This window comes from Eptatretus burgeri, chromosome 13, assembly GCF_056783735.1.
Source record: "Eptatretus burgeri isolate ZD-2024b chromosome 13, Ebu_testis_v1, whole genome shotgun sequence".
In the NCBI taxonomy this organism is placed as follows: domain Eukaryota; kingdom Metazoa; phylum Chordata; class Myxini; order Myxiniformes; family Myxinidae; genus Eptatretus; species Eptatretus burgeri.
This window is the reverse complement of record NC_140973.1, coordinates 21,437,345-21,559,844: the sequence shown is the minus strand read 5'-3', so window position 1 is coordinate 21,559,844 and position 122,500 is coordinate 21,437,345. Positions and strand designations below refer to the sequence as shown.

General features: G+C 44.4%; 5 protein-coding genes across 10 annotated transcripts in view; 3 read left to right on the top strand and 2 right to left on the bottom strand.

The window, feature by feature from the left end:
- LOC147014036 (uncharacterized) overlaps positions 1-4,946 on the top strand; it is a 121,617-nt gene extending 116,671 nt beyond the window's left edge. The window contains exons 16-18 of the mRNA XM_085851611.1: positions 3,711-3,831; positions 4,119-4,238; positions 4,775-4,946. Coding sequence (XP_085707737.1) covers positions 3,711-3,831; positions 4,119-4,198 — 201 coding nt within the window. The 3' untranslated portion in view covers positions 4,199-4,238; positions 4,775-4,946. The remainder of the gene's footprint in view (positions 1-3,710; positions 3,832-4,118; positions 4,239-4,774) is intronic.
- A 3,633-nt stretch (positions 4,947-8,579) lies between these two features.
- Positions 8,580-15,172, bottom strand: NUDT2 (nudix hydrolase 2). The gene is made up of 2 exons (XM_085851625.1): positions 14,805-15,172; positions 8,580-9,083 (listed from the first exon to the last, which is right to left on the bottom strand). The coding sequence occupies exons 1-2, from the start codon at positions 14,914-14,916 to the stop codon at positions 8,767-8,769; spliced, it is 429 nt and encodes a 142-aa protein (XP_085707751.1). The 5' UTR covers positions 14,917-15,172; the 3' UTR covers positions 8,580-8,766.
- A 9-nt stretch (positions 15,173-15,181) lies between these two features.
- Positions 15,182-29,933, top strand: PYCR3 (pyrroline-5-carboxylate reductase 3). 2 transcript variants are annotated; one of them, XM_085851623.1, is made up of 8 exons: positions 15,182-15,244; positions 17,637-17,732; positions 22,995-23,059; positions 24,523-24,702; positions 25,274-25,375; positions 25,895-26,005; positions 26,854-26,946; positions 29,666-29,933. In XM_085851623.1, exons 2-8 carry the CDS (start codon positions 17,639-17,641, stop codon positions 29,846-29,848), a joined length of 828 nt encoding a protein of 275 aa, XP_085707749.1. In that variant the 5' UTR covers positions 15,182-15,244; positions 17,637-17,638; the 3' UTR covers positions 29,849-29,933. The 2 variants fall into 2 exon arrangements, with proteins under 2 accessions (XP_085707749.1, XP_085707750.1); XM_085851624.1 differs by lacking the exon at positions 15,182-15,244 and adding an exon at positions 23,709-23,920 and having other exon boundaries at positions 17,680-17,732.
- An 11,277-nt stretch (positions 29,934-41,210) lies between these two features.
- On the top strand, positions 41,211-64,964 carry EARS2 (glutamyl-tRNA synthetase 2, mitochondrial). Of its 3 annotated transcripts, none has more exons than XM_085851618.1 (12): positions 41,211-41,370; positions 59,504-59,619; positions 59,848-60,003; positions 60,139-60,328; positions 60,581-60,883; positions 61,428-61,600; positions 61,751-61,859; positions 61,954-62,089; positions 62,221-62,351; positions 62,460-62,592; positions 62,890-63,018; positions 64,271-64,964. In XM_085851618.1, exons 1-11 carry the CDS (start codon positions 41,360-41,362, stop codon positions 62,971-62,973), a joined length of 1,542 nt encoding a protein of 513 aa, XP_085707744.1. In that variant the 5' UTR covers positions 41,211-41,359; the 3' UTR covers positions 62,974-63,018; positions 64,271-64,964. The 3 variants fall into 3 exon arrangements, with proteins under 3 accessions (XP_085707744.1, XP_085707743.1, XP_085707745.1); XM_085851617.1 differs by having other exon boundaries at positions 61,748-61,859; XM_085851619.1 differs by having other exon boundaries at positions 41,219-41,432; positions 61,748-61,859.
- Positions 64,965-75,219: 10,255 nt separating this feature from the next.
- Positions 75,220-92,944, bottom strand: LOC147014032 (homeobox protein SIX6-like). Of its 3 annotated transcripts, none has more exons than XM_085851605.1 (2): positions 91,801-92,944; positions 75,220-75,833 (listed from the first exon to the last, which is right to left on the bottom strand). In XM_085851605.1, exons 1-2 carry the CDS (start codon positions 92,376-92,378, stop codon positions 75,641-75,643), a joined length of 771 nt encoding a protein of 256 aa, XP_085707731.1. In that variant the 5' UTR covers positions 92,379-92,944; the 3' UTR covers positions 75,220-75,640. The 3 variants fall into 3 exon arrangements, 1 of the variants encoding a protein (XP_085707731.1); XR_015050620.1 differs by lacking the exon at positions 91,801-92,944 and adding an exon at positions 83,017-83,189 and having other exon boundaries at positions 75,695-75,833; XR_015050621.1 differs by lacking the exon at positions 91,801-92,944 and adding an exon at positions 82,768-82,999 and having other exon boundaries at positions 75,698-75,833.
- Positions 92,945-122,500: the final 29,556 nt, after the last annotated feature.

Genomic DNA, 122,500 nt, shown 5'->3' with positions numbered 1-122,500 from the left:
GAGAGCTAACACAATGCACAACAAGAGGGGTGGGAGAAGGAAGCACAAAACAGTGGGGAACAGAGACATTATGAGGTCTGGGGTAGGGAACATGGCGTAAACAAGATGGACACTACAGGGACTTTCAGGAAGGAAAGCAGGGAATTTGAAAGGTGTTTGGGGTGGATTAACGGGGGTAGAAAAGATCGAGGTTTTAGATGGGGGACGGTAAGAGGGTGTGGTGAACAGCTGTTTTGAAGGCCTGGAGGGAAGAATGGGATTGAATAGAGTGAGGGAGTTTATTCCAAAGGCTGGAAAAAAGAGGAATAAAAGAGTGAAGGTGAGCAGTGATTCGTGATTTTTGGTTGTTTTACTGGAAGGGGGTTGTTGGCGGACCTTGAGTGTCTTGCGGAAATATGGTGGGGACAGATCGCAGATAGAGCAGTGGGGGGGGGGGGTGGGGACCGGACAGACAGTAGAAGACAAAGACCACCGACCTGCCTGCAGTGAGAGAGTGAGAGGCCCAAATACTCAGCCTCATCATGGTAGATGCCAACGATCCTTAATGCCTTTGTTTCCACAGCATGAAGCCGAGAAAGGTGAGAGGCAGGCGCACCAGCCCAGAGTGGAGAGCAGTACTCCATCAGGTTGCAGATGAAAGCTTTGTACGTGGTCAGGAGCTCAGGTGGGCCGAGGAAGGACTTTGCACGACAGAGGATTCCCAGTCGGCGACTGTCTTTGGGGGCCATTTTACATCATTCCTCAATCGTCCATACCATTCCAAGTTTGCTGTCAGTACAAGTAAGAGAAAACGTAAAAGATTCATGGCCGAATTCAAACTGAAAGTTGACGAAGAAGTGGGCTGATTTCTGGAGAGGGAGAAGAGGACAAGAGTGATGACATGTATTCCATCACACCTGGAATGTGTTCAGTTACGAAGCAGCTAGCTCGTGCTTGCCAAACCAGCCATACCTTAATGGATTCAATTGGAGTTCTTGCTTGAGTGCTTAAGTTACTTGGTGAGTTCTCCACAAGAAACTTGGAAACTGAGTACACTGTCACTTGCTAACTCTGAGCTGCTTCAGCTGTTTCACAGCGACACAGAAGATGAGGTCTTTGTGGACTTTACGGAAGATGACTTACCGGTACGTTAAATAGTTTTGGAATTAGAAGAAGATTGTGTGTGTGTGTGTGTGTGTGTGTGTGTGTGTGTGTGTGTGTGTGTGTATGTATATTGTTTCGAATTTTGGTCCGCCCGGCGTGCGATCGGCCACGCAACTCAAATCGCGACCGCGTCGCCCACCGGAACGGACAATTCAGTCCTGGAACTACCGCCAGGAGCTAGTCACGGGTGGGTCTTTTGACCACACCACAATCGGCCACCCGCGCAGGATAGGGTTGTTCGCCAAACTCGACCTACCTAAGTACCTGCGCGGGTAGTTAACCGGGCGATCGTACCTCGCCGCTGGCCGGCCGAGGACACGAACCGCTGAAGCGGTCCGTTCCGTGCTTCATTGATCGAGCGGCGTTATCGCCGGCCCCGACGGATGTGATTATTTACCGGGTGATTACACCCTTCTACCAATTCTTTCCGTGATGCAAGATGGAACTTTCAAACAAAGGAAAGGACGCAACGAAACGTGGAACAGTTCGCCAAGTACATTTATTGAAACCACACGTATGCAGGCAAACACGTATTCACAGCCATACAGTAGGAATGCAAAGAAAGAATTACTACCGACTAAAGCAATGTACATACATGCATAGTCACTTAGGCAGTTCTAACTTGTTGGACACGGCGCTACAGCATGCATACAAAAACCCAGAGAAATAAGTGGAAGAGAAAGGACTTCCCTTTTTGTGGCCAGTGAGTCCCTCTCCCATGAATGTCAGCGTGGTCGCGCCTGGCCCCGACCTCTCTCGCGGCCGGCGAACCCTCTCCGGCACTCCTTGTCCGGACGTGCAGGTCCACCACACAACCGGCACTGCCGCGTCTCCCGTCCATGCCTCCGTTGACAGGCCGCTCGCCAAGCTGCGAGCGCAGGACCTCTTCCACCGACACGACAAGACCCCTTCCACCGACAAGACAACCAGCGCTAAGAAGAAGACGACGACCAGCCCAGAAGCTCAAAAAAACAGAACACAGGAACTCTCGAAGACGAGGAGACAGGAAGACTACTTAAGGTCCATGCTGTCCACCTTTTGTAGCGTGGGGCTCCGCCCTTCGCACTGCCCCCGCCTCCCTTCGAGCTTCTTGGAGAAGCCTCTCGAAGGGGGGGGGGAGCGTGCCCTCTCGCTCTCCCTCCACCCCGCCCCGTGCGGAGGCCGGGGGAGTCAGTTTTGGCTCAGGGCCAGGGAATTATTCCCCCAAAAGGAGGCCCCCACCTTTTCTCACCTTTGAACCCCCGGCTTGGATCACACTTCCACCACACCGAGCGCGGAGAATTTAGGCGGGAGAAACAGGCGGGAAAAGTCCGTGCAGGCTCCGCAAGAGCTTTTATTCTGGCAATCCTGCGTGCGTTCTTGGACGGTTTTTACCGCGGAAATCGTCGCCGCGTGGTCCGTGGAGGACTGCGTTCGTAAACGCGGATAGTGGCGAAGATGGTGGTGGTTGTTGTGGTGAAGGTTTGAGCGTGGTTGTAGTTGGTGGCGATGGTTGGCGTTGTGGTTAAGGTGGTTGTTGTGTTGTAATCGTTTGGGGGCGTTGGTGGTGGCGATTTGGTTGTTGGGGATGATTGGTCCAAAATAATGATAGAGAAAAGAAAAACTGCTATCTCAAAGGATCGCAGCCCGGTGAACACGGAAATTCCCTCTAAACAACGGTGGGGAAATCTAACTACACAATTACTTATCGTCATAACTGATCTTAGGACCCTTTATGGTGTATTGCGATTTTCCACAGCCGTAACAATATATATATATATATATATATATATATATATATATATATATATATATATATATATATATATATATATATATATATATATATATATATATATATATATATATATATATATATATGTTGTTGTTCATCTTTCGGCTGCTCCCGTTAGGGGTCACCACAGCGGATCATCCATTATGATCCGCATACTGATTTGGCACAGGTTTTATGCCGGATGCCCTTCCTGACACAACCCTGGTCGCCTCTTACGACACAGGGATAAGGATTGGGTTTCGCCATTATTCTGGGCTGCCCTACACACTCTCATCGTGCGGCCCAGCGCAGAGCTCCCGTCCTCAAGCGATCCTCCAACCAAGCCTCCGAGTAGCCGGATTACAGGCGCACGCCACGACGCCCGGTTATATATATATATATATATATATATATATATATATATATATATATATATATATATATATATATATATATATATATATATATATATATATATATATATATATATATATATATATATATATATATATATATATATATATATATATATATATATATATATATATATATATATATATATATATATATATATATATATATATATATATATATATATATATATATATATATATATATATATATATGAACTGTAATTAAAGCTTTTACAATTAAACTTGGCTCGATAACATTAACAAAACTTGATGAATTATGTTTTTCATGAACCATTGACAGTTTGTCTATATCATGTACATCAAAAGTTATAAAATTTCAAAATTGCACAAGGTGTGTGTGTGTGTGTGTCCAACTAATTGCCAACCCAATATCTCTTCAGGATCTGGATCCTGCACATCCCTATGTGATGTATTTGTGCAAAGATGATTCTGTTAAGACACCAGCCTTCAAAGCTGAACCAAGCTGCATTGTAGATGGTGGTTGTGAGACACCGACACAGGGTAGGCAAGCTACTTTGGTTTTTATTAACATAAAATGTTCATAAGTTTTGCTTTTTTGGGGGGGTGGGAGGAGTTCTGATGAGTGATCTTTCATTTAAATCTACATTGTCGTTGTGCCATCGGTTCGATCACCGCTCTTTACTAGATCACCATCGAATGCTATCTCCCATTACTACCCAACCAGTCCATTATTTATTATCATTGACTTTGTGATTGTAGTTTATCATAATAATGTTTGCATGAAATTTTTTTTTAATGAGACATTGTAATTGAGCTGTTGTTTGCAGTTTCCAAACCAAAAATGGAAGCAGAACCCGGTGAAATTACAGAACCTGTTTTGCTGAACCTTGAGAGATTACTGACGTGAGAGGAAATCAAGTTTTCTGTGCTTTGTTCCTCTGGATATGGTACATCCTCGTTTTGGGACTTGTTTTATCGACCTGTTTTTGTGATGTAAACAACATGTAAAGTTAAGATGGAGTAACATGATTTGATGAAAGGCTGTTAGCAGCTTTAGTATTGTTAGACGTCATTGTTGTTTTTAAAATTTATTTATTTTTCAATGAATCGGCACGTAGTGCAGTTCGTAGCCCAATTGTAATATAAACAAGAATGAAGAACGTCTTGCTGGTTGAGTGTAGTGTCGATCCACGTCGGTGGACAGGTAGACCAGTCACTGGATGGAATGGACAGGGCGATGATCAAGGTATGCTCACCGTTGTGGGAAGTAAGGAGAAGCTGGTGTTCCAGACATGAACCCTTATATTTTGCTCCGATGAAGGGTAAACATCCAAAACGTCCGCTGCTCCTCGCTTCCCACCATGGTTAGCAGACATACCTCAATCAACGTCTTGTTAATTTCATACACTGCAATATGAACAACTCTTTGTTGAAACACTGACTGACCTCCTGTCACTGACCCCTTTTTTATTTTTTTTTGCAGAATGCTTTGATTTGTTCTGTGCTCGTTGCTCCAGCTGGCGATGCTAGATCATAGCTTCTGTCGCCATGGAGAACTCATTGATTTAAACTTTCATTATTAACCTTTGCTATCGATTTGTGTTACTTGAATTATCTAAAGTTTTAAAAGCTTGTTTTTGTTTATTTGTTTTTTTGTTTTTAAAAAATATATATATATATATATTTTGTTGTTACTTCTGAGATGTTTTCTTGTCTTCAAGTTTAAGGCAACTTTTCCCAATGGTAGCCATTTTACTACGGTGGTGTTGACTTGCTATGGTCTGGGGCCAGTGTTTTCTGCTTCTTGGTGAAACACACGTCCCAATTAATGAGGATGCTATTTGATGATATGAGTCCAGACATGAGTGTCAAGTTTTAATAAACATGGCACACTGCATTGTGGAGTACTGTGTAAATACACCATCTCTGCCCTCAAATAAACCGTTGTGCCCTGCCTCTTGTCATTTCAAATGTGGCATCAGCAATGTTTAGCTTGACTTCCTACAAGATGAAGAGTATAAGGTATGGCCGGTACCTGGTCGAAGTCCAAGTTCCTGCCCTGAGCTGGAGACAGCAAGTGGTCTGGTCTTCTCGGAGGTTTCTTGACACCGGGATACACCTCAATTACGAGTTGGTAGGCTAACTGCAATAGCTCAGCTTACTTTCCATGTGCTCACCAGAATCCCATCTTCGTCACCGTGTAATGTATGAGGCAGGGAACGCAGTTGCTATCTCGGTGTGGTAGCTCTGCGGAAGCAGTTCCCACACATTAAACATGGTTGCCCTCCCGGTGTTCAAGCATCACGTGGATCGCCATTGTGGTTTATCGCAGCTACGAAGGGCAACCATGAAACTTCCTACAGGAAAACATTTAATCTCATGCTCATGTACTTCCTGCCCTTCCAAGGCCGAATAACTCGTCTCCAATTTTGGGTCAATATTTGGATTGTAAAAAGGTTAAAGGTTCGAGTTGTCAAACAATCATGTTTTAGGGGGCATCAATGCAAGTACAGTGTGACATTAGGAATGATGGAGTTTGAATTTCTCTCTCTCCTTGCATTAATTCACTTTTCTTTCCACTCTCTTTTTTATCGTCAAGAACGATAAACACCTTTTAATTAAATTTTTTTTTGGGGGGGGGGCTGGGGGATGGGGAGAACATTACACAGGATAAAAGATATAACACTCCTACGGCTTCATTTGGCTGATAGGCTGGCCTGTAAGTATTCACACTTCCCTCTGCTGTCTAGCCTGGGTTTGAATCCTGACCCAGCTATAAAATGTCATCCCTGTGTTTCAGAGGCAGGGTGATTCATCAGTGTGTGTGCTGTCCCTTGGAGCGATGATAAACGGGTGTCCTCTCTGGCAGCATTCATAGGTGGATGTTAAAGATCCCATGGTGTCATTCGCAAAGAGTCGGTGAGCTATCGCCGGGCACGCTGAACAAATTCCAAATTCCTGCCGTAACCATCAGTGACACAGCCACCCCCTCGGCCGATGATGCGACTAGTTTGTTGGTTGTGCTGCAAACGAACATTCGTATGCAGCCTTGTGCTGCTTACTAACGAAGAAGAAGAATGGCTTCATTTGACTTTGGGGTTCTGGAAGGTGTCTGACTCGCAAAATAACTAACTAGAACAGGCACTCATAGAGCGCATACCTTCGCCGCCACTACTTTTTTTGTTCTTGGTATGAGTGTGGGGAACTGGTTTGATGCTGGTTTCATGTAAATCGAATAAGAATTGACTGAGTTATGCCGAAAACCGCATATTTTTCAAGGGCGTGACCCCCCCCCCCCCGACATTTTACCCCAACCGGTGACATGTCTTTTGACGTCATTGTGTCACAAGATTGGGCATTAAATTCTGAACATTTTGGTGCTGGGTTCATGTAAAGCGGACAAGAATTGACCGCGTTATGACAAAAACCGCATATTTTTCAAGGTCGTGACCCCCCTGGCCTTTGACCCCTAACCGGTAACAAGAGTATGGGCGTCATTGTGTCATATTGCATATCACAAGATGAGGCGTTGAATTCTGAACATTTTGGCGTTAGTTGCATGCAAATTGAATAAAAATTGACCGTGTTATCGTAAAAAGACGATTTTGACCTTTTCGTGACCTTGACCTTTGACCCGAACGATCCCAAAATCTAATTGAATGCTTCCTGGCTAATAACCAATCATCCCACCAAATTTCATGCAATTCGGTTTAATACTTTTTGAGTTATACGAATCACAAGATTACAAATAAATAAATAAATAAATACACGCCGACCAAAACATAACCTTTCGCAGAATGCGAAGGTAACAAGTCGTCATGCGTGGTTCCATTTTGCAAAAAATAAGATCCAACTCCGGATTTATCTTATTGGGTATCAGCAAGGAGTGCTTCATCATGAAGCATATTAAGCTGGCTGTGTTTGTCATTTCCTGTGTGGTAGCAGATCCCATGGTATATTTCAAAGAAATGACATTTGGGCATCTTCATTCATGTGTAACAGTTTATCATCCGATCAGGAATCAAATGTGGATTACATAGCTTAAAGGCAAGTTACCGATATGCTATTCTGCTCGCGTCGAGTTGGTACCATCGCAAAATGTTCGACATGTTTTTGAGCGGTATTGTGATAGGATAGTGATGCACATGATTTGTGACAGGTCCTGATGCAGGCACGCTCCATGACGGCACTGATGGGTCTATTCCGAGTTTGATTCCAGACCCGACAAACTCAGACCGCTGCTCTTCAGGCAGAGCACTGCATCAATGCATAAGGGTGACATCGTTTCAAGTGTCATATGCTAGATATGTCTCTTGTGTTGGCATTTTCTGCTGGATGGTAAATTTCCCAGGGCAGGGCATCCCGCGTTTTGCTGGTGTTTCAAAAAAATAGCCAATTTATCGCTGGCACTCTGAACACATTCCTGTCGTAACTCAACACACTTGTTAGAGAGGACTGGGGACCATGAGCAAAAAGGATTTCTCCATGAGACTGCATGATGACGTATCATAGGAGGACATGCATATGATGGATGAATATCATTAGATAAACAAGAACTAGAGTGAAGTCAATGGTGGCATGCCATTACAAATGCACAGGCTTCCCACCAAAAGCAGAGTTGAAAGATGGCAAAAGGTTCCACCAGCAATGACTCAATAAATTTAGTTTAAAATTATTTTGCCCTCCAAGGCAAAATCTGCCTGGGGCATGAAGCAAATTAAAAAATGGTGACATTTTATGCATCCCTCAAATGTTTATTGCATATACAAAGTTTCATTGAAAAATGTGCCCGTAATGGTATTTTTTGGTTTTTGACCCTACCCGAAGGGGGCAGGGCCAAAAATGACCCTCCTCTTGCACCTTGCCATGAGGAGATAGCATGACGGACGGATGGACAGCCAGACGGAGCCGATTACAACATCCCACCCTTTTTTTTAAAAAAAAACGTGGGGATTAAAAAAAACTACAGATTCAATATTCACTAACATACCTGGACAGTAGTCTAAATGATCTAAATTCAAACACAAAGGCACCACCAGCTACTGCAGCTTCCCAACAGGTAATGCTCATGTTCAACATTTTGACCACCGCGTGGTCTTCATCCTGGACTGTGTGCCAGAAGTAAAGTACTCTCAAGGTTATTGGGGAAACACGTGACCATAATATACATAATCGCAATCCCAGGTTATCCCTCCAGCCCTCCCTCTCCTATGACAATTAATAGTACCTGGAGAATAAGTACAGACTATTTGCTTTTAAGCTTAAAAAAAATGGAATGTCAAATGATGTGCGATCTGTGATCTTTAATTTTTTTTCTTCTTTTTATATGGAAATATACAAGCAGCTGAGCAAATGTTGCCGGTTCAAGTATTGCCTTGACATTCCAAGTCATACGACACCGTTCTCACCACATTCAAATACACATGAATATGTTATGTTATACAGTATACACAATGCCATTTTTAAAATTTGGGGTCAGTGTGTAGCTGCGTCAAGGAAAGCTTTTGCACCTCTCAAAGCACCCTGCATGTCAGGATACCGCACCAAGCTGCAAGCCTTATCCACCTCCACCCAGCAACTATCCTGGTGTTCATGGGATAGCGTGACTTTCGGCTCTGGGATGCTTAGCTCTGCTAACCAATACACGGTGGTCTTGGGCCTGTCTCTTACAGTGTACCGCAGCTCGTGGCAGAACCCCTCCACGACCTGAAGTCGATCCGGTTTCAGGCCTGCTTCCTCCTCCGTTTCACGGAAGGCTGTGTCCAAGTCGTTTTCTCCAGGATCCACATGCCCTGATCGTCCAGACAAGAAAAGAAAACGTTTTATACATGCTATGCACGCCACTTCCTTCCAACTTTACATTTGGTGCAGTGCCCATGAAGACATTAACCCAAATCTGACCACCCACAGGTGTCTCAAGATCAGCTGATGTGTCACGTAGAATAAATTTGTTTCAAAAATTATAGCTAAGAAAAGGGAAAGACAGTTGGAAGTCTCAAGTACTTTGTTTCATTTCCTAGAGGACATAGGACTGCTAAGATAGGCTAAAGGTATGCGCAATCACTTTTGAGCCGTCACACCTGGGTTTGAATCCCGGTCTACCTTTGAGACTGCAACTCTGGTGTTTCATAAGAAGTGTGCCGTCCATCAGATGGACGTTAAACTGGGTTCCCCATCTACCAGCATTAGTTGGTGGACGTTAAAAGATCCCACTCTGTCTTTTGCGAAGAGTAGGCGAGCTATTGTGGGCCCCCTGACCAAATTACAAATTCCTGTGCTCACTTACAAGGGGCACTGCATAAACAACATAGCTGAGCTTCAAGCGACGATGCAACCTGTTAACCACGTGCTGCACGCAAAATCCCGAGCAAGAAAGTCGCATCAAACGAACTGCTCCACATGGCTGTGCCAATGCGTTATTATCCCCACGCAAAAGGGGGGAGGATGTCGTAATTGGCTCCGTCTGTCGGTCACGCTATCTCTTCAAACAGTTGGGCAGGAATTCAAACTCTGAAGTTACAATCACCACAGGGCAAGACGGTGCAAGAGCAGTGTCATTTTTGAGGTGGGGTCAAAAGGTCAAATGCCAAAAAGTGCCATTCCAGGCACATTTTGAAATGAAACTTTGGACAAGCAATCAACATTGGCAGACATAGAAATGAGGAATGAGTTTTTGGATTTCATGCCCCAGGTGGTGGGGACTTCAGGTCAAAATGGAGGGGAAAAAAAAATGTAACTCCAAGTTTGATATTGGGTCATTCCTGGTGGAACTTTTTGCCATCTTTCAACCTTGCTTTCAGCAGGAAGCGTGGGGACTTGCCATCAACTTGGCTCTAATTTTTTTTTGTTGTTGCGTCTATTATATTTAAATGGAGGAATTTGTAGATACAGTTTATTACATGAAATACAACAAGGGCATTCATCGACTGAATTAATATAAAATATTGAGCTGTGCTCAATTAGCACCATCAAGGTTTGTAAGCACAATTCTCCATACTTTGTTCAAAATATCCATTCTCTCCCAGTTATTCTGCGAGAACAGACAGCTCTTGTTCTTCTTCCAATTTATACACCATGTCCCATAATGTGGGGTCAGTGGCTAAGACAGACAGCCTGTAAGATTGGCCCAAGTCTTTCATGAACCACCTGACTAGGCCTGACGTTCGACATGAACTGGTTAGGACAAGACTTTGCAATTGGTTTAGGGGCACAGCGATAAGTCACCTCATCTTAACGAAATATTATAGGATATTTAAAGGTCCACCAACTAATGCTAGCAGATAGGACACCCAGCTTAACATCCAAATGAGGGCACTCTTTCTGATGCAATGCCCTACTTGTGAAACATCAATCCAAGTTAATACAGTAGCTGGGTCAGGAATTACCACTGCACTATCCTGTCGAACTGATCAGACATTGGTAGTGTACTTCAAAGCAAACACTGACTTGGGGGCAATCGATTTACCATCCCAACATCTCTGCGGTGTTATAAACCACCTCCGCTGCACTCAGTTCATACGGATATTTTGTCCACTATTTAATACCACACTTTATGAGTTGCCTCATACATGCAGCAAACCCAGTTTCACCGCAGGGGACTATTGGTGTCCGTCCATCCATCCTACCTGTGGTTTTTCAGACATTTTTCCCAAACCTTTCAACATATTCAACTGAAACTTGGTACATGACTTTATTATGATAGGTTACAGAACAAGTTTGCGTTTCCAGGGGATTTCGTCAATTTTTTAGTTATGCCCTCTTTGGACTTAGAAAATATCACATTGGTAGGGGACATACAGGGTGTCCCAAAAAAGACCCGGACAACTTTGGTCGTTAATATATTTAGAATCACACATGATACGACGATACCCTTTGGTTTATATAATACAGAAACTTGTGAAGTTTTGTTCACACCATCAATACACTTCAATGTGAGCTCCGTTTGTCGCGCGCAGGACATCAAGGCGATACACGTGTTCTTGCCCTGTTCGGCTCAACGTTTGCGTCCACCAGTGCGCATGCAGCTGTGATCCGAGAACGAAGATCCTGCAAGTTTGCCACCTTGGTGTTGCAGACATCTTTGACAAACCCCCAGAGAAAAAAAACATCAAGGAGGGTTATGTCTGGTGATCGTGGGGGGGCAGGCGGTTTGTCTGTCTCTTTTTCATCATCCTCAATGCGACTGAGCATTTCCAAGGTAATCGCCTTCCACTTGGATCCATCATTTGGTTTGAGTTCCTGCAGAATCTACACCTTATAGGCAGAAAGCTTCAGTTTTTTTTTTTTAATGGAAAATCCTGTGTATAGAGGTGGTTGGTAGTCTCAGTTCTCTGGATGCATGCCAAATGGATTTTCTGTTCCTACAACTGCCAATCTCTTTAAACCTCCTGTACCACTCTGATACTAGTCCGTGATGGCGGATTCCTTCCACACCTTGTATGGAAATTACGCTGAAGTTGCGTGTCAGATCTCGTCTCGATGAACCATTCGACGCACTGAGCTTTCTCCTGTGGAGTCACCATTTTCTTTCACATTACACCACCTGACCTGAAAATAAAGAAAGCTTTATGATTTTTCTATCTACCATATAAAACACAATGTTTGTTTGTGTGATGTCTGTCCCCCTTCAAAAGGACAATTTAAGAAGGGTTTTAAAGGCCAATCTCTTTACCCAACTGTGCATTCACTCTGGTCTATTTTCTCAGGCTAAAAAAAAAGAACTCGAAAAACATTTTCCATGAAAGAGTAATTACGTCTTATTTTGGAAATGTAGACGGTGACTTGCAACTGGAACTCAATAGCGGTGCACAGAAGCATTAAAAAAAACCAATAAATACAAGGTGCAGGGAGGTGAAATTCGCTGCACCTGATGTGTAACGTGCGCAGAGTAAAACGAGTGTTCATTTACATACATGCGATGTCTAATAAATGAAGAACATATAAGCAAATCTGACGCTAGGCCGAGGCTTCTGGCTGTACCTTCAAAATGAAAGGTCCCAGAAGATAAAGAAAATAGGGTTACATTTGTACATGCAGTGTTTTAAAATAACGCATTTTCTTGCTACAAAACATCATATCTTCCAGTCTCTGAACATTTCGAATAAAATAAATTCCAACCCGTCATTTTTGACGGACTTTTATACTCGTATCATATGAAACAAAGGGTACCGTGGCATCATTTGAGGTACTAAATATATTGTTGCGGGCCGGGTACCGGTGGCGAGAGTGACCGCTAGGTGGGGGAAGTTACGTCGTCTCCCACCAGACTCCCGGAATTGTAGGCCGTCGCTCACGAATAATTCCGTGAGGCGGCGGGTCGCTTTACCGACCGTGGACGCAAATACCTCCACCGCGTAGCATAGGGTCTTTTTGTCTAGAACCAATTTACCTAATTAACCATGCGGTGTCATCTACCGGGGAACCACGCCCCTCGGTATGGCTTGCCCGATCCGGATCACTCTGCCAACTACCAACCACCTTTCCGGATTGGATGCAGCCGAGCGGAACTACCAAGGACGTACTGGCTAGAATGAACAGAATATCGGGAATAAAGACCCGGCTAAAACTCAGATCCGAACCATGCTGGACCAATGAAGGAAAAGACGAAAACGAACTGGGAACATTTCACAATAATTTATTTACACGAAAGCGAGGAAAAATATGTGGCACAGGAAACAGGTTTATTGGGGATGTTATACAGGGAAAGATGAGGGAAATATGTAGTGCGACAATTTTACAGCAACTTACAAAGGAGACACAGAGCAGACTTGTTGTGCGAATAAAACAGGCAAGATTTACAATGATCAAATAAAAACACTTATGCAATTCTACTTAGAGACTGCGCCACACACTCAGACGAAAATAAACCCAGGTGTACGGCAAAGGACCTTTTGCAGCCAGAGAGGGAGGTGAGCTGAGATTGCAGTTCTTCCGGGTACCTGAACGTTGGAGGGAAGGGGTGCTCTGTGGATCGGCACCTGTCAATGGTCGTGTGGCTCGGTCCACGGCCGTCCGCGTGGAGACAGTGTCTGCGAAGGAGCCCGGGTCGAGTAGAGCAGAGTCCGAGGCAGGGATCAGTACTGCAGACAGGACCCTACGCGAGACCCGGTCAAGGTCGGGTCGAGGTCTTCCCAGCTCTCTCACACTTGAAACGAATGACCCCCAAAGAGCGCAACCACTCCATGACCTTCGTCCTTTCTTTCGCTATCAGCCGATGAACTGTCTCACTCCAACGACGACTCACGCTCAAGACGACTCACTTTCCAGCTCACCCGACTACTCTGAACGAATGGTATCGTAATTTATAGATCTCCCTCAGCTGGGAGGGGCCTTGGTGAAGCCGACGTCACTGTTCGCCCTGATTGGACGGGGCTTCCATGGGGCCGCCCATTCTGGGCGGGGTTTCGGCCATACCGGGAAGCCCGCCCACTCGGTGTGTCTGGACTCGCCAAAAAGGAACGACACAAAAATTCTGCCCCGGAAAGCGAGTCGCCGGTTAGGCGAGTAGGCAAACACACGCTTGTTCAGCCCATGCGCGAGTAGCAAGCGAGATGAAGGTGCGAGCAGGCAGAGGGTACCGTGGGTCGTCGTGGATGGGATATAATGATTTATTAATCAAACTAAAAAAAAAACATCACAATGCACCCCCAGTGTCTTCCCACTACACACAAGGAGGGGTTCTATCTACACATCTTCACAGAATAACTGACTTTGGGACAACTGTATGTTTGTATGCATACGGTTCCTCGAACCGCAACAATATTAACCAAAGTTGTCCAGGTCTTTTTGGAACATCCTATGCAGTATATTGCAAAGCAATTCTCAATCTTGTTTCCCACGTAACTTGTGGCTGCTGGTTGCATCATTTCTTGAAATGTGGCAGCGTCTCTGATGCAGTGCCCGTTACCAGTAAGCTTGTACTCATTTTGCCAAACTTGGAAAGATGACAGGCTGAGTCAACCCACCTGGTGTTATGCAACAGCACGACAGAGGCTCAAAGTCAAGACCGAACGGGATGACAGGGGCCTCGAATACAAGACCCAAGCCAACACCAGGGGTGTGTTCCATTATCAATAAGCTTGTGGAGAGCTCAAGTGGCTTAAGCACTCCGGTACAAAAGGAACGGCCGGCTTGGCAAGTGATAGCAAGCCGATTGGTGATGGAACACAGCGGAACGTAAGCCTCCATATGACGTATTGAACCCAGTAATGTGTCGTCCGTTCTCGAAACGAGGGGAGAGGTCATCGCAATCTGAGTGTGAGAGTGTGCACGCAGATCTACTTTCATATAGATCGTTTATTCTCACATCTATCTATACCACGGCAAGACTGTGATAGTGTGGTATTCCTTGACACACCAACACCACACACACACACACACACACACACACACACACACACCACACACACACACACACACACACACACACACACACACACACACACACACACACCACACACATACGAACGTACGTAATTATCTCCGCACTCATTGACGCGCCATTTTAACCTCACCCTTGGGGGGGGTCCAGTGATGGTCTCCGTACGAAGTCTGAAGCAGCAGGAACTGGATGTTTTGTTCCAGACGCCGGAACACGATGAATCCACAAGCACGAAGAGCCGCCATCGAACGGGGCAGGAGACGCTCGTTTGAGTGTTGATTCCAGTGTGAATCAATACAAATACCCCGCCATCTCCACACGGATCGGGTCTCACGGAATGAGAGTGAAAAAAGTCGTTAAAAAAATAATAATAATAATAAATTTTTTAAAGATGACCTCTAATTATTTAATGCTTTTGACGGTTGTTTTAAAGGTTCTTCTTTCTGAGAGGAAACGCCGCAGCACGGCGTGGGATTTGGAGGCACATGAATATTAATGAGGCATGATGAACCGGAACCGGAACTGACGAGAGAGAACGGAGAGTGACGTCAGCGGGTTGTCAAGCGAGTGGAGGTGAGAGGCAAAGGACCTCCGTGTTCGCTTATTTTATGACACAACACAGTTTGAGCGGTGAATAGACGAGTAATATATTAACCCCCCCTCCCTCCAAATCCTCTGAGTGCGCCGTTCCCGGTCGTTGGAATTGCAAAAAAAAAATCGTTGGAATTCACATGTTTTGTTGCCTTTGTCCGCCTTGGGGAAACGCCATGTTATGGTGTATAGGAAACAGCTTGGAGTGTCGTTTCACCTTCTCGTGGCGCTTCTCTAAAACCGCTTACAATATAATGATTGTAGAACAATATTACTATTTTTACAAAATAACAACATGAATCGTAATATTAACAATAATACCGTAATACAAATAAGAATTTGTAATAATCTATATAATTCCAGCAATCTCTGTGTCTATCTGTCTGTCTGTCTGTGACCGCTGTTTCTCGACAACCACTGGTCCGATCTAATTGAAACTTGCCAGGTATATTGCTGGGGACCTGAGGATGCCTTTTCAAGGTTTCCTATTAATCGGACAACTGGTTCCCAAGTTATGGCCATTTATTTACCAAACCAATGACAGGACACGGTGCGTACGAAGCACTCCGGTTGATTTGTGATCATTTCATTGATTTGTGACGTCACAAATGTTTTTTGTTTTTTTTTGCCCATCACAATTGACGTCACAAAAAAAAAAAATTTGCACGTACGGGCAACGCACTCGTAATAATAATAATAATAATAATTTGAACGGCACTCGGTCGAGCCCCCATCAGGAGTGTTTATTTGCCAAGTCTGTTGTGGAGCGCTCAAGCACTCCATTCAAAACCGTTGAAAGGAACGTATGGCTTGGCAAGCGCTAACTCGCTGTGCCTGGTAATTGAATGCGCTCATCGGGTGAGTTCCGTGAGCAAGCGGCTTGCTATCGCTTGCCAAGCCAGACGTTCTGTATAAACCGCTTCGCAAGCCGCATGCTAACGGAACGCGCCCTCTTCTGTAAGTAAAATGGCCGCCGCAGTCGGGTTCAAAACGGTTGGTGCCTATTTCTTCAAATGTACTGTCACTGAGGACGACGTTGAAACGTGCAGTTCATACGTCATTGTCACCTCTACTTTTCATCTGAATTATTTAAAATCTAAAAACATGCGAAACCCCTCCCCCTCCCCCCAAGATGCACAGTGGGAGGTGTATTGATAAGCTTGGCGGGGGTCTCCCCCTTCTGACATCCCAGTTCTTTCTCTTTCTTTTCTACCATGAGAGAAGGTGCCATTCAGCTCATGTATAAACAGCTTGGTGTCTGGTGGTAGGGTCGGATTTAGGCATGGGCAAGCTGGGCAGTTGCCCAGGGGGCTCCACAACCAGGGGGCCTCCACATATTTCATGGAAAAAAAATTGTCAGGAAAAATGTATTTGTGAGTGCCTGAATGGTAGTTGGTAGTTAGTGGAACAGATATAAGATATTCATCTATAACAGATATAAGATATTCATCTTATCTCATTCTCTATTTCATATAGAAGTTCAGATTCTTTGTTCTTGAAAAATATACTTTGTGGATGACTGTAAATATGTCTTGTCACCTTTTTAGTATTCTAAGTTAGGGTGGGCCTCCACGACTGAAGGCTGCCCAGGGGCCACCACATGTCTAAATCCGGCCCTGTCTGGTGGGCCTCGACTAGTTTCCCTCGATCAGCAGCAGAGGATTGTGTTCAGAGGTCACTTTTATGTGGATCTTCTCGCATCAATTTGAATATTATTGGGAAATGAGATTGAGAGCCTTGCTAAACAGGCTTGTTCCAATCCACTCATTGATTTCTCTCCAATCAAAGCATTTTCAGATTTTTTTTTCTTCCTGGCATGACCCGATTTCAGTGAATTTCACACTTCCGAGGTTTTTTTTTTTTTCTCTTCAACTTTATAACTATTTCCAGGTGTATCACCTCCACCCTCTCATGACCTTGTGGAGGACATGAGACATTCTCATGAATCCGTTATACCTGGGTCATTGTTTGAATTTTCACCTTACTTCAGCAACAGCTGTTTCCATTACCCGTCACTTCCCAGTCAGTATTGATCACTTGTTTTTGTGCACTTTGGACTATATGACGGCATTAGGGACAGCTGAGGAACCCAGTGTTTCCCCTCCATACACCTTGGATTCTGCAACCACTTTTTATCTGCAGAAGGTCATTCTGGAGGTGCTTGGTTGTATCCTGTTTATTTTTGATTCTCTGACTTAACATTTCTCTTTTTACCTCTCAACAATCTCTTGTTTCGTGATATATTTTTTTCCCGGTATGTGACCATAGCCTTACATTTTGTATAACCCGATTGATTTGATGTGATCTTTCCAGGCCTCTGTAGTTGTTCAATGTGCACGTTACCTTTCCAGTGAATGGAGTCCGTCTTTTGCAGGAATGATGGAGACTATGGACTCCGCGAACCGAAGTGTGGGATTCATCGGTGCTGGGAAAATGGCCCTGGCACTGGCAACAGGAATGATTCGTTCTGGTAAAGAAGTATCCACGTGCATGTGCGGTGAAACTCCTCCATGTGTAATACTATCCCACACGTTTTGAGAGAGAAAAAAATAAACCAATGTCACCCGCAGGGTGACCCGTATCTTGCCAAAAGGTGACCACGTGTGACTTCTTTAAGGTCACACCGAGGTGAACAGAGCTGCTATCCACCAGGAGCGACTCCTTGAGGAATATCTGCCTACGAGAGATTCTGATGAGAATCGTTCTACCGAGTAACCATGAAAAATATGCTTTTGCCTAATAACGTCACCAAATGACGTCATAATGTCTCAAGATTGACATATCTAGAAAGCACTCATCGAGGTGTTCAATTTGAGGTACTACACGATATGGTTCCTAAAACTTGAAAATTTGACCTTGGGGTCAAATATGTTTGACCGCAGGCGCTAACCATGAAGGTCAAGGCCAATCGCCACCAAAAATTAATCAGCTGAGCGCCAGACCATGAACTATATTCCCATGAAGTTTGAAGACGATCCGATCAAAATTACTAAAAAAATAAGGGTTTAGTCGACTCCCCTGATTTGCGACAAAGTAACCTTGACCTTTGACCTTGACCTTCAAATTTTTATGTGCTGAAAGGGACCTCTATAGGCCTCTGATATGCGAAGTTACAAAAATTTCCAATGATAACTGTGCTCTGCAGAATTTTTTATACGTGATTACAGACCAAAAAAAAAAAAAAAAAAAATAAACATATGAAGGTCAAGGCCAATCGCCACCAAAAATTAATCAGCTGAGCGCCAGACCATGGACTATATTCCCATGAAGTTTGAAGACGATCCGATCAAAATTACTCAAAAAATAAGGGTTTCGTCGACTCCCCTGATTTGCGCCAAAGTGACCTTGACCTTCAAAATTATGTGCTGAAAGGGACCTCTATAGGCCTCTGATATGCGAAGTTACAAAAATTTCCAATGATAACTGTGCTCTGCAGAATTTTTTATACGTGATTACAGACCAACAAAAAAAAACAAAACATACAAGCTGACTAACATATCTTGCAAAACTTCGTTTTGGCAAGATAACAAACACACGGTTGGGCAGAAATTCACCAAACTTAGTTGTTATGATCACCACGTAGCAAGAATGTACAAGAGCAGTAATTGAAAAAAAAATTTTTAACTCAAAATTTGATGCTGGGTCATTTCTAGTGGAACCATTTGCCATATTTCATCTTTGCTTTAGGTGTGAAGTGTGGGAATTTGCGACGATGCACCATCGACTTCGCTCTAGTTATCTCAATAACTCAAAATTGAACTTGGGCTTTGTCTCCTGATCATGCGTCACCCAAGCATGTGACCCCAGGTTCTGATTGTACAAAGCCTGATCGGTTTGCCCATTGTCTTCTCATGTCTGTGTCCGAGCTGTTATCTGCAAACTCCTCCGGTAAACCTGAATTAACATTGAAAAACAAAAATGTATGTTTTGGGGACAATGTGAAGCGCATTTGACGTCTCCTTTCGCGTTGCCAATCACCTCTTGCAAACAAACTCGGAGGCCAAGTCTTTTTTTTAAGGTAGAATCGTGCAATAAGTTTACCAACTACGGAAATTCTACTTTCTCACAAGGATGTAACATAATCGACAATGTTGGTCAGTTTCAAAAAATGTGTCTCGAAAAAAACTTTTAATGGTGTTTGTCTCTCTGCAAGAGTGATGTGATACCGGCCTTTTGCTGATCATCAACTGATCTTCTTCCATCCTGTTGTTGCTGAATAAAAATCTAGATGCCGACCTTCACGAATAAGATTAGTTCTTATAATGAAAAGTCTATCGCCGAGCCTAAATGCCTACCACTCAAACGACACCATATAAAACTCAGTGCGACATCTTTGCGAAGTTGAAAGTCATGATGGACTGTTATGGAACATGGTTTGATTCACTTGCAGCTCATGCTATGAGATTATCATGGTTGGGAAGAGCACGGCGACACGCAGACACCCCGGTCGAGTCTATCTCAGGTGGGCCTTGGCCCGGTCGGATGATGTTCATTCACAGGGTCGGGTCGACCTATGTCATGTGGGGTATTGCACTCGGTCATCATACGAGACTGATGGATCGTTTTGGCCGATTGGTTAGAAAACCGTTAAGAAACTGCATTACGGAGTCTACGTCAGATGGCTTTGGTGACACAGCAGTTCTTTTGAAGTTTGTTAACGTGTTTCACTTTATACCACAGTCTTAAACTCGTTTTAATTGTTTTTTTAAGTTTTTTTTTTTTACAGTAACAGACTTATGAAAGAGCTTCTACATGTAATCACACACGCAGGACAAATACATCGATGGACATGAATTACAATGACTTTGGTAGACAATGGACAAACACGGATGGTATATACCGGACTTGAGCACCAGCATGTCGGCGCTTCAAGGTTCACGTGCAAGGAACGCTCCTTATTACCCCGTGCACACGAAGCGAAAAGTGAGATTAAGCAATTGGTTCACTGCCTGTCGATTTGTCTGTCTGTCTGTCCACAAACGTTAGTTTATGATCGAGGAAAACTTGATTTAAATTGAACATGAATCTGACAATGAACCTGTCGTTTAGCAGTACTTTGTCACTGAATTTGTCCTGATTGCATATGCACAGAGGGGAGTGAGATAATTTTTTTTTTACTCTGTCTCCCTGTCTGGCAGTAAAACAAAAATTGAAGATAATTCCAAATGGGAAACTTTCTGTTTTTAAGGACGTCATAAAGGACACAAACTACAGGCACGAAGAACTAATGTAACGTGTTAGGGAGGTGTAATGGACACTGCGTCAACGGCAGTAAATTCTGGGATTAATTTACTTATTTCTTCCCAATTCCGGGAAGAATGCTGGGCGTGGAGAAGATGTGTACAGGAACAAGATTTGGGGGTGGGATGGGGAGGTTACGGGGGTATGAAATATCATGATTTTGGATGGAGGATGATCTGCGATAGTGGTGAACAGCTGTCTTGAAGACCTGGAGGGAAGAATGTTATTGAAGGGAATGTGGAAGATCGTTCCACAAGCAGGAAAAACAATAGGACCACTGGACCTGTAGCTTATTTGGGCCTTGGCCTAATGTTGTTACCCAAATTTCATAGCATTCTGACTGGTGTGTCTGGAGAGGAAGGTTTTTGAAGGAATTTACACCATTTTCACAAACATTTACTAAGTGCGCCATTTTGATGCACTTCCAGTCAAGTGATCAGCATGGCCTCGACAATTTAACATCTTTACCCTGGCCTAATGTTGGAACACAAATTTTGTAGCATTCTGACTGGTGTGTCCAGTAGTGGGACAGATAACAGCAATTTTTGAGAGGAATCGTGCAAATGATGATACAAGCATCACATTTGGCACATTTGTTCTCCAGGGGATTCTAATCAAATCTGCCTGATTGGCCATTTGAAAATCCAAATTTTGAACAATTTGAAAAAAAAAAAAAACTTCAAAAAAGTCAAGATCACGAATCATTGTTGGATGCTGGCTGAGATTGGTGAATGTTTCAGAAGCATCATCAAAGACGTTCCAAGTCTGCCATGCAGTTTTCTTCCATTTACAGCGGAAGGCAGACACGACGTCACATTCAGTGAACGCATGGAAGTATGGGATCCCTCGAGCTTTCTCGGGCCCTATTGCAGAAACTACCTCATGGACTGGAATCCATCATGCCTTGGCTCCTTGGCCAAAGGCAATCCACATGTTCTCAAGACCTAGTTCCTGTAAGGATGGCAGTACAGATGTTGCTATGACTAGTACGTCCGTGTCATTAGCCTTAATGATAATGGACTTGCTACCATCCGTCGTTGCATCCCTGGCGTGTACAAATATTTGAGTGTCAGCTTCTTCATGACAACATGGAGACACAGCATCCAGTGACTTCCTCGTGTTGCTAATGGCATCTTCTCCTTTTGTGACAATGACTGTGCTTGTCGTCTGTGCTTCACACATCTTTTCCGCAAGGAAGTGAAACAGCTCAGTCTTGTTGCTGTCATCTCAAAGAAAGCTTCTCCAGTTACTTGGGGTCTTACTGGTTCCTGTCACTCTTCTTCTGATTCCTTGCCCCCTTTTCGACCTTGCCTCGGACTTCAGACTTGACTTCTTGTACACATCAAACACTACGTCTACCCTCTCGTACCTGGCACCATAGGATTCCACCTTTGGGATGATGTCTTCTTTAGCATAGTCATCAAATATCTTTGAAGTGCGTGGAGGTAGGGCATTGATAAGTGCTGAGCCATCAATGATGACTGCATCTCCCCTTGGTTCTCTGTCTGGGATGTTCACTTGCGCTTCAACAATTTCAGCCAGCTGTGACTTCAAATTTTTTTGCATTAATTTTTTTTTTTAATCAAAGTTTTCAAAATTTGGATTTTCAAATGGCCAATCGGGCAGATTTGATCAGAAAGCCCTGCAGAACAGAAATGCCAAATTTGATGCTTGTATCATAATTTGCACGATTTTTCTACTGTCTACTACACTACAGAGAAGAAGATTTTTGAAGACATTTTCTAAGTCGGCCATTTTGACCTACAATTATGTGACCAGAACAAGCTTCGCAATTCCTGTTACCAGTCAGGAGAGGAACGTTGCTGCAAATTTTCAGCCGGATGGGCCCAGCAGTTTGCCGGAGAAGTCGAAATAGGAGACGGACGGACGGACGGACGGTGCACGATGACATTACCCTTACCTGGAATTTAAATTCCAACAGAGAAGCTGAAAAGAGGAATGAATGGATGGAGGTTGAGCAGAAATTCTGGATTTTCAGAGTTTTACTACAAGGGGCTGCTGAAACATATGCACCCTGCAGATACCTTCAGGGGAGGGCGTGACAAAGCAAGGACTTGAACTTTAAATCTTGTAAGATCATCAGTTTGGCCTCTTTGGTGTTCCCATCCTGCACTTGACTCATGAAGTTTGGAATTACAGGTTCAAATCCAATATCCTGTGTTGACTTGTCCATTGCCTCCGAATGTTCTTGTCCTGCATGTGATAGCTGTTCTAGTTCCTCATTGAGCCTTGGATGAACAGCATTGTTAAATAGAAAGAGCAATTGAACTGTGTCCATTTGAAAGCACAGTCTGATGAACTTTAAGAAGTTTGTGCACAGTTGTTTGCCGTTGACCCGACGGGATTTCATTGGAATAGCCACGCAGTCAAAGCCTTAGTGACCCTCTTTCAGCATGTTGGTGAGTCGTTGATACTCTGTGGATGCATTATTAATTTGTTATGTCCCCCATGCTTTGCCGATACCTTGCAGGAGTCGTGAATTCTGGACACATCTGGGCTTCTGCTCCTTCTGATCGAAACATTGTAAAATTCAAGGTAATGTTGGAAAAATAATTTTTGTGTAAGATCCATGTTGGCTTGGAAAGCGTTCGTACGACCTCGCCAACTTGTCTATAGTGCAGAAGCTGCTGCCCAGGCAGCAACCACATTCGAAGACAGTAAGCATTATAACCTGGTATCAAGGTACCAACAAGAATAACAGAGCACTTACTCCCCACAGTACAAGCAGGAATTTGTAATTTGTTCATAACTTCCCCACTCTTTGTGAATGACACTGTGTGGTCTTTAATGTCCACCAACGAATGCTAGCAGACAGGATACCCAGTTTGACGTCCGTCTCAGGGAAGGTACACACATTTATGAATCGCCTTGCCTGCGAAACACCGGGGTGACAGTTTACAGGTGGGTCGACATTGAAACCCACACTGAGAGCATTGAGACTTTGTGCTTGGATTCAGTTTATTCAAATGTCCTCCTCACCCTCTCTATAATGTCTTTGCTAATAATGTCCTACTCTCCTCATGTCCTCCTCCCCTTCTCCTTGTTTTCACTCATCCCCATGTCCTTTCTTTCTCCAGATCGCTTATTTTATCCCTCTTACCTGTTGTTGGTGGGCTCCCCCCACCCCACTCCATTTCCAGTGTCATTTTCGTGATCTTATGTCCTGTTCCATTTTGTGTTCCAGCTCCTCCACAAGTCTCAACATGAGCCTCAACTCCAAAAAATATATATACACACATGAGTAGATAATGGACAAACACAGTATATGGAATTTGAACCTGGTGCACCTGCATCACAAACCATGGGTTCAGCTGGAAACACAGGCCAATGTGGCGTTTGCTTATTTGACTGAATATGCGAAAGCTTCATGGCTCAAGGAACATCTTTGACATTGAGGTAACAGCGATGCATTTTATGCAAGATGTTCAGTGCAGCACAACATCAGCTTACAGTTTTTAATCGGCTTGAATGTGCGCCATTCCTTCAAATCCCGGAAACCAAGCAGAGATGGTTTCAATTCACATTTTAATGGAAGACCGTTTGTTGTGGTTTGAGGGACAGGAAGGATCATTCAGTTGTTAACATTATCAACCTTGAGCCGTCTCGTGACGAATTTAGTGCCGTGTGCAAGAGAATCTGATGGAAACTGCTGACCCGGTGCAGTGCCAGCTGGAGGTACTGCATCTTGGATTATGCCATCCTGTGGATGGTGAAGCAAAGCTGATCGTCACGTCTGTATTTAAGCTGTGGATGTTGAAGATCCCGCGATGCTTTTGAAAACATCGTCGGACATAGTGTGTGAATATGTTCATTGGGTGTGGATATGGTGCAGAAATCATGGGCCGAAGGATCTTTTTCAGTCGACGACCAAGTTTCTTTGTGCTGTATATCCTTTCCTGATTGGATGAAGCCAGTTTGCCCATTTTATTTGTTCGTGCTTCCGATGGATAATTTGAACGGGTGACCGATTGATTCAATGATTGTGTTTTGACCACAAGGTGGCAGGTGCGCACGTCACAAAAAGGAATATAGACGTTGTGGAGCGCTGCAAAGTGGTCTTCATAGCCACAAAGCCAGCCGTCGTTCAAAGCGTGTTACAAGAGATATCCCAACATGTTACTGCCGATCACCTCATCGTGTCTGTCGCTGCTGGAATAAAGATTTCTTCGCTGGAGAAGGTGAGCTAGATGTGGGGTTCTTCTTGCATTTTGGTGGTGTCACTCACCGCAGGAATCTTGTTGATTGCTGTCAATGTTGCATCTCAACCGATTACCATGACTGTTTATTCTGGTAAAATGGAAACGTGAAAACAAGTGTGTGTGTGTGTGTGTGTGTGTGTGTGTGTGTGTGTGTGTGTGTGTGTGTGTGTGTGTGTGGGTGGGTGTGTGTGTGTGTGTGTGTGTGTGTGTGTGTGTGTGTGTTGTTGTTGGTTGTTATCTCCATGTGTGGGTTTCAGAAGGTGGAACGGAGCCCTCCCCGATCTCGACGCATCCACCTCGTGTTTGTACGTGTGGATATATGCATGCAAGTGTGTGCGCGTGAAAGTTGCTGTTGATGGCTGCTATCTCCACACGTGGATGGGTTTCAGGAGATGTGACCGAGACCTTCTCGGTCTGAAAGTATCCGCATCCTGTGTGCGTACGCACGTGCGTTTCGTCGGTACACATTTCATGACCTCCAACAAGCGAATGAGTTATTTTACTCCACCTGATAAACAAACCTGCTTTAGTCGTACATTTTCCCATGCAGGATTTACTTCACCAACCCAGGGTGATTCGAATGATGCCAAACACTGCGTGCAGCGTTCAAAAGGGAGCCACGGTGTTCAGCCTCGGCATGTGGTGCAAACAGGCAAGCGCTCGCATTCACAAGCTTTTTAAAAAAAAAAAAAAATACTCTTCACTGGCTTTATCAGCTGTATGAAATAACAACACATAGATTACATTCGTAGTCGCCCGACGACATTTTGTTTTTCTCTCACGAGCACCTATTCAAGCCTGGTGTTGGCTTAGTGGTTAGGGTGGCGGCTTGGGATCCAAGGCTCCTGAGTTCAAGCCCTGTTGGCTGCTGAATTAACACCAGGGGGTTGACTCAGCCTGTCATCCTTCCGAGGTCGACGAAATGAGTACCAGTGTACTGGTCCCGGTGTATGCCCCGGTTAGAATAGGTGTACCATATCCCTGTGTGTCGTAAGAGGCGACCAGGGTTGGCGTCAGGAAGGGCATCCGGCCATAAAACATTGCCTCAAGAAAAAGCCCAACCCCTGCATAGCAGGGAAAAATGGCTGTAAAAACGGTCATTTTTTTTTTTTCACGAGCACCTATTAATCTCACGAAAATCTCACGTTAATCTCTCAAAAAATGTTTGCAGGGAGATGCATTGCTGTTGCAGAAACTGCTGACACCATGTGGTTTCGTGGCGGAGGTTCCAGAAAGCTGCATCGATGTCCATACGGGCATGAGCGGCAGTGGTGTTGCCTATGTAAGGCTTTGTGCATCGATAGCAACGATAGAGCATTAGGATGCAAAAAAACCAAAAAAAACCCGACATGACTGTTATTAGCTCTGCCATCGAATGTGGGCGGAGGTTATGTTTTCACTCCTGTCTGTTTGTCTGTCTGTGAAAAGGATGTCTCAAAAAATATACGGACAGATTCGGACAAATCTTGGTGAACAGGTTGTGTTTGTGACTAGGACGAAACAATCAGATTTTGATGAAGATCCCAAGCCGGATCTGGATCCGAGAATTTTTCTTAACCGATTCCTTACCATTGAGTAATGCGACTAAAACTGATATATAGCGTGATATCTCGAACAGGTATTGACCGATTCGGACGAAACTTCATGGACAGGTTAGGTGTGTGAGAAGGATGAATCCATTTGCTTTTGGTGAAGATCTGGATGCAGATACGAGAATTTTTTGAGTGCTTCTTCACCATTGAGATATGGGGCCAAAAACGATACGTAGCATGATGTTTCAAAACCTTGTGGACGTGTTATGACAAAACGATTCGGATTAATTGGTTATGTGACAAGAACAAGCCAATTAGATTTTGCTTCAGGTCCGGAGCCAGATCCGGCCTATCAGTGGGATACAAAACGTAAACTGTTCAGCCTGGCGGATGTATGCACTCTACCGAGTGTCCTTCCAGTTTGTCTCATGTTAACCTCGAATTATTACAAACCAGCGCTGTATGTGCAGCTCATTGTGATTTAAATGGACTGGATTTGGGGATTGGTTGGGATTTTGTCAGTAAGCAAGGAAAGACCAGGATGGGAGGATCAATCTGAGATCTGCCAGCAGACTTCGGCGCTGTTCTTCACCTGCAGGGGTTAGTATTCGCGGAAGCATTGGCAGATGGAGCAGTGAAAATGGGAATGACAAGAGACTTGGCAAACAAGATCGCGGCACAGACTTTGATTGTGAGTAAAAGTGCTTTCTATTTTTAGGCTAACTTTACGATTACCTTTCTTTTGTTTACTTATTTGTTCACTAGCTATTTACCTGCCCAACCTTTGGGTATAGAATGTGAATTTAACGTGGAGTTCAACTTCTTTGCCGATAGCAGATTGCGTCGTATGTCGATAGCAATTTTTAAAAACTGCATTCTACTACATACTTGATAGATGTAATCACATTTCACTGCATATTTAGACGTACACACATTGTACTACGTACTTGATAGTCTTGCTGAGCTTGGACTGCGCATACAAGTTTGCACAAAATTTGCTCTTGCTGAGAGGGGCGGAGCTCACATCAATCAAGCAAGCAAACTCTGTTTCATATAAATACAGTGGACGCTCTCATACCTGTAGTAATTGCCCAATCCAAAGACTTTTGCGGAGCACTTAAAATTTCAAAGGCAAAGTTGTGTGACGAGGGAAGTGGAAGCAAGACAAAGATTATGCGTGAAGGTCAAAGTGAGGACGGCTTATCCATGACTTGTTGTGGTGGATAACTCGTTTATGGCCACACTGAAACAGGAAAAATCCCTTAACTTCTTCAGGTCTTCAGGTCTCCTTAATTATCGAAGTCCTTGGGGCCAAATCAGACACACCACAGGAGATAGACAACAGAAAGGGGTCACAGGATTGAAATACCGGGAGCCGTGTCTGGCAGGACACGCCTGGCCTGGCACTTAAGACACAATATGATGATGGGTGGCAAAACAGAGTCCGTTAGAGCAGAGCAGCGGCTTCCATGTGCAGGAGCCTGACTTGAGGAGTGAAAAGGGGGGATGTGTGGCTGGCTGGGTGGAGATGTGGCGTCGTGCCGCAGCTTGGCTGATCTCACGCAGCCTCTCCACTGTCAGTCCCGGGCATCTTTTCACATCACCAAACGCCGCGTATGCCTTTATCACTTCAGGCACATACGTCATTAATGACACACTGCGCACCACCCCTCTCTCTCACTGTGGCAGTTGTCACACTTTATGTCGATAATCCTCAGAGGTCACAGGACTTGTCCTGGTTTCAAAAGCGCGTCTTTAATTCATGTGAAAACTAAAAAAGGAAAAATACAGCCATTCAGAACATGCCGTTACTTATGGTGGCATCCCGAACTTGCTACGTGCTTTACAAAAACCTACTATGAAACGTTTTGCATCCAAACAATCCAATAATTTGCCTCAAGTCACTTCAAGAGGTTCAGCAATAAATTGAGATTCAGCTTACCTCGATCCAAGGGTTGTGTATTATCGAGAAAAACATCGAAAATGGAGCCGATCAGTTCTTTCGTTCGTCACAGGCAAAACAGTACGGCGGGAAGAAGGCGGAAGTGCAAGAATGCGAATACGGTGCCCAAACGCCACAGGAAGTCAAAACACAACTTGCATAAACAACAGCTGCACTCACCATTGCCCCAAGTTCCGTTTCCTTGGTGACGGACCACCCATCTCCTACTTGTTACTTAGGCGGCTCCTCCGTTTTCCTCTCGGACTATACTGAAGCCGCTTTCACGCCAAACTCGTGCTCAAGGCCGACGCACACTTAAAGGGAACGTAAACGACAGACAACAGAGGACAGGACATTAAATATAAGGTCAGAAGGGATGGTAAGTTCAGACACACACGACTGGGAAGCTCGACGGTGTCTAACTATACATTTAAGCGCACATATCTACTATTACATTGAATTCCTTAACACTTATGCTGAGATATTCATGAAGGAAATAACTGTACTATACTCGGCATCTTCAACCCACGAGGAGTCATTTCCATAGCAAAATCTATACCATACGAGATGGTTTGCAGTCTGTCTGTCAGTCACCATTTTTCTCATAGATGGCCAAATGGATCTTCGTCAAACTTTCAGAGGTTCATCAGTGAGTGCCGAGGAGTGTTTTCGGCAAAAGAAAAATATTTTGAAAATTGTGAAAACAAAAGGTTGAATTTTTTTTTTTTTGCATTTTTATTTATTTATTTGTTTTAATCGCTCTTTCGTGCCTAAGCCTCCGTAGCGACGTGAAAGGTAATGTGAAACGTGAAAGGTGATATTAAATAAAGCACAAGCAATATACATGGCACTCTGGATCGACGTTGTACACAGCAAAGCAACTGATGACTGGCTTTCCTTTCCCCTTTCACTCTGCTTTTTCCATTTTTATAAACTCGAGCAAGAATATTCGTGAAAGCCCTTCCGTCGACAAACTGCTTGTAAGTGCTCGATGATTCTATATCTGGAAGTAACCGGGAAGTTCCCCGAACTTTGACGATCTTTCCACACTGCTGAAAGGCGTAACGACAACAAATTATAACTTTTCACCTTTTCACTTTTCACTGCAATTGCTTTCACTCTCCTTTACTTTTAGAATAAAAATCTCACTTCAACAACCATTACACAGTCATATATATATATATATATATATATATATATATATATATATATATATATATATATATATATATATATATATATATATATATATATATATTTTTTTGAACAATTTGTTCCATATCGAATCATCGGCATACAAGCTTAACTTAACATCACACTGAACCGATACTACACCATCTACAGTCAGTGACTCGGAACAAATTTGTGACGACCAATGCGTTGTTGCATATCAGGCAACTTGTACGTATCATTGTGGATTAAGAAGGTTTTACTAACGTTTTAAAACCATCACCTGAAACACCAACAGGGAGCGGGGATGATGCTGCTTGAAAGTGGGCAACACGTGGGTTTGCTGAAGGACAACGTCGTGTCTCCTGGAGGCACGACCTCACACGGACTCCACCAGCTGGAGAAGGGTTGTTTCCGTGCTACGGTCATTAATGCCGTGGAGGCCGCAACAATGCGTTCTCAGTTTTTGAGCAACCAATGAATGTGCTTTTCCTTTCCAGGACAAAATGTGCCATTCTGTTCACATTTCTTCTGCAATGGCTCAGTAAATGTGTTCATCGACCACATTATGAGTTCTGGTTTGTTTTGACTCGTCCATTTATAACAAGTGGAGATTAGATCTGGGATTTGTTTTTTTTTGATGCCTCTGTCGTCGAAACCCGGAGGAATATTTTCGGGTTGTCAGTGATTTTTCTGTTTTATTTATTTATTTTTATGCCTCTGCTGACGAAGTCGCTGGAGACATGATGTTTTCAGGTTGTCCGTGCGTGTAGTCAGTGCATGCTAATTTTTGCTGTTTTCTCTGCAACTGCTTATCCAATTGACACAAAATTTTCACCACACGTGCGACTACTCATGTAGAATGTTTAAATGATAATTACGACGTCATCTGTCATGTGGGGTGGCAGCCATGTTGGAAAAATGGGAAAAAAAACTTTGGACTTCTTTATCTCCAAAACCGCTTCATGGTAAAAATTGAAACTTGGCACATGTGAAGTATTCCTCTTGGGAAACTTGTGTGACTCTTTGATGATGTCATAGATGGCTTAGTTATGACATCATAATTGCAGACATTGAACGCTTTATCCGATCAGTGTGAAAATTTTTCAAGATCATCTTGGGCTAAATTTTATGGGGGGAAAAATTGATGACTTCATTGGTCATGTGGTTCGGCAGCCACATTGTTTTTAAAAGGTCAGAGGTCATGTTAGCGAAAAATTACGTTACCGTGCTAAATTGTGAACCAGCGATGGGATTTTGTCCAAACTTGGTATAAGTATACAGCATGATACAAAGATGAACTGATTACATGGCGGCATCAAGAGATCAAAGGATAAGGTCCATGATAAGTTTTTGTTTCCACAATAACTTAAGAACGGCTGAAGGGATCTACGTCAAAGTTGGTACAAGTATGTATCATCAGGTCAGGTCAAGTATGGGAGCATGCGTCGCAGAACCACGTTGCTGCGTCTACTTTCCGCTCAAGAGGCCTCCGTCTGGCCATCCCCCAGGCAGATGCCTGGTCCATCCCCATCTCCTTGAGATGCCGATCAACGTGCTGCAACCAGAAGGCACGTGGTTGGCCCATTGACCTCCTCCACTCATGAGGCTCCCTCCCTGAGAAAATTTGGTGAGCAGGATCAGCATCAGGAAAACGAGCCACATGTCCATACAGCTGCAGCTGACACTCATGGACAATGCAGGTAACAAATCTCATTTGAGTCTCTCTCAGCAACCACTCGTTTGACACAAAGTCCAACCAGCGATAGCCAAGGATTCTCCTCAGAGACCTTGTACCAAAGAATTAAGTCTCCATCTCAGATCCCGAGTCAGAGTCCAAGTGTCAGATCCATAGAGCAAGACAGGAAGCACCAAGGACCTGAATTCTCAGACTTTCGTCATCCTGCACAGGTGCCGACAGCGCCACACCCCATGATCCAATGAATCCCCAGGCCCGACTCAGACATCTATTGACCTCTGGCTCACAGCCAGCAGAGGCACGAATATCACTGCCAAGGTAAGTGAATCTCTCCGTGACTTAACATCCTCACCACAAACGGGTACAGACAAGACAGCAGTATCCAATATGTCACTGAAAGCCTGGATCTTAGTTTTAACCCAGGAAACCCGCAAAGCCAGTGGCTCTGATTCCTCATTAAGCACCTCGAGGTCCACCAAAAGGATATTCAGAATCTCCGCAAAGATGGCTGCATCATCTGCGAAATCAAGGTCAGAGATCTTGATATTCCCAAATGATGCACCGCATCTTGATCTCTCTGACATCCTCCCCAGAATTCAGTCTATACAAGGGCTGAAAAGTGTGGGGGCCAGTACATACCCCTGATTAACTCCAGTAGCAACTGGAAATAAGTCAGACATGGTATCACCACATCTCACAGCACTCTCAGTCCCAGAGTACAGTTTAGTCTTCATATTGATCAGTTTTAGTGGCACCCCACGAAGACCAAGAATCCTCCAGAGGGCATCCCGATTCACTGAATCTAATGATTTGCAGAGATCAACATCTGCTGCAAGCAGCCCCTGCCGGAACTCTCGTCTGCGTTCAGTGAGGACCCAAAGAGCAAGGATATGGTCAATCGACCTCTTTGGTGTAAAGCCTGACTACTCTGGGCGCTGGTGCTCAAACAGATGGTGGTGAACCCTATCAAGAATTATCCGGGAAAAGACCTTGCCCGGCACTGAGAGCAGCGTTACCTCTTGGTAGGTGTTGCAGTCCCAGTGATCACACTTCCCTTTGCAGAGAGGGATAACCAGGCCCCTCTTCCAGTCAGTTGGGATGATGCCTGTGTTCCATGCAAAGCACAGAACTGAATGCACCGACATGAGTACAGCATTTCCACCAGCCGTGAGAAGCTCAGCATGGATGCCACAGAGACCAGGAGCATCACCGCATTTCAACTGGTTCACCGCAGCTTGTTTCCACAAACAAAGGTGGATCACAGTTGATTGGAGGGGCAGGAATTGGGATTGTAACACCCCTGACATCCAACTTGACAGCTGAAGGGTCAGTCTGGTACAGACGCTCAAAGTAACCACTTTTGACTCCTCTGTCAAGAGCCCACTACCCTCCGCTCCAACTGCAGTACACCAAGGGATGGGTTTGGAGGAACACAATGTGCGAATTCTCATGTAAACAGGACGCGAATCACTTCACCACAGGTGGTGCTCTACCCCCTCACAGATTCCTCGCACATAGGCCTCCTTGTCCACCCTCAGTGCACGTACAGTTTTTCGCCTCAACTCCATGAACAGGTCAGCTCTGCCATTAAGCCTGGCCCTGTGACTCTGATCAATGGTATCTGGCGTCCCTAGAGAGGACAAAATTCTTCTTCGCCCAACGTTGAGTTCCAAGACATGCACCGGCAACATCAAGGATGGTGGTGTTGAAGGTACTCCACAATTCTTTAGGATTCCCCAAAGCACCCAGACCCCCCAAATCCCCACTCAGCCTGTTTGCAAACTCCTCAACTACCCTTTCATCCTTGAGCTTGCCAACATCCAGCCGAGGCTGGGATGGTACCATTCTTCTGGATTTCAGCTGCAACTTCAGAGTTGCTGCAACAAGCTTGTGGTCTGTATTGAGGAACTGAGCACTCTGGTCGACCCTGCAGAACTGGATCATCCTCCAGCACCCATCAGTGAGAACATGGTGAATCTCCTTTGCCACACCACCAGCGTTGGAATACCAACTCCAACGATGAGCCTGTTGGCGATGAAGCCATGAACCAGCCACCTGAAGTCCATGACTTCTTGCAAAGTCAAGGAACTTATTGCTATTCTGGTTCACAGTTCCAGATCCATGGGGACCAACGCATGTCGGATAACCATCCCTATCAATGCCAGTCCCCCATGGAAATCCCCCAAGACTAGAAGAATATCTCGCCTGGAGCACTGATCACCCAGACTCGAGTGCGGTATAGAATGCGTCCTTCACGGTGAGATCACTCACCTCAGTCGGAACATATACAGAGACCAGGGAAACAACACCTGAGGAGTGATGAATTCTTGGTCTCATATGCTCGTTGACCCGTGTTACCTCAATTATCATTGAAGTCGGCTTATTGGACACAGCTAAAGCAACTCCTTGGGCATGGTTGCCATCAAAGCAACCAGACCAATAGAAGGGGGAACCACCTATCATCATCTCACCACTATCCGGTCTCCGTACCTCAGAGAGAGCTGCAATACCGATGTTCAAACGCTTGAGCTCAGATGACAACAGAGACAAGTGATCATCCTCTCTTAGGGATAGGACATTCCAGGCACCCACCTGAAGGGACTGCCTCAGGTTAACCCAAGGAGATCGCCGTCTGGTGGCGGACACCTCAGCACCACTCCGCCACACACCACCGCAATCTGATCCAGGAAGTTTCGTCCATGCTTTTCCTCCTATGATCAAAGAGTGGGGGTCCCGAAGGCTTTGCCCCAATCCCGTCATCTGGTGAGCTGCCCTGCGAAGAACAGCAGCACAGGAGGTACTCCCACAGAGTGGGCTTTCAGTTTTCCTTGCATTTGTGGGTTTTGCGGCATGAAGTGTTTTATGGTGGCCAGAGTGCAAATCCTGCTACAAACCTCCGAACAAAAAAGTAACCCAACTGCAGGAGGGTGTCCGCAGACACAGTTCGGCACTAGATATGGATGGGCGTTGGCTCACAAGGAGCTCCTCCGCCCTTTGACAGGTTTTGTTTTTAATCTTAATGGATGTGCATATCCATACATCCTCCTCACCAGGAAACCTGGTGGGGGAGGGGGTCTAGTTGCTGACAACCCGACCATGAAACAGGTTAATGCAGGTTTACATGGTACCTGTAGCAAGTCACAGATCTAATCTGGCCTGACCTGACAATCCGTGTCTGAAGTGGGATATGAACCTACGACTCCATCTGGAGACCAGATGTGTAATGATGTATACATAAACTGATGAGATTATGGGGGTCAGTAGGTCAAAGATCATATCAGGTAAAAATGTGATATTTGAGAACAGCTGAAGGGATTTAAAGAGCAGGTTGTGGGTCAACAAACATGTTCTGAAAATTTATCAATATGATTATATGTGCATTAAATAGTTCGATGCAAACTATTGTGGCTGCCAAACTATTGGGACAATTAATGAAATTTAACTCTGAAGTTGTTATTTCTCGAGGCTGTTGAAAAAAACAGCCGCGTGCCCATATATGGATGGTGACGTCACGTTCTCCAAAACAAAGCGGAAGCTCACTCGCTCATTGAAGAAGTGTCCAGTTCAGCGGGCCGTTCTTTCGCTTTTTTTTGAGCTTGCAACTGTCTATATTATCCTTTTTTATTTTGAATTATTGTAGAACAAAGTTATTTGGATATTTGTACATCATGCCTCGTACGTGTGTCATGTTTTGCGAAAATGGCTGGAAAACGGGTAATCGCTCCCACCGATTCCCAAAGGAATCAAACATTCGCCGGCAGTGGATAAGATTTGTACAAACAAAACGGGCGAATTTTCCCCCAAAGAAAACGGGTAAAGAGGACCCTTTGGATGGACTTGTCATTTGTGGTGACCATTTCACAGCCGAGGATTACGAAGGCAACGCAATTAGTGAGCTCGGTTTCAAAACAGCTGCTCAAGTGAGATTGAAGCATGACACTGTGCCCACCATTCAGCCTTCTCCTCCTCAGCTGGCTCCTGCTTCGTCTTCTCACACTGTCACCTCTCAAGGATTGGGGCATTGTGTTTATCTATAAATGCGCATAAGAAATCGAGAAATTATTAGAATACAGTAAGTCATCACTATCCGGAAGTCCGTACGTTGTAACCCGTAATGGGGAACGCGGCTGAGAATCTCTTCCCCATCATCACTTTCGCTGGGGTCAAGCTCAGCTGTCAGAAAGACTTCAACACCAAGGGTCCATTATATTTGGGTCCATTATTGATTCATTCTTATTATTATATCAAGTTAAAAATTATTATATCAAGTCACAGACGAATCAAACTTTACATTATTTCATGCATCAAACAAGAAAATGAAAATCTACAAACCAATCTGTCTGGTGGAGTCTGTCATTGTGAACTGCCGGGCAGTCAATCCTGCCAATTGTACACGAAATAGGCCGTTTTCTGGCACTTGCAAATGGCTCAAATTTATATGGCTCAGGGCCAGAAACTCCATAGTATAAATTCCCATCATCCTCCGACTCGTCCTCGGCAATATCGGAATGAAAACACTCAATTTCATCGCCGCTGAAATCACTCTCTGATTCGCATCTCGCCATTGTTCACACGCTGTTTCCAAATGTTCACGAAGTTTTCGGAGAACGTGACGTCATAGCATCTTCGGTAAATTCTGGTCTGTTTTTCGATCACTGACAAAAGTTTTGACTCAAAGTTAATTTTCGCATATTTTGAGTTTCAAATGTAACAAAATAATTGCCCAACGATTTTATTAATGTGCTTACAACCTTCGAATCACGCGAAGTCATCAGCGACCCAAAACCTGCTCTTGAAATCAAACTTGGTACAAGTATGTATAATTCCATAACAATGTACCTTGTTGAGTTTGTACTATGCAATAAAATGGCCAATTGACCCCTCTGTTCCCAATCCAGTGGCGATTGAAACTTGAAGAAAAGCAACTTACTCTAACAAAGCAATTTTAAATGGATTTTACCCCTCAAAAGCCTTAAAAGCGATAACTGGAAATATTGCGACAAACAACTCCATTCCCTGTGTCGGAGTGGTGACCTGTCCAGGATTGTGCCCAATAGTCAAGGATACTGCTTCGGCAGCACCAATGCTCTGCACAGAGTATGGTCCCTTTGGATGGATGGAACTCCATTCGGATGTTGTCCAGGGTTCAGTTACAGTCCTTAAAAGAGTGCTTTTGAAACAAAGGGACGAGAACAGGAGCCAAGGTGATAAACATCACAACTTGGTTAAAAGAATAAGAGTCTATCTTGTGTACCTCGCCCCATCGCTCTCCCTTCCACAGATCTCCTAATGTCTCTGTTCCCAGTCTGTTTTGTATTTCCCTCACCCCCCCCCCCCTTTTTGGCTCCTGCTCCCTTTGTTATATGTTCTGTGTGTTAGCTCTTACACAAACCTCGACAATGTAAACAAAAAAAGGGATACTTTATGAAGTGGGAGGGCTCCACTCCACTTTTTGACACCCCTGCTGAAGGGGATTACAACCACCTGAAAGCCCATCCCAGAAAAGGTTATAAGATGAACTTGCACAGGCTCCAAAGAAGGAGAAGGAACCTATTCAGGTTTATCAAAGGACCTCGTTCCTTGACACACCTGAGCTCCTGACAACATACAAAGTTGTCTTCCACAGCCTGGAGTACGTTGTCTCCCCTCTGGGCTGGTGCTCTCGCCTCATACCTTTCTCAGCTTCATGCTGTGGGAACCAAGGCTTTTAGGATCATTGGTATCCCCATGATGAAGCTGAGTCTTTGGGTCTCTCACTTTCTCACCGCAGGCAGGTTGGTGGTCTTTCTGTCTTATACCTTCTCCTCTCTGGCCTCGCCTCCCCGGTCTGTGATTCCTCCCCCCCCCCATATTTCCACAGGGCGCTCAAGGTCCATCAGCAACTCCCTCCTGGTGAAACTACAAAAATAAAGAATCACGGTTCACCTTCACTCTTTCATTCCTCTTCTTTCCCGCCTCTCGAACAAACTCCCACACGCTCTTCAATCCCACTCCTCCCTCCTTGTCTTCAAAACAGCTGTTCACCACCATCTCATATATTCCCCCATCAAAACCTTGATCTTTTCTATCCCCATTGATCCACCCCAGACCCACTTCCTTCAAATTCCCTGTTTTCCTTCCTGAAAGTCCCTGTAGTGTCCATCTTGTTTACCCCGTGTTCCCCACCCCATCCCTCTCCCTTCTACAGATCTCCTAATGTCTCTGCTCCCTACTGGTTTGTGCCTGTCTTTCCCACCCCTCTTATTTCCTGCTCCCTTTATTGTACGTTTCTGTGTGTCAGCTCTGATACTAGCCTTGACGATGTGAACAAAAAACCCCCTTAAATTGTGGGGAAGTAAAGAATCCTAGAACAGAGCAGTTGAGGGAAGAAGCTGGAGCAATAAAACTGGAGCAACAGTAATGGGGTGATGTACTTTTTGTCTCCCAGGAATTTTTTAGTGCCATGCCAGAAGATGATAGAATTTTGCAGCTTTCATATTGGTACAGGTTTAGTGCTGCCACATATTTCCAAATAAAAAGCGGTTTATGGGGGTAATTGTCATATTTTTGTTTTGTGGATACAAGTAATATAACACGGCCAGAAACACTCTGCACTCGGGAGTTATCCTCTGACCTTTCTACTCATGGATTATATTCCAAATGGAATAGGTTACAAGCAAAACTTGTATGGTGCAGTGCCAGCACGGGACACTGCAGCACGAAAGCACGTTCAGCACTGAGCCTCTACGGTCTGCGCGCAACATCATTGTGCGGATTCAAGAAATTGCTGTAGTTTGATCGCATCGTGTAAAGGACATCGGTGTTCTTCCCAAATTTGCACTCGTATAACTTCATCGCGATGTGTGAAGAGGTCTTTCCACCCTCACAGGATTTTCAGTGCTTCACTTTCTTGTGGAATTGATTCTTTAGTTCGTGAGAGCTTCCAGCAATGGCATTATGGAATTGCTTGATGCACAAGCTTCTTTCAGAGAGCCACAGGACTTCAGCCTTTTTATTTTTTTTTATTAATACAAACTGAGACGACATCATCAGAGCACGCAGTAATTCAGTTTTAGACAATTTTGGTTGTCACTTTAAAAACTCAAGAGAAAGTTTAGGATCTCTGGGGGGAGAAAAAACCCAGCTCTGACTATCCATACAGCAGTATCCACCTTGCTCCATGTGATTGGCTGGCTGCTCTCCATTCAGAAAGTAAGTCCATGGTGTCCAGTTTTGCATCATCCTGTGTTTTGAAAAAAAAATATATATATATACATATAAAGCGAACCAACACTAATTTTTCGGGTGGTAGAATATCTTACGTGTATGCACATTCACATCAGAGCCGTTCAGTCTGGTTCAAATCTTGGCCCCAGCTTGCTGTCATCCTGGTGTCTCGCATGCAGGGTCAGCCATAAATGTGTGTGTTGTCCCTCAGACGGACGTTGAACCGGGCGTCCTGTCTGCCAACATTATTTGGTAACATGATCACATGGAGTCCTTTGCAAAGAGTAAGTGAGCTATAGCCGGCACCATGAACAAATTCCAAATTCCTACTCTGGCTGACTGCTGGTATGGTGTCGTGTCTCAGAATCACGAGTTAGAACACAGTTCTTCATAGGAACAGGTTTTTTGTTGTGTTTTTTTTTTTTTTCTTTCTTCCATTTGCTAGTAATCACTGCAGTCGCACCTCCTGTAGCATGTTTTGCAATCAAACTTTGCTTTATTTTAGCCGTTGATTCAATAACCTTTATTCAAAAGTCAGCAAGTCTTATGTGGATGCCGTTGATTGATCTATAGTATCAACTTGTAAGCCTGGTGTTGGTTTAGCGGTTAGGGGGGTTGACTTGGGATCCTAGGGTCCTGAGTTCGAGCCCCGTTTTCCGCTGAATTAATACCAGGTGGGGTTGTCTCAGCCTGTCATCCTTCTGAGGTCGGCAAAATGAGTACCAGTGTACTGGTAATAGGGACACTTCATCAGCGGCATAGCCGTGTCCCAACCAATGATGCAACCAGCAGCCATAAGGCTGCACTCAAAGGAAAGAAAGTATCAATTTGTCAGGTTGCTAAATGGTCCTTTCAGAGAGAAAGAGTGTGAGATTTGTCAAGATTGAAAGACTTATTCCAAGTATTCTAGGATAGCAGGAACCCTTTATAAAGACATAGCAACTTTTGATTAAAAAATAAATCAATAAACAAGCAGTCATAGACTGTTACTTACGAAATCGTCAACTTGACCTCTGACCTTGTCTAATAAAAGCTGTCTCGAGATAAGGTAGCGACGCAAACCAGAAGTTTCTACGATGATTCTGCACCAAACTATCGAAAATCGAATGTTTTGGATGTTTGACCTCACTGTGACCTTGACCTTTGACCGATTTCGACCAAAATTTAATCAGCACTAGCCATCACCCTCCTGAATCACGTGGTGTAATTTGACATTGGTAGCTTCTTCCGTTCTCGAGTTATCGTGCCTACAAACAAACAAACAAACAAACAGAAACGGAAGGCATCAATATACTTACGAAATCTTTAGATTTCGTAAGTAACAAACACACAAACAAACACACAAACAAGCAAACAGAAACGGAACTGATCAATATACTTACTAAATCTTTATATTTTAGATTGTATTAGATATACAAGATAGAATCTTTAGATTTCGTAAGTAATAAAGAGGAACAAATGAGTGGAGATAAGCAGCGATCCTGGATTTTGGGAGTTTCACCACAAGGGGATTGATGTTGGACCCCATCCACCCTGCAGTTACCTGGGGAGGGGGGGAAGAACGTAAAAAGAGCACAGGATCCAAGACCAGAAAGGACATGGTGGAAGACAGAGAAACCAGTGACCTGTCTGTGATGGCGAAGTGATCGACCCGTAGACTCAGCTTCATCATGGGAGATTCCAATTATTTTGAAGACCTTGGGTTTTATAAATTTCCAGGTCATTGATCATCCTTGAGATGTCTCCACAACTCGAATGGAGCCTGCCTAACTGTGACCAATTCAATTGATTAGACATGGTTGGGAAAGAAGCACACCTTTCTAGATCAGGGCCGGATTTTGGCATGGGCAAGCTGGGCAGTTGCCCAGGGCCTCCACAACCAGAGGGCCTCCACAACCAGGGGGCCTCCACATATTTCATGAAAAAAAAATTGTAAGTAAAAATGTATTTGTGAGTGCCTGAATGGTAGTTGGTAGTTAGTGGAACAGATAAAAGATATTGATCTATAACAGATGTAAGATATTCATCTTATCTTATTCTCTATTTTATATAGAAGTTCAGATTCTTTGTTCTTGAAAAATATACCTTGTGGATGACTGTAAATATGTCTTGTCACCTTTTTAGTATTCTAAGGTAGGGTGGGCCTCCACTACTGAAGGCTGCCCAGGGGCCACCACATGTCTAAATCCGGCCCTGTTCTACATAAGGTCCCACAGTTGAAAGTACATGTTGTAGTGTCTGTGGGACTCCGGTATATAATTGTGAGGTGGAGTAGATCTGGGGAAGGCTATAAAACAATTTCTGGAGTGTTGAAAGTTCCCAAGAGCACAGTGAGCTCCATCATTAGGAAACGGAAAGAATATGGAGCTACCCAGACTCTTCCATGAGCCGGCCGTCCTACCAATCTGGGCAACCGGACAAGAAGGACCTTGGTCAACCACCTAACCAACTGATCCACCAAGTTTTGGCACAACTTTTTGAAATGTCATGCTATAAATCGTTTTTGCCACCCCCCCCCCCAATCTCTCAATATTGAAGAATCACTGTTTCAGGATTTTTAAAAATCTCCTATCCGGATCCAGAGGAAACGGTTATTTATTTACTCGTTCGCGAGATTTGACAGATTTTTTTTGTCGTGACGGTGCTTTTGCGGTGGAGCTGATGGCGACTTCATCGGCGGTGGACGACCTGCTTTTGTTTATCTTCAGCAGCTCTCGTTACTCACGATGAATTCCATGGTCTTTTTTTTTGTCGTAATTTTTTTTCTTTTTACAGTTAAATCCGTGATGTGAATGAATTTGATATAAACTCGAACATAAAAAAAAAATGTGTCACAAAGAATGACGCATGTACGCACGGAAGGCGGTGTATGAACAAAGAAGTTCTTTTTTTTTTTTCTTTTTCTTCTTGTATATACCATCTCATGGTGAAAAAAGGGGCAGTATTTTGGAATTAAACACGATGTAACATTTATTTTGCAAAACGAAGGTTGGAAGATCCAAGTGTCTGAGGTGATCGGAGAGGAAGTGAGGAAGTGAAGAAGCAGACGGGGAGCCAAGCGATGAGAAAGCTCCAAGAGTGGACGATATGCGGAGCAGGTCAGCGTGGTGTCGGCGGAATATCTTTAACAGCTTGTTGGAGTCAGGACGGGTACCGGGAGGTAATAATGGACGTCGTGAAGAATTGGGGGGGGGGGGGACTGCACATCTGTTGGCTTTATTTTCCGTTGTGTTAAAGGTGTATTAGACTTTTTAAATCATTTCAACTGTTTAGTCAGCCTGGTTTACCAAAGGGAAGTCAGCTGGTGTTTAGTAAATTTTATTGGGACTTCTATGGCCTTCCAGGCCCTTTCTGGCTTGGTGAATGAGGGAAGTGCATTTGATGTTTATAATGTAGGATCAAAAAAAAAATCTTTTGATTGAAGGGATCACATTGAATGCTGAGGTGAGGGAGGGCTTTGTGGAGGAGGAGGAGAGTGTTTTGATGATGGGCAGCAAAGAGTGGCTGATATGATTGGGGGGGGGGCGTCAGTAGTTTGATAAGTGTTTAGAAACTTCGATGGTTTGGGCAGAAGATTGGCAGATTTTAGTCTAGGAAATGTAAGATGCTGGGAATGGGTCTAAAAATGATGAAAATATGAATGACATGATGCAACAGGCAGTCATGGAGTGTCTGACACAGGAGAAGGGTCTGGGGTGGTATTGATGGGAGGGGGAGGAGAGTGTGAGCAGACAGTGCAGTGCCAGACAGCTCACTAGGGGGTTGAGGTTTTCTTCGTAGGGGAGGAATAGATTTAAATCGAGGACTGCACTCCATGGAGTGTGTACCTCCACCAGGCTGAAGAGTTTATGTTTTGTATCCCACTGATAGGCCGGATCTGGATCCTGATCTGAACCAAAATCTCATCTGCTTCTTCTTGTCACCGAACCAACTCATCCACAACTTTTTGAAATGTCGTTTTTGGCTCTATCACTTAATGGTGAAGAATCATTCAATAATTCTCAGATCTGGATTCTGGTCTGCACGAAAATTTAATCAATTCGTCCTTTTAAAAAAAAAATTGTATTCCTTGTCGAGGCTCGTATGAGAGCTAACACACAACGCACAGCAAGGGGGGGGGGGCAGGAGACAAGAGTGGTGGGAGAGGGAAGGACAAAGCAGTGGAGAACAGAGACATTAGGAGATCTGTGCAAGGGAGAGGGATGTGGTGGGGAGCATGTGGTATACAAGATGGACATTACAGGGACTTTCAGGAAGGAAAGCAGGAAATTTGAAGAAGGTGGATTAATGGGGGTAGAAAAGATTGTGGTTTTGGATGGGGGAACATAAGAGGTGGTGGTGAACAGCTGTTTTGAAGGCCTGGAGGGAATAATGAGATTGAAGAGAGTGTGAAGAGAGTTTATTCCAAAGGTGGGAAAATAGATGAATGAAAGAGTGAAGGTGAGCAGTGATTCGTGATTTTGGTAGTTTTACCAGAAGGGGGTTGCTGGCGGACCGAGAGCGCCCTGCGGAAATGTGGGGGGAACATATCGCAAACAGAGCAGGGGAGGTGAGACCGGAGAGGAGATGGTAGAAGATAGAAAGCCCACCGGCCTCCCTGCGGTGAGAGTGTGAGAGGCCCAAAGACTCAGCCTCACCGCAGGAGATGCCAATGATCCCAAATGCCTTGGTTTCCACAGCATGAAGCTGAGAAAAGTGAGAGGCAGGAGTACCAGCCCAGAAGGAAGAGCAGTACTCCATCAGGCTGCGGACGAAAGATTTGTATGTGGTCAGGAGCTCAGGTGGGCCGAGGTAAGAATTTGCTCAACAGAGGATTTCCAGTCGGCGACTGGCTTTGGAGGCCAGGTTGGAAATGTGGCTTTCCCAGGAAAGGTTATGGCAGATAGTGAGACCCAGAAGCTTGAAAAAAGGACTTCTTCCAGAGGATTGTCGAGAATGAAGAGGGGGGGGGGGGACAAAGTGAGAGTCTGAGATTTGTCCGGATTAAAAAACATGTTCCACGTGTTGGACCAGTTTGTGATTTTTATCCACAAAGAAGCTGTTGCTTGCCGGTCTGAGGGATGACCGATGGTACGACAGAGGATGGAGTCATCAGCAAAAAGATGAGGATTTTCCAGAGAGTCGGAGAGATCATTGATGAAAACCAGAACAAGAAGAGGGCCCAAAAACGCTGCCTTGAGGAACTCCAGCCTGGACAGAAAGAGGGGATGAGAGAACTCCATTTAGGGCCACACTTTGGCTGCGACAGGAGACGAAGTCTGCGAGCCATGAATGGAGATGGCTTTTGGATACCATAGGAAGATAGTTTGGTGAGCAGGACAGGGTGCCAGACCGTGTCAAAACCACGTGATATGTCCAGGGATACAGCTCTGATTTCATGTCTGGCATTGAGTACCTCCATCCATTCTTTGGAGAGCAGAAGCAGAATATTCAGGGTAGAGTGAGCTGGTCTGAAACCAAATTGATGATCTGAAATCAAGCCATTGGAGAAGACCAAGGATTTAATGTCTCTGAAGCGTTGATGGATTCCATAACCTTGCTGATGATTGGGAGAAGGCTGATTGGTCTGTTGTTTCAGGGATCTGTTTTTGCACCTTTTTTATGCAAGGCAGTCATGTTTGCTGATTTCCAAGCAGATGGCAGATGACCTTGAGCAAATGAGAGGGTGAATAGAACAGAGAGAGTGTGAGCAAGAGCAGAAGAGAAAATTTTTAGGACATGTGAACTGATGCCGTCTGGACTGGTTGCAGAATCTGAGTCGAGGTTTGACACCAAGCTCTCCACTTTGTCAGAAGAAAAGGGCACAGAGTCCAGGGACAGTTGGGTGTGACTGGGTAATGTGTGAAGAGAAAGCGATGGGTTTCGGACACATGATTTCGATGCAAACGCTGAGTTTAGGCATTCAGCCTTTTCCCGTGCAGTGTCAGTATTTGTGGTAATGGGGGGCATTGAGGGGGAACATACACCATAAACAGATTTGATTAGATGCCATCAGGATTTGGAGGAGGGAGAGAGGTTTGAGAATTCAGACTTCAGATTGGAAAGATGTTGTTTGCTGGCTCTCCTGAGGGCAGATACACACAGTTGTTCCAAGCTTTATGGAAGGAACTGAGATTGCCTTCAGTTGGGTTTGCTTTCCATGAGGCAAAGGCAAGTTGTTTCAGGACAACTGCCTCACCACAAGATTCAGTGAACCATGGGTGGGAGGAAGGGTAGGACAACTGAAGATGAGAGGGGATAAATCTGTGCATGAGAGAGAGAGAGAGAGAGAGCAAGTTTCTTTGAAAGAATTCCCAGGACCAGTTGATGTCAGAGAAAGTAGCGATTGGAGACCAGTCTAGAACTTTGATGTCTGCTTGGAGACCCTGTCTGTTGGCTTGAGTGAAATGCCAGACTCGACGGCGGTGAGGTGGTTCTCTATTAACAGCCAGAGAGATGTCAACTTTGACAAGTTTTAGAGAGTGGTCTAACTAAAGTGTTGGATGTTGTAACGCGGAAAGTACCACAAACCATTTGTGGTCAATTTGAAGGTGGGAGACGGTAGACTGCACCATCTATTATTACCTCCGCCACTGAAGGAGGATGGAGGCTATGTTTTCACCCCTGTCTGTCTGTTCTGTCTGTGAATAGGATATCTCTAAATATTAAGGATGGATTCGGACGAAACCTGGTGGACAGGTTGGGTATGTGACGAGGACAAGGATAGTTTAAAGACACCCTTCCTCACTCCCCATGCACTGCCCTCACTCCCCCACACCCCCAAGAATACCTCTGGCTATGGCTTCCCTCCACTCCCACCTCATGTTTTTATATGTGTACTGTACTGTCCACCAAACAGTGATGAGTCCATCGACACCTCACTATCCGAAAACATGGACCAACTTCTATCTTCTCATCTGAACTCTCTCTTCCTCATATGTCGTGACTTCAGTTGTCATCATGCCAGTTGGCTTTATACCGGGAGCCCACGGGGGTTAGCTCAACTGAAGAGGGGAACAATTGCTGTCCTCATGGTAAGATGCCAGATGATATTCTCACCTCAGAACTCAGTGTCTGCCGGGACACTGCTGCTGGGTTGACGTTCTGTGGTCAATATCCGTATCGCATAATCGGCGCTAGCTCAACCTGTCAGCAGAACGGCCCCAAGTAGGTTTCTGATATTATTCGTATCGCTTGTAACACGGTATAAACAATGACAGACGATTTCGCCACTGGAATACCGGTGACAGACGCTAATTAGATGCCGCGAAAATATCGCCAGCTCAACTGAACAGCGGAACGGCTAAAACCAATGCAGAATGCTAGTAAGGGGTCCCCTGAGTACAAAAGGAGCACTGTCAGACAACTTTGTCACTTGGCCCCCCCAGGACAGAAGCTCCCTAATTTGGGACCCTTTGGTTGCGCTAGCTCAACCGAACAGCGGAACGGCTAAAACCAACGCAGAATGATAGTACCAGGTCCCCTGAGTACAAAAGGAGCACTGACAGACAACTTGGTCGCTGGACCCCCAGGACAGACGCTCCCTAGTGGGGCGTTCCATGTCGAGTGTATACATTTTTCAGCAAAATTTTTGACACATCGTCTTAGATTTCACTCTTTTTTTGTGCAAGTGTTTGTTTCCACGGTAAAACATTGTGTCAATTTTCAGACCTGGGGTCCAATCAGGGCCCATGTGAGGGCCCCCCTAAATTTGGGTGCCTCCGGTTGACCCGCAATCTTCCAGTGGCCATATCATAGGTTGTAGTGGTCCGATTTGGATGATCTTGGTATCAAAATGCTTCGTAAAAGCGTAAAAGCGAGATAAAAGAAAGTAAAATCACTCTGAGACAGTAATTCAAAAAGTTATAGTTTGGGGCACCCTTTGACCTTGTGCCCCCGCTCCCCAGCCAAACCGATGGTCCCGATTTTTTTTTTTTTTTTCGTGTGAGAATACCACTTCATATACTCCAACACCTCAGCATAAATGAAAATGGAATCTCATTGGGTTCAAGTGTGATGATGGTTTTATTGTTCGGGGACTCGGGTTCTGGACACACAATACGCCACAATACAGAGCACAATATTTGAACACAAGATTTCCAATCCACTATATCAGTATATTGTACATAAATTTTCCACATGCACATGCAGGAACTGGAAGCGATACGAGTATGAGTAAGAGTTTTTCCTACCATATTATAGTCAAGATTTTTTGCCAACCAATGTTTTATTTGACAGCTGTGTTTCTTTTTTTACTGATTGTGTAGGTTCTACCTGTAGCAGTTTTTGGTTCTTCGGAAAGAAGTACATCAGAAATGTTTAAAATGCAGTGATCTTCAATGTCAGGAAAAAATAAACTATTTGTGGGCCCGTTTGGATGAAGAAAATTCACTTTCACTTCATGAGTGTCCTGAAAGGCTTCCATGATGCAGGCAAGCCACCATTTTCCATCATAGTGCACTGTGACATAACCTGAGAGTTTCCCGTTAAAAGTTGGGGTAGATTTTGAAATAGCTGACTCGATACGGTGTTCCTCGCTAAGGCTGAATTCACGTACTTGAAGAGCAGTTTCAGAAATAGGAATGAAAGCATGAAGTTTTTGAGTTCCAGCTATGGTTTTAGCCGCTTTTAACCTTTCTTCCAGATTTCGTTCTTCCTCGTCATACGCCTCTTGGATCCCGTAACCGAACTTCATTTCATTCAAACCATTTTCAGCAAAGGCGAAAAGATTTTTTGGAGAAATAATTTGACTGTCGTAAGGTCTACGCAGGCTCTCACGTGTTGCTTCTTGTTTGACTGTACCTCCCACGCCATCTGAAGGGCCCTTGTCATGACTTGTAGCAAAAAAATGCCATTCTGCGTCAATACCATACTCTGATTTGTGACGACATAGGTTTATGAAGGCTTTGCAATTCTTATATTGGCCAGCGCAACCGTCTGAGAAATAGTAAAGTTTCTTGACATTTCCAAAGCTAGATTTCAAGTGTTCAATGAGCATTCTTTGGAAGAGGTGGACTGAGACAACGTTGTGAGTATTGCATTCTGATATAATCGTGAACTAATTGTGGTTTAATTTACCATCGTCTGGTTTAAAATAGTAAACCCAGGGGTGAATTGTCGCTTGAGAACAGTTCCAATGGAATCCTTGGGCCGCATCCCGTACGACAAACGAATGGTTATCTGAGAAGTCTCCAATAATGACATTCTCCTTCACCGATTTCGTCTTTCTTATTTTTCAGAAACTGAGATTGGGCCTTGGCAATGAAGTCCTGTCTCACTGATTTCACCGCGCGTTCACAGAATTGATAAATGAATTCTTCCAAAGGCAGGACCATGGAGCTCAGTTCAGATCTGTCGGTGGATTTCCACCGTTTAAACTGAATTTCATCAATATCCTCTCGTTCATAAGCACTCAGTAGCTCGGTTTTGAAGTCTTCAATTGATGGGCAACTTTCACAAGTTCTGAAATACCATGACGGTTATGCTGGGTTACAAACTATGATGATAGCTAGGAAGTTCGGCTATTTGTGGCATTTTGGAACCAAACATCATGAGTTTCACATTTTGATGTATCGTACATACACATACACTGTGTGTACCGCCTGAACCGGCCAGGACACACTCCGAGGGACGGAGCATGGCGAACTTCGCGAATCCAACTTTCAAGCCAGGGTTCTTCTCTTTGAATTTCTGAAACAGTCCCTTGAGATTGTTTAGTACCAGGCGCTTTTGAATTTTGTCTTTTCCATGTTCATTCCTGACCACCACACAGTCCTTTTTTTCCCAGCATTATTCGGCTGACTTCATCACTTCGGTAAAATTCGGTTATGGCGGATTTCACTTCGTCAGGCAATATTTTACTCTGTTTGGGATTTGGAGACTATAGCATACCTTTTTCTTTCTCTAAATTTTTGGCTTACACAGCCATTCTTTGGGAGCAACTGAATTCACTCATCCCTCTGATGCTCATAGTCCTAGAAAATATTGTCAGTATACGTATTTGCTCTGAACGGCTCGAAACAACGTATTGTGACGTCCACGGGACTTGAACAGTCCCGCCAACGTAGAATGAGCCGAAACGATGGAGGCGGTTTATTTCTATAACCCAAAGATGGCGGTTCTAATCGCTCTACCGCAAACGGGACGAGGAAGGTGGCACGAGTCGCTTTTCACTGAGTTAATGATGTTTATTTCTCTAACCAGAAATAATAAGACTCGGCAAGAGGAGGGATCCGGGGCCATTCGACGGGATGATGGTGTGGGTTCGGGCGTGGGGAAAACACAGACAATTCCAATGAATATACAAATCGCAAACCCTCTAAGGCGCCAGGTACACACACACACACAAAACGTAGCTGGTCCTGGTGGTCAGGCTGGCCCGTGGTGCGGACGCAACAGTCCCTGGATTGGCGTCGGACGAGCTGGCGTTGCGCTCGTCAGGGGCAGGAGACACCGTGGTACTGTCGACCTCCTGGTGTCGGCCCAAGTCTGCTCACAGCCGCCAGGGAACCAGTTCTGGCGCCAAGTTGCGAGCAGGAGAGGGATGCAGGTCCACCCGCCGTTCGACCCCGTGCTCCGAGCCAGCAAAACCACAGAGCCAACCGAGCTGAGGCACGAAGCACAGCAAGGCCTCGAGACACGATGAAAACCAGGATCGAATCAGCACAACAACACAGCATGCTCCCAGCACAACAGCCTCCACCAGAACAGTTTTTCTGTCCCGATCTTCTTCCTCTTCTCTCTTTCCCCCAAACAGAACCTTTTTATCCTCCTGTCCTCGTCACTTCCAATCGAGCCGTTTTATTGGCCCACCGCCGTCGCCTTCCGCCAATCGTGATCACGGGGCGGAGCCATCCGCAGCACTGTCCTGTGACGTCACGGCAAGCCTCCAGGGAATACTAAAAGGGGTTTACGCAGACACACTTACCCTATCCCGTATCCCTATCTAATTACGTGACAATTATCATTTCCCCCTTAAAGAAATGGACATTTACTAGACAACTTATCACCACTGAATTGCTACTTATTACATCGAGATCCTGGTAAACTCGAACAGCATGGCATACCTAATTAAACATCCTAATTACCCTTTGAATGCATACCCCCCCTCAAACGTAACACTGCCCCCTCCTCTGGTACCGCAGCTCCTGCAAGGTATATCACAGGCGCTACCGTACCAGCCTTAACACTTACTGACTCACACCTATTTAACCTAACGAAATAAAGTAGGAGGGGCAAAGGGCAGCGAGCCACAGCTAACTTACCTATCCTGCTTAATGTACTACCCCCTTATGGCCTTATCCTCGCCTAAACAATCATTCATTTTTTTATTATTTTTTTATTTTATCACATGAGAGCACTGAGCGAAGTTGCACTCCATCCTCTGGATCATCGCTCTTGCCCAACACTCTTCCAGTGATCTGGCGAGGGGAAACAAAAGGTTCCACAAAAACACAACACTTATACTTTACATTCCTACTCTAAGCCTTAACGACACTATTCATGGGATATGTACACTTGACCGTGTCCCCCAGTGGATGCTAATAGACCCAGCGTTACCTGGGGAGCCAATTTTCAAATTTGCTTGCCCCAAAATTATGTGGACATCATGCCCTTGCTGCACATGTCAAGTTGTGCAGGATCGAGTGGGACTCGCACATCTTCACAACATTCACACCATGGTCATCATCACATTTCTAGGTCATGGTCCCCATTTTAATGATGCAGGCTGAACCCCGTCATGGCCGTGGGGTGGGTTACCACAAGATAATGGGGGCATCTCAGGTGCAACCATGCCCACAGGTAAGCTTTAGTCCAACCCAGACGTTTCTCTGCCTCGCTCCCTTTGATTCCCACCCCCCTGGTAGCCATCAGCTCTCACCCCATACAACACACTGGAAGGGGTCTCACTGGCTCCTCTGGCCTTCCTGGGTCGCCAAGGTCCTACCCGCCTTGGTTGCCCAACCAGACACTCTCCCAGTTGCCTCCAGACACTGTCACCGTTAGCCACCAGGGGTGAATCTCCTTGAAGGGGGTCGCAATTCCCGCTCACCGTGAACTTCAGCAATCCCTGTGGACAAGCACATCATCCCCACCCACAAAACCCACATGACTCCCCCACCCCATCGGCCTTACATGTGACACCTGCATTTCTAACACTTCACTGACCATGACCTTCCCCGTTACCACACCATATCCAATAAAAAATCAATGTGTGCACCATACATTTCACTTCTTCACTTAAAACAACTCACACAGCACTTCTCACCCGATCCACGCACCAGCCATTGGACAGCCACTTGTGCCCGCTTTGTTACCAATTACCCACTGTCCCTATTGTCACTCTAAAACCCAGCAGAACTTACAAACCCATGCCAATTTTCCCACAATTCACTTTTTTCCATCAAAGGAGGCACTTCGCCACAATCTCAGCAGCAGAGCATGGCCCTATATGCTCAGCCCGATCTAGTCTCCCCGACCCCCGACAGTGATCTCCAGACCCGACCTATGAAAGGGCATCTCGGATAGACCTGGCGGTTCAGCAGGAGGATTCATCCTCTCCGAGTCTAAAAGTCTATTGGAGGGTCCCTCCATCGCCGGGTACCGGCAATATCGTTGCATGTGTCCTCTTCGCCCGCACCGGAAAACAACTCCCCATAAAAGGCCCCTGTGGATATCTGTGTAATGTCTCTTCCGATTCCGGACCCCCTCGGCCATAATCGAATTGCTCTATTAGCTGGGCTGGACCCCGCCGCTTTGGCGCACCAACTACCGAATTACCCCTTATCAAACTTGACAGTTTCTGGCAAATTTCCTGAAACATTTGGGTAATGCCTATTTCTCCCAGCCCCCCTCCCTGATCCTGAATCTCCGCCTGTTGGATCGTCACCGATGGCCTCTCGGGCACCCGACCCAGCCGACTCCACGAGGCCAGCCTGGCCGCGCACTCGGCCGCTCCGTGCACTGTGGGTGGATCCTGTAACTCAACCAGCGCTCGGACCTCAGGGTCAGGAAGAGCAGCTAAAAATTTCTCGAGTGCCAGTCTGTCCCATGCCTCCACTGTTAGGTCCCGATACGTGATCCTGACTGATTGGTAAATGTCCTGTGCCAGCTCCTGCACTGTCTCACCCGGCTTTAATCTGCGGTGCTGGAGCTGGGCCCGCACCAGATCACAGTTTGCCGCGAACCCAAACCGACGGCTCAACGCCTCGCAAATGTGGGAGCTGGTCAACATCCCCTCCGCGATCACGTTTAACACATCTGCGGCTGGTCCCCGCAACGTTGCCACCAAATTCCCTGTACGTTCCCGCTCATTCCACCCGTTTAGTCGGGAAATACACTCAAATTGCGTCAGAAAAGCTTCAAGGCTCCCCGACCCGTCAAAATTTACCAGGGGGATCACTTTTACGGTGGCTCGCTTCCCAGTTTCTCCCTTGTCCGAATCCAGCCGAGGGATCAAACACCCTTGTGGCTGCGTATCCAATTTCGGAGCCCACTGTGGCCAAAGATGTTTTGTGGTGAGGGTCTCATGGGTCAATTTTGCCTCCTGTTCCAAACGTTGAATGGACCGATTCACCTCTTCCCGCAGGATCTTCTGGGCCCGCACAACCTCCTCCAAGGCTCCGTCGCGAGTTTGTAGCTGCTCCTCAACCAACCCGGACACTCTACTTTCAAAAGACGGCTCTACCAGGCCTTTATCCAAGATTTCATCTTGGCTCATAATTTTATCTTGTTCGTCCAAACGAGCCTCCAATCCTTTTACCTCCTCTGCCAAATTCATCCCTTGCTTCCACAGCTCTCCCCACTCTTCAACTTGCAGCTGCATACGAGCATCCACACAGGCACGATGACGTTCCAGGCTTTCATCCACTTTATCAACCCGAATGTTCGTTGCATCAATTTTTTCCGTATATTTTCCCCCTCCAATGTAATTTCTACCTTTGTTTCCTCCAATCTATCCTCGAATTTACTTTGTATTTCTCCCAATTTAACATCCACACACTCCTGCATCTCAGTTTTCATTTTCTCCATCTTTTCCCCCAATTCATCCCTCATTAAATCAATCCGTGCACCCAACTGTTGCCCCATTACCCCCAATTGATCTGTCATTTCTGCCCTCTGTGCCGTCATGTCTGCCCTCTGTGTCACGAATTGATTTTCCATTTGTGCCGTCATTTCTGCCATTTGTGCCCCCTGTGCCGTCATTTTTGCCCCCTGTGCTGTAATTGCACTCATTAAACGTTCCAACATTGTCCAGATCGTCATCGTGCCGGTTTCCGGCGCTGCCGGCTCTGTTACGGGCGATGAAGCACGATCCACGCTCGGAATGGGGGAGGTTCCAACCCGACCCCGTCTCTCACTTCTTCCCCCGACTCGCTGCCAGACACGTGGCCTTCCTCCTCAAACATCTGCACATCCGCCATGGTGCAGAAGTCCCGTTTGCCGCCAATTAAATTTAATTTGAAAAATACCGCCAAAATTTTCCCGCGCTTTTCTGTAGTAATTTTATATTCCAATTCGTGGCGAGATTTTAATCCTGGTATATAATTTAGAGGGGTTCGAACATCCAACACCCTGACACCAATGTGACGTCCACGGGACTTGAACAGTCCCGCTAACGTAGAATGAGCCGAAACAATGGAGGCGGTTTATTTCTATAACCCAAAGATGGCGGTTCTAATCGCTCTACCGCAAACGGGACGAGGAAGGTGGCACGAGTCGCTTTTCACTGAGTTAATGATGTTTATTTCTCTAACCAGAAATAATAAGACTCGGCAAGAGGAGAGATCCGGGGCCATTCGACGGGATGGTGGTGTAGGTTCGGGCGTGGGGAAAACACAGACAATTCCAATGAATATACAAATCTCAAACCCTCTAAGGCGCCAGGTACACACACACACAAAACGTAGCTGGTCCTGGTGGTCAGGCTGGCCCGTGGTGCGGACGCAACAGTCCCTGGATTGGCGTTGGACGAGCTGGCGTTGCGCTCGTCAGGGGCAGGAGACACCGTGGTACTGTCGACCTCCTGGTGTCGGCCCAAGTCCGCTCACAGCCGCCAGGGAACCAGTTCTGGCACCAAGTTGCGAGCAGGAGAGGGAGGCAGGTCCGCCCGCCGTTCGACCCCGTGCTCCGAGCCAGCAGAACCCCAGAGCCAACCGAGCTGAGGCACGAAGAACAGCAAGGCCTCGAGACACGACGAAAACCAGGATCGAATCAGCGCAACAACACAGCACGCTCCCAGCACAACAGCCTCCACCAGAACAGTTTTTCTGTCCCGATCTTCTTCCTCTTCTCTCTTTTCCCCGAACAGAACCTTTTTATCCTCCTGTCCTCGTCACTTCCAATCGAGCCGTTTTATTGGCCCACCGCCATCGCCTTCCGCCAATCGTAATCACGGGGCGGAGCCATCCGCAGCACTGTCCTGTGATGTCACGGCAAGCCTCCAGGGAATACTAAAAGGGGTTTACGCAGACACACTTACCCTATCCCGTTTCCCTATCTAATTACGTGACAATTATCATTTCCCCCTTAAAGAAATGGACATTTACTTGACAACTTATCACCACTGAATTGCTACTTATTACATCGAGATCCTGGTAAACTCGAACAGCATGGCATACCGAATTAAACATCCTAATTACCCTTTGAATGCATACCCCCCCCCCTCAAGCGTAACAGTATTTTTCTTTCAGGCTGTTGATCACCGCTGGCATGCAGTTTTCATCACATTTTGACGCTGTATTTTGTGTTTTCTCCGCAGTGCTTGGTCCAACAACTCGTTGTAATTTCTTTCGCACAGAATCTTCCACTTTACTTCGCTTTTTAGGAACGTACCCTGGGTTCCTTTCCACCTTTCGTTTGTCGAATGGGCTTTCGCCTATCATCGATAATGACTGGTTTAATAGGTCAACTTCTGCTTCTCGCTCAAAAACCTCCTCGTCCTCATCTGTCGCAATAGATTCTGCAATGCCTTCGATAGTACTTTCTGATGATAATTTCGAACTGGTCGAAGATGATTCTTCAATACGTACTGGTGACAACTGAGTTTTTTTTTTTTCTGCACGAAGTACAAAGTCTGTCATCTTTTTTCACCTTTGAAGAAAATTTCATCAACATATCATTTGACACATTGCGAAGATCTTTTGTTGATTCATTTTATGGCAGCTGAATGGATCGCAACAGTATTTTCGGAACTCCTTTTTCAGTCGCCATGCTTACTGAAAAATATGCAAAACTGAGATTATCCCATTTATAACTTAATTCGATGATGGTGATACAAAAAATGTACACTTAAAAATCAATAGACACAATAGGCAGAAGAATTTTCACAAATGATGCAATATATATAAATATATATATATATATATATATATATATATATATATATATATATATATATATATATATATATGTCCAGAGATGATGATTGTCAATTTCAGACAAAAAGTCACCTGCCTGCAGGTGACGTCATTGGTACGATGACTGCAAACGTCGCCCAATGTCGAATCAAGAATTAGTGATATGTGGACCCCGAACAATAAAAGCATCATCACACTTGAACCCATTGAGATCCCATTTTCATTTATGCTGAGGTGATGGAGTATATGAAGGGGTATTCTCACACAAAAAAATTGGGACCATCGGTTTGGTTGGGGAGAGGGGGCCCAAGGTCAAAAGGCACCCCAAACTATAACTTTTTGAATTACTGTTTCGGAGTGATTTTACTTTACGCGATTCGAAAGATCTCGCTTTTACGAGCATTCTGATACCAAGATTATCCAAATCGGACCACTACAACCTGTGATATGGCCACTGGAAGAATGTGGGTCAACCAGCGGCGCCCAAATTTGGGGGTGGTGGGCTAAAATGGGCCCCGATTGGCCCCCAGGTCTGAAAATTGACACAATGTTTTACCGTGGATACAAACACTTGCACAAAAAAAAGAGTGAAATCTAAGACGATGTGTCAAAATTTCGCTGGAAAATGTGTGCACTTGACATGGAGCGCCCCACTCAGGAGCGTCTGTCCTGGGGGCCCAGCGACCAAGTTGTCTGTCAGTGCTCCTTTTGTACTCAGGGAACCTGGTACTACCATTCTGCATTGGTTTTAGCCGTTCCGCTGTTCGGTTGAGCAAGCGAACCAAAGGATCCCGAATTAGGGAGCGTCTGTCCTGGGGGGCCCAGCGACCAAGTTGTCTGTCAGTACTCGTTTTGTATTCAGGGGACCTGGTACTACCATTCTGCGTTGGTTTTAGCCGTTCTGCTGTTCGGTTGAGCTGGCGTGATTTTTGTGGCATCTAATTAGCGTCTGTCACCGGTATTCCAGCGGCGAAATCGTCTGTCATTGTTTATACCGTGTTACAAGCTATACGAATAATATCAGAAACCTACTTGGGGCCGTTCCGCTGCCAGGTTGAGCTAGCGCCGATTATGCGATACGGATATTGACCACAGAATGTCAACCCAGCAGCAGTGTCCCGGCAGACGCAGAGTTCTGAGGTGAGAATATCATCTGGCATCTTACCATGAGGACGGCAATTGTTCCCCTCTTCGGTTGAGCTAAGCCCCGCGGGCTCCCGGTCTACTTGGTGTGGGTACCTCTCTCACCTGTCATGGCACCTCACCAAAAGCTTTCTGCGACTCATTGGGACTGACTCAATCCGTCAATTTCCCGACCTGGATCGCAAGCAATGGTACTCTATCTCTTTTGGATCTGATTTTGACAAATTTCCCTGAAAATATCTGCTGTTCTTCCTTTGCTCCAATCGGTTCTTCTGACCACGTGCTTGTCAAAGTGGAAATCTCTCCAGCTATTACACTGAACAACAAATTTCAAAATTTTTTTTTTACTGGAGATGTGTAAAGTGATTAAGACTAATTTGGGTACGCTGATTTCAAAAATCATAACCGTTTTGCTGTATCACGTCAGGATTTTCAGGAACAGAAATATTCCCATTGCCTAGAAGTCAGGATTTCAATGAAATTTACATTTGTCTTTAACATGTCTATTTCGTACAATTGTTGTTAACTTGTGTTATATTTCTTTCTTTCAGATAAAGATGAGTAGGCGTTCCTGTACCAATCATCCTGACAACTTCTGTTATGTCTGTGGTCGGTATACCAAAAAAGATCAACAGCGAAGTATATCTACAGCAGTGAAAATGAAGGCCGCCTACTTTCACTACTTCGGGTGTAAGGTGGGGGACCAAGAACAGAGCTGGGCACCACACATCTGCTGCACAAGTTGTCACACAACCTTGACTCAGTGGTTGGTGGGCAAGCGCGAGCATGCCATTTGCGGTGCCCATGATATGGCGTGAGCCGCAGAATCATCATGATGATTGTTATTTCTGCTGCACAAGCATCGCCGGCTTCAACAAGAAGAATAAAGGTCACATCAAGTACGCTGACTGCGTCTCTGCTCATAAACCTGTGCCTCATGATGACGAGAACCCCGTTCCAACACCTCCAGCTGATCAGAACATAGCTGTAAGCAATGGTGAAGAGGATGGTGATGATGAACCTTTTGAACCCGACACTCAAGAATCCCACCTTCTGAACCAGGGAGACTTAAATGATCTTGTAAGAGATCTCTCGCTGTCAAAGGCGAAGGCAGAGCTGCTTGGATCAAGGCTGCAGCAGTGGAATCTACTTGAACCTAACACCAAGATATCCTTGTTCAGAGCACGTCACAGAGACATGGCTGAGTTCTTTGAGATGGAAGACACGATGACATTCTGCAGTGACATCAACGGTCTGTTGAAAGAACTTGGGTGTGATCACGATCCTGCAGACTGGCGCCTCTTCATCGACTCGGGGAAGAACAGCTTGAAGGCTGTTTTGCTCCGCAATGGCAACGAGAAACCATCAGTCCCACTGGCTCACGCGTTCGGCATGACAGAGACCTATGAGACTATGCGGCAGCTGCTTGATTCCATCAAGTACAATGACTTCAACTGGCACATCTGCGGAGACTTGAAAGTGGTGGCGCTGTTGTTAGGGCTGCAGTCAGGCTACACGAAATACATGTGCTTCCTTTGTCTCTGGGATAGCAGAGACGACAAGAATCACTGGACGAAGAAAGATTGGGAAGAGCGAAAAGAGCATGTACCTGGTCGACACAACGTGAAGCATGTCGCCCTTGTCGACCCAGCCAAGGTTTTCCTTCCACCACTCCACATAAAGCTCGGCTTGATGAAAAGTTTTGTACGGGCAATGGATCTGAATGGGCGTGGGTTTTTATATTTTTATATATACCTCAAGGAAAAGTTTGGCAACACCTTTTCGGAGGCCAAGATCAAGGCTGGTGTCTTTGTTGGACCGCAAATCCGACAGATTATGAAGGACGAAACTTTTCCGACAACTCTAAACCCCAAAGAGCTGGCAGCGTGGAGGAGCTTCAAAGCTGTGACGGACAACTTCTTGGGGAAGGAGCACGCGGACAACTATGAAGAAATAGTACAGCAGCTGCTGGAGTCCTTCAGGAAACTTGGCTCCAGGATGTCCCTGAAAATCCATTTCCTACACCAGCACCTGAACTTCTTCCCTGACAACTTGGGAGCAGTCTCGGACGAGCACGGCGAGCGATTCCACCAAGAGATTTCACTCATGGAGACGCGTTACCAAGGGCGGCACAACCCGAACATGATGGGCGATTTCTGCTGGTTCCTGCATCGTGAAACTGACACAGAGCAGCACAAACGCAAAGCCAAATGCCTAAAGCATTTTTAATTACATTCTAGTGGAGTTTTTCTGTAATTTCTATAATTTTGAAGCATTCATGATGAAATAAATGAATAAATGAATTTTTGTAAATTTCATTGAAATCCTGACTTCTAGGCAATGGGAATATTTCTGTTACTGAAAATCCTGACGTGATACAGCAAAACGGTTATGATTTTTGAAATCAGCGTACCCAAATTAGTCTAAATCACTTTACACATCTCCAGTAAAAAATTTTTGTTGTTCAGTGTTATCAGAGAACTACCTTAGCGCCGTCGAGTCTGGCATGTCACTCAAGCCAACTGGCAGGGTCTCGAAGCAGCCATCAAACTTTTAGACTGGTCTCCCATCGCTACTTTCTCCAACATCAACTCATCCTGGGAATTATTTTAAAGAAACTCGCTCTCCCTCATGCACAGATTTATCCCCTCTTGTCTTCAGTTGTCTTACCCTCCTTCCTGCCCTTGGTTCACTGAAGCTTGTGGTAAGGTAGTTGTCCTGAAACAACTTGCCTTTGCCTCATGGATATCAAACCCAACTGAGGGTAATCTCAGTTCCTTCCATAAAGCTCGGAACAAGTGTGTATCTACCCTCAGGAGAGCCAGAAAACAACATCTTTCTCAACTCAAGTCTGAACTCTCAAACCTCTCTCCCTCCTCAAAATCCTGGTGGCATCTAATCAAATCTGTTTCTGGTCTATGTTCCCCCTCCATCCCTCCCTTACCTTAAATGGCCGCACTGCTGATACCGCATGTGAAACGGCTGAATGCCTAAACTCGGTGCTTGCATCAAAATCATGTGTCCGAAACCCATCACTTTCTCTTCCCACCTTACCCAGTCACACCCAACTGTCCCTGGACTCTGTGTCCTTTTCTCCTGACAAGGTGGAGCGCTTGCTGTCAAACCTCGACTCAGATTCTGCAACCGGGCCAGACGGCATCAGCCCACGTGTCCTAAAAACATGATCCTCTGCTCTTGCTCACACTCTCTCTGTTCTATTCACCATCTCATTTCTGTTCTAACAGATTAGAATCCTTTTAACTGTCGCTTTGGTCATTTCACACAAATGGAAAACTTGTAGGGAAGGCATGGCGATTGTGAATATGATGTGTTTCACTTGGCATAGCAGTAATCACCAAGATGGTGGCCATAGTATAGAAATTGTGGGTTAAGGCAGGTGAACTGCCCAACCAATTTGGTAGAACCCGAACGCATGCATGGATGCACACATACACCACACACACACACACACACACACACACACACACACACACACACACACACACACACACACACACACACACACACACACACACACACACACACACACACACACACACACACACACACACACACACACACACACACACACACACACACACACACGCGCACACGCACACACACACACACGACTGCTTGTATCGTATAGATTGAAAAAGGACAACTTTTGCATGTAACACTACATGGCTTCTCGCTGTAACCATGGCTTCTCGCTGCACCAAATACGAGTTCTGTGCCATTGTATTTTCAGCCTGTTGGGAGGTGGTACGGACGCATTCACTATGAGAACTCACCAGCTGCTTAGCCAGTTGGCTGTGGCTGCAGCTGACAGGCCACCACGCCTTCGCTTCGCCCCCAGCCCGACAGGTAAGGAGAATGTTGTGATGGTTGGTGTTCAATGTGAAAACAGGACAACAAAGTGATTCGTGGATGTACTTTATCACGATCTCGTCATTCTATCTTTATCCTTCAAATTGCCATGGCATATTTCCATCGTGATTGGAAAATAATCGGTAAGTCTAGACGAGAGCATGTTGTGATTTACGGTAAGATGCGGTATTCTCTGTACGTAATGTTAAGCGGTGCTTCTTTCAGGTTACTTGCACCTTGGAGGTCTGCGCACTGCGCTCTACAACTGGTTGTTGGCAAAGAAGTTGGGTGGTACGTTTGTGCTGCGCCTGGAGGACACAGACAAAGCCCGGAACTTTCAAGGATCTGAGCAAGACATTGAGGAGTCACTTGAATGGGCTGGTACAAGCATCGCTTTTGATTTTTGATTGGTGCGCTTGGATTTCAGAAGACATTGAAGTCTGGTGAAGTGGTGAGTGCTTGACGTTGCAGGGATAGTATTTTACCCCAGGTATTACGATTTCTCTGTTTCCCTAGGCCTCACCCCTGATGAGGGTCCTCGTCGGGGTGGTATTTATGGCCCGTACCGTCAATCTGAGAGAATCGCCAAGTACCAGGAAACGGCCGGTGAACTAGTAGCTCGTGGAGCGGCCTACCCCTGCTTTTGTTCCCCTCGACGGTTGCAGCTGCTTCGACATGAAGCCCATCGACGAGGCGAGACCCCTCGGTATGCAGAGCATTCACAATTACTCACTCTCTCCTCCCCCCACCCCCAAATCCCCTTTCTTCCCCTGTTTTTTTTTTACCTCGTATTTCACATATAACAGTGGTATCCATTATTCAAAAATCAAAATCTATTTACCTGCCGGTTCAAACAATGTGTTCATCCATCGGAGAGTGTGTTGTATGCTGTGGATCTTCTGTACTTCTCCATTATGTCCACCTTCTATTCCCCACCCTCAACAATGTTTTCATTTAGTTATGATAACCGTTGCCGATTCCTGTCGGTTGCCGAGGCCCGGTCACGCCGTGACATGGGGGCTCCATTTGCTGTCCGCCTCCGTCTCATGGAAGACGATGCAGATGGCTTTGTCGACGCAGTACACGGTCCCACTCGCCATGATGTTTCTGCAGTCGAGGGTGACCCTGTGATACTGCGTACGGATGGCTCGCCAACATACCATCTGGCATCTGTGGTGGATGATGCGGCGATGGCCATTTCCCACGTGCTACGTGGATCTGAATGGCTTGCGTCAACGTCGAAACACTTGCAAATTTACCGGTATGTCTGACCCAGTCCATGGGGGCATAGCGGGTTTACACTGCACTGTTCATAGCGATGTCTGTCTACATGTGGCATCAATTTCACTGGCTCTATGCAGAGCGGTGAAGATTGTTTTATGGGTGTGAGCCCAAAGATGGCACCTCGCTTTACCCTCGACAAACCTTGCTTGTGGGAAAGTTCGACTGTGGGTTTTCATTGGCTTACCTTTTCTGTTTTCAACCTCGTTTTTCACTTCTCAGAGTAAACCTCTTCGTTGTTGACCACATTTGATGGATTACAGCTTGCTTTCAGTGAATACTGAGCGCTCCATAACCCATATCTTTACCCAGCGGTGACTTGCACATTAAATTGTTTCATTTATGAGTGAGTTATACATTGGATGAACAGAAGGCGTATGTGCGTGTGTGCTTCTTTAGCGGACATCTACATATTACCTGTTTTGCAATCAGCAGTTTAGCCATTTTGCTCATGTTATGGCCCACTACCCCCCCCCCCCCCACGAAGACCTCATAACACTATGACATCACTTCCTGTCATCCAGGGTGCTTGGTGTTGCCCCTCCAGTTTTTGCACACTTGCCTCTTCTATGCAACCCAGACGGCTCTAAACTATCCAAACGGCAAGGAGCTGTTACTGTGCAGGACTACCGCTTGTCGGGAACTCCACCAGGAGCCTTGCTTGAACTACTCACACTCTCTGGCGCTGGGTTCCATGGTACACCTTTGTGTTCGCTGTGTAAATTTTTTTGTTTTAATGATTGATTTGTGCTGGTCATGTGAAATGCAATAAAGTAATCTATTTAAGGAGAGAAGAGTTTATTCTATGGATGCTGAAGAGACTGCTGATGTCTTTTCTCTCCAGTAGGACCCACTGTCGGGCGCATTCTGGATGAAATGGTGTCCGATTTTGACTTGTCTCGCATCGTCACGAATGCTGCCTCCCTGGACCTCGCCCGTCTTCCAGATCTTTGCAAGTGAGATTCACATGCTTGGGGTTAGAACGTCAAAGCCTTTGTGAGCGTGCACACGTTTAAACTGCAATCTCAACACACGTGCCGTTCCCCGCAGGACACACACAGCGAGACAAATCATCGATGATCGCACTCGACAGTCCATGGTGCACGAGGTACAGGACATGGTGCACCAGAAGTTTGGCCTCCAGCCTGATGAGGCTCTTGTGGATCGAGTTCTGCAGTTGAGAAAGGTTTGATGGCTCGAGGGAATGCGATGGATCAGAAATATTCAGTGGGACGTGGGTACTTTATCTATCATGAGGTTTCCATTACTCTTTTACTTACTTCTACTTACTTCTACCAACTGAACATCCTTGCTTAGGGCCACATAGAGCGGCTGCGTGATCTGGTTGCTGATGACGTATCGTACATTTGGTGTCCCGTGGAGATTAACACAACCGAGCTGCAAAGGTCTTCACCACATTTTGCCGTCATTTGCTTGGAGGCACAGAGGTAATGCCAAATCCATGAATGCCATCCTTTCTGGTGGTGCTTTTGTAGCACTAAGTGCTGTTCAAAGTGTTGCACAAATCCAGGCGCTGAGCTTTGTTCTCTATGCAGATTGCTCGAGGGATGCGATTGGACTAATCCTAAAGAGATTCTGCAACGTTTGCGTTCACTGGGACACCAGGAAACTGGAGTTTCATTCCCGATCGCCGCTCGCTGCCTCCGGCTGGTGTTATCCGCACGCAAGGTTTGAAATCACGAGCTTGGGAACACAGCGGCTATTACAACCAGAAATGCATTTGTGTAATACTATGAATGAAGGTGTTCCTCGTGGGTGAACATGACCTCGATATTTGGCCCAGGCACAATTACTTGCTTCCATTTTAAAATATTTCTGTCATGATTTCTAAAAACATGTTCCCGAGTGTAATCTCCAAAATGGTGTTTTGTGAGGTTTTAAGCATGAGTTATTAATTGTGTTTGTCTTTGAAGCAATGTGTCTCACCCCACTCCTCTCTCTCCCTCATCTATTCACTTTGTGCAGGACGGGCCAAGTGTTGCAGACATCCTGGTGATGCTGGGGGAACATGAAGGACTGTCGAGGCTGAGAGCGGCGGCCTCAAGGTGACTGATTCAGAGGCTTTCCTCTGAACCTGTCACTTTTATTACCAAGGTTAGACCTTTCACATGAGCACGGTTAAAACTGAGCTTGGCCTGTCCTGCATTTGGTGGTTTGGTAATTGGAGGCTTCTGTAAATATCACAGATTGTGGGAAAGTAATTGAGAATTTACAGATGTCGTGTTTTATCCTGTATTTCAACAAGAATATACTGTTTCATTGTCTGCAATAGACATATCCAGGTTTAATGTTTGCAAGGCCTCAGGTAGACTTGTTCGAAGAGCCCCTTTTAACGGCAGAACGGAACAATGAATTACGACCAATAAAAATTTTGGAATGCAGAATCAGATAAGTGTGTTTTAGATTTGAGCTATGTTCAGTGTAGTAAAGCAATTGGTGTGTGCGTGTGTGTGCGTTTGACCTCTATGCACTCATAAACTCCTCGACAGAATGAGTTTAATACTGATGGTTGTACCCGTGGGGTGCGCTGATGGTTGTACTTTACGGTGGTAAAGAAAAATGTGTGGACCACATTTCTCTCTGTGTAAATATGTTTGGCATAGTGCTTCACCTGGTAGGGAGGTGGGGTGAGGGTGAGAGGGGGGGCATGCCATTACAAGTCATATTAAAATATCGTAATCCCAGGGGGAATTGACCGGTCCGTAAGAACGGGTTCTTTGCTAGTTAAAATGCATTGTTGGAGTCGATCACACAATAATATCAAGATTATTTGGTATCGATAACAAATACCACTAAATCTATGACAATGGCAGATGCAAGTCATGCCTCCACCGAGTCCAGGCCTTGTGCAGCGTGCAAAGTGCGATACACTCTCACACATCTTTAATTGCTGATATTTATAAACATAATAACAAGCAATCATTCAACAAATTACAACAGAATGAATTGCATGAGTAAACTACCTTCAATATACAAATGGTCATCATGACAAGCCCGAACAAGTTTATTTTATTTGTCCACTTTTATTTTGGTGTTGTGTTAATCACCATTTTGATTATCACCCTGACGAGCTGTCTCTCTTGAGCGAAGTTCTGCTTTTCGAGGAGCTAATTTGTTCAACAATCATTGACAATACAGTTGTCATTGTTGACAATACAGTCGACCCACTCCCCCTCCCCCCGCCAAGCTCAACCCCCATAACCCCCATAACCCCCATCCACCATCATGCAAATCTACCTACCCCCTCCCCAGCCCTACAATTCCCACTTTTGTGCTGTTTAACTTGTTTACCTCTTATCTTCCCCCATCTTTACTCTTCTGTTTATATGATTCTACCATCCCTCAGATGAATGCTCAGCCTGACGACCCGTCTGCTAACTGATCGTTGGTGGATGTTGAAGGTCCCACGGTGTCTTTTGTGAAGTGTTGGAAAGTTATCGCCGGTACCCTGTATAGTTGTCTAATTCCTGCCTAAACTGCGGGTCGAAAGTGGTCTTCTCGTATATCCCTTAACAACGGGTTACACGGCCTATCATCTCAGTTTGGATGATGTGCGGGTGCAGCAGCTCCTGCACAATAAACAAATTCACGGGGTCGGATGTAAACGATCGTTTTGGGTTTCGAAGAACAACCATGAATGAAATGTTTTTAATTTAATGTTTCTTTTCGCTTATTTGTGATTTTTCTATTTTTATTTTCTTGGTAACATGTGGTCCCGGAAACCTTTGTGACCTCCATTCATCAGGAAGTATCTTGTTTTTTTTCTTTATTTTTCTTGGTAGTCTCATCTCTTTTCTTCCATGGTCACTTTTCTTTGAGCCTTGCAAAGAAGAAGAAGAATAATAAATTGCTGCAAATCCAGGAGTGCAAATGTATTATATTTACTGCTTGTTAATAAAACTGATTTTGTTTTTGTCCAAATGCCAGAAGAAGCTAGTGAGGAAGAAACATTTCCATGTCCCACCATTAGGGGGCACCTTGCTCAGGCTTTGTTTTGAAATGTGTAAGAAAAATACTTCAATAAATTTGAAATATTTTCATTGTGAAATTGTAGACTTTATTAAAAGTGATCTTCATAATTACTGCTTGGCCAAATTTGATGGTAAATTTTAAAAAATATCTGTATGATTGCCTTCAACAGTGTGATAATCACCAACCTTGACGACGAGTCCATACTCTATGGACTTTAAGAGTTTTGAGCATCAGTGCTGGCGGAGTAGTTTCTTGGCAACCAATATACTTGGTTGTTTGCCGTTACCTTTCCCTGTGGTAGGGCAGGAATTTGGAGATTGAACAGGGTGCCAGAACGCTCTGGCCAACTCTCGTGAAAGACGTCATGAAATCTCTCACATCTACCATCAAATGCTGGTCGATAGGACACTGAGCTTCAGGGCACACTCCAGGGTGGTATTTTATCGTCGAGTCGGGAATCAAACCCAGCCGAGACGGTTCAAAGTTCACAACCTCTGAGCTATTTTCTGAACTCCAATCATATGCCCTACTTGTAGAATAATCCATGTAATTCTGTAGGAGAAAATAAAATCTCACAATGAGTAAAACCTAAAGATCATTATTGGCATAAGATGAGTGGAGTTTTTCTTTAATTAAGGAGCGGCCTTAATTCCCTCTTCTGGCCCCTCTACCCAACCGTCCCCCAATTTTCTGAAGTTATTCTTACATTTGAGGGGAGTACAAATTAGCTGGTATGTTAAATTTGTGTGGTCTGTGTGTTTGTGTAGGTTGGAATATTTTCTGTAAACAGGGACTCATTGGAGTGAAGTTGTTCTGTTTTTATGTATGCTGTGACAGATGGTAGCACATTGGGATTATATAGGAATTATCTTTCCTCCAAGGTATAAAAGTTTGCTCTTTTCCCCCAGGGCATCAAAGTTTGTTCTTTTCCCCCAGGGCATCAAAGTTTACTCATTCCCCCAGGGCATCAAAGTTTGCTCTTTTCCCCCAGGGCATCAAAGTTTGCTCTTTTTTCCCCAGGGCATCAAAGTTTGCACTTTTCCCCCAGGGCATCAAAGTTTGCTCTTTTCTCTCAGGGTGTCAAAGTATGATGTTTTCACTCAGGGTGTCTGGGAACGTTTCTCCCCACGGTGCCAATGGGAATTATTCCCCCATGGCGTCAACGGGAACGTCCCCCCCTCCCCCAGGGCATCAACGGGAACGTCCCACCCCTCCCCCAGGGCATCAATGGGAATGTTTCCCCCCCAGGGTGTCAAAGTGACTTGAGCAACACACACACACACACACACACACACACACACACACACACACACACACACACACACACACACACACACACACACACACACACACACACACACACACACACACTGATCTCTCGTGCCTGCAAAATGCTGTTAATGTGTTGATGCTGAAAATATAATTGTGTAGCATAATTGGAATGGGGTTGGGGGCTATTGCCAACCAGAGTATGGGATCACAATTTTGTCTGAATCTCAATATTCCCCAATGCTTCGAGTACGAGCAGCGAATATGATTGGTGGAGATGATGTTATATTTTCCTCCCAACGGTGCTCCTAATACGCTTCGCTCGAAGTGGAATGCATCGAGTCCGTGTCAGAGGGAAGAGGGTTTCCATGGATTGAATGAGACGGATCATGAAGGTTTAATCGTTCGGCGCCATGTCCACGCTCATTGCATCAATGGCCCTGATTGTTTACGACGTGAAAAACAAACTGCCACGTTGTTGTTTTTCGAGGCGAGGTGTCCGCTCGAGCTCATTAAGTAATTGCGACGAACAGTAATTGCAGCAAGCTTCGTTAATGAACTGATTTATCCCCATGGAGAGCATGATGGAACTCCCCCCCCCCTCCTCCTTCTCCCCCTCCCCACGCCCCCTGCTCTGCCGACCCCGAGCCTTAAGCCTCTCCAGCTGTACGCGCGGACAGGGTGCCATTGAGGAGTGGTACAATGGTGGACAAAGGACGAACGAGGCGTCTGCGCTAATGGCTCGGCCCTAATGGGCCGCCCTCAAATAGGCCACTATTGTTTCTCATGTCACAGATTATTTGGAAACCCGGTCACTTCCTCCGCAGTTTCCCGTGTTAAGCTCCCCGGCCAGACCCGCGGCTCCCACCCGCTGGTTACCGCACGACTTGGCAGGGGCTACACGACCGTCCCCTCCATCACGCGGAGATCGCATATAAACGCTGTGCTCTTCCTTCGTGTGCACGGGAAAAACTCACCAGCACCGTAGTGGCAGCTCTTCGTGCTCGACCACGACAAGATCCATCGTGACACTCTGATGCTTGAAGAAATGCCACCGTGATCCGATAGACCGGGCTGTTGGGTTGCCCTCTGTTTCTGCTCCTTTCCCCGAACTTCTTCGACTGAATGTCGAAAAGTCCTCATTTCTAAATGTTTGAATTCTGTCCCATTTTTTTATATTCTACAGCCGTAGACAGGCCTGCAGCTCAAAGATGCTCAACTTGAATCAATCATTCCATGTATAAGATGGATAATGAAATAACCCTGAACTCTTCTCTCTCTCATCATGCGATGTAAACAAAGTTCACTTGGACGTGTGTCTTCTTGGGGTGTGTGAGCTGCGTGTGGGGTGGATGGCTGCAGAAAACTTTGGAAAAGTAGAGGAGGGAGGATGATGGAGAGAAATTTGGGAAGGGGAGAAAAAGTTTGGCAAGAGGGAGGATATAAGGGGGGTAATGGGATGAGGTGTGCATCAGGAATCAAGGGAGGAAAAAGGGGTCACACTCACCTCTAAGCTGTCTATCCTGGGTTTGAATCTCGACCCAGCTATAAACTGTATTCCCAGTGTTTCACAGGTGGGGTGATTCATCGATATGTGTGTGCCGTCCCTCGAATGTTCACTAAACTGACGTCCCATCTGCTGGCCTTAGTTGGTGGATGTTAAAGACCCCATGGCACCCTTTGCGGAAAGTAGGTGAGCTATCGCCAGCATCATGAACAAATTTAATTTCTGCTCAATTTTATCCTTTTGACGTATGTTAATAAATAGATGACCTCTCGCCTTAAATTATGACAACAGAATGCTCTCGGTTGTTTTTCGTTTTGCTTCACCTTCCTTGCACTCTCCGAGAATCTCTTTATGGCTGTCTTCCTTTTTCCTTTGTGTAGATAGTCAGAGGGATATCTGTCTATCCAAAAGGATCTGAACCACCTTCAACAACATTGCACTGAGTCTTTTGTAATGCCAAAAAGATTGCATACTTTCAAACTTTCAAAACTTTCAACTTGAATTTTGATTTCAGTCTGTTCAGTGTTCTAAATGTTTATTTGTTTGAATGGGGGCTTTTCTCTGATCTCCCAGCACTATATTGTTACGTGCACAGGAAAAGGCGGGGGGCCCCGGTGGTGTAAGTGTTGTAGAAATCGCTGCCGAGTTTGTTCTGTGTGCTTCGCCTTGGTGGCACAGGCCTTTGTTACCATACGTGTGACTATGTGAGGCCACATGTCATTCTATCAGTGAGAGCCACAAAGACTTCCGTAAACTTGTAAACGTAAACATCGACTCCTCCACGCCATTTTTATGATTACAATGTCCCCCTCTTGTTCCACTCCCCCCCCCCTCCTTGTCGAGGCTCATGGAAGAGCTTGCACCAGTACATTGAATGGATCAGGACACAACAAGACAAAAGGAACAGTAGAGAGAGGGGGGAAACACCAACAGCAGAGTTGAAGGCCAAGATCTGGGGTAGACTTCGACAAACAATGGGTGTGGGGGGAGGAATGGGGGGCAGGAAGGGACGCATGCAGTGGACAAGATTGATACCGAAGGAACCTCTCACGAGGAAGGAGGAGGGATTGCGGTAGGGTGTTTGGGGTGGGGGGGGTAACAAGAGTAGAAAGGATCATGGTTTTGGATTGGGGACAATCTGAGATGGTGGTGAACAACTGTGTTGAACACCTGGAGGGAAGAATGAGAAGGAAAAGACTGGAAGTTTGTTCAACAGGTGTGGAAAAAGAGGAATTAATGAGTAGAGGTGAGCAGTGATCCTGGATTTAGGTAGTTTCACCAGAAGGGGGTTGATGGTGGACCTTGTATGCCCTGCAGAAACCTGGGGGAGGGGGGGGGTGGGAAAGAGCAGAGGGTGCAAGACCAGAAAGAAGGTGGTAGAAGACAGAGAGACCACCGACCTTTCTTGCACGCCCAATTCATATATATGTGTATAGAAATGACATGTTTATGTCCATGTTGAAATATTTCATTTCCCTTTTTCAGACATCTCTGAAGTCGAGGTGTGGACCCCTGGTGGGTCTTTGCTGCACCTGCCAATTTTTCAAAGAGTAAATCCTTGGGAATGCATTCATCATGCAACCTGTGGAAGAGTCTTTGATGCGGCATAAAAAGAGACCGTGTATCCCTGCATCTTCAAGGACTTGTGTGTCGGACTTTATCATGCCTGCTGCTGCAAATAATATTCCAAAGGCATCCTAAATGGAGAATATTGAGCCTTTTCTCATGGTTGATGTGTGCATTCCTAGATTATGTGCCATGCAGGAGAATGTTGAGGGACACATGCTGAGTAGACTTTAATTTTTGTTTTGGTTTGTGTTTTTACATACCCTCCTGCTGAACACGCCGAAGGGGGTAGATGCCTTTCCAATACACATGTTCAGCTCAGGATCAAGTGACAAATTGTCCGTCACAGTGGAGCCAAGGCAACTAGATTTGTTTGACAACTTCCAGTGCATTATTGTCAATGGTGATCATTGATGGATCAACCACACCTTGCCAGTGACAATCATGACAAGAAAATGAGCAATCAGAGATTGCAGACCCTCACCAGGACTTGTGTTGTGTGTTGTTTGTGTGGCGTTTGTGTACTGGTGTGTTATGTAATTAAGAGACATAATTAGAACTGCCATTTATGACTGCTGGCAGTGATGGCAGGGTACCAAGACGTCCCGCTTTAATGCAACTCCGCCTTGATCTGACACCTGACCCTGACCCATGAGCTATGACGTTTATTATTCAATTGAATTCAGAATGGGGTTAAAATAAATTCAATTCAAATCAAATGGAAGACTAAATAGGTACAGTCCTGCCTGCATTGGAGTAATCAGAAGGAACCTGAACAAGCCAAAAGCAAACATGAAGTCATCATTAGGAACCTGGATGGGATTCACATTTCAGCTGCTACTCCTCGACCCTCAAACCCATCTCGGGACAGCCAAGTCAGCCTTATTCAAAAAATGAAAAACCCAGATAAAAAAAAAACAAAACAAAAAACTCTGGCTGCCAGACTATGTGCCCAATCAAGTTGAAATTTAAAACATGTATTCCCAATCACGACTCGATCATAATTTGGAAGTTTCACGTCGATTGATTTAATATGGCTGCCAAACCATGTGACATATCAATTATTCCTGAACAAATTTGTACACCCATGGCTTGGCGAAGATGTTTATGAAGTTTCCCCTCAATCTGTCCAGCCGTTCTGGAGAAAAAGATTTTTTATAGGTTTTCGAGTAAATCCAATATTGCTGCCAAACCATGTGACCTACAGTATGACATCATATCTCTGAACTTTTTGTTCCTCATGGACAGGTGGTTTTGAGTGTAAAGTTTCGCCTTGATCTGTTCAGCCACTTCAAAGAAGATTTTTGAAGGTTTTTTTTTTTAAGCATTATGGTGACCAAATCACGTGACTGATGTCATCAAATTTTTTTGTGTGGACCATTTTATCCCGAGATGACCCTCAAAAATTTTCATACTGATCAGATGCAGCATTCTACATATGCAATTATGACATCATAACGAAGACACCTATGATGTCATAAAAATCACACTTATTCGCCATGAGGGAGTACTTGCCGTGTGCCAAGTTTTAATTTTTTGCTTGGTGTGGTTTCAGAGGTCCAAAGTTTTTCCATTTTTCCAACATGGCTGCCACACCATGTGACCTATGACATCATAATTATCAAGAAACATTATACACGAGTAGTTGCTCCTCTGGTGAAAATTTTGACTCGATCTGACAAGCGGTTGGGGAGAAAAACACGAAAGTTCTGTGCGGACGAACAGACAGACAAACAAATGAAATTCCTTGTTGAGCAAGGAATTGCCAGAATAACTTTGTCATATCTCCATGATCTCTGAAAAAACAAAAACCGTGTAATCAATTTAGTTCTTACAAGTCGATAGTGCTACTGTTTAATGAGTTATAGCACTTAGTTTGGTCATGATCATAACTTGGAAGTCAATCGGACTTGAAATGGCTTTTTTATCGCAATTTGAAAGTTTTGACCCGACCCCCCCCCCCCGACATTCGACCCCCGACCACTAAGAAGGGTGTTGGTGTGACACCCCAATGAGACATATGGTTGGATGCAGAATTGGAAGATGCACATTTTGGATTTGGTTTGAAGTCGATACGACCATTTTAGCGGACGTTATTGCGAAAATAAGAATTTCGGTAACCTTGACCTTGACCTTTGACCTAGATTCACCAAAAACGACAAATGTCTAAGTTGGACAATGGCCGACGTCTGTACCCAGTTTGGTCATGATCGCTGAAACGGTGTGGCTGCTCCAGGGTAAACAGACAAACAGACAGACACACAGAATGACACACACAACCGATCAACATAATTGCCGAAATCCGAAGGATTCCAGCAATTAACAAACGGACTCAAATGTGATACCCGCTTCTCCGACGAGGGTAAAATAACTAGACAGGTAATAATAAAGAGACAGGTAATAATAAATAGACAAAAACAATTTTTCATGGGTTAATTGAAACGGTTACAATTTTAAAAGTGTTGTATGAGTTTAACATAATAAATAACATTTGAATACAAAGAACAATGTTAAAAGAGGAAACGGCATGGAAGGGAGCAGGATGGCGGAAGGATTCACGGCACCAAAAGTGCAACATGGCTATCAGTTTGAAGCTCAATGTTGTAAGCATTGGTAAATGAGTGATTAATATTGATGTTTCCATGTTATAACATGAAACTATTAGCATGAAACTTCAGATTTTTAATTGTTTAATTCTTCAGAAATATTAAAAAATTTTAAGTGGGGGGTTTTTTTTTTTTAAAATAAGGCTCACTTGGCTGTGCCTGGATGGAGTATTTGAGTTTGAGGATGGAGAAGTAGCAACTGAAATGCGAATAATATCCAGGTTCCTCCTGATGACTTCATCTTTGCTTTTTTCCTTATTCAGGTTCCTTCTGATTCCTCCAATGCAGGATTCCTTCCATTTGAATTGAGTTTATTTTAATCCCATTCTTAATTCAATTGAATAATAATAATAATAATAATAATAATAAATGTCATGGGTCAGGGTCAGGGTCAGGTGTCCAATCAGAGGGTTTGCATCAAAGCGGGACATCTTGGTACCCGGTCATCATTGCCAGTAGTTATAAAGTGGCAGTTCTAGTTATGTCTCTTATTAATTAGGTAACACACCAGCACACAAACACTACAAAATAAGTTCTGGCGAGGGTCTGCAATCTCTGATTGCTCTTTCTAGTTGTATAAGGTGGTTATGAGATAAATAATTGATATAAATGTGTAGTGGTCATGGTTTGTATCAGGTGGTTATAAGATAAAGAATCTCTGTGAACATGTCGCAGATACGGTTTGGTGGAAGTTTAACACAAGTTTACAATGAAGTTTACATAACACTGCATTCATGGAATATCTCGATTACGACGTGTAAGCACACATTAATTGAGTAAGACTTGAGAGCTTCCCACACTCGTTTCTCAGATGTCAAGTCTGGGTTTGAATTCCGACCCAGCTATCAACTGTCATCCTGGTGTTTCACAGTCAGGGCGAGGCCTCAGTGTGTGCTGTCCATCTGGTGGGTGCCCCATCTGCCTACAGTAGTTGGGTCCATGTTGAAAATCCTCGGATGGCTTTCAAGAAGTGTGGGCGAGTCATTACAGCCACTGAACAAGTTACAAATTCCTGCCCAAATAACCTTCAGTCGAACATCGGATTTGATTCGTGAAAGACTTGAAGCAAAAACACCTTCCCCTTGCTGACTCTAAAAGAATGTGGGTCTTATTGGGTGCATACATGGGAAGAACTGAACCGGGTGTAATGGCGTGCACCTGTAATCCAGCTACTCGGAGGCTTGGGTTGGAGGATCGCTTGAGGACGGGAGCTCTGCTACGCGCTATGAGAGGGTGTAGAGCAGCCCGGAATCATGGCGAAACCCAATCTTTATCCCTGTGTCATAAGAGGTGACCAGGGTTGCATGAGGAAGGGCATCCGGCGTAAAACCTGTGCCAAATCAGAATGCGGATCATAACGGATGATCCGCTGTGGCGACCCCTAACGGGAGCAGCCGAAAGACGAACAACAACATGGGAAGAACTGAACAGCATTATTATTCGTTTTCAATCACTGATCAATAGATATATCTTTTTTTTCAAAGGAAAGTTCGATCAAAAAGTACATTTTTTGCAACACTATATTTTATTTAACATTAGGCATCTTTGAAAGAGCCTCACAAGTGTTGGTTAAAGGGTTGATGAGGGGAACTCTCGATTCCATACACAGTCAGGGCTACGTGGAAGCAATCCCACCACAATGGGGGAAATGAAAAACAATGGGGGAATTGTGGTTACACTGCGTTAGAATTTCCATCCCATAGTGGAACGAAGAACCTGTCTTATTGTGTATCAGTGGACAGGTAGAACAATGGAGGGAATCAAAATCACTTTGATCCAGTTATGGTGACCACCATGGGAAGTCCTTGAATCCTCCTTTTGTATACATGATTGAGGCTCATGGAAGAGCTCGAGCAGAATGAAACAAAATGGAAAGAATGAAACCCCAACAACAGAGTAGAGGTGAGAGTTAGATCAATGAAAGGGGGAGAAGGACACATGTGGGTGAACATTTTTTATGAATGAAACACTGCAAGAAGAGCAAGGGGAAAGTGGGGATGAAGCACAAAAGGAACAAACCAAGTGTCAAACTAACAATCAAAAAGATGTGGGGGAGGCGGGGGGGGGGCAAAAATCACAACTTGGAAAAAGGTAGTGCTTGGGAATGGGGTAATTTGGGGTGGAAGAGATCATGGGTATGTAAGGGGGATGACCTGAGGTTATGGTGAACAGCTGTCTTAAAGCCCTGAAGGGAAGAATGGGACGGAACATATTGGGGAAGTTGGTTCCACAGGTAAGAAAAACAGAGGAACAAATGAATGGAGGTGAGCAGTGAACCTAGATTTTTGGAGTTCAACAAGAAGAGCGTTACTGGCTGACTGTGTGCTCCCGGCAGAAACCTGTAAGGGACAGAACAGAGAGAGAGATATATATATATATATATATATATATATATATATATATATATATATATATATATATATATATATATATATATATATATATATATATATATATATATATATATATATATCTGCAATAACAAAAAGGAGGCAGTGGAATACAGAGGCCACCAACCTGTCTATGATGTGAGAGTAACTGGCCGAGACACTGAGCTTTGTCGCAGGAATTCTCAATGATTTTGAGGGCCTTGCTTTCCATGGGCAATGTCAGAGGCAGGGGCACCATCCCAAAGAGGAGTGCAGTGCTCCATCAAGCTGTGAATGAAGACCTTCGCCGGAGCAAAATATAGTTAATGCCTGAAACATCAGCTTGTCGGTTCCTACGGCGGTTAGTGTACCTCCATCAACGCATTCTGTTCATTCCATCCATCTTTCCATCCCATAATCTGCAAAAAGAGAATCATCTCCATTGCAATCGTGTCAATGAGTTTATATAGTACAACTTACCAAATGGCTGGGAAAATACAGTAAAACCTCTGTTCATGTGGCCACCCATCTAATGCAATACATTTTTAGGGCCAGTTTTGTTTTCAAAGGTGGTTAAAACGTGACCAAAGTGGATTTACCTGTATGTTATTAAGATCTTGCATTTCATTATAAGAACAGTCTCTCGTACCCCCCACTGACCCCCCCCCTTAAAACTCACCCTTTTCTCTCTCTCTCTCTCTCTCTCTCTCTCTCTCTCTCTCTCTCTCTCTCTCTCTCTCTCTCTCTCTCTCTCTCTCTCTCTCTCTCTCTCTCTCTCTCTCTCTCTCTCTCTCTCTCTCTCTCTCTCTCTCTCTCTCTCTCTCTCTCTCTCTCTCTCTCTCTCTCTCTCTCTCTCTCTCTTTCTCTCTTTCTCTCTTTCTCTCTTTCTCTCTTTCTCTCTTTCTCTCTTTCTCTCTTTCTCTCTTTCTCTCTTTCTCTCTTTCTCTCTTTCTCTCTTTCTCTCTTTCTCTCTTTCTCTCTTTCTCTCTTTCTCTCTCTCCAGCCATAAATTGATAAAACGTATTAACTGCTTATCGGAGCATGAAACGGGGACAAAAGTCAAATTCTACATTTGTACACAGCAATGTCAAGATGATGTATTGTCTAAGAAGAAGATGCAGAAGAAGAAGAAAGTAATTAAAGGGTTTTTTATTATTTAATTTTTTTAAATGCAGGCTGTCTCTTGCTCCACTTGGGATGTGAAAGACGACCGAACCCTCGAGGAATGAAACTTTTGGTAAACAGAACGTAACATGCGTCCTGACGTCAAACTTTTCCTTTCACATCCAGTGATCAGGTGTCACAAAATGTCCACTGCCTATTTAAAGTGGGACTAAATGAAATGTGAATTAGTTAATCCTTGAGCAGAGTGAATCGCTGAGTCGGGGGAGGGGAGGGGAGAGGAGAGGAGAAGAGAAGTAGTCTCCCTAGTAGTCACCAAAACCCACATCACATTCACTGTCGCTCGACTCGGCCATGGATGCCGGTCCTGGCCTCGCGGCACGAGCTTCGGATCCGCTGCTGCAGCCGCTTCCTGCGGGGCTCCACAGGGTGAGTGGGGAGGCTGCAGGGCTGCAGCTCGATGGGTAAGATGGGACGGGGGACTGTGACTGGAGGAGCCTGGAGAAAACAATGCAGGGGAAGAGGAGGGGTTGGTGCAATGAAGACTTTTGTGTTTTAGTGTGAGCACATTAAACATGATCTGAGATAAAAAGTTAGTCATTTTGCAAAAGCATTTTGGTCCACGTTTACACCAACACACACGCACGCACACGCACAGACACACACGCACACACGCACAGACAGACACACACGCACACACACACAGACACGCACACACACAGACACACACACAGACACGCACACGCACAGACACGCACACACACAGACACGCACACACACAGACACTCACACACACAGACACGCGCACACACACAGACACGCACACACACAGACACGTACAGACAGACAGACACACACGCACAGACAGACAGACAGACAGACACACACGCACAGACAGACAGACAGACAGACACACACGCACAGACAGACAGACACACACGCACAGACAGACAGACACACACGCACAGACAGACAGACAGACACACACACGCACAGACAGACAGACAGAGACAGACACACACACGCACACAGACACACACACGCACAGACAGACACACACACGCACAGACAGACACACACACGCACAGACAGACACACGCACGCACAGACAGACACACACACGCACAGACAGACACACACACGCACAGACAGACACACACGCACAGACAGACACGCACGCACAGACAGACAGACACGCACGCACAGACAGACACGCACGCACGCACAGACAGACAGACAGACAGACAGGCACGCACGCACAGACAGACATGCACGCACAGACAGACATGCACGCACGCACAGACAGACAGACAGACATACAGGCACGCACAGACAGACACGCACGCACGCACAGACAGACAGACAGACACGCACGCACAGACAGACAGACAGACATGCACACATGCACGCACGCACAGACAGACAGACAGGCACGCACAGACAGACAGACAGGCACACACACACGGACAGACAGACACGCACGCACAGACAGACAGACGCACAGACAGACACGCCACGCACGCACAGACAGACAGACACGCACGCACGCACAGACACGCACGCACGCACAGACAGACACGTACGCACAGACAGACACGCACGCACGCACAGACAGACAGACAGACACGCACAGACAGACAGACGCATGCACACACAGATAGACACGCACGCACGCACAGACAGACGCACGCACGCACGCACGCACAGACAGGCACGCACGCACAGGCACGCACGCACAGACAGACACACGCACGCACGCACAGACAGACATGCACGCACAAACACGCACGCACAGACAGACACGCACGCACAGATACGCACGCACGCACAGACAGACACACGCACGCACAGACACGCACGCACGCACAGGCAGACACGCACGCACAGACAGACACGCACGCACGCACGGACAGACACGCACGCACGCACGGACAGACACGCAAGCACGCACAGACAGACAGACAGACGCACGCACGCACGCACAGACAGACACGCACAGACAGACACGCACAGACAGACACGCACAGACAGACACGCACAGACAGACACGCACAGACAGACACGCACAGACAGACACGCACAGACAGACACGCACAGACAGACACGCACAGACAGACAGACACACACAGTATATATATGTATATATATATATATATATATATATATATATATATATATATATATATATATATATATATATATATATATATATATATATTGGCGGGGTGTGCTTACACATTGTGTAAGCATACGACCCGTACTTCCCCATCGTCTCGGCTCGCTCACCTGCATTTGATCTTTTGGTTCACGAAAAAAATAAGTGACCACTATATTCGTTATTGTTGTGTGTGTGTGTCTGTCTGTCTGTCTATCCCAAGCATAGCTCCGTGGGTTTTGATCCGATCCTGTTAAAATTTTGGTGGGAGGTTTATATCATGATCTAGTTGTGTTTTCCTGAAAATGGGCATGATGCGCCCATTATGGGTGGAACCACGCCCAAAAAACACGTGTTTTTAGGGGAAGCCGATTTCAATTTGCATCTTCTCCTTGGGGGGTTTGTCTAATCTGACAGGGGTTTCGGTATTTGGTTAGCCGAATGGCACCTGCATAGCCCCACGGAGCGTGATTTTTCAGTTTCGTCCCAAGGTCAAGGTCACAAGGTCACAAACTTAGAAAATTGCGAAATTTGACATAAAAAATTTTCTTCTCCGAGGGGTTTGTCGAATCTCGCAGGGGTTTCGGTATTTGGTTAGCCCAATGGCACCTGCATAGCCCCACGGAGCTCTTTTTTTTTTCATTTTCGTCCCAAGGTCAAGGTCACAAGGTCACGAACTTAGAAAATGTCAAAAAAATCAATAAATTGGGCATCGAGCTCCTGGGGTTTTCAACTGTTTCGAATGAAAGTTGGTATGCAAGTCGTGCTCTTCGAGTACTACAACTTTCATCATTTGCATTTTTCCCGATTCCCGCCAGTTTGCCCGTGGCGTCCCCTCGAAGGTCAAAAAATAAAAAAAGGCGAACCGTGTACATTGCTCGTGAACCATTGCCATCTCCAGACTTGTTATAACACTGAACAACAAATTTCAAAAAAAAATTTTTGCTGGAGATGTGTAAAGTGATTAAGACTAATTTGGGTACGCTGATTTCAAAAATCATAACCGTTTTGCTGTATCACGTCAGGATTTTCAGGAACAGAAATATTCCCATTGCCTAGAAGTCAGGATTTCAATGAAATTTACATATGTCTTTAACATGTCTATTTCGTACAATTGTTGTTAACTTGTGTTATATTTCTTTCTTTCAGATAAAGATGAGTAGGCGTTCCTGTACCAATCATCCTGACAACTTCTGTTATGTCTGTGGTCGGTATACCAAAAAAGATCAACAGCGAAGTATATCTAAAGCAGTGAAAATGAAGGCCGCCTACTTTCACTACTTCGGGTGTAAGGTGGGGAACCAAGAACAGAGCTGAGCACCACACATCTGCTGCACAAGCTGTCACACAACCTTGACTCAGTGGTTGGTGGGCAAGCGCGCGAGCATGCCATTTGCGGTGCCCATGATATGGCGTGAGCCGCAGAATCATCATGATGATTGTTATTTCTGCTGCACAAGCATCGCCGGCTTCAACAAGAAGAATAAAGGTCACATCAAGTACGCTGACTGTGTCTCTGCTCGTAAACCTGTGCCTCATGATGACGAGAACCCCGTTCCAACACCTCCAGCTGATCAGAACATAGCTGTAAGCAGTGGTGAAGAGGATGGTGATGATGAACCTTTTGAACCCGACACTCAAGAATCACACCTTCTGAACCAGGGAGACTTAAATGATCTTGTAAGAGATCTCTCGCTGTCAAAGGCGAAGGCAGAGCTGCTTGGATCAAGGCTGCAGCAGTGGAATCTACTTGAACCTAACACCAAGATATCCTTGTTCAGAGCACGTCACAGAGACATGGCTGAGTTCTTTGAGATGGAAGACACGATGACATTCTGCAGTGACATCAACGGTCTGTTGAAAGAACTTGGGTGTGATCACGATCCTGCAGACTGGCGCCTCTTCATCGACTCGGGGAAGAACAGCTTGAAGGCTGTTTTGCTCCACAATGGCAACGAGAACCCATCAGTCCCACTGGCTCACGCGTTCGGCATGACAGAGACCTATGAGACTATGCGGCAGCTGCTTGATTCCATCAAGTACAATGACTTCAACTGGCACATCTGCGGAGACTTGAAAGTGGTGGCGCTGTTGTTAGGGCTGCAGTCAGGCTACACGAAATACATGTGCTTCCTTTGTCTCTGGGATAGCAGGGACGATAAGAATCACTGGACGAAGAAAGATTGGGAAGAGCGAAAAGAGCATGTACCTGGTCGACACAACGTGAAGCATGTCGCCCTTGTCGACCCAGCCAAGGTTTTCCTTCCACCACTCCACATAAAGCTCGGCTTGATGAAAAGTTTTGTACGGGCAATGGATCTGAATGGGCGTGGGTTTTTATACCTCAAGGAAAAGTTTGGCAACACCTTGTCGGAGGCCAAGATCAAGGCTGGTGTCTTTGTTGGACCGCAAATCTGACAGATTATGAAGGACGAAACTTTTCCGACAACTCTAAACCCCAAAGAGCTGGCAGCGTGGAGGAGCTTCAAAGCTGTGACGGACAACTTATTGGGGAACGAGCGCGCGGACAACTATGAAGAAATAGGGCAGCAGCTGCTGGAGTCCTTCAGGAAACTTGGCTCCAGGATGTCCCTGAAAATCCATTTCCTACACCAGCACCTGAACTTCTTCCCTGACAACTTGGGAGCAGTCTCGGACGAGCACGGCGAGCGATTCCACCAAGAGATTTCACTCATGGAGACGCGTTACCAAGGGCGGCACAACCCGAACATGATGGGCGATTTCTGCTGGTTCCTGCATCGTGAAACTGACACAGAGCAGCACAAACGCAAAGCCAAATGCCTAAAGCATTTTTAATTACATTCTAGTGGAGTTTTTCTGTAATTTCTATAATTTTGAAGCATTCATGATGAAATAAATGAATAAATGAAAATTTGTAAATTTCATTGAAATCCTGACTTCTAGGCAATGGGAATATTTCTGTTACTGAAAATCCTGACGTGATACAGCAAAACGGTTATGATTTTTGAAATCAGCGTACCCAAATTAGTCTAAATCACTTTACACATCTCCAGTAAAAATTTTTTGTTGTTCAGTGTAATTTATAAACCTAATTTTGTGCACTTAAATTTCGAAATTACAATACAGTACTGTATATCAGAATTATCATGGAAGAATCTTACCGACACGAGCTCAGAAAACCTCCCATCAAAAGCCTCTGTTGTGGTAGTCCGCTTTTGAGATTTCTGATCACCTTTAAAGTTTGCATTTAGATTGTTTTTTTATTTTTTTACGGTGCATGAGTACTTGCGTACCAGTTATGTGAATCCCTCTCTAGTTATGTGAAGGCAGTGTATAAGAACAAGACCCAATTGAGGCCTGAAGGCCAATTATCTGATTTTCTTTTTTTTATCCAAACATATCCCTCCGCCTTCCTCTGCCTGAAAGAAGAGGCCATGCAAAGATTGGTTGCACTGGTTCCTGCAGGGTGTAAATGCATAAATGAACAAACATTCACACAAACAAGAAAAAGATGTTGTGCAGAGCATGATACTTGAAAAATCCACGCCCTCTACAAAGGTTGCCATGGATACATCTAATTGTCAATTTCATTAAGTTTAAAATTGACAATCTTAATGAAAGCTCAGATCAATCAGATGAAAATTGATTATTTCTCAGATTGACATTGATGATTTTAGAAGTTTGACCTTGAGTCACCTCAATTATCATCTGAGTCAGCTTATTGGACACAGCTTAAGCACCTTCTTGGGCACGGTAACCATCAGAGTGACCAGACAAATAATAGGTGAAACCACCCGCCATGATCTCACCACGATTTGGTCTCCGTACCTCGGAGAGTGTTGCAATACCGATGTTCAAATGCTGGAGCTCAGATGATAACAAAGACAGGTGATCATCCTCTCTTAGGGATAGGGCATTCCAGGCACCCACCCGAAGGGACCGCCTCAGGTTAACCCAAGGAGACCGCCGTCTGGTGAACGACACCTCAGCACCTCAACACCACACACCACCGCAGTCTGACACAGGAAGTTTATCCCCATCCTTTTCCTCCTTTCAAAGAGTGGGGGTCCCGAAGGCTTTGCCCCAATCCTGTCATCTGGCGAGCTGCCCTTTGAAGGGTAGCAGCACAGGAGGGACTCCCACAGAGTGGGTTTTCAGTTTTCTTTGCATTTATAGGTTTTGCGGAATGAGGTGTTTTACGTTGGCCAGAGTGCAATTCCTGCCACTAACCGCCTTTAAAAAAAAAAGGTAACCAAACTGGAGGAGGATGTTCGCATTCACAGTTGGGCACTAGATATGGATGGCCGTTGGTTCACAAGGAAAGTGAACAGACCTTTACCTTGTACGTTCGTTCTCGTTGAGGAAGACCAAGAAGAAGGCTTATTTCCATAAAGATCGTCCAGAAGCTACATCCGTAACTCATTTAATTTCTTCCCATTATATACTTTATGCAAATGAGGCACCCTACCCATCGTGTGGAGTTCCTGCTACTTCTCACAGTATACAGTATATTATATATTGTTGTAAAAATGGCTCCTCATCAGTTAAAAATGCTTAATATTTGATGTTAGAAAAATACTTAATATAGTGTAGTTATTTGCTTAAAGTGAATCTCTCGCATAAGTGTAAAGTAATTAATTGTGATATGAGATATGCATAACTTATGTTATCATTAAATGATGTCTACCCAGTCCTATGTATGTTTAGAAAATTATTAATCCTTCTGACTCCATTTTCACCATGTTTCCCTCTGTAATCTGTCATTTAGACGTCTTTTTGGCTTTTACTAGGCCACCATGATCGGTACCCAACAAGTTGGATAATCAGATTGAACGATGAATTTGGAAAGATGTTGGTTATGTTGAAGGCTAGAATTTTTAACTAGATTGGGTAAAAACTTTTTGAATTATGCTTTCATGCACCATTGAAAATTTGTTTCTATCATGTGCACACTAAAAGTTATCAAAGTTCAAAGTTGCAAAGGAACTTTATGGAGACCCTGTGTATATTGTTGTAGCCGCAGGTCATCCTGGTGTCCCTGCACGAATCTCAGTGGGTCGCGTCAACTGCTGCGGCGCAATGGTCAGTTGGTTTGGCCATCTTGGACCTGATAATGGATCTTTCCACTCTGATAACGTGCCAGTGGGACCGTCAAATCAGCTGATGAGTTATGCTATTGGTGCTGGGCGTCTTGTCTCTATTTAACGGCCGAGAAAGCCGGTGAGGTGCATGGCACGATCTAGTATAGATATACAGCATTCGTTGCGATTCCCAATTAATCCTTCACGTACTCACCTAAATTGTAATGACAATCACCGTGGTTCAAATTCACCCTGAGTCCTGGTATATCGAACAATAACAATGGTACATGGGGGAAGGAAATACAAGGATCAATCAACAATGAATCAACAAACAAGCCCTCTCCCAACTCCCAATACGCACCCATGAACCAGCGAATGAATGGGAAATCCTTAAATAACTATCTTATTGGTCCCCATTCATAACATAATAGAAAGACAGAGGGATTTACAAGACAGAAAATACCCCCAGCGATGACCAGCAGGACACCGCAGAATGGCAAAGCCACAGGTCTTGGCTGTGCTGGAGGTAACAGTCCGCTGCATCCCATGACCAGGCTCAAGCAGAGGGGACATGGCTCTGATGAAGCAGCTCAAGCTAATAACGCAGCCTCCGGTGAAGCGTTCCCTGGACATTTACTGGATTCCACCCGGCGCACCCACCTTTATAGCCACGAGCCCCCCCCCCCCCATTTCACTCATGACGCACTGCGCCCCTTCCCTCTCACTCATCATTATGCCGTGAGTGTTTGCGATGGATGGACCGCCCCCTGCGTCCTGTCATCCAGGCGCTCCAGGGGACGGTGTGGCACAATGACATTTCCCACCCAAACTAGCGCCTCAAGGCCTGCTAGATATTTCAAAGAGATATAAAAGACAGATTACAAAAAGTAGAACATAAAATATAGGCTCACAGGGTTGGTGGTTTTTAGACACACATTAGGAAGGGTGGATGTCGTTTTCTATTACATAAAATGGCGCATATCTAATATCACGATTAATTACTTCACGATTATTCTATCACATTCACCATGGTGATAACTAAACTATACGAGGCAATGTTAACCCCGAGGAGTCATTTCCATAACAATATCATATAGTGATGCTCCTCCTGTCTCACACTGTTCTTCTCCTCTGTCCTCAGGAGTTGGTAAACTATAGATTGGATAAATGGGGTGTTGAGGTTTAAAAAAAAAATTAAAATTTATATACATTGTCGAGGCTCATATAAGAGCGAAGAAGGTAGTTGAGGTACTGTAGTACAGGTATGATGCGTCAGATGGCCTCCACCTGGGTTAAAGTTCCTTGTGTGTATCAATGATATCACAATCATTCTACTCTTTAAAGGTACACCTGTCAATCATCCGAGCTTCCTGCTTTCGGCCTCAAAGGAACACCTGCCCTGAAATAAGAAGCACACAGTTTACCTTTAGCATTTTGCTTGTGTCATGTATTTGGTCAAATTACAAGAGTAGGTACCACAGAATGAATAAGAAACGAACTGATTGATATAATCAAAGCTGCTTGTAACATTAAGCTACAATTGTGCAATAGCATACAGGCATGATTCATAATGCTTAAAAACCTGATGGAGACCTCAGAGTGAGTGGTGTGTGTGTGTGTGTGTGCGCGCGCGCGCATGCCGATGGCGTGTCAGGCGCATTATTCTCGTCTATTTCCTTTTTCCACCAAGACTTTCGGCTGAATGGTGTTTTGTCATTTCCCCTCATCAAGGAAATACTATATTTTACAATAAATATGACCCCCCTGCCCCTCCGCCACCCCATCCATCGCTGGCAACGGCAATTTTGGCAATTTTGGCCTGATCCGGTTGGGTTGTAAATCGAACCCACAACAGAAACTCAGAGAAGATAATGAGCTATAGTGCAGTGTGTTAATAAGATGTCTCTGAAATAAAATACTGATTTATAGAAACAAATCTCATAGCAGTAATAATAATACAATAGTAATAATAGCAAATAACTTTCAATTATAGCCTTAGAAAACTTTTTATTCAATAATTGTTCCTCCCACTTGCACCAATCAATTCGTAAATCATCAGGTTGAGCGTGGTGGTCTTCAAGGCTCATAATACATCAGGTTGAACGTGGTGGTTGAGGCTCGTAATACATCAGGTTAAGCATGGTGGTATGAGAGGTTTCAAGGATCGTAAACCATCAGGTGAGCATGATGGTGTTCGAGGCTCGTAATAAGTCAGGTTGAGTGTGGTGTTCGAGGTTCACAAACAATCAGGTTAAGTGTGGTGTTTGAGGTTTATAATACATCAGGTTGACAGTGATGGTATGTGAGAGTTCGAGGTTCATAAATCTTCAGGTTGAGCATGGTGTTCGAGGCTCGTAATACATCAGGTTGAGCATCATGGTCTGCAAGGTTTCGAGGTTCATAAACCATGAGGCTGAGTGTGGTGGTGTGCGAGAGTTTGAGTTGTGCATTTTGAATGCAGAACAGCAACACTCGAAGCTAATTGTCTTGCTCACCTTTCCCTGTTCTTCCCAGCAGAGTGACAGCAGCTCAGTTGTACTCCATCACAATGGTCTGTGAGTAGACTTTATAACAGCTCGTCAAGTTTACGTGAGGAATGCTTGTTTGTTCTCTTATGACATCACAAAGCATAGTGAACAAAATGATTGCTTTAGTGTTTAATAGTGTCCATGGCGTTCGTGGAATTTTTTTTTTTAGCAAATACCACCTGTCGCTTCGCTGATGAGAATACAAAAGAGGGGGAGAAGGGGGGAGGGAGAAAAAGAGAGAGAGAGAGAGAGAGAGAGAGAGAGAGAGAGAGAGAGAGAGAGAGAGAGAGAGAGAGAGAGGGGAAGAGAGAGGAAGAGAGAAGAAGAGAGAAGAAGAGAGAAGAAGAGAGAAGAAGAGAGAAGAAGAGAGAAGAAGAGAGAAGAAGACAGAAGAAGAGAGAAGAAGAGAGAAGAAGAGAGAAGAAGAGAGAAGAAGAGAGAAGAAGAGAGAAGACAGAAGACAGAAGACAGTGTGAGGTGAGAGGAAGGGAAGCCAGACATGCTGTGGAGCATGAATTACCGCCCAGACGTGTTCGGAGACAAACACCACTTGGACACATCCGGAGACAAACACCGTTCAGACATAACCACCGTTCAGCTATGTCCAGAGACATAGACAGACAGACAGACAGAGAGAGGGGAGGGAAAAGTGAGAGGAGGTGTGGGAGCAGGGTGCTGCACTGCATTGGGAGGGGGTAGAGCAAGGATGAGAGATAGAGAGATTATTTATGAACAACACGCATGCACACACACACATTAATTAATATAGATATATAAAGCTCTTCCTAACCACTGACTGATTGACAGACTGACTGATATGAAAGAGGGGGGCCTTCCAGGTGAGGTGGAAAGCTGAATTTTTCGTGCCAATGAATATCAAAACCGGTACACCGGAACACATCATAGAATCGTAGTACAACATTCATATTTTAAAAAGTAAATAAAAGAAAAGACAAACAAAAAGAAAAAAAATGCAGGTGAGCTACCCGAGACAATGGGGAAGCACGGTAATTTTGTGTGCCAACGGGCATTGAAGCCAATACACTGGGAAAATCACAGAATTGGCATACAACATTCATATATGAAAATATAAATAGATGAAAAAAAAAGAAAATATATAAATGAAAATTCAAGTGAGCAACCCGAGACAATGAGGAAACACGGTTCGCATGCTTACACAATGTGGTAGCAAAACCACTAATATATATACATATATATATATATATATATATATATATATATATATATATATATATACATACATACAAACATACACATACAAACATACACATACATCAAAACATAAAGAGTATGACGAGCACTCCGCTGATCTCCGTTGGACACAGTCCACACCGAAGCGTCACCTTCAACACAGTACAGAGGGTTCGGCCTGGTGACTGTTAAAGAGACAAAGATTACATGGTCATCATCAGTTAAGTATCAAACGAAACCACCGATTTTGGATATCAGGCTTATTTTGCCCTCATCAGGATGGTATACCAATAAATATCTAACCAATGATCTTCTTCTTCTTCGTCTTTTTAGAATTTAAATGGCGCTTTCAGAGCCGGCAGGCTCTATACACGCCACACACCTGAACATGATCGAAATTGTTTATTAGCCCATCAAGTGTTAAGAAATTTAAATGGATTTCCCACACTCCTTCAGGAATTTTAGTTCCAGCTTACAGAGTTGAGGGTGGTGCTTCTGGTTAATCAGCCTCAACACTCCTGGTAGATCCAACACCTTGATCCCCATTACTCCTACTTTATGCACAAGATGCTACCTGGGTCCATCATCAAGAGAGCAATTTAGGAACAAATGATTTAGATCTTCGAGTTTCCTGGACGTCTCACAAAACCCCATAGGCTGGCACCCAATTTTATACAGGTATGAATTTAGGTGGCAGTGCCCAACTCTTAGCCTGCCAAGAACCACCTGGTCTCTCCGGGAAAGTATGGGAAGTTTAACTGTGGAGGTACCACATCCGGATGCACCGTGTGACAGAATCTTCCATTCATGCTGGAGTCCCACTGAAATTGCCATTTTTTCTCGATCTGGTCCTTGGCCAGACAAATAATTTCCGATGGTCCTAGGGGGATTTGGGTGAAAATCTCCAGTTTAAGGGCATGCTAAGCCGCTAGATCACACGTCTCATTTCCCCCAATGCCGACATGAGCAGGGATCCAGCACAGGTCGACCACCAGACCCCTCCACTTCGCAATATTAACCAAATGCCAAACTTCCAGCACCAAGTCATTCCTACAACCAACCTGCAAGGATTCCAATGTCTTTAATGCGGAAAGTGAATCGGAGAAGATAACCACACTGATGGGATTGAACTCAATTATCCATTCTAGAGCCAGAACTATGGCAAATAGTTCAGCCGAGAAGACCGAAAGATGATTCGTTAGCCGAAATGCCCCTGACCACCCTGAAATCAGGGATGCATATTGCTGCAGCTGTCCTTCCATGAGGAGGTTCTTTGGAGCCATCTGTATATACGTGCAATGATTGACTCCAAATTGAATTGATAAACTCAATAGCCTGATTGCATGCGGCCGCAGGATTAACCGTGTCTGATTTTCCCCAGAGATCCACATGGAGGTGAGGGGGTTCAAGGGTCCAGGGGTCCAAATAGAAATTTTATGATGGGGGTTGATTGGAAGGGAATCTAACCCCATTTCCTTAGCAGTCATTTTACATGAAAGGCTGAAATGCAGGGAAGTGGTGTTCCCGTCAAGATTTAGATATTCCCAGCAGTTTGCAAATAAGGCTTTACCAGGATGGTTATCCACGGATGAGGTGGTTCTAGCCCAATATTTCATTTTCAAAAATTCCCAGCGGAGAGACAAGGGCATCTTGCCCGCTTCCACCAGAAGGGCAGAAACAGGAGTGCTGGTAAAAGCCCCTAAATAGATACAGATGACTTTAGACTCGACAATCTCCAGTTTTTTTCCGATTGCTCATGGACATATCCCCAAGGACCAGGCCACCATAATCCAGATGTTTACGAACAATAGCTTTATATAACAGGAGAAGACTATCACGATGTGCTCCCCACTCAGTATCAGAAAGACAACGTAATAAATTGATGCCTTTAGCACATTTACCAGTCAGCATCTTAACATGGGGAGTCCAAGTTAATCCCTTATCAAAGATGACTCCAAAGAATGATACTTCTGAAGATGGTTTGAGGGAAGTACCATAAACTACCATCGCTATGTCCTCAATCCTTTTCTTGCGAGAAAATATGATGAACTTGGACTTGTTGCCCGATTGCTTAAAACCCCAGTCTGAGGCCCATTACTCCACAAGATGGATATCGTTCTGGAGCTTTTTACCCGAAAGGGCAAAACCCTTACAACGGATCCATGCGAACAGAAATATCTTGCTGTTTCTTGACAACCACTGATCCGATCTAATTGAAACTTGCCAGATATATTGCTGGGGCCCTGTGGATGTGCCTTTTCAAGGGTTGATATTAATTGGACAAGTGCTTCCCAAGTTATGGGCATTTATTTACCAACCAATGACAGGACACGTTGCTGCATTGGCGTGGCCGATGGGGAAGAGAACCTCAGCCACGTTCCCCAATACGGGTTACAACGTACGGACTTCCGGATAGTGATGACTTCGTGTATTCTAATAATTTCTCGATTTCTTATGCGCATTTATCGATAAACACAATGCCCCAAGTTATGATCGTTTTCATATTAGACGGTGCATAAATTTCGGTAACATCAGAGTGAGCTGGAATGCTCCGAACCAGGAAGTCAATTTTAAACACTCGATAACTTACGATCGAAAATAAGCAAGTGGGAGACAAAATTTAAACAACAGGTGTTTTTTTTGGTACCTTTAGATGTTTTTTGGTACCCCCCCTCCCAGAAAATGGCATCACACTGCAGAGAAAGTAGTTAACTGTACATCTATCTATAATTCCAGCTGTGTGTGTGTGTGTGTGTGTGTGTGCATGCGTGCGTGCGTGCGTGTGCGTGCGTGCGCGTGCGTGCGCGTGCGTGCGCGTGACCGCTGTTTCTCGACAATCACTGGTCCGATCTCATTGAAACTTGCCACGTATATTGCCTTTTCAAGGTTTGATATTAATCGGACAAGTGCTTTCCAAGTTATGGCCATTTCTTTACGAACCAATGAAAGGACACGTTGCTGCATATATGTTATATATATATATATATATATATATATATATATATATATATATATATATATATATATATTATATACAGTTTATACACACATATATACAAACATACACGAGATCTCGTTACTCTTGTATTTATCCTGCAATGGAATCGAAAATCGCCAAATCTGAGAACACCACATGTATTATTTTTATTACTTTTTTGCCTCTTTATGCTTTAACAGTCGTGAACCCTCAGGCAATGAACGACATAAACCCCATGGTGATTACAAACTGAACTCACTTTGTTCAACGATTGTGCTGTGTGTCATTGAGCTGTAAAATGAAGCCTTTTCCGATGAATGAACACTTTACAAACTGCACACCCATGAAAAAAATACTACGACATGCTAATAATAAACCATTTAGGGGAAACATTTTCTTCGTTTTGTACAAACAATACTATAATTCACATGATGTACAACACATTACGTTCCTGTGGTATATTACACTATATTTGCATGAGACATGTAACACTATATTCTTGTGATATTTCACTCTATATCCATGTGATATATACCACTCTATATTTTTGTGATTTATAACACCCAATTTTCAGAATCGGACCCTTTTTATGCGTGTTATAAAACACTATAATCACATGATTTTTATAACACTCCATGCTCGTGTGATTTTATAACACTCAATTTGTGTTATTTATAACACTATCTCTGTGATTTATAACACAATATAATTTGTCATTTATAACAATCTATACTTGCAGGATGTACCGCTCTATATTTGTGTGATACATGGCACGAGAAGCGCACAATCTACAACGCTACATAGTCACGTGATCACACTCTTGTCATGTGGTTTATCACTCTACATTTGCATGATTCAAACGCCATTTAGTCATGTGATTTATAACTATGTGTGGTTTTTAACACTATATCTGTGTATTTATAACACTATGTTCGCATGATATGTATAACGCTCTATATTTGCGTGATTTATTTATCTTTCATTTTACGTTCCTCTTAATAGAACAGAGCATAGTAGACAATCTGTACACCACAGTGTGCACATACATGTTCTGTTTATGTGAGCGAAGACACTTCTTTGTCCCTATCCTTTCATTAGAAGTTTATATATATATATATATATATATATATATATATATATATATATATATATATATATATGTATATATATATATATTTAAACTTTTCCCTTTACATTTTAACAACAATGTGATGTGTTTTTGTTTTGCTTATCGTTATCGTCCAATACATCGGTCCACGGATATAACAAAGTCCTCAAAATATATGTACACATGGGCTGTTCAGAAAGTTCTCAGAACGAGTAGGCTGTCCTCACAATTGTCCAAGAAACACCAACGATTTTATTTTATTTTCACCGATAATTCTTGGACTATTGTTGGTTCTCACAGTGATGCGAGTTCAGTGTCGAGTATGTTTGGATAATATTGTCCATTTACAATTCATGGCATGTAATGCTTTGTATTCAATGTACATGCTGTGGATGTAACATTTCCCAAGCACAGGTCAAGCGTGTCCACCTTTCTTGGCACCTGGTCATGTACATTACCATTACTGGGAGACATGACAATGGCGTACGTAATGTACAATGGGTCATTCACAATAGCACGAGACACGATAATGGGGTATGTAATGTACAAGAGGGCCTTTCACACAAGCAGGTGACATAACAATGGGATGCATAATGTACAAAAGGGTCATTCACACTAGTCTGAGACATGACAATGTGGTACATAATGTACAACAGGGTCAGTCACAGTTTTGGGAGTTAGACATGACAGTGGGGTATGTAAACATGACAGTCGCTGGTGTATAGGACAGAACACCAAGCTTACATTAACTGTAATATGTATAAACATAACAATAAGGTTTGTTTTGGACCATAATTTCCTACCTTCTGTATGTTGTACAAATGGATGCCTCATGCATTCATGTGTATACACAGATCTTCTTTGTGCAAGGTTTAAAAAGCTTATATTATATTTTCAGCACATGTTAAAAAGATGTGCATTTTTGACCTGTTTATTTTTGTATAATATAATATATACAGAACATTACATTGCATTGTTATATTACATATTGCAAAGTGGAGCATATGATGAGCATGTATCAGGTCTTTCACCTCATGACAAATAGGACCTATAAAATATTAAAATATATCTTATGACAAATTCATGAGACATCCATGGTTTTAGTGGTGAAAATGTCATTCCTGAAGAAGATTGTTTTTTCAGGGGGGGGGCAGGGGGGGCAACATAAAGAAAATTGTCCCATTGTGTTTTTACGTCTCGTTTTGCCCCACAAATAAAGCTGCCATCAGAACTGCACCGCATCCCAGTTGGACGCATCTGTATCTCCAAACAGTGTGGTGCTTGTGGACCATTTTAAGGATGACAGTCTCCCAAGGAGAGCAATTTGGGCTCAGGTCGATCTTCATGTATATTTTTGTTTTTGTACATGTACATGCTCAGCACAATGACTATTTTTGTTTTTGTCCGGCGCGAGACCATTACCTGTTCTTGGAAGCAGCTGCTCGATCGCGTTGCCGTCGATTCTTGAACCAGTTTCCGACCTGAGTTGTCGTGAGCCCTGTCGCCTGTGCCAGCTCTCGCTTCTTTGCGGGGTTTGGATAAGGGTCCTGCAAGTACCACTCCCGCAGTAGGCTCCGGGTGCGCTCTTTGAAACAGTGGGACTTCTGCTCGCCGTCCCAGATTGTGCGTGGCAGAGGAAACTTCTTGCGCACGCGGTACTTGTCCACGGGTCCGAGGGGTCGGCCGCGGAGGCGTTCAGCCTCCTGGTAGCGCGCCTCCAGCCACAGAACCTGGAGCTTGCCGTGTGATGCCTTGGCGAAGCGATGACTCTCCAGGATACCATAAAGGTCTCCAAAGTTACCCGCGTGAAAGGCAACGATAGCCCGTGCACGAAGAACTGACTCGTGGCGCGCAAGCACTTCACTCATGGTCCCTGGGGCAGGTGCAGGCAGAGACCACAGGAACCTTGCAAGTCGCTCCACGTCTCCGCTCTCCTCCAGCGTTTCGCACACACCGGCTACCTGTTCGGGGCTGAAGCTCAGGGTCGGCAGGTGGAACATCGTGCATGTAGAATGTCTTGAGAGGTTATGTGGATGATGCACGGGTTGGTGATATGGAGGATCTGCACGCAATCCTGGTCCCCGAAACGAATAGACCGTTGAACGATTGTTGAGTAATCAATAGAAATACTCCAACAATCTTAACTCAGCGATCAATGACCGAGCTGTTTGAGCTTTTCGTCCAAGATTTGAGCGGTTACCATGCTGGTTCGATTGGAGTACCTGCGTCGGCCATCTGTTTATACTGTGCGCCTCACTGCCAAAAGGGATCACGGCTCTTGATTCGTGTTCACATGGCCAAACGTGCGGGAAGGACATACAGTGCTGCAGTTCGTGACGAGAAGATCTGCCTTTGGTTATATTTACCTTCGTGGCAAGAGCAGGAAAGGAAGGACGGGAGGGTGTTTGGGAGTGGGGATGAGAGGATGGGGGGGTGGTGGAGATCGTGTTGGGACTGGAGTGTGATGGAGGATACAAGGGAGAGCAAAAGGAGGCTGCAGTGTATTAACGTGCTCGGAGGGTGAGGATAATGGAGGTTGTGCATGCAGCAGGCGGTGAGTGGAGGGATGGTGATGAGAGGGGGTGGGTGAGAGGGGGTGGGTGAGAGGTTGTGGGGTTGATGGGAGTTCTGGGCAGTCGGCGTTACGGTATTAACGCCAAAGCTCGTACAACACGTAGCCCGTCATTGAGGGCTTTTTATCGGCCCCAGTGGGCGCCTTGTTTCGGCCGCCATGGAGACCGTGTCAATCAGCTTGTCGCTGAAAAGACGAAGGTGGGGAATTTAATTCGCGCATTTGCCTCTGGAATGCATTTTCCCACATTCTGCTTTTGTACGAAAAAGAAGTGGTGATTCGAGAAGCTTCGAACCAGGGAGGTCATTACGCTGGAATTGGTGCCATGAAGTTCGATGATTATCAGACGTGAAGCGATGGATGTAGAGAGGGACATGCGAGGTTCATGGAGAGAGGGGGGTGGGGGGGGGGTGAGTGGCCGTGGAGTGGTGAGTTGTGGGGTGGGGAAGTTCATGGCTCTATACGAGATGGACAAAAACATGAGATGGGATTTTTGTGAATTGCATGAAAGTACAAAACAGGAATGTGTTTTTGGGGTTTATTATTTATGAATTAACTAAGAGTCATTGGAAGAACTTGTAAATATTTCTGTATATTACATGGAAGACAACTTTATGCATCAGAAGACAACAACATAGAATTTGACATAAATATCAAGGACATTAAGAGATATCAATGCAATTTTATCTGAATTGCAAGGACATTAGGAGATCATGCAAATTTATTGGAATACCAGGGACATTAAGATATCAATGTAATTTTTCATAATGAACAGGGACATGGGGACGTATCGATGTAATTTTTCATAATTAAGAGGCATTATGAAACACCAATGTTTTTAATTATTAGCAAGGACATTATGAGATATCAATTAAATTTTTCATAAACAATAGGGGCATGAGGACATATCAATTTAATTTATTTTTATAATGAACTGAGACATTATGCAATATCAAAGTAATTTTTCATAATTAACAGACATTATAAGATATTAATGTAATTTTTCATAACAAATTATAGGATATGAATGTAACTTTTCATAATTAACAGAGACGTTATAAGATATGAATGTAACTTTTCATAATTAACAAACACGAAAAGATATGAATGTAACTTTTCATAGTTAACAAACATTATAAGATACGAATGTAATATTTCATAATTAACAAACATTATAAGAGTTGAATATAACATTTCATAATTAACAGATGTAAGATATGAATGTAATTTTTTATAATTAACAGACCTAAGATATCAATGTAACTTTCATAATCAACAAACATGATAAGATATGAATGTAACATTTCATAATTAACATCATAAGAGATGAAAATAACATTTCATAATTAACAGATATTATAGGATATGAATGTAACTTTTCATAATTGACATGCTTTGTGAGATATCAATGTAACATTTCATAATTAACAGACATTAAATTTTTCATCGTTAAGAGACAATATGAGATAACAATGTTATTTTTCATTATCAGCAAGGACATTAGCAGATATCAATTTAATTTTTCATAATCAATAGGGACATGTGGACATGTCGATGTAATTTTATGTAAATAGCAGGTGCATAATAAGATATCCATATTATCTACAGTGCCTATAGAAAGTCTACACCCTCTTCACAATTTTTCACCTTTTGTTGCCTGGAATTAAATTTATTTAATTAGACCTTTTCCACCTTCATATACACAACGTAACCCACAACTTCCAAGTGAAAAACAAATTCTACAAATTTCAGAAAATTAATTAAAAATACAAATCTAGAATATCATGGTTGGATAAGTGTCCACCCCCCCCCCCAAGTTAATACTTGGTGGAAGCAGCTTTGACAGCAATTACAGCTGTGAGTGTTGGGATAGGTCTCCACCTGCTTTGCACACTTTGATTGGGAAATATTTGCCCATTCTTCTGCACAAAACTGCTCAAGCTCAGTCAAGTTGCGTGGAGAGCATTGATGGACAGCAATCTTCAAATCGTGCCACAGATTTTTGATTGGATTTAGGTCGGGGTTCTGACTAGGCCACAAAAGGACATTTATCTTTTTCTTCCTTAACCATTCCAGTGTAGCTTTAGCTGTGTGCTTCGTGTCATTGTCATGCTGAAAGTTGAACTTCCATCCTAATTTCAGCTTTCTTGCAGAGGGCAGCAGGTTTTCTGCTGGGATTTTTCTGTATTTTGCTCCATCCATTTTCCCTTCTATCCTGACAAGTGCCCCAGTGCCTGCTGATGAGAAACACCCCATAACATGATGCTTCCACCACCATGTTTCACAGTAGTGATGGTGTTCTTTGGGTGATGTGCTGTGTTGGGTTTGTGCCAAACTTAACGTTTTGCATTTAAGCCAAAAAGTTCCATCTTGGTTTTGTCAGACCACAAAACTTTACATGGCTTCAGAATCTCTGGAGTGTTTTTTTGCATACATCAAACAGGATTCAAGGTGGACTTTTTTGAGTAATGGCTTCCTTCTTGCCACCCTACCGTTCAGGCCAGACTTGTGGAGTGCTTGGGATATTGTTGTCACATGTACACAGTGACCATTCTTTGCCATAAAGACATGTAGCTCTTTCAAAGTTGCCATTAGCCTCTTGGTAGCCTGTTTGATCACTCTTTTTGCTTGGTCATCCAGTTTGGAGGGACAGCCCGATCTTGGCCGGGTCTTGGTGGTACCATACATCTTTCACTTAATGATTCTCTTGACTGTGTTCCAAGGGATTTTCAAGGCCTTTGAAATGTTTTCATACCCGTCCCCTGATCTGTACCTTTCCACAACTTTATCCCGAAGGTCTATTCAAAGCTCCTTAGTGGCCATGGTTTGTTGTGAAATGCACTACCCAGCAGTGGAAACCTACAGGAACAGCTGATTTTATTCTGAAATAATCAGAATCACTTCAATTTAACACATGTAGAGGCCAATTAACTTGGTGTGTGATTTTGAAGGTGATTGTTTGCACCTGAGTTACAGTTGCTATTATAAGGGGATGTCTGGTGTTGGCTTAATGGTTAGGGTGGTGGGCTAGGGATCTGAGGGTCCTGAGTTCAAATCCTGCTTTACCATTGAATTAATGCGAGGTGGGTTTGACTCGGCCGATCATTGGACCTTCCAAGGTCAGCAAAATGAGTACCAGCTGGTGGGATGATTGAGCCATTCACATATCCTGTGTCAGAGGGGTGACCCATTCAGGATTGTGCCAAATCGTCCAGGAGACTGCTTCAGCAGCACTGACACTCTGTACAGAGTATGGTCCCAATGGATGGATTATAAAGGGGGTGGACACTTATCCAACTGAGATATTCTAGTTTTGTATTTTAAATTAATTTTCTAAAATTTGTAGAATTTGTTTTTCACCTGGAAGTTGTGGGTTACGATGTGTAAATAAAGGTGGAAAAAGTCTGATTTAATGCAATTTAATTCCAGGCCATAAGGCAAGAAAAGGTGAAAAATTTGAAAGGGGTGTAGACTTTCTATGGGCACTGTATACTATAAGAGAGATGTTTGTCTGTCTATCTGTTTGTCACCATGTTTATCAGAGATGACCGAATGGTCTTCCTCATACTTTGAGAGGTTCATCAGTGAGTGCCGGGGAGTATTTTAGGCAATTAGAAAAAAAAAATCTATCGCTATGTGAAAGGTAATATTAAATGTTTGCCGAGCCCTTTCCTTCGATAACAATGTTATGTTTCATTATAATCAAGGACATGAGCAGATAATGTAATTTCATGGAAATAGCAGGGGCATTATTTGATATTGATGTAATTTTTCATAATTTACAGATATTGGACAATGTCAATGTAATTTTACACAAATTGCAAAGACAGGAGATATCAATGTAGATATATCAATGCATTATGAATAATCATGATGAAAAAATTGCTGTATATTTATAACTGACATGGAATCAGATTGTTCCTCAGTAATTGGATATATATGAGAATGGAGGCTCCACTCTAAAAGGCAAGCATATATGGTCACCATGACATCATTGTTCATCATTTGCATGGTGGAAAAGCAAATGAGGTTGAAAAATAATTGGACATAATATTTATTGAAAAATAAATTTGAGAAATTATCATTGCACTAAATGCCGATTGAAAAATGACGTCGCCGCGAGCACGCAACTTCGCTTTAACATGGAACTGACATTATCAAATGTGTTCTTCAACTCCAATGTTACCTTTCACGGAGACGCTGACGTGATAAGGTTTCCCTTTCTGTGGATTTGCTCGCAGCCTTTCCTGATAATTGGAGCAATTTTCACCCGATTTGTGCCGCGGATCACAGTCAATCCGTTTACGTGCCACCAAAGGCGTCCCTAATGAATTCCAGATGACATGACTCGAGATCAATCTCCGCCCTTGTAATCCTCTGGTGTCTTTCAGCTGAGCCGTTAATTGGGATGGTTTTATTTACTTTAATGCTATATTTATTTAGCCTGCCTTTTATTTATGATTTCCGTCGCGGACGTATGGCCACAGATGGCATTCGCAATGTAGCGATAAATTGAGTTCCCCGTTGGATCATCGAATGTGTCAATTCCAAATCGTAGGGAACGTGATTCGGTCTATAGTATAACACCATCATATCTGTCATTGATGCGGACATGTGGGGCGAAACCGACGGATCTACTGATGAAGATCGTGCTTGTCTGTCCTCCATGCTGGCAACATTTTGATGTTGAGGTCATGCCCTGGATGGTTTGATTGAGATCTGAAAGGTGTTCCTCGCGCACTCTATTCACCGAGCTGTTCGGGTCTAACAGGTTTGACCTTCGACTGCAAGTAAAAGAACCTCTGGATGGTGTGGGTGTTGGACCGGGTGGTTAGGTGGTGGGGGCTCAGGAGATTTGGGGAAAGAGACAGCGATGTGGGGAGGAGAAGGTGAGTTATGAGATGATAGTTGAGAGTCCATGTTTTAGTAGAGCATGATGTTGAATGCAAGAAATTCCATCGCAATTAAAATCCTTTATTGGTGTGCGTCCAAATGGTCCCAGGGTGTTGGGAAAGAATAGTTTGTTTTGGGTTTCCCTGTTTACCTGTTCATTGTGTCGCTCATGATGCCGACATGGCGTAACGTACACCCTGTTCGATTTGTACATTGTCTCCTTGTGTCCTTATCCTAGATGCAATTTGTGTAATATTACACAAAGTTCCTCCATGAGCCATAGACCATTTATTTATTTTAAAAATAATTATATAAAAGTAAAGACCGTTTTAAAAAAATTAAAAAATTATATAAAAGTAATGAGAGGTGATGTACCAGTAATGTGGGGAAGGATGGCAATCAAATCCGAAACTTGATGCTGTCAAAAAACTGAATCTCGTCCAACTTGAACGTTTTCTCAGTCTCTCGTAACCATTTGTGCGATGGCCCCTGTTGTAGTACCCAATTGTACAAATCTCTCGTTTACATTTCATTTGACTCATTTAATGTCCAGACCACCCCACTTATTTGAGAGCACCGTTGAAACAACCCCGAAGGTGACCTTGCTGTAGACCCGCAGCGGCCCGAGGTCCGGATGATCCCGTGTGGGTCGCCACGTTAAAGGGGGTTTCCTCGCTTGTTATGTATGAGCAATTTTATGCATTGTGTGAGCGCCGCTTTAAACGGGGGGTTTCTCCGCTCGTCGCGATTATTTCCGAGGTGGATGATAAGAGGGTTTTGCCAAAACCGCAGGGATCGGGAAGGGCACAGCGGTGCCCCCATTGGAGTTGACAATCTGATGCCTTGGGTTCGAACCGCGTGCTCGTGACCCCACCCGTCCCTTTCCTCTCCTGAGAAACGAGCCCCTGTCCGGTTAAGCAAAACCGCGTGACCGCGCAATACCGAACCGCGTGACCGCCAGGCAAATCGCGCTCGAGTTGAAATAACGAGGGAAAGCAAGGGCGGAAATTAGGAAACGAAACCATAATGTCTTGAAATGGAGCTCTGTATTGTGGAAATCTCATTTACGCATACGAGGTGCGAGGGTGTGAAGGATAACAAAAGCTCCTTTTTTGTCTACCATCAATGCAGACTTCATTTCGTTTTTTTTTAACAGGTGGCAGGAGGGTGCGATGGGGGCTTGGGGGAAGAAGAGGTGCCAATTAGGGGTTTTAAGGATTCAACAATTGCTTTAGGCACATTACGGGATATACCAAGTGGGCAACCATTAATGTCTGCAGGCAAACGGACACAGCGAGCTTACAGCGAACAAGCTCCCAGATACAAAAAAAAACAAACAAAAAAAATCATTGTTGTTGTTGTTGTTGTTGTTGTTATTATTATGAATGGGACTTGTATAATCATTGACCAGTTATTAATATCATTAATCATGTGAGGGATGGTGAAGAAGTCTTCCTGTAACCCATCAAAACTCGGACCATGTGTTACACTGTAGGGTCCAGTATTGGTTATTGACACAGGGAATCACAACAAACCCAGCCATGTTGTAAAGATGAGAGTTAGGGGCTGGTGTTGTAAGGCAGTGATGTTTCATGCAGTTAAAGCATGGGATGCTCTTCCTGGAAAGGTAATGGCCACAGACACAGTCGATTGGTTTAAACTGGAATTAGGTACCCAAAAGCATTGGGGGAGACGGATATATCGATGTTTGTAGGACTAACAGCTATTCTGGGTATTGTTTCATTAGCCTTCATGCAGTTAGACCTCCCCTCATGTGTAGTGAGTTCATGGGACGAAGTGCGTTGTGTGGGTCTCATAGTTAGGTGTATTAACTATCTCTATCTCATATTCTGATTTCTACTCCAACCCTTTCCTTTTAGCCATGGTACAAAATAAGCAAATAAGCACACACACCATTCAATATGTGATTGAACAATAAGCACACCACGATGCTTCCTGTGGCTTGGAACCACCACAAGCCGCAACACACTATACCACACGGGCATCATGCACCATTGTTTCATTCAAATCTGCGCGCCAATTTCTAAGCGGCATCTCACCTTACTTCACACCTCGCTCACCAAACCTCACCACTTCGACCACAAATACCTCCCGTACATGGGGAAAATATTCCCACACCACCTCATACCTCTGCATCGCTAAAATTTTCCGCTTTATATGGAGGAGTGCTGCACAACTCGGGCTGTCCTCAGACTGCGCGATGTGGGGCCGAGCAACACGTGAATAGCTCGACCGCATCCTGCTGGGGATGTCCCGGGTGAGCACGCGGAATTGATACGACCCTCGTATATTCGCGAGACCATGGCAAGACGGGCGGCGAGGAGGTGTCGTGGAAGGGCGATCCGGGAGTTTGGTACGGGGCCCGGGTGTGCATTTTGGCTCATGAGAGGGGGCTCGTGGGTGGCGGGGAAAGTCCGTTGCTATTCAACATTCAGACTGCACTCGGAGCACTTCAGGGCCAGGGTGCCGGCTCAAGGAGCATACCCTATGTTGAGTTGGAGTGTGATTGCAAGGACGTGCTTCTTCTTGAAGGCCTGGTCCAGGGTGACTGCTGAGACATCCGGCTAGGCTGTTAACGTTCTACACCCTCCCCCCCTTGCAGACAGACGGACCAGTGCAGAGCACACGTTGCCATGAGCCCCGGCAAAGTGGCTAAGTCTGAGATAACTCGTCACATCTCGAGGTGGGAATGCTTAGGTGGAGCATCCCATGGAGGTACATGCTACACAAACAGACCTATACATGGCTATGTTAAGGATCTATCGCCTCACACATCTCCTCTCTCTGCGATCCACCTCTCTATTCCATCTTCTTTCGACACTCAAAGAGCATCATTACTGACTCTCAATCCCATTTTCTTCTGGCACGGCACCGCACCCCCCACATTGCACGACACCACAACTCTCACTCCCACACCTTAGACACCACCAGTATTCCTCCCTCCTATCTCTCCCTAAGCGTACTGGATTGCGTTGGTCCGCCGACCGCGCCAGGTATTTGGAGGCCGTTTATCCTCATCTGCTGTCTTTCTCTCTGGGCTATATCTAATCTTCCTCGGGTTTGTGTGTATGTGTATGTGATGGCGCCTGTCCTAGTTTAAGTTTACATTGTAGAAGTTCTCACGGGATAAGTCTGCTTTTGTAAGATTGCTTGACTTTTGCTGCACCCCACAAATTCCTTGCTTTCCTTGCTGTCCATACAAATAAAGCCAATTCAATATGCCAAATACTTTTCCTCACTATTGTAAATAAATGCTTTGTCTAGGAATGTCCACAGCTCGTTTTTGTCTTTTCCTCCATTGCTCCAGCATGGTTCGCACTCAAGTTTAGCTGGGACATTATCCTCCAACGATCTGTTTCATAGCCGGTATGTTCTTGGCAGTTAGGCTCGGCTGCATCTGATCTGGAAAGGTGATCCTGTTTGAGAAAGTAAAGTGCGTTCCGAGGGCATGTCCCCTGGTAATTAGATCACGTAACCTTTAGGTAAAAGGTATCAGACAGAAGACCCTAAGTCACGTGGTCGAGTTTTTGGCATTCACGGTCGATTAGCGACCTGCCGCGTCACAAAGTTATTCATGTGCGATTCCGGAGAGTCTGGTGGGAACCCAATGCAGTTCACCCCTCGCGGTCTTCTCGCCCCCGACCCGGGTCCGCAACAATTTATATTCCTGACACCCCCAACACTCCTCTTGCCAAATAAGCTGCATAAAGCAACCCAAGAAGGCCTACACAAGGTAAGCGCTTTGCTGTTTCAAACCCTTCCCAGAGTTCTTCCACAGCTATAAAGACGTTCACACATGGTACACACATGAGAATCCCAATGTTACACACACCCTCAGCTGCCAGACCAGTTTCATCGCTTATTGGCGAATCATCAGTGACAGCACAGACAGCAATACCAATGAGGCTCCCAAGCATGTATCATGTGCAAATGTCAAAAGCAGTCAATATTTGAATCATAAAGGAAGACCCACCCACATCTCTCACCTGTGAAGAGATGTTCTGCTGGGAATATGACCTCAGGCGCTCCCAGGAACTAGGCATCAAACCAACATCAGTCTGGCGTATCCTCACAAAGGAACTGAAGCTTTTCCCATACATCATCTCTATTCGGCATAAACTGAATCAAGATTACATGAGAAGGAGACTTGATATGTGCAATTGACTCAGTGACAGGATGGAGTGGTACCACAACATTTTTCAACCACAACAATGGTGCCATCAACGACCAGAATAAAATTTTCTGGAAGGTGTCTCGTACCACAGAACCACCACTTTTGTCTTCTTCATCATTATCAATGGCATAGTTGAGCTACGGAGCGAGAAATCCCAAGGAAAAATACCACGATAACACCACCAAATCCTGAAAAAGAAAACGGTATCGGTCAAAAAACAAAGAAATGGCAGGAAGTCAAAGCTCTATCAATCTTTTTGAAACACCCTGCACTTGCAACTTCTTCTCAGACACTACACGTAAGATTTCAATGAAATTTAACCACAATCTTCATCACCTGTGATGGCATTGAAAAAACGGGGTCTAAAGGGGTCTACAGAGGGAGTTTACGGAGTTTTAAGGGGGGTTTCCCCCCAATATATGCATTTGCTTTCTTCTCAGAAACTGCACACGCAATTCCGGTGAAAGTTGACCACCACCTTCACCACCCGTGATGTACCAAAGTTTCTTCATGACATTAAAAGAAAATTGGAATCTAAGGGGTTCTACAAGGGGCGGGGGGTTGCCCCCAAAAGATGTACTTGCTTTCTTTTCTGAAACCACACACACAATTTAGATGAAACTTGACCACAACCTTTATCACCCATGATGTACCTCGGTTTGTTCATGGTATTAAAAAATACATCCATAGGTATTTACTTTCTTTTCCATTATATATTTTGTGGGTCATCCATGCCTCCCAGTGGTTGTCTCATTATCTTATATAGTCACTGCCAAATGAGCACCCAGGGGTATTGCCCCTTAGTTTAATATCTCTGTGAGGTTCTTTGTCATCATTCCTTGTGAAGTTCTTTGTCATTCCTGGAGGTCCAGCTATCACTGGTACAACTTTGGCATTCTTCAGCTTCCAGGATCTTCTCACTTAATTCTTGATGTCTTGGTGTTTGGTCATTTTCTTGATTTCTGCATCGTTTAGTCCAAAATCACTGGTATTATCACCTCAATCAGCAATGCCTTCTTCTCTTCTTTTTGTACCTAAGTATGATATCTGGTCGCAACGCTTTGTTTTCGATGATCATGCTTGATGGGATCATTAGTTCGTACATGAGCGGAAGGTACTTCCATGTTTTCAGTGATTACTTTTGGTTCATGTTCCCACAAATTTTCTGGAACTGGGACATCAACGTTTTTGTAGATGCGCTAGCGGATTACATTATAAACTGTGTTGTGTCATTATGTGTACAGCTGTTCTGACATGAGTTTTTTTGTGTTCGGTCATGAAGCAGAACATATTCTCATTTCCTAACCACACCTTCACCCCTCACCCCTCACCTCTCTCTCTCTCTCTCTCTCTCTCTCTCTCTCTCTCTCTCTCTCTCTCTCTCTTCTTCGCCTCTCTCTCTCCCCCCCCCCCCCCCTCCCCTCTCCCCCTCTCTCTCTCTCTCTCTCTCTCTCTCTCTCTCTCTCTCTCTCTCTCTCTCTCTCTCTCTCTCTCTCTCTCTCTCTCTCTCTCTCTCTCTCTCTCTCTCTCTCTCTCTCTCTCTCTCTCTCTCTCTCCTCCCTCCTGCAGCGTTGCAACGTTTGGTGAGGCAGAGCTCTCCCCACATCCCCCACCCCCTTCCTAGCTTCCCCTCCTGCCTCCTATCTCTCTCTTCCTCTCTCTCCCTCACCTCCATCCTCCCCCCCAACCCCCCCCCGTCAGCAAAGCGACGGCTTGTATTTGCGAGTATAAAATAACGCAAGACCCATTCACCTCTCAACCACAATTGGAGGAATTAACCAATCAGCTCTCACCTAATTGATGACACCCAGGTGACTTGGGTTTCCATAAATTAAACTCCATGCTCCTCCACCAAAGAAAGCTGCATAAATCAAACAAGAAAAGCTCCACAAGGTAAGCCCTTTTACCTTGTGGTCATGTCGTATTCAGAGTTGGAAGAGCCGGGTTTTTTATTTTTCTTGTATATGTATATAATTTTTGTGATGTCCCTGTCCTGCTCACCTGGTAAAGTACATTTCTGGGAGCCATAATATAACCATCAACATAATATAATATATTGCAACATAATCAACAACATAATATAACCATCAACTGAGTACCACTGTACCATCAACCATAATATAACCATCATAATACAACCATCGATCCTTAAAGATCCCACACATTCCCACTCATCTTCCCCATTCCTCCCTCCCCAGGAGTCAATAAACGAATAGATTGGTTTCATGTGGTGTTGATGTAGCACAGATATAATGGTCCAAATGGCCCCCTCCTTTGGTAAAATTCCAATTGTATTTCCCTTTATTAAATCTGACAGGGTGAGCACACACACCTCTGAATTGTTACCTTTGTCACCGAAGGTGAAGGAGGTGATGTTTTCACCCCTTTCTCTGTGTTTATTACTTGCAAAATCGAAGATTTTTCAAGTATATTGGTGAGTCGATTTTGTTGGTCTGTCTGTCTCTGCCTGACTGTCACCTTCAGGTCACAATTTTACACCGACCTTCACGAAACTTCGCCACATGGCAGAGTTTGTCAAAAGGAAGAAGCTTATTGTTTTTGAGGTCCAAAGGTCAAAAGGTCAACATCGGCCAAAGGTCAACAACTTCGGTGACATTTCTAAAATCCTCAAATTTCATCCGATTGACTTGAAATTTGAAGAGGATTTATATTGCAGGTCACTGAATTCAACCAGTCAATTATTTTTGAGATCAATGTGGACCAAAAGGTCAACTTAGGCCCAAGGTGAATAACTAAGGTGGTATTTCTAAAATCCTCAATTTTCATCCAATTGGCACGACATTAAAAGAAACAATGATTTGTATGATAGATGACACCGTTATCTGTAAATCTGGGTCGATGTACGTGCTCGGCGTGGGGTTACATGCTTTAAAAAAAGATTCTACATTAAATGACACACACACACACACCTGGTACCAGAGGAGGCCATTCCGCCCATCATGCCTGCACTACACTAACCCTGGCATGCATCACCCAATACACACAAGCTACTTCCAAGTCCTGGCAATATCCTGATACCCCTCTGTACTCCATGGTTCACCCTCCTTACTGCCTCGACCACATGTCTTTTAGACCCGGTCAATGGGACTAGTGATGAAGCTCAACTTTACGGGAGAGCAATTACAAATGTACGATTATCATGAACAACCGCGATGACGCCGATTTGGACAAAACCCATGGAAGGACAATCGCACTTCTACTCATGCATCGAATGAGACACACGGGGATATGACTGGTTCTGAAAGTTGACCGAGGTTAAGTATTCACCCATGTTTGTTTGTTTGTCTGTAAGCAGGCTATCTCAAAAAAAAAAAAATGTAAGGATTCAGACGAAACCTGGTGAAAAGGATGGTTGTGTGACAAGGACGAATTGATTCGATTTTGGTGAAGATTCAGATTCAGATGCAACCTCCACCTATAGGTGGAATAGGTGGAACCTCCACCTATAGGTGAAGATTCCACCTATAGGTGGAATAAAAAACGTAAACTGTTCAGTCTGGCGGAGGTATGCGTTCCACCGAGTGCTGTTGTAGTTCGTATCTTAAATGTATATATATATATATAATTTAACATGACACCCCACGGCACCATAGGTAACTGCGTATAATGTTTCATAGAACAAATGAATTCGAGCTTTTTTGATTTGTTGTGTGACCGCAAAATGTAACACGAAAAACTAGATGAGCCACATTTTCAGGTGTCTTTTTCAAATAAAAACGAATATTTTTTTTTTTGCAAGGAAGACTTTTGGGTCACACTTTATGACTTACACTCTGAGGGTGGGAGTTAGGGACTGCATTGGAAAAGTTTAAATTGAGAAAGAGAAAATGAGGGGGTAAGATGAGATAAGATGGGGGGGGGGGTAGTCGAGTACAGTGTTGAATAGTTTAAAGGAGGAAGAGTAACGTATCTATGGATTATACGGTGAATGGTGAAATTCAGCCATACTTGCATACATATTAAATAGACTGCTTCTTTTCACACTCTGACATCGACAAACGCTCATTATAAACTAATCTCGGGGGTTTTTAGTCCAACTCTGGATAATTTGAGAAACTTTTAAATACCTGTCCGTCCTTTTTTATTTATCAGGTGAGAGCCTTGAACTTCATGGTTGCGTCAGCGCTGATATACTGGGTGTTCCATAAAGACCCGGACGATTTTAGTTGTTAATATATTTAGAACCCCAAATGATACAACGATACCTTTTGGTTTATATGATACAGAAACTCATAACGATTTGTGCACACCATCAATACACTTTAATGTGAGCTCCGTTTGTCACACGCAGGACATCAAACTGGTACACGAGTTCTTGCCATGTTCGGCTTGGCCTGTTTGCGTCCATCAGTGCGCATGCAGCTGTGATCCGAGAACGAAGATCCTGCAAGTTTGCCACCTTGGTGTTGTAGACAACATCTTTGACAAACCCCCACAGAAAAAAATCAAAGGGGGGGGGTTTATGTCTGGTGATCATGGGGGCCAGGCGGTTGGTCTGTCTCGGCCAATCCAGTGACTTGGTAATGTTTCATTCACAACGGCTCGAACGACTAAGGCCCAATGAGGGGGAGCACCATCCTGTTGAAAATAATATCAGGTTGTAGGTCTTCAATCTGTGGGAAGGCAAATCCTTCAAACATGTTCATGTAAATTGTTGAGGTCACTGTATCCTCCGCAAAGAAAAACGGACCCATGAAGCGGTCATGGAGAAGGCCACACCAAACATTGACCTTTGGACTGTCGTGTGTGGTCAAGAACCATGTGGGGATTTTCAGAGCCCCAGATCCTCACGTTGTGCTGGTTGATCTTCCCTGATGCATGAAAGCAAGCTACCTCTGTGAACATGACCTTTTTCAGGTAATCTTCGTCATCCTCTATGCGACTGAGCATTTCCAAAGCAAACACCTTAAGTTTTGGATCCGTCATTTGGTTTGAGTTCCTCCAGAATCTGCACCTTTTAGGCAGAAAGCTTCAGTCTTTTATACAAAATCCTGTGTACAGTGGTGGTTGTTAGTCCCAGTTATCTGGATGTGCGTCAAATTGATTGTCTGGGACTCTATTGAAATGATTCACACACTTGTTCCACGTCTACTGCACTTGTGCTTGGTCGGCCGGTGCTTTTCTGTTTCTCACAACTTCCAGTCTCCTTAAACCTCTTGTACCACTCTCTGATAGTAGTCCACGATGGCGGATTCCTTCCATACCTTGTATGGAAATTACACTGAACTTGCATGTCGGATCTCATCTTGATGAACCATTCGATGCACTGAGCTTTCTCCTGTGCAGTCGCCATTTTCTTTTATATTAAACCACCAGATCTGAAAATAAAGAAAACATAATGAGTTTCTGTATCATATAAAACAAAGGGTATCATTGTATCATTTGTGGTACGAAATATATTGTTGCGGTTTTGAGAAACCGTTGCTGTAAATGTGCACTCACAACATGTAGGTCCTTTAAGGCACTGTCACACCTTGACGTTTTAGCCAGCAATGGCAACGTATAAAAATGTATGTAAAACGTTGGCGTACGCTGAAGTTTTGAGGTTTTTTCAAAAAGTTTTGGTCGTATTCATAACGTGTTGGTCGTATTCATAACGTGTTGGTCGTATGCATAACATATTAGTAACGGGCACACAACGTTTCGTTATGTTATAGATAACTTATACCAACGAATGCTTAGCCTGTTGTTGACGTTCACAACCTATGCCCAACGATAGTTTAACTTAGGCATAGCGCGCTGCACGTATCGCCGACGAACTCGTGGCGTAGCCTGTTAAAAACCTGCCGCACGCTGATTTAAATCATAACCGCCTGAAAATTGAAAGTGTCAACATCGCAGTCACACCTTGACAATTCAGCCAGCATATGCCGACCTATGAAAAATGTGTCTAAAACGCTGGCACACGTCGAATACGGTATGGGTAAGTTGTGTATACGTTAGGAGCACGCTGAAAAACGAGGAAGTACGCTGTCATATTCCGTGGTACGTCTAGTACGTCGTGAATTTTCAAGCATGTTGAAAATTTTACGACGTACTCGACGTATGGCTCACAAGTTCCGCATACGCTGGCATAAGTTCTCTGCACGCTCCGCGATCGTTGACACACGTCGGACACACGTTACTTGTAAGTTACTCAAAAGTCGAAACACGTCGAGGTAATGTTTAGCATACCCGAAACTTAATTTTTCACCTATGAGTAGCGTGCTTTGAACCTATGAGTAGCGTGCTTTGAACCTATGAGTAACGTGCTTTGAACCTATGTGTAAGGTATCTCAAGCGCACATTGTCGTATGTAGACGAATTTGATTGACGTCTTCCGGACGACCACAGAACTTACTGAATGTGTTTCTAACTTACATCTACCGTATAATGGCGTATTGGCAGCATTTAGGGGAATTGGTATATACAAATGGGCTTCACAAGAGGAACCCGTCAGTGTTCCAGACTCCATGTTGAGTAGATGTCAATGTCAGTAGTACCAGTAGTAGTAGTAGTAGTAGTAGTAGTAGTAGTAGTAGTAGTATTGGTAGTAGTAGTAGGTCCATGTCAGTAGTAGTAGGTGAGCGTGATGGGGAGGGTGTGGGTGATGATGGATCCTCGTTGCTTCCACGAATAGGAGACTACTTTGCACCATTGTTCGATGTTCTTTTCGGCTAATTTTTTTTTTCTCATTCCCACGATGAACTATTTTTTTGTTTCAGTTTTTAAAGTATTCAAAACGACTTGGACAAATGCATAATGTACTAGTAATGAACACAGAACGCTTCGATAACTTATACATAAGTTATACCAAAGATTGATTAGCGTGTTTAAGGCATCCACAACCTATGCCCAACGATAGTCTAACGCAGGGGTTCCCAACCTTTTTATACTGGGGTACCAATTCACATGTTCGTGGTCCCACCGAGTACCACTGTACCAAAATTCACCTAAAATAGTGTTTATTTGCGATACAGATACGACAATGGGGAGTTAAACAATACTAACAATTCACAACTATGACATTGAGCAATCTGATCTGAACAAAAGAATTGTACAGTAAGAACCTATTTGATTGTGTAAAATGTCCAGTCAATGGGATGGTTGAGCCTGCTTCTTGCTCACAAGCAGGTCGATGTCAGGCTTTGTTTTGGATAAAGTACACCGAACATCATGTTCAACATCCAGTAGGGATCTTGTTTTGTTTTTAGAATAACGACTGACGAGAACCCACCTTCACACAGCCATGTAGATGGGAATACTATGAGCGAATGAACAGCCAGGGCAGCTAGCTTATGGTAAGACCCCAACATTCCACACCAGAAGTCCGCAAGATTCATCTCGTCAAACTGATCTCGGGCTGTGGAGTCGTTCTGGAGATCAATCACGCTTTCCTGCAGTCCTGTTCCAGGTGGCAAATCCAATGCATTCATGCGAAATGGGTTGCGAATTTTCAGATCCAGTTCCTTGAGATCTGGAAAATAGGAATTTAATTCCTCATCCAAATAAGCGAGGTGATGTTTTACCAGTTGTATGAACTCCCTTGGGGGATTCTTTTCACGCTACTGAAGAATATCGGCCGTGCAAGAAAACATGACCACCACTCCCGCTTCGACATTCGTCTTCCACAGACGGAGTTTTTCCTGAAATCCCTTGACCTTGTCTATGAAGTCAATGATAGTCACGCCAGTCCCCTGAAGAGACTTGTTCAGGACGTTTAACTGAGAGAAAATGTCGACCAAATAAGCCAGGTGCAATGCCCAGTCGGGGTCGTTCAAAGCAGCGACGAAATCGACAGTCTTTGGTTTTCCATCGTTTTCGAAGAATTCACGAAGCTCAGCTCGCAGTTCAATCACGCGCTCCGCCATATTTCCACGGGATAACCATCTCACCTCAGTGTGGAATAAGAGAACTTTATGGTCGGAGTCGAAATCCTCGCAAAGTTTCTTGAAAAGTCGTGAATTGAGAGCCTGGGATTTCACAAGGTTCACAATTTTGATCATGGTTGAGAGAACATCAGTCAATGGCTTGGGGAGCGTCTCTTGGCTGCGAGTGCGTGGCAGTGGATCGTACAGTGTAGGCCGCGCACTTCAGGAGCAACTGCCTTCACAAGCGTTTGGAAACCTGATCTGCACCCCAACATAGCTGGAGCACCATCTGTAGTACAGCCTTTCAGATCAACCCATGACAGCCCAACTTGATCAAAGACTGAAGACACCTCTTTAAAAATGTCCTTTGCTTTCATTGTGGTTTTAAGCAGGCGGAAAAATAGTATTTCATCCTTAAACTTGGCTTTATGCACGTACCGAACGGACGCTAACAGTTGGGCACAATTTGCCACGTCAGTTGACTCATCCAATTGCATAGAAAATCCGCATGGAGATGCCTTGATTTCTGCCACCACCTGGTCACGAATATTGGTTGACATTTCTTCAATGCGCCTCTGAACTGTGTTGTTTGACAACGAAAGAGAATTGAGCTTCTTGGCGCTTTGTTCTCCCCGCATGAGACGTACGATATCCTTTGTGGCGGGAAGGATGAGGCTTTCACCGACGGTGTGAGGTTTTTTTCTGTTCTGCAATTCGCAGTGCAACTAAGTAGGATGTCTTTACGGCTGCCGTGGACTGCTGTTGAAAACTGCCGCTGCCGTCGAAGCCGTGCTCTTTTCATGGCATTTTCCTTCCGACGAAAAAAATCATGGTCCTTGTCGCTGTGTTCAGGATGAACAGAATCAAAATGGCGCTTCAATAGACTTGGCTTCATAGATTGATTGCCGAGAACTTTTCCACAAATCACACACTGTGGAGCTTCTAATTCACCTTTTTGGATGGGAGTGAAGCCTAACATGAGATAACTCGGAATATTTTCGCATTGACATGATGCTGGTGAACGATAACAATAAGCCGGGCAATAAGCAATGATGACCGTGTGGCGTGTAGAGACAAAACGAATAATAATACTTGTGCACAATGGCTGATAACAAACAGCTGTCAGTGTACAGCCGCTTTCGATATAAATTTAATTATCGTGCACATTCTGGATGAGAGAGAAGTAAAGTAAAAACTGCGTTAAAAAAGATTTTTTAAAGCATGCTGCCACGTACCACGCCGCGTACCACCGAGAAAGTCCAAATGTACCACCTGTGGTACGTGTACCACAGGTTGGGAACCCCTGGTCTAACGTATGCATAGCGTGGCAGCGTATCGTCGACGATTACGTGAGGTTTTCTATTCATAGGCTGCAACTTCACTTTTAATAAATGGCTGTCAGTCGCCTCTTGTTTTGGGACGCTGGTGCTCGGCAATTGAAATCGCTTCCACTGGACTATTGAAATGATTTAATAATAATGCTTGGTTATCCTTGGATCCACTCTGGCTAGCAGCTCGTCGAACATGGCTGGGGTCATTCGCAGGAAGTTGATGAAGGATGCATGGTCCTCGTTCCGGAGTTCCACCATGAGCTGGTCATATATGCCGTAATGGCGTCACCTCCCGATCCATGGTCTCACCCAGTTCCTTCTCCTCCGTTCACGTCTTCTTCTCCCGGCTCTATTGGCACGCAACTGGTGCAGTGTCAACTCGATGAGGTCATGTTGATGTTCGAGGACAGGTAGGTATTGTCGTCTCAGCGTTGCCATATCCTCCATCTCTCGGAATGACATGGACATGCACTCACCACAAAGTCTAAAAAAAAGACGGGTTCCTCCTGCGAAGCCCCTTTTTATATAACAATTCCCCTAATCGCTGCCAATACGCCATTATACGGTATCTGTAAGTTAGAAACGCGTTCATTAAGTTCTGTTGGCGTCCTGAAGACGTCAAATACGTCTACGTCTTTTTCAAGTAACGTGTTGCGAAGTGTGAACAACGTTCGTGTAGCGTGCTTACAAAACGTTACTCATAGGTTAGAAATAAGTTTCGGGTACGCTAAACATTACCTCGACGTGTTTCGACTTATGAGTAACTTACAAGTCACGTGTGTCGACGTGTGTCGACGTGTGTCAACGATCGCATAACGTGCCTACAAATTATGGCCAGCGTAGCGGAACGTGTGAGTCATACGCCGGCATACGTCGGCATACGTCGTAAAATTTCAAGCATGCAAAAATTTGAGGCCAACCCAAAAGTACAACGTTTAAAGCCAGCGTACTCCGACTTATGGCAGTGTTTTTTCAGCGTGGTCTTAATGTATACAAAACATACCGATAACGTATTCGACGTGTGCCAGCGTTTTAGACAAATTTTTCATAAATCGGCATACGTTGGCTAAATCGCCAAGGTGTGACAGCGACTTTAGTGTAGTTATTTCTGTAACAGCATCGACCAATACACAACTCTCGCTCAAGCGGAAGTGACGCTTCATTTATTGGTCCACAAAAGGAACACTATATGCATTCTGTTACACCTTCCTTCTTAAGGCCCGGTCACACCTTGACGTTTTAGCCAGCGATGGCAACGTGTTAAAATGCATGTAAAACGCTGGCTTACGTTGAACTTTTGATGTTTTTTTTTAAAGATTCGGACGTATTCATAGCGACTTGGTCTTATGTATAACGCATTGGTAACGGACACAGAACGTTTCGTTGTGTTATAGATAACTTATACCAACGAATGCTGAACCTGTTGTCGGCCTACACAACCGATGCCCAACGATAGTCTAACTCAGGCATAGCGCGTTGCACGCATCGCCGACGATGTCGTGACGTAGCCTATTAAAAGGCTGACGCACAACGATTCAAATCATAACTGCCGTAGAAATGGAAGGGTCAAAATCGCGGTCACACCTTGGCGATCTTGCCAGCGTATGCCGACGTAACAAAAAGTGTGTCTAAAACGTTGGGGCACGTCGAATACGGTATGGGTAAGTTTGGTATGCGCGAGTAGAACGCTAAATACGCTATCATAAGTCGTAGTAAGTAGAGTACGTCAAGAAATTTTGAACATGTTCAAAATTTTACGACGTACTCGGCGTATGACACACGTTCGCATGCGATGAGGATAAGTTGTACACACGATATGTGGACGCTTACACACGTCCACAAAGGCTACTTATAAGCTACTCATAAGTCAAAACACGTCGCGGTAATGTCTTTTTTTACACGAAACTTATTTCTAACTGATGTTTGACGTGCTTTGAACCAATTCTTTACGTAGCCCCAACACACATCAACGTATGTAGACGGATTCCAATGACGTCTTCCGGTCGACAAAAAAAAAAAATGAACGTGTTTCTAGCTTACAACTGCCATATAAAGACGTGTTCCCAGCGGTTTTGGGAATTGGTATATAAAAATGGTGTTCATAAAAGGGGAACCCAACAGTGTTTTTGAGTCGATGTCCATGTCAGCAGTAACAGTATCAGTATCAGTATCAGTATTACTTTTAGTATTAGTATTACTTTGTTCATGTTGGCAGTAGTAGGTGAGTGTGAGGGGGAGGGTGTGGGTTATGATGGATCCTCCTTGCGTCCGCGTGTCCACGTGTAGGTTCATAGGCTGCCACTCAACGATTTAAATGGCTGCATCTCCACTATTGAAAGTAGACGCTTGCGCTCAACAATTGGATTTTTTTACACTCAACGACTTTTAAACGGTACCACTCAGCTAGTTTCATTGTTTACAATGAACGATTTAAATTGCTGTCACTCGCCTTTGTTTTTTTTTTTTTTGTTTTTTTTTGACGCTGGGGTTTGGAAATTTGAAGCGTTTCTTCTGAACGTGTTAAAACGCTCAAACTCGACTATTTTAAATAGACGCTGCCGATGGACAATTGGAATTATAGCCAAGCTAGACATCGAAGTGTGAACATCCTCGTCATGCAGAAGAAAAGTTTGAAGAATGCTGCAAATAAGTGTCCTGGCCGTGGCCGTGGACGCTGACGCAAGGACGATCCATTATACCGACGTCTTTCAGCCTATGAGTAACTTAAAAGTAACGTCTGTCGATGTGTGGCAACGATCGCGTAACGTGCCAACAACACGTTAATCAAAGGTAGGAAATAAGTTTCGGGTACTCTAAACATTACCTCGGCGTGTCTCAACTTATGATTAACTTACAAGTAGCATGTGTTGACGTCTGTCAACGATCGCAGATCGCAGACCGTGTCTACAACTTGTGGCCAGCGTAGCGGAACGTGTGAGTCATACGCCGGCATACGTCGTGAAATTTCAAGCATGAAAAAATTTGAGGACAACCGAAAAGTACAACGTTTAAAGCCAACGTACTACGACGTATGCCAGCGTGCTCTCAATGTTATCAAAACTTACCCATAACGTATTCAACGTGTGCCAGCGTTTTAGAAAAAAAATTCAAAAATCGGCATACGTTGGCTAAAACGTCAAGGTGTGACCGGGCCTTTAGTAAAGAGTAAGATCATAAATTGTCAAAGTATTGTCAACTGAACAATCAGCATCCACAAAGCTTTAGCAACATGTTAAACTACTTATTGGCTTGTAGTGCCACCAGAAACAAAGTTTTAATGAAAGCTTATGATATCCCAGACTCCGAGAGGTATGTGCACTTACCCCTGAGCCATCGAGCCTGGGTTTGAATGCCAACCCAGCTATAAACTGCCATCCTGATGTTCGCAGACAAGGCGAGGCATCAGTGTGTGTGTGTGTGTGTGTGTGTGTGTGTGTGTGTGTGTGTGTGTGTGTGTGTGTGTGTGTGTGTGTGTGTGTGTGTGTGTGTGTGTGTGTGTGTGTGTGTGTGTGTTATTGACTCGGATCTACATATGCGGGTTTCAGAATGTGGAATGGGGTCCTCGAAGGATGGGCTCAAAGTGTCCACCTTCATTTCAATAAGGGGTCACGATTCATAGACCAAGCTATGAAGTTTTCGGTTTTCAAAGTTTTGTGCTGAGGGCTCTCTTCAGGATGGTCACTGAGCCCCGGATAGCTTACAACTGTAGTTTGTTTGTCGTAATATTCCCAGGGATGGTTTTTTAATATCTCTGTGAGGTTCTTTGTCATCATTCCCGTAGCTCCAACTGTCACTGGTACAACTTTGGCATTCTTCAGCTTCCAAGATCTTTTCACTTCATTATTGAGGTCTTTTTCTTTGGTCATTTTCTTGATTTCTGCATCATTTAGTCCAAAATCACTGCTATTAACACCTCATTCAGTAATGCCTTCTCTTTTCTGTACTAAAGTAGGAAATCTGGTTGCAATGCTCTGTTTTCGATGTTCACGCTCGATTGGATCATAAGGTCGTATGTGAGTGGTACTTCCATGTTTTCAGTGATTATTTTTGTTTCATGTTCCCACAAATTATCTGGAACTGGGATATCAAAGTTTTTGCAGATGTGCCAGCGGATTACATTACAATCTCTGCTGTGTCGTGTGTGCAGCTGTTCTGAAATGAGTTTTTTTGTGTGTGTGTTTCGTTAATAAGCATAACATAACATTGTGTTTGCTAACCCCACCTCCACCCATCACCTTTCTATCTTTTTCTTCTCCTCCTCCCCCCCTCCCCCCCCCCACTTCTCTCTCTCTGTCACCTCCTCCTCGCACCCCTCCCTCCTGCAACATTTGGTGAGGCATCACTCTCCCCCACCCTCCCCATCTTTTTAACTTCCTTTCCCCTCCCTTTCTCCATCCCATCCTCTCCCCTCCCTCCTCTCTCTCCCCTTCCTCCCTCTTTCTCTCTCTTCCCTCCCTCTCTCCCCCCCCCCACCTTAATATCCCCCTCAGAGAAACGATTGGTTGTATTTGCCAGTCGAAGCGATGAGATGTTTGTGTGTCTGTGTCTGTGCGTCACCATATTTCCTCAGAGAAGGCCGCACAGATCTTCCTCAAACTTTCAGAGGTTCATCAGTGAGTGCTGGGGAGTGTTTTGGGCAAAAAAAAAAGTTTTTTGAAACTTTAAAAAGAAAGTTGAATTTTTTTTTTAATTGCTCGATAGTGCCTATGGCTTTGTAGCGATGTGAAAGGTAAAATTAAATTATTCCCGACCCCATTCCTCAGTGGCTGTGGGTAGGTGTTTCGGCCCCCACAAAAAGAAAAGGAAAAAAACAAAATTTGATTTCTTCAAAATGACAAAAGGATTAGAACAGCACAGGGCACCCCAGGTACCTCTGCTATATGAAAATCAAACTTTTCTTTTGCAAATCAACTTCGACTTGAGTTCACTTTGCACTCCGTGATAAATGCGACCATTTTATAGGAGGGGTGTTTAAAAAGTTTTCGTCATGGGATTCTCACAATATAGTCCAATAAGACTCGCTAAAACCTGAAATAAAACCTCATCTACTGTACTGTGCAATCTTTCCTTACTCATATACACTTGTACAGTAATTTGGAAAATAAAAAGTTGTCATTTCTTTCAGGATCACCACCGATCTCGTTCTGAGAATTACTCAAACGACCCCATAGGTTTTACGATTTGATGCCAGGTCATCTCATATGAGACAAAGATTCGTGAGTTAACATTAACTATTAGCCATGACCTCTCCTGGGCCAACTTGTCAATCGAGCGTGAAGCAAGTTGGCCACCAAAGCTTTCTGCAGGCTGGGCATCCAACGTTGATCCAAGTCTTTCCTTGGAAAATCAGAACGACTCGGTCCATAAAAGCCGTCGTTCGTAGCTCAATGGAGTATTGCTCTCCATTATAGGCTGGAACCTCAGTGTCACACGTGTCTCTCCTGGATTCTGTGGAATCGAAATCCTGTACTATGTACGGCAATGCAAACCGTAGTGTCTGTCCATGTGTTCGTCTGTCTCCCGTTTATTGCGGCCACTTCCCATGCTGTGTTTGAAAAGTTGCAGGTTGGCTATATAGCATTTTCATTTAACTTTTCTTGATGCAATGTTGTCAATAACTCTATTGTCCCTTTCAATAATCTTTAAAATCTACATGAACATCTGGATTAAAGTAGATTTAATGTCGATCTTTATGGAGGAACACAAGTTTAATTAACTTTATTTTTGCCCCCTTTTAAGACAAATCCAATCTCCGCCAATGTTGCACCGCCATTTTGCGGTGCGTGATATAAGTAGTTACGAGCTTTGACTCTTGAGTGAAACCAAGAGTGCAACACAACACGGACTTTCAAAATGGCATATGAATGCTAGATTAGACCTTTTTGCGTAAGGTGTGTGTGTGTGTGTGTGTGTGTGTGTGTGTGTGTGTGTGTGTGTGTGTGTGTGTGTGTGTGTGTGTGTGTGTGTGTGTGTGTGTGTGTGTGTGTGTGTCTGTCTGTCTGTCTCTGTCCCGAGCATAGCTCCGTGGGTTTTGATCCAATCCTGATAAAATTTGAGTGGGAGGTTTATATCATGATCTAGTTGTGTTTTCCTGAGAATGGGCGTGGTGCGCCCATTATGGGTGGAGCCACGCCCCAAAAACATGTCTTTTTAGGGGGTAGCCGATTTTAAGTTACATCTTCTCCGAGGGGGGTTTGTCGAATCTGGCAAGGGTTTCGGTATTTGGTTAGCCCAATGGCACCTGCATAGCCCCACGGAGCTCGATTTTTCATTTTCGTCCCAAGGTCAAAAACTTAGAAAAATTGCGAATTTTGACATAAAAATCATATGACCGCCCAAACTCTGAGAGCTGGGATGACAATATTTTTTTATGCATAATCTTGAGGTCATTCCCCACCTAAAGTCTTGAAACCATTTTGCTCTATCTCGAACACCTTGCCCGTGGTACCCCCTTCAAGTTTGTTTTTACGCTGATTTCATCAAAGTATGGATAATCCGAGGAGTGCGAAATGCCATATAGCCTATATGACGTTATATTGTTCCTGGAATGTTCCAAAGGAAGTTTTGCCCCAAAGGTCATAATCTTTGACCTTTGACCTTTAAAGTTCACAAATGTCAAATTTTCAAAGTTGTGTGAATCTAACTGGGTTTTCGACCTTCTTCGACGAACTAACTCCAATAAGCTATAGCACGTATCCTGTTTCCTTATTTTAATATCCACAACGTTTTTTGTGACCTTTGAAGGTTATGCAAAGGTCAAATTTTGAAAGTTGTTGAACGAAACTGGGTTTTCGATATTTTGCAGCTAATAACCTGTCACTCGTACCACATCATGTTGATCATTTTTATAACTTGGTCAAAAATTATCACATTGTCTCATCCTTGACTTCTGAAACAATCTACATCGTCAAATACCGCTCGTGAACCATCGTCGTCTTCAGACTTGTCTATTATTAAAATCGTCTTTCAAACATAATTTTCAAATGAAAGAGTGGCAATGAGAAATCTCCTTGATTGAAAGTTGGTGGGTTTGTACCATTTCCTGTTGGTACATTCCAGCGTCGGCCATGGAAATTACAATAACAACTTTTAGCAATCGATGCAAAAAATCTAATATCATTTCTCTTGTGGTCTCGGAACCAAACAAACAATACACTTGAAACAGCACTCGCAGCTCCCATGTTTAGAAACACCTAATCCAGATAAACAGTCCATTCATTGGTTGTGATCCGTCGGGGGTTTGTGTCGCATATGTCCGTTCACGTGCACCTTCCACCTACCCTCCTGGTTGGGAGTTTGCAGTATGAGCAGATGCCCATTTGGCGAGCTGGAGAAAGTTGTCTAAGTCTTTCGTTGTACAGAGGCATAGTCCTTTCTCTCAGGTACTTTTCCAAGGATCTTTGAGAAGCTTGATGAGCCATTTTAGGAAACGATGCTCCTCCTGGACAAATAATATATTTTATGTTTCTTGGGGTTTCTGCTCATGTGCCCCGAGGATTTTGGGATGGATGATGTTGTTTCTAAAGTGGCACATTAACCTTTTTAAAGTTCCTGCTGAACCTCCTCCTGGTCAAAATCCCCAAATCCAGGCTTTCTGCATACCTCCTCTCTCTCATTTCTCTTTTGTCTCGTTTGAAGGACCATCTTCCGGAGAATGTTCCATTCCACTCTTCTCGTCAGAACTTCTAGCAGGTTGTGCAGTCCCACACCAAACAAGATGATACCCGTCTCTACCGATAATATTTTCTACCCCCATTAACCCCATCTAACCAAACCATCTTACTTGCAGGTTACTGTGTTTCTTTCCCTCCTTTCCACCTCCTCTTTTCTCATTATCATGCTTCCTGTTCAATTGTTAGTTCATTGCCTTCTACCTTTTATCACCTCACTCTTCCATGAGCCTCAATCTTATAAAGAAAAAACAAGTTATTGTGAAACAAATTCAAACAGGAAACACATTCATTCAACAGTACCCCCAGCATACGTACCCAGGGAGTTTTATTTCTATAACCACACAGCTAATGAAAACAAGCGCAAGATCATTTATATTCAGAAACCAACACAAGCCCCACAGTGACAACCTATCAGACCGATATTTGTTATGCCTGTATCGAATTTCGTCCCTGCAATTGTAGAGAGAATATGAGAGCATAATCGATTCTGAGCAAATGCTTAAACATTGCTCAAATAACTGGTCAATTATAATTCAACTAGAAGGGCACTCGGTGGAGCGCATACCTCCGGACCTGAACCAAAATCGAATCGGCTTGCTCTTGTCATCTACCCAACTCGTCCACCAACTTATGTCCGAATGCGTCTACAACTTTTTGAGATATCGTGCTATACATCGTTTTTGGACCCTTCTCTCTAAATGGTGAAGAATCACTTAAAAGAACTTGATGGTATTCATAAAATACTTACCCCGTGCAGTCTTGAGAAGGACTTGGTTCGAGCAAACTCTTCTGGCGGCAAATTTGTAATTGCATCCATCTACACTTGTGAATTGAATGTGCACATATACACTTGTACAGTAATTTGGAAAATAAAAAGTTGTCATTTCTTTCACGATCACTACCGATCTCGTTCTGAGAATTCTAGCAGGTTGTGCAGTCCCACACCAAACAAGATGATACCCGTCTCTTTGAAAACCAAACAAATTATACTTTGTAAAGTCTGCTACAGAGTGCATTCATAAACCTTTACAAAATGGCTTTTATTCTCGTTCGAGTGTTTTCATAACGACCACGGCTTATTAGAAACGCCAGAATAGATCGATAAAGTATAAAACGGGAGATCGTGAAAACGACAAATTGAACTTATTCGTTTTCTTCTCTTTTTTTCCCAACAGCTGAGCAAAATAAAGGCTGAAGCAATTACAACAAAAAAAGAGCAATCAGAGATTTCAGACCCTCGCCAGGACTTTTTTTGAGAGGTGTATTTTTATAGGTTTTAGGGTAAATCCAATATGTCTGCCAAACCATTTGACCAATGACATCATATGTATGAACCTTTTGTTCCTCATTGACAGGCGGTCCTATGTGTAAAGTTTCGCCTCGATCTGTTCAGCCACTTCAGAGATGTTTGAAGGTTAAAAAAAAACAAAAAACAATATGGCTGCCGAATCACATATCCGATGAAATCATGAAATTTTTTTTCTGTGGACCATTTTATCCCTAGATGACCCTCAAAAATTTTCAAACTGATCGGATGTGGCGTTCTACATATGCAATTATGATGGCATAGTGAGGGCATCTATGACGTCATAAAAATCACATTCCCCATGATGAGTACTTGCTATGTGCCAAGTTTCAATTTTTTGATTGGTGCTGTTTCAGAGATACAGAGGTCCAAAGTTTTTCCGTTTTTCCAATATGGCTGCCACAGCACGTGACCTATGATGTCATACTTATGATTAAAAGATTCCATACGAGTCGTCGCACCTATGATGAAAATTGCGCCTCAATACGACAAGCAGTCGCAGAGAAAAACACGAAAGTTCTGTGCGGCCCAACAAAAACAAACAAACAAACAAATAAACACGGACGAACAGGACCAAAATGCAATGCTCTCTCCTCTGGCAAGGGGAATGATTCTAATTTCTAACTTGAGGAAGTGACATTTTCTCTGGGCATGAGGCTTTGTTTAATTCACCCTGTAAGTTCTGAGGGGGGTGTGTGTCATCCAAATAATATGCGCTATATCAAATGGTCATGTATGTAACATGCCAGGATAACCCCCGCTTTAGCAGGGGAAATGGCCTTTAAATGCTTGTTGTTGTTTGTTGTTGTATGTAACATGTGGTAAAGTTTCAATTTCCTCTGTTGAACAATTTTCAATGTATGCTCGAAACACGAGAACTGCCACTTTATAACTGTTGTCAGTGATTACCGGGTACCAAGACGTCCTGTTTTGATGCTACCCCACTTTGATTACAGGGGACTTCGCACATTGCATTCATCCAAGCCCATCCCTCGGTGTACTGCAGTTACAGCAGAGGGCGGTCGGCTCTTGACAGAGGAGTCTGAAGTGAAGGCCCGCTGGGCCGGTTACTTTGAGCGGTTGTACCAGGCTGATCCCCCAGCTGTCGAGTTGGACGTCAGGGGTGTTACAATCCCCATTGCTGACCCTCGAATCAACTGTGGTCCACCTTCGCTTGTGGAAACACAGGCTGCGATGAACCAGTTGAAATGGTTTAAAGCACCAGGGATCTGTGGCATCCATGCTGAACTTCTCAAGGCTGGTGGAAATGCTGCACTCGTGTCATTGCACGCAGTTCTGTGCTCTGCCTGGAACACAGGCATCATCCCAACTGACTGGAAGAGGGCCTTGTTGTCTCTCTCTGGAAAGGGAAGGGTGATTGCCAAGACTGCAACAACTACCAAGGTGTGACGCTGCTCTCAGTGCCGGGCAAGGTCTTTGCTCGGATAATTCTTGATAGGATTCGCAACCATCTCCTTGAGCACCAGCACACAGAGCAGTCAGGCTTTACACCAAAGAGGTCAACGATTGACCGTATCCTTGCTCTTTGGGTCCTCACCGAACGCAGACGAGAGTTTCAGCAGGGGCTGCTTGCAGCCTATGTTGATCTCTGTAAAGCGTTCGATTCAGTGAATCAGGATGCCCTCTGGAGGATTATTGGTCTTCGTAGGGTGCCACCAAAACTGATCGATCTGATGTTTGAACTCTACTCTGGTGCTGAGAGTGCTGTGAGATGTGGTGGTACCATCTCTGGCTTACCATCTGATACCATCCAGTTGTTACTGGAGTTTGTCAGGGGTGTGTACTGGCCCCCACACTTTTCAGCACTTCTATGGACTGGATTCAAGGGAGGATGTCGGTGAGATCAAGCTGCGGTACATCGTTTGGGAATGTCAATATCTCTGACCTTGATTTCGCAGATGATGCAGTCATCTTTGCGGAGACTTTAGATATCCTTTTGGGGGCTCTCGATGTGCTGAATGAGGAGTCGGATCCACTGGGATTATGGGTTTCCTGGGTCAAAACTAAGATCCAGGCTTTCAATGACATCTTGGATGCTGCTGTCCTGTCTGTGCCTGTTTGTGGTGAGGATGTTGAGGTCATGGAGAGATTCCCTTACGTTGGCAGTGATATTCATGTCTCTGCCGGCTGTGGGCAGAGGTCAATAGACGTCTGGGTCGGGCCTGGGCAGTCATGGATTCACTGGATAATGGGGTGTGGCACTGCCAGTACCTGTGCGGGAGGACGAAAGTCTGAGTCTTCAGGTCCTTGCTGCTTCCAG

What these genes read in the sequence shown, in the direction of transcription:
- PYCR3 (XM_085851623.1), top strand. Translation starts at nt 17,639, where the DNA reads ATGATGGAGACTATGGACTCCGCGAACCGAAGTGTGGGATTCATCGGT. An exon ending in AACAGGAATGATTCGTTCTG is followed by an intron (nt 17,733 to 22,994) that starts GTAAAGAAGTAT and finishes GATACCTTGCAG; the next exon opens with GAGTCGTGAATTCTGGACAC. An exon ending in GCGGCAGTGGTGTTGCCTAT is followed by an intron (nt 26,006 to 26,853) that starts GTAAGGCTTTGT and finishes CTTCACCTGCAG; the next exon opens with GGGTTAGTATTCGCGGAAGC.
- EARS2 (XM_085851617.1), top strand. An exon ending in CTTCGCCCCCAGCCCGACAG is followed by an intron (nt 59,620 to 59,847) that starts GTAAGGAGAATG and finishes TGCTTCTTTCAG; the next exon opens with GTTACTTGCACCTTGGAGGT. An exon ending in GAGTTCTGCAGTTGAGAAAG is followed by an intron (nt 62,090 to 62,220) that starts GTTTGATGGCTC and finishes ATCCTTGCTTAG; the next exon opens with GGCCACATAGAGCGGCTGCG.
- NUDT2 (XM_085851625.1), bottom strand. Translation starts at nt 14,916, where the DNA reads ATGGCGGCTCTTCGTGCTTGTGGATTCATCGTGTTCCGGCGTCTGGAA. An exon ending in TCACTGGACCCCCCCCAAGG is followed by an intron (nt 9,084 to 14,804) that starts GTGAGGTTAAAA and finishes CTGGACGATCAG; the next exon opens with GGCATGTGGATCCTGGAGAA.
- LOC147014032 (XM_085851605.1), bottom strand. Translation starts at nt 92,378, where the DNA reads ATGTTCCACCTGCCGACCCTGAGCTTCAGCCCCGAACAGGTAGCCGGT. An exon ending in GCAGCTGCTTCCAAGAACAG is followed by an intron (nt 75,834 to 91,800) that starts GTAATGGTCTCG and finishes TGTTTTCTCCAG; the next exon opens with GCTCCTCCAGTCACAGTCCC.